The sequence below is a fragment of the Phoca vitulina genome, unplaced genomic scaffold (genome assembly GCF_004348235.1).
Source record: "Phoca vitulina isolate PV1807 unplaced genomic scaffold, GSC_HSeal_1.0 scaffold43, whole genome shotgun sequence".
NCBI classification, from domain to species: domain Eukaryota; kingdom Metazoa; phylum Chordata; class Mammalia; order Carnivora; family Phocidae; genus Phoca; species Phoca vitulina.
The window spans coordinates 1,680,651-1,816,523 of NW_022589746.1; the positions used below are offsets into that span (position 1 = coordinate 1,680,651).

The 135,873-nt window shown below is 46.0% G+C and overlaps 2 protein-coding genes and 1 pseudogene across 3 annotated transcripts; 1 reads left to right on the top strand and 2 right to left on the bottom strand.

The window, feature by feature from the left end:
* Nucleotides 1-33,895: 33,895 nt before the first annotated feature.
* Nucleotides 33,896-83,826, top strand: COG2 (component of oligomeric golgi complex 2). Of its 2 annotated transcripts, none has more exons than XM_032430307.1 (18): nt 33,896-34,087; nt 50,904-51,065; nt 52,201-52,266; nt 54,501-54,581; nt 56,304-56,407; nt 59,076-59,184; nt 59,781-59,960; nt 61,602-61,726; nt 66,226-66,352; nt 68,448-68,587; nt 73,080-73,141; nt 74,821-74,972; nt 76,639-76,836; nt 77,691-77,763; nt 78,048-78,190; nt 79,768-79,907; nt 81,390-81,573; nt 83,117-83,826. In XM_032430307.1, exons 1-18 carry the CDS (start codon nt 34,016-34,018, stop codon nt 83,216-83,218), a joined length of 2,220 nt encoding a protein of 739 aa, XP_032286198.1. In that variant the 5' UTR covers nt 33,896-34,015; the 3' UTR covers nt 83,219-83,826. The 2 variants fall into 2 exon arrangements, with proteins under 2 accessions (XP_032286198.1, XP_032286199.1); XM_032430308.1 differs by having other exon boundaries at nt 78,051-78,190.
* Nucleotides 38,233-39,886, bottom strand: LOC116648363 (annotated as a pseudogene).
* Nucleotides 83,827-92,344: 8,518 nt separating the features above from the next.
* Nucleotides 92,345-104,546, bottom strand: AGT (angiotensinogen). Its single transcript, XM_032430358.1, has 5 exons — nt 104,444-104,546; nt 99,320-100,171; nt 95,672-95,939; nt 93,892-94,036; nt 92,345-93,119 (listed from the first exon to the last, which is right to left on the bottom strand). Exons 2-5 carry the CDS (start codon nt 100,146-100,148, stop codon nt 92,928-92,930), a joined length of 1,434 nt encoding a protein of 477 aa, XP_032286249.1. The 5' UTR covers nt 100,149-100,171; nt 104,444-104,546; the 3' UTR covers nt 92,345-92,927.
* Between the last annotated feature and the right edge of the window lie 31,327 nt (nt 104,547-135,873).

The following is a 135,873-nucleotide window of genomic DNA, read 5'->3' on the forward strand; positions in this document are numbered from 1 at the left end:
ACATAATAACATTCATATCATAGGAGTCCCAGAAGATGAAGAGAGAAATAAAGGGGCAGAAGGCTTATTTGAACCAATTATAGCTGAAAAATCTCCCTAATCTGGAGAAGGACACAGACATCAAAATCCAAGAAACACAGAGACTCTCATTAAATTCAACAAAAGCCAGCCATTGCCAAGGCCTATCAGGGTCACATTCACAAAATACACAGACAAGGAAAGAATCCTGAAAGCAGCAAGGGGAAAAAAAATCCTTAACCTACAAGGGAATACTGATCAAGTTCACAGCAGATCTGTCCACAGAGATCTGGCAGGCCAGAAAACAGTGGCAGGAAGTATTCAGTGTGCTGAATGGGAAAAATCTGCAGCCAATAATACTTTAGGCTGTCATTCAGGATGGAAGGAGAGATAAAGAGTTTCCCAAACAAAAAGGAAGGGAGTTCATGACCACTAAACCAGCCCTGCAAGAAATATTAAGGGGAAATCTTTGAGTGAAGAAAAAAAGAGACTAAAAGCAACAAAGACTAGAAAGGAACCGGGAACATCACCAGAAACACCACCTCTACAGGTAACACAATGGCACTAAATTCATATCTCTCAATAATCACTCTGAATGTAAATGGACTAAATGCTCCAATCAAAAGGCATAGTGTATCAGAATGGATTAAAAAAAAAACAAAAACAAGATCCATCTATATGCTGCCTACAGGAGACTCATTTTACACCTAAAAACCTCTGCAGATTGAAAGTGAGGTGATGGAGAACCATCTGTTGTGCTTAATGAATGTCAAAATAAAACCAGGGTAGCTATACTTATATCAGACAAATTAGATTTCAAACCAGAGACTGTAACAAGAGATGAAGAAGGGCATTGTATCATAATTAAGTAGTCTATCCATCAAGAAGATCTAACAATTAGGGGTGCCTGGGTGGTTCAGGTGCTTAAGTCTCTTCCTTCAGCTCAGGTCATGACCCCAGGACCCTGAGATCAAGCCCTGCTTTGAGCTCTCTGCTCAATGGGGAGTCTGATTCTCTCTCTCCCTCTCCCTCTGTCCCTCCCCCTGCCCCTCTTCCCACGCCTCCCCCTTCTTGTGCTCCTCTCTCTCTCTCAAGTAAATAAATAAAATCTTTAAAAAAAATAAAAGAAAAAAAGAGAAGATCTAACAATTGTAAATATATATGCCCCCAACTTGGAAGGACCCAATAATACAAATCAGTTAATAATAAACAAAGAAACTCACTGATAATAATACAATAATAGTAGGTGACTTTAACACCCCATTTACAGCAATGGACAGATCATCTAAGCAGAAAATCAACAAGGAAACAATGGTTTTGAATGACACACTGGACCAGATGGACTTAACAAATCTATTCAGAACATCATCCTAAAGCAGCAGAATACCCATTCTTCTCGAGTGCATGTGGGATATTCTCCAGAATAGATCACAAATCAGCCCTCAACAAGTACAAAAAGATCGAGATCATAACATGCATATTTTCAGACCACAACACTATGAAACTGGAAGGCAACCACAAGAAAAAATTTGGAAAGACCTCAAATACATAGAGGTTAAAGAACATCCTACTAAAGAATGAATGGGTTAACCAGGAAATTAAAGAAGAATTTTAGTTGAAAATAGAGCTACCCTATGACCCAGCAGTTGCACTACTGGGTATTTACCCCAAAGATACAAATATAGCGATCCAAAGGGGCACGTGCACCCCAATGTTTATAGCAACAATGTCCACAATAGCCAAACTATGGAAAGAGCCAAGATGTCCATCAACAGATGAATGGATAAAGAAGATGTGGTATATATATACAATAGAATATTAAGCAGCCATCAAAAAAATGAAATCTTGCCATTTGTAATGATGTGGATGGAACTAGAGGGTATTATGCTAAGCAAAATAAGTCAATCAGAGAACGGCAATTATCCTATGATCTCAGTGATATGAGGAATTTAAGAAACATGAAGGGGATCATAGGGGAAGGGAGGGAAAAATGAAACAAGACGAAACCAGAGAGGGAGGCAAACCATAAGAGACTCTTAATCTCAGGAAACAAACTGAGGGTTGTTGGAGTGGAGGGGGGTAGGAGGGATGGGGTGGCTGGGTGATGGACACTGGGGAGGGTATGTGCTGTGGTGAGCACTGTGAATTGTGTAAGACTGATGAATCACAGACCTGTACCCCTGAAACAAACAATACATTATATGTTAATAAAAAATAAAAAAATAAAGAAGAATTTAAAAAATACATGGAAGCAAATGAAAATGAAAGCACAACAGCCTAAAACCTTTGGGATGCAGCAAAGGCAGTCCTAAAGGGGAAGTATATTGTAATACTGGCCTACCTCAAGAAGCCAGAAAATTCTCAAATACACAATCTAACCTTACACCTGAAGAAGCTAGAAAAGGAACAGCAAATAAAAAGCCTAAAGCCAGCAGAAGAAGGGAAATAATAAAGATTAGAGCAGAAATAAATTATATAGAGACAAACAACAAGAAAACCAGTAGAACAGATTAACAAAACTAAGAGCTGGTTTTTCAAAAAAATTAATAAAATTGATAAATCTCTAGTCAGACTTATCAAAAAGAAAAGAGAAAGGACCCAAATAGGTAAAATCACACATAATAGAGGAGAGATCACAACAAATACCACAGAAATACAAACAATTATAAGAGAATACTATGAAAAAATATATGCCAACAAATTGGGCAACCTGGAAGAAATGGACAAATTCCTAGAAACTTACAAACTACCAAAACTAAAACAGGAAGAAATAGAAAATTTGAACAGACCCATAACTAGCAAAGAAATTGATTCAGAAATAAAAAATCTCCCAACAAACAAAAGTCCTGGACCAAATGACATCCCAGGGGAATTCTACCAGACGTTTAAAGAAGAGTTAAAACCTATTCTTCTCAAACTGATCCAAAAAATAGAAATGGAAGGAAATCTTCCAAACTCATTCTACAAAACCAGCATTACCTTGATTCCAAAACCAGATAAAGACCCCACTAAAAAGGAGAATTACAGGTCAATATCCCTGATGAACATGGATGCAAAAAAATTCTCAACAAAATACTAGCAAATCGAATTCAATAGTACATTAAAAGAATTATTCACCATGCTCAAGAGGGATTTATTCCTGGGCTGCAGGGGCAGGTCAATATTCACAAATCAATCAACTTGATACACTATATTAATAAAATAAAGGATAAGAACCATATGATCCTGTCAATAGATGCAGAAAAATCATCTGACAAAATACAGCATCCTTTCCTGATAAAAATGCTCAACAACGTAGGGATAGATGGAACATACCTCAACATCATGAAGGCCATATATGAAAGACCCACAGCTAAATCATTCTCAATGGGGAAAAACAGAGCCTTTCCCCTACAATCAGGAACAAGACAAGAATGTCCACTTTTACCATTACTATTTAACATAGTACTGGAAGTCTTAGCCTCAGCAATCAGACAACAAAAAGAAATAAAAAGCATCCAAATTGGCAAGGAAGAAGTCAAACTTACACTATTTGCAGATGACATGATACTCTATATAGAAAACCTGAAAGACTCCACCAAAAAATTCCTAGAACTCATACAAGAATTTAGCAAAGTTGCAGGATATAAAATCAATGTGCAGAAATCTTGCATTTCTATACACCAATAATGAAGCAACAGAAAGAGAAATCAAGGAATGGATCCCATTTCCAATTGCACCAAAAACAATAGGATACCTAATCATAAATCTAACTAAAGAGGTAAAAGATCTATACTCCATTGAACACTTATCAAAGAAATTGAAGAAGGCACAAAGAAGTGGAAAAGCACTCTATGCTTATGGATTGGAAGAACAAACATTGTTAAAATGTCTATAACTACCAAAAGCAATCTACACATTTATTAATGCATCTTAATACCACCAGTATTTTTCACAGAGCTAGAATAAATAATCCTAAAATTTGTATGGAACCACAAAAGACCCTGAATAGCCAAAGCAATTCTGAAAAAGAAAAACAAAATTGGAGGCATCACAATTCTGTATTTCAAACTATATTACAAAGTTGTAGTCATCAAGGCAGTATGGTACTGGGTGCTTGGGTGGCTCAGTAGGTTTAGCGTCTGACTCTTGATTTTGGCTCTGGTCATGATCTCAGGGTCTTGGGATTGAGCCCCATGTCAGGCTATCTGCTCAGTGGGGAGTCTGCTTGGACTCTCTCTCCCTCTGCCCTCTGCCAAATAAAGAAATAAATCTAAGACAGTATGGTACTAGCACAAAAACAGAAACATAGAACAATGGAACAGAATAGAGAACCCAGAAATGGAACCACAACTATATGGTCAACTGATCTTCGACAAAGCAGGAAGAATATCTAACGGAAAAGACAGTCTCTTCAACCAATGGTGTTGGGAAAACTGGACAGCAACATGCAGAAGAATGAAACTGGACCACTTTCTTACCATACACAAAAATAAATTCAAAAAGGATGAAAAAACTTAATGTGAGACAAGAAATCATCAAAATCCTAGAGGAGAACAAAGGCAGAAACCTCTTTGACCTCAGCCATAGCAACTTCTTACTAGACAGGTCACCATAGGCAAGGGAAACAAAAGCAAAACTGAACTATTGGGACTTCATCAAGATAAAAAGCTTCTGAATAGAAAAGAAAACAATCAATAAAACTAAAAGGCAGTCTGTAGAATTGAGAAGACATTGACAAATAACATATCTGATAAAGGGTTAGTACCCCAAGTCTACAAAGAACTTATCAAACTCAACATCCAAAAAACAAATAACCCAGTTAAGAAATGGGCAGAAGACATGAATAGACACTTTTCCAAAAAAGACATCCAGATGGCCAACAGACACATGAAAAGATGCTCAACATCACTTGGCATCAGGGAAATACAAATCAAAACCACAATGAGATACTATCTCACACTTGTCAGAATGACTAAAATCAACAACACAAGAAACAACAGGTATTGGCCAGGATGCGGAGAAAGGGGATCCCTCGTGTACTGTTGGTGGGAATGCAAACTGGAGAAGAGTATGGAGGTTCCTCAAAATGTTAACTGTAGAATCACCCTACTACTCAGCAATTGCACTACTAGGTATTTACACAAAGGATACAAAAATACAGATTTGAAGGGATACACACACCCCAATGTTTATAGCAGCATTATCAACAATAGCTAAACTATGGAGAGAGCCCAAAAGTCCGTTGAATGATGAATGGATAAAGATGTGGCATATATCTACAATGGACTATTACTCAGCCATCAAAAAGAATGAAATCTTGCCATTTGCAATGATGCGGATGGAGCTGGAGTACATTATGCTAAGTGAAATAAGTCAGTCAGAGAAAAACAAATACCATCTGATCTCACTCACAGGTGGAATTTAAGAAAGAAAACAGATGAACAAGTGTGAAGGGGAAAAAGAAGAAGCATAGAGGTACACGAGTCCTAAGAGATTCTTAATGATAAGAACAAACTGAGGCTTGATGGAGGGAAGTGGGTGGGGGATGGGCTAGATAGGGGATGGACATTAAGGAGGGCACTCGTTTTTTTTTTTAAGATTTTATTTATTTATTTGTCAGAGAGAAAGAGCAGGAGAGCACAAGCAGTGGGAACAGCAAGCATAGGGAGAAGCAGGCTCCCCGCTGAGCAGACAGCCCGATGCGGGGCTCAATCCCAGGACCCTGGGATCATGACCTGAGCTGAAGGCAGACGCTTAATTACTGAGCCACCCAGGTGCCCTAAGGAGGGCACTCATTGTGATGAGCACTGGGTGTTGTATGTAAGTGATAAATCACTGAATTCTATTTCAGAAACCAGTATCGCATTGTATGTTAACTACCTAAAATTTAAATTAAAAAAAAAAAATCCTAATTCTTCTGGAATTAAAGCAGAACTCCTTGTAGAGGAGTTGCAGTTATTTTACCAGATGCCCTGGGAGACCATTAGCACAGTGTCCCTCTGAGCTACATTTCACCTTGAGTGTTGTTGTTTTACCCAGGCAGTGTGAGTCTGCGAATGTGCGTACGGCCTAGCTGGTGGCTACAACCTCCCATGGGTGTGGTTTCCCTCTGCTGTACACCAGGGAGCTGGGTGATCTTGCTTGTAGGGCTGTGGTGTGGTGAGGGGAGAGTTGGGTATAATTCCAGATCAAGCTGCCCCTGCAGGTGTGCACACGTTCTGTGGGGTCCCAGATTTGGGGGAAGAGGGTCTTCTAGGATGTGCCACTTTGGCCATCCCCTGCCGTGTCTCTGTCTCCCAGGCTCCACGAAGCAGTGAGAACTGGAGCTCAGGGTCACCGAGGTTGGCAAATGCCCCAGGCTGAGAGCTGACTTTGCTACTTTGCTTTGTTTCCATGTTCCCTTGGATTATGCCCTGTGTTATGTCTTGATTTCTTGCCAGCTCATCAGTGCTTTGAAGAAGGCTTTGATTTTCAACCTTTTTAGTTATTTTCAGCAAGAGGGATGATTTGGGTAATTAGGTTGCCATATTGCTAGAAAGAGAACCCTGCAGGGCTTGTTTGTGTGAAACATAAAGAGAAGAAAATGATGCCTAATAAAATGCACAGGTTGGTAAATAAAACTCTGCTATTAATTTTGTAAACATATTTCAATTCTATTGGGTGACTAACATACATCGTGACTTTTGCTTCTGTCCTGGGTGGTATGAAGTGCTACAAGTCAACTGGGTGACTTTCTTAGGAAAAGAGAAAAGACATGTGAAAAAGGAAGTGGATGACAAAATCGAGTGATCGGTTTAATCTTCCTAAAGACCGTTATTATCACCCAGCTCTCATGCCCCAAATTATTGAAGCTGCCTTTGGCTTGCACAATAAAGTCAAAATACCTTAGCATGGCTGTCAGGGTCCTCTAGGATCTATCACTGGCTTACACTGGCTTACAACATTCTGAAATTCTAAAATTCTAGCGTCCTAGAAATGCCTGGATCCACACCCACCCTTGAGTTTCTTACCGTACACATATGGTATATGGCATTCATTGGTTCTGAGTGTAGAATCACTCCTCTATGGCTGTGTAATAAATTACCCCCAAACTTAGCAGCCCAAAGCAATACATATTCAAGCAGTTATGATCTCACACGGTTTCTGAGGGTCAGGCATCTGGAAGCAGCCTAGCTGGGTGTTTCTGCCTTGAGGTGTCTCACGAGGTTGCCATCAAACTCTCAGCCGGCTGCAGCTGTCTGAAGGACAAGTCCACTCACATGGTGATTGGCAGACCTCAATTCGATGCGGGTGACAGGTGTGGAGGGCTTCATTTCCCTGCCACTTGGGTATCTACAGGGCTGCCTGAGGGTCCGCAAGAGCTAATGGTGAAGCGGGGAGGAGGGAAAGAGAGAGAGAGAGAGAACAAAACAGAAGCCTCAGTGTTTTTTATAACCTAATTCTGGAATTGATTTACCCCCATTTCTGCTATATCCTGTTAGTCACACTGAATGTGGGGGTACAACACAGTGTGCAGATACCAGGATGTGGAAATCTTTGTGGTCCTCCCGGAGGCTGGCTACCACACTGACTTACGCTTTTACCCCCACGCATTCTAACATCTTTGAAATTGGGATACATCTTACCATCAAAGGTGTAGCATGGTTTAAAAGGCAAAATTCCGTTTTAGCAGCATTTAAATCATCATATGCCTTATCACCGTGATTTGAGGATATGCTATCCTGGGAAATATGGTATATGGACATTCAGGCTTTAAGGAGGCTTCCTGGCTCCTGGCTGCTTGCCTTGACCACAGGCTCTCACGGCTCCACCTGACAGTCCAGTTGCCACCAGCCAGATGCGCTCGGCTCCTCTTCCACACCACCCCTTCTGACGTGCCCTCTTCATGACTAAATGATCACATCAGGTACTGAATCCTCCAGAAGCTTTCCCTGACCACCTGAAAGCATCACCGTCTTTTCTCTCCTCAATATTCCTATAGCTACTGTTGCCATCCATTCAACGGCGCTTATGCTTCTGTGCTTTGTAGACTTGCTGAGTTTTCAGGGTAGATATTTCAGTGTGCAATAAATTTTTCTGTGTGCATTTAGAGGCCTGTTTTTTTTGATAGCAGAATTTCTGGGCTCTTCATAACACAACTACAACAAACCTCTGCTCCTCAGGTGAAACCATACAATCTGGTACACATCAATAATGGATAGCTGGGGCGCCTGGGTGGCTCAGTTGGTTAAGCGACTGCCTTCAGCTCAGGTCATGATCCTGGAGTCCCGGGATCAAGTCCCACATCGGGCTCCCTGCTCGGTGGGGAGTCTGCTTCTCCTTCTGATCCTCTTCCCTCTCGTGCTCTCTGTCTCTCATTCTCTCTCTCTCAAATAAATAAATAAAATCTTTAAAAAAAAAATAATGGATAGCTGTCCAAGAATGCACAAGCCCACTGTTATAAACCAAAGCTGGAAAGATCCCCATTTCCAACAGTTCATCAAACTGATGATTGTTCTGTTCCCTACAACATCTAAATTCTAAGATTTGCTTGGACAAGTCTTCGATGCACACCATTGCATAGGAAGGGAAAGGGGTGCCTGCTCTATTTCTACTCACAAAAATAGGGGTTTTGTCCAGCCATGGCATTAAGAATAAAAAATTGGTACTTAATGACACTCTCATAAGTGGTTTAATTTGTTGTCTTGTCATTTATTTTCAGGTTTACAGGTGAATTGATGTGATCTACAGAAAACAGGTTGAAAAGAGGGAGCGGATAAAATGCGTGAACCGCAATTGAAACTGATTAGAAACCCAGTAAAGAAGACTGTTAAATTTGAGGATTTTCTTTCAGTTACTTGCCTGCTCAGAAGGAAAGCTGTGCTGGACCATTGCCAGGAATACACTGGGAAAGACCCAGGCTCGTTCTTCTCAGGGATGGGCTGGAAAGCATTTCTATCATTGCATGTATGTATGGGAAAACAAATCATCACTCTTATTTCACACCATATCAAAAAATTAACTAGAAATAGATCATAGACTTAAACATAAAGGCTAAAACCATAAAACTTCCAAAAGAAAATGTAGGGCAAAATCTTCATATCCTTGGGGTAAGCAAGGGTGGATTGGGCCAGGTAGAATATTCCCTGGGCACTACTTTTCAATTCAGGGTGCAGGAAGTAAGGAGTCCTATTTTGGTCTTGAATCTAAGCCAGGTTGATTCATCTAGCCCTAAATACCTATTGCATTGGATTGAACTCAGTTTGTATCTATTGTCAGTCTAAGTTAGAATCCAGAAGGATGATTCATTGGCACCTTCCCTCATCTCTAAGAGCACATGGGTCTAATGTTCTTCAGTTTTCCCAGATGTGGGAATAGCTGTCTTGTGGAGGCATTGCAAAAAAGTGGATGAGAGGTTGTCTATAAAACACTCAGATCTCTAGAAGAAAGGCACCTAAGATTCACAAGGGACCACTAGCGTAACTATTCTTCCCAAGAATATGTTCTGACTTGTTGCCAAGGACCTGTCTTTGATCGGTCTTGGGATGTCTGTGTTTAAATGCACACAGTTAATGACTGGGTTGGTGGTAGGGGTGAGGGGATGGTCATTGAACACAAGGTACCCCACCTATTCTCTGTCTTCTGTCCTCCCCCCTCTTCTCCAGCTCCCCTATATAGCATGTGACAAGCAGAATTAGCTCACATAAAGCTATCAAAGAAGTCTCTTGTTAACCTAGACCCCAGGTGTCAGAAGAAACAGCCTAAGTCCCTGAAACATGAAATGAAGATGTGTCCCCAGCTTAACGATGTAACTCCCCAGCCCTCACACACTGCACACTGCGGGAAGCTCTAATTACATCCATTAGGGACCCAGTTGCAGAGCACATATCAAAGGAACAGGGCAGGAGGGAGGAAAGACAATTGTGTTTAACAAATGAATTAAAACAATTATACAACCACCCACTGAGTACAGAGCTTTGAGCTCTGCTTCAAATAGGATATGGAAAGAATCAACCGAGAAATTGTATTGCAATCAAAGCTGGCCATCTCTTTCAGAGAACTTTTTCTCAGGATCAGAATGCAGACATTATTGGTTAGAGAAACCTAAAAGGTGCTCTCTTATCAGATATCTTGTCAATCTACAGTAAATGATTCTCTGTAACCATCAAAAACCCAATAATAATGATTTCAAGACATTAAAACACCACTTCTGGTGGTCAGTGATATTTAGTCATGTTTGTCATAATGTGCAATTGCCAGCATCCTTTGGACTCTTTTCCTACCTTTGAGGAATTTCCCCATTTTACTTTTCTACCCGAAAAGAGAAGCCAGAAAAGTACTTCTCATTCTACCTTGCAAATGATATAAGGATGTGACCTAAGGCCTGCTGATCAGACGCACTCACATGAGGCTTTGATGGGTGAAGCAGCAGCAAGCACCAAGTAGGTAGGATCTGTTTCTAAGGACGGAGGCAAAGGACTGGAGTTCTCTGAGCAGCCGTGGCCATGGTTCCATCCAGGGCTCACTGTTGGGGCGTCACTGCAGTATCTCCCCTGGGCAGTCCTGTGGTAGTACAGCCCCTGAACCTGGCATTGGCCCTCCGGGGGTCCTTCAAGGCCTCTGATAATGTTCAATAAAGTCCTTTTCTGCTCAAACTAGTTAGATCATTGACTGATACGCATTGCTTTGCAGAAGCTAAATAATAGGAAGAACTCATAAGTGCTTCAAAAACTGTAAAAGGCTATACCGATCTATGGTAGCAATTATAGTACTTGGCTTTTAAAGGCAAGAAGCATCAACCCAAGTTTGCAAATAAATAGACCACTCACCTGCTTGCTGAATGTTTGGCATTCTACAAAGTAAAACATGGGTCACAGGATGAATGTTCTAGATGTTCCTTTATAGCCACATGGCAGGGAGTCTTACCAGGATGACGAGTTGGGTTTTCAGAAGTTTCCAAAGCTACTCTTAGTGTAGGAACTAACTGAGGCTCTTCCTGCCCCCATGCTCTGACATTGGACACTTGTCCTTTGGGAGGGCAGACAGCAGGAAACCCCAAGCTGCTGGGGCCATGCAAGGTTTCAGTCTAGCCCTGGCTGAGGTCTCAGCATAAACCACCAGGCACGTCACCCCATGCTCCTTTCTTTGTAAGGCTGAATAATCTTCCATTGTATGGATTTACCACATTTTGTGTGTCTGTTCATCTGGTGATGGACACTTGGGCTGCTCTTTCTGACATGTACCTTTCCATTCATTTTGCACAGCCCTTCCCTGTGACACAGCCCGCCTGGATGGCAGAGCTGTTCTGCAACTGCCCCATGATCCAGAACCAAATCTGCTTCCTTATTCCCAAGGCGATTTTTTGCTCACAGCCTCATTGCCCTACTCTGGTTTGGGGACTTGATGATTAGAGTTACTCTGGCACATTTTTGTATTTGCCCCCACTTGGTGGAGGGACAGAGTGCATGCTACCATCAATGGGAAAAAGAAAATATGGCTTCTTTATTGTCTTATCCATTCTTGCTCATGGAGCTCTGCCTTGTAGGAAGAGTGAGTGGGGGAACTTCCAGTATCTCAGCATCTTCTCGGTTAAGTAGAGTACATTTAAAATCCAGCTCCCTGGGGGGAGGGGAAAGATGGCGGAGGAGTAGGGGACCCTATTTCAACTGGTCCCCGGAATTGAGCTGGATATCTACCAGACCACTCTGAGCACCCACGAAACCAGCCTGAGATGTAAGAAGATCTGGATCTCTACAAACAGAATATCGCAGGCGGTTGGTTTTGAGGTACGAGGCGGGGAGCTGTGATCCTGCGGGCAGATATCGGAGGATAAACGGCGGCGGGAGGGTGCCTGGCCGTGGGGATCCTACACCGCCGGTGAGTGACAGCCTTGCGTGCTGCGGACGGGCACAGACTCGCAGACCGGTAGCGTCGGGAAAGGACTTTAGGGCAGCCCCCGGGGTGGAAAACCAGACCGGTGGGGTCGCGCACACGCGAACTGCAGCCCCCAGGTCGGAAACCGGAGCAACGGTCGCGCGCACACGAACTGCAGCGTCCGAGGCGGAAACCCGGTGCTCCGGGGCCGCACTGGCAAACTGCAGCCCCCGGACGGAAACCCGGAGCAACAGGGTTGCACGCGCGTGAACTGGGAGCAGCTGGCGGTTTTAGAAGCACAAAGGGCAGAGACAGGCCCGACCCGGAGGCAGGACTGGGGGCGCTGCGGAGGGGCGCACAACCCAGGACGCTGCAGTTTACAGCAGCACGGACAGAAACGGAGACAGTGTGGCCTGGAGAGCTCACTGAAGAACAGACTGCAGTCTCTCTGCTCTGAGGCAGAGGGTGGGAAACGGTCTCTTCTGCTCTGACTCGTGGGAGAGACGTGGAAAGCCACCAGGGAAAGCCGCCAGAGAACAAAAGCCCCAAAGACTGATTCCCGCTGAGCCCATCCCCCGCCACAGGGGGGCAGGGCAACTCCGCCCAAACAGGGTTGCCTGAGTAACAGCGCGGCAGGCCCCTCCCGCAGAAGACAGGCTGGGAAAACAAGAGGCCAGCAACCCTAAGGTCCCAAGAAAACAGGTGCATCTTGCTTGGGTTCTGGTCAATAATTTCGACTCTATACATTCCCTCAAACACCCATCAACAGAATGACTAGGAGGAGGAGCCCCCAAAACAGAAAAGACTCAGAGATTATGACTTATGCTGCAGATTTACAAATGGATGCAGACATAACCAAGATGTCAGAGATGGAATTCAGGCTAGCAATTGTGAAAACAATGGCTAGAATGGAGAAATCAATTAATGGCAACATAGAGTCTCTAAGGGCAGAAATAAAAGGTGAATTGGCAGAACTTAAAAATGCTATCAATGAGATCCAATCCAATCTAGATAATCTAACAGCTAGGGTAACTGAGACAGAAGAGAGAATAAGCGATCTGGAAGACAGTATAATAGATAAAAAGGGAAAAGAGGAGGCCAGGGAAAAACAACTCAGAATCTATGAAAATAGAATCAGAGGAAGAAGTGACACCATGAGGCGTTCCAATATCAGAATAATTGGAATCCCAGAGGGAGTGGAGAGAGAGAGAGGGCTAGAAGATGTATTTAGAGCAAATCGTAGCTGAGAACTTTCCTAATCTGGGGAATGAAACAAACATTCAAGTCCTAGAGGCAGAGAGGACCCCTCCTAAGATCAAGGAAAACAGGCCAACACCCTGGCATGTAATAGTAAAACTTGCAAATCTTAGAACCAAGGAAACCATCTTAAGGGCAGTTAGGGGGAAGAGATTCCTTACAGACAGAGGGAGGAACATCAGAATAAGGTCAAACCTATCCACAGAGACCTGGCAAGCCAGAAAGGCCTGGCAAGACATATTCAGAGTACTAAATGAGAAGAATGTGCAGCCAAGAATACTTTATCCGGTAAGGCTTTCATTTAGAATGGATGGAGAGATGCAGAGCTTCCACGACCGGCAGAAGTTGAAAGAATATGTGACCACTAAGCCGGCCCTGCAAGAAATATTAAGGGGGGTTCTATAAAAGGAGAAAGACCCCAAGAGTGATATACAACAGAAATTTACAGGGACAATCTATAAAAACAACGTCTTCACAGGCAACATGATGACAATTAATTCATATCTTTCAATAATCACTCTCAACGTCAATGGCCTAAACGCTCCCATAAAACGGCACAGGGTTGCAGATTGGATAAAAAGACAGGACCCATCCATATGCTGTCTACAAGAGACTCATTTTGAACCTAAAGATACATCCAGACTGAAAGTGAAGGGATGGAGATCTATCTTCCATGCCAGCGGACCTCAAAAGAAAGCTGGGGTAGCAATTCTTATATCAGACAAATTAGATTTTAAACTAAAGTCTGTAATAAGAGACACAGAAGGACACTATATCATTCTTAAAGGGTCTATCCAACAAGAAGATCTAACAATTGTAAATATCTATGCTCCCAACATGGGAGCAGCTATATACATAAGCCAACTGTTAACCAAAATAAAGAGTCATATTGATAACAATACGTTAATTGTAGGAGACCTCAATACTCCACTCTCAGCAATGGACAGATCATCTAAGCAGAAAATCAACAAGGAAACAAGAGCTTTGAATGATACATTGGACCAGATGGACCTCATAGATATTTACAGAACATTCCACCCTAAAACAACAGAATACTCATTCTTCTCGAGCGCACATGGAACTTTCTCCAGAATAGACCATATACTGGGTCACAAATCAGGTCTCAACCGATACCAAAAGATTGAGATTATTCCCTGCATATTCTCAGACCACAATGCTCTAAAACTGGAACTCAATCACAAGAAAAAATTTGGCAGAAATTCAAACACTTGGAAGCTAAAGACCACTCTGCTCAAGAATGTTTGGGTCAACCAAGAAATCAAAGAAGGACTTAAACAATTCATGGAAATCAATGAGAACGAAAACACATCGGTCCAAAACCTATGGGATACTGCAAAGGTGGTCCTAAGGGGGAAAGACATAGCCATCCAAGCCTCACTCAAAAAAATAGAAAAATCCCGAATTCACCAACTAACTCTACACCTTAAAGAACTAGAGAAAAAGCAACAAATGATGCCTAAGCCACGCATTAGAAGAGAAATAATTAAAATTAGAGCAGAAATCAATGAATTAGAAACCAGAAACACAGTAGATCAGATCAACGAAACTAGAAGTTGGTTCTTTGAAAGAATTAGTAAGATTGATAAACCACTGGCCAGACTTATCCAAAAGAAGAGAGAAAGGACCCAAATTAATAAAATTATGAATGAAAGGGGAGAGATCACGACTAACACCAAGGAAATAGAAACAATTATTAGAAATTATTATCAACAACTATATGCCAATAAACTGAGCAATCTGGATGAAATGGAGGCCTTCCTGGAAACCTATAAGCTGCCAAGACTGAAACAGGAAGAAATTGACAACCTGAATAGGCCAATAACCAGTAACGAGATTGAAGCAGTGATCAAAAACCTCCCAAAAAACAAGAGTCCAGGACCTGATGGATTCCCTGGGGAATTCTACCAAACATTCAAAGAAGAAATAATACCTATTCTACTGAAGCTGTTTCAAAAAATAGAAACAGAAGGAAAACTTCCAAACTCATTCTATGAGGCCAGCATTACCTTAATCCCCAAACCAGGCAAAGACCCCATCAAAAAGGAGAATTTCAGACCGATATCCCTGATGAATATGGATTCCAAAATCCTCAACAAAATCCTAGCTAATAGGATCCAACAATACATCAAAAGGATCATCCACCACGACCAAATGGGATTTATCCCCGGGATGCAAGGGTGGTTCAACATTCGCAAATCAATCAGTGTGATAGAACACATTAATAAGAGGAGGGAGAAGAACCATATGGTCCTCTCAATTGATGCAGAAAAAGCATTTGACAAAATACAACATCCTTTCCTGATTAAAACTCTCCAGAGTATAGGGATAGAGGGAACATTCCTCAAGCTCATAAAATCCATCTATGAAAAACCCACAGCGAATATCATCCTCAATGGGGAAAAGCTGAGAGTCTTTCCCTTAAGATCAGGAACACATCAAGGGTGCCCACTCTCACCACTGTTGTTCAACATAGTACTAGAAGTCCTAGCAACAGCAATCAGACAACAAAAAGAAATAAAAGGTATTCAAATTGGCAAAGAAGAAGTCAAACTCTCTTTTCGCAGACGACATGATACTTTATGTGGAAAACCCAAAAGACTCCACCCCCAAATTACTAGAACTCATCCAGCAATTCAGTAATGTGGCAGGATACAAAATCAATGCACAGAAATCAGTTGCTTTCTTATACACTAACAACGCAACTGTAGAAAGAGAAATTAAAGAAACGATTCCATTTACAATAGCACCAAAAACCATAAGATACCTCGGAATAAACCTAACCAAAGAGGTAAAAGATCTATACTCTAGGAACTACAAAACACTCATGAAAGAAACTGAAGAAGACACAAAAAGATGGAAAAATATTCCATGCTCATGGATCGGAAGAATAAACATTGTTAAAATGTCTATGCTATCCAGAGCAATCTATACCTTCAATGCCATCCCGATCAAAATTCCAATGACATTTTTCAAAGTGCTGGAACAAACAATCCTAAAATTTGTATGGAATCAGAAAAGACCCCGAATAGCCAAGGAGATGTTGAAAAAGAAAAACAAAGCTGGGGGCATCACGTTGCCCGATTTCAAGCTATATTACAAAGCTGTGATCACCAAGACAGCATGGTACTGGCACAAAAACAGACATATAGACCAATGGAACAGAATAGAGAACCCAGATATGGACCCTCAACTCTATGGTCAAATAATCTTTGACAAAGCAGGAAAAAACATGCAATGGAAAAAAGACAGTCTCTTCAATAAATGGTGCTGGGAAAATTGGACAGCCACATGCAGAAGAATGAAACTCGACCATTCTCTAACACCACTGACAAAGATAAACTCAAAGCGGATGAAAGACCTCAGTGTGAGACAGGAATCCATCAAAATCCTAGAGGAGAACATAGGCAGTAACCTCTTTGACATCGCCCACAGCAACTTCTTTCAAGACACATCTCCAAAAGCTAGTGAAACAAAAGCAAAAATGAACTTTTGGGACTTCATCAAGATAAAAAGTTTCTGCACAGCAAAGGAAACAGTCAACAAAACAAAGAGGCAACCCACAGAATGGGAGAAGATATTTGCAAATGACACTACAGATAAAGGGCTGGTATCCAAAATCTATAAAGAACTTCTCAAACTCAACACCCAAAAAACAAATAATGAAGTCAAAAAGCGGGCAGAAGAGATGAACAGACACTTCTCTGAAGAAGACATACAAATGGCTAACAGACACATGAAAAAATGTTCATCATCATTAGCCATCAGGGAAATCCAAATCAAAACCACACTGAGATACCACCTTACACCAGTTAGAATGGCCAAAATGGACAGGGAAAGAAACAACAAATGTTGGAGAGGTTGTGGAGAAAGGGGAACCCTCTTACACTGTTGGTGGGAATGCAAGTTGGTACAGCCACTTTGGAAAACAGTGTGGAGGTTCCTCAAAAATTTAAAAATAGAGCTACCCTATGACCCAGCAATTGCACTCCTGGGTATTTACCCCAAAGACACAGATGTAGTGAAAAGAAGGGCCATATGCACCCCAATGTTCATAGCAGCAATGTCCGCAATAGCCAAACTGTGGAAAGAGCCGAGATGCCCTTCAACAGATGAATGGATAAAGAAGATGTGGTCCATATATACAATGGAATATTACTCAGCCATCAGAAAAGATGAATACCCAACTTTTACATCAACATGGGTGGGACTGGAGGAGATTATGCTAAGCGAAATAAGTCAAGCAGAGAAAGTCAATTATCATATGGTTTCACTTATTTGTGGAACATAAGGAATAACATGGAGGACATTAGGAGAAGGAAGGGAAAAATGGGGGGGGGGCAATTGGAGGGAGAGATGAACCATGAGAGACTATGGACCTGAGAAACAAACTGGGTTCTAGAGCGGAGGGGGGCAGATTGGTTAGCCCGGTGATGGGTATTAAGGAGGGCACGTACTGCATGGAGCACTGGGTGTTATACGAAAACAATGGATCGTGGATCACTACATCAAAAACTAATGATGTATTGCATGGTGACTAACATAATATAATAAAATTAAAAAAAATAAAATAAAATCCAGCTCCCTCACTAGGTGGGGTTAAACATTGAATTGCACCACGAAGTCTTTTTCAGGCAAAGACGCTCTCTCTCCGTTCACCTTCCTCCCTACCATGGGTCTGGATGTAGGGTGGGTTGGGACTGGAGGCTGTGGGACACAAAGCCCTTGGATTTGTGCTGCATCCTGTGGCACTGGAGGTCTTTGTTGCAGGATGCTGGCTTGTGGATGGCCCTGGGCAGGTCTCATGGGCTCCTACTGCTGGGGGCTAGCTCCTATCATGAAGTCTCTGCATACTGTGGCCCACTCATCCCAGCCCCATTCCTCTTGGTCTTCTCTCTGCTCCCCAGCAGGAGTTGGGTGGGGGGGACTTTGTGTCATCTGCACACCACACAGACTGTGTGGAGCCAGGAGCTCGCCTCAGCCTCTTTTGTCTGCACCCCCATATCTTCCTCCACCCAAACACTAAGCTTCTTGACTCAACTTTAATGATGGGAAGAGTGTTCTTGACACACCAGGAAAGAAGCACTCCCGTGGAGTCCCTCAGGCCTGCCTCCTAGAAGATTGAAAGGAAAAAGCTTTTTCTAGCTGGAGACTCAAAAAAAACTCAACTTTGAGACTCAGATGATGAATGACCTCTTTGATTTCAGTGGTACCTGCAGTCCTTCCTGAGACTTCTGGAAGTCCACATGGGAATGTAATTTTGGACCCAACTGAGATTATACTGACTTCATTTTTGAAGAAGATAATCTTCATTACTTGATTTCAGTCTTAGAACAAGCAGAGTTGTTGTTCTCTTCCCTTTTGGAGACCCTGTTCTGCTTCTGCCAACTTCCCCACACAATCCCAGCAAACCTCGGTGATCACAGGGAAAGGTGGACGTGGGTCCATTTGCCAAAGCAGGTGGGGTGGGGGCTCTACTTAGATGAAAAATCTGGTTATACTCTCACCGTCTAAGGATGGGTGGATATTTGCTTAACTTTTTGGTTCATTTTTAAGGAATTAAAATGGAAATTGATGTTTCCATCTTCAGAAACCAAAACTTGTCAGAATCTCCCAAACGGCTCATCCCAGATACGTACAACCAACTCCCCTCCCCCACCTCTGCCACACCTCTGAGCCTGCACCCTGAATCACAGATGAGTCCGACATCCTCTCACGCATCCCTGTAATTGACCCAGTTCATTCCCAGTCTCAGCTCTTTGAAAGTCCGGGAGGCACAGTAATATGCAGAACCAGAGCCCTTGAATGGACACAGAAATTCCTTCCAAACACCCACAAATATCCTCAGTGTCTCCCCTTTTTACCTGCTTCCTCTCAAGTACCCAATCTCCCCATAAATTTCTGTAAGTACCTGTCGTTCCATTTAATTTTATTTTGTGTATATACTGGTATTAATCTTTATGTTTTTATTATTTTGAGTCAAATGTACAGTGTTTAAAATAAATGACAGATTAGGAACGTTTTTAGGAGGGGCTTACAAGCAAGTCAGTTATTTTAACCTACCAATTCACAAAATAGCTTTCTTTAATATCATAGGAAAAAATATATAATGTCAGAAGGGCAGGGAGAACTTCCTCTTTGTTACTGCTTATCTCTTGTGTCTTGTAGAGTACCTGCCCGTTTATTTATTTATTACATTTATTTATTGATATAATAATATAATATTATGATTATATTTCATATATTATATTTAGTATATCATATTTTAGATTAATATGTATTTTATTAATCCTGCATTATATCATATATTAATACATATATTAATATTTTGTTATATAATAATTGGTATTCATATTGAATATTAAATATTTATTGAAGCAGACTCCAATAACTATTGGTTGAATAAGTAAGGATTCAGAAACAATATCTTTAGACTCACATATAAGTATGCCAATGTCAATTTTAAGTCGAGGAAATACTTTGTAAAAAGTTTTTATTAAAGTAATAGAAGTCCTAAGCCTGCTTGAGTCTCTGTCACCTTGAAATCTATTGAGCAGAATTCTCAATGGCTAAAGGATTGTGCAAAGGGAAAGCCATAGATTAATTTAGGGATGAATCCTGGCATTCATGATTGTGTCTCATCATCTTGTAAGAAAGAAGAGTCAAGAAAATGTTTAATAGAAGAAAATAGAAGAAAGAATCATCACATGGTATTTAGGGACACAAGTCCTAGCCCTGGTTTTACCATATTCTCTGTATGTCTTTTGTGAACACTTAACTTCTAATGAAATTTTATCAGTAAAATAATGAGATTTGCCTATACTTGGGAAAATACCAAAACAGCACTTTTCAACTTTTAAATCAATGGCATCCTTTTTCTTTTCTTTTCTTTTCTTTTTTTTTTTTTTGAGCAAAAATACCAGCTAATCAAGAGAATGGGAAGATAAGTCACAGACTGGGTGAAAGTATTTGCAAAACACATATCTGATAAAGAATTGGTATCTGAAATATACGAAGAACTCTTAAAACTCAACAATAAGAAAGCAAATAACCCGATTAGAAAATGAGCAAAAGATCTGAACAGACAGTTTACTACCTAAGATCTACAGATAGAAAATAGCAAATGAGAAGATGCTCAATATCATTTGTCATTAGGGAAGTGCAAATTAACAACAATGCCACTGCACTCCTATCAGAATGGCAAAACTCCAAAACACTGACAACCCCAAATTCTGGCAAGGATGTGGAGCAACAGGGACCCTCATTCATTGCTGGTGGGAATGCAAAATGGTACAGCCACTTAGCAAGGCGATTTTGCAATTTCTTACAAGACTAAACATTCTTATCATAAGATCCAGCAATCATGCTTCTTAGTATTTGCCCAAATGAGCTGAAAACATGTCCACACAAGAACCTACACAAAAATATTTATTTTTTTAAAAGATTTTATTTATTTATTTGAGAGAGAGAGACACAAGCAGGGACAGCGGGAGAGGGAGAAGCAGGCTCCCCACTGAGCAGGGAGCCCGATGCGGGGCTCGATCCCAGGACCCTGGGATCATGGCCTGAGCCGAAGGCAGACACTTAACCGACTGAGCCACCCAGGCACCCCCACAAAAATATTGATAACAGCTTTATTCATAATTGCTAAAACTTGGAAAATGCAAGATGTCTTTCAGTAGGTAAATGGATAAATGAACTATGGTACAACCATACAATGGAATATAATTCAGCACTAATGTTGGAGATCAGAGAAAGAGGAATTTAGCTCTCTCCTGTCTCTTCCCACAAGGGCACTAATCCCATTATTAGGGCCCCACCCTCATGACCTAATAACCTCCCAAAGGCCTATCTGTAAGTGTCATTACACTGAGGATCAGGGTTCTAACATATGAATTTGAGGGGGGACAAACATTCAGTCTATAGCAGAACCTAAATAAATTCTTTTTTAAAAAATAGGGAAAAATTAACTAAAATCCATTAATGTAAAAAACAATGAAAGTATATTTTATTACTATAGATTTATTTTATAACTGCAAATGTATAGTATTTACTTAATATAGTCAATCACCTGGGGTGATAAAAAAATGTTTAATCAGCAGGTATGGTTGACAATTTGAGTCAGCATCCAAACCATATCTGTGTTTTATTTTGTGTTTACTTATATTTCTTGAGAAAATTTTGATTATAAAGGTAAGCAATTGTAGATAAATGCTGACTCATGACAATTTACCTTAAAATCTCAGGGCACTCCTTAATTTAACCTAAAGGTTTGAAGAAAAGATGATAAAAATCTTTGCTTCAAAGTTGAATCACTAAGAACATCAAATACGTGTTCACGTTCCTAAACAGAAACATGAACATTTTATTAAAGCAGCTGAAATTTACACTGTGATGTGTTAGTCCCTCACTTGCTATTGTATAACGGCTATCATGTCCCGTACGTAGACAGCATGAATATCCCAGGGAAGAATAGGAATCGAAACACACCCATTGGAGCAACATAGTGCACATTTAGCATCTTTGCCTAAGGTTTTAAGGGTTATCAGAAAAAGACACTTTAGGCTAAAAACTAACCTATGCTTTGCTCCCCAAGCAGTCTGCACAGCACAGAGCTGCATCCGCCCAAAGGAAGGAGCTTCTTTTCCTAATCCACACACAGGCATCATATAAAGATAATAAGGCACCATATAGCCAGCAGTGTGAGGGGTAATTAATTATGTATTCACGCATATAGTTTTGATTTTATATGCACGGATATTCACAGGTCTGAATTTTTTAAAAGAGCGGTTCAGAGTTTAAATTTTCCTAATTAATTGTGTATTTGAAAGGTCGAATATAGGCACAATAATGCAGAGGAAAAAATGTATTCAATAGTCTGCATGAGGATAAATGAATAATGGCTGCACAAGTAAATGTGGTGGTGGAAATTCAGAATATAGCACACCTCAAGTGTTGTCATCATTTTAATAAAAAATGTGAATAAAAATATTTTTAAGACACATGAATGAAGACTAAATGTGTGGGCTTACAGACTATCCGCATAAAATGAGATCCCATATCCATTACATCAAAATTAAAATGACTTAAAGTTCTCACCTCCTTCCCTAGAAGGAATTTGAAGGTCAAAGTTTGCTGGAGCTGTTTGGGATACCATTGTTGGTGCTGCCACCTTGCAATGACAGAAATATGCACAAATTATTATGGGATCATAGAGAAGAGACACAGAAACCTGATTTAGGGGAAGAGGGTGAAAAAAATATCAGGGAAGAATAACTGAATTCTGTATTAGAAACTATTAATACGCTATATGTTAACTAATTGAATTTAAATAAAATAAGTTTAAAAAGAAAAAAATATCAGGGAAGACGAGTAACCATGTCTTTTATTTTCTGTATTCGGATGCTTTGACAATCAAGAGTTCTTGCTGATGCTGGAAGGACTGCCCCTCCCAGGGTTGGTCAATTCCTCCAGAGAGTTACCAACTCTCCTGGGAGTGTGCTTTTTAAATGCAAAGCAATGAATCCAGAGTCTGAATCCCTGACCGCCTCCTCTGTGGAGCTCATACTCAGGGTCCTAATCACCCCAAGGCCAGGTATCAGACAACCAGGGACAGCCCCTATACCCCAGCTCCTGCTGAAAGTGTTCAAACCAGCCAGTCCCAACCTGCTCTCCCTGCTTCCCCCATTCCTTGCTACAGAAACCACAATAAAGGCTCTTACCCTCAGTCCCATCCTGACAGACCCTGGTGCTTCCCTGTGTCCTCCCCCACCCCTCCCTGGTGGCTTGGCGTGCCCCCTCCTTCTGGGATCTGTGAGTAACCAACTATCTTTTCAATGGCAATGGTCTCCTGGTCTGTTGGCCTTACTATCCCTAAATAATAATAAAACCCAGAAGTCCAAACAAAGACTTCCCGGAGGAGGTGATGTACGAGGTGTACGATGTGTGAAGAATGTTTGGAAGTATTATCTTTGTATCACAAGCCAGCAAATAGTGTTTTAGGCACAGAGCGCAGTAGGTGTGGTCAGCTGCAGGTAAGAGAAAGCCAAAGCCATCCAAGAATTCACAGTGGGTCACTGCGGCTCAAGCACAGAACAGGAGGAAGGAGCGGATAAAAGTGGAATTGAAGAGATCACGTAAATGGTGGAAACTGTTGGCTATGTGTTGTCCCTGACCGCTGTGCCTTCTCACCTTCCTCTTTCTGGGGACTGAATGCTGTTCCTTCTGGGTAATTTCTCCCATGCTTTATGTAGTCTGGGGGGAGGGGCACACATATAAACACACACAGTGATTGGTCCACCTGACAGCAATAGAACCAATCAGAGTCTCCCTGGGATTGATATGTAAATGATGGGACGGAGAGGTTCTCTTCTTAGCGTCGTTGCGGGCCTTGCTGGATGGGATTCAGGAGCTGACAATGCCATCTTCCCCGGCACTTGAAGAGACTCTGACCAGAGAAGAAAGCAGCCACATGGAGACAAGTAAACATGAGACATGGACAGAGAGAAAAGTGTTTTTGCTGGTTTTCAGTCCCTAGTTCTTGATTCTGAAATTTTAGTTCTGCAGCTCTTCTTTTGATTTTATGAACTACCAGGGTATCCTTCCCTACATGAACCTGAACATTCCTTTGTTTTGTTTTGTTTGTTGGCTTTTCCCCTTTTGTTCAATCCAGTTTTCTTTAGATTGCTGTCACTTGCTACCAAAGGTTCTTGCAAAAACCCCACACCAAGGAAATTTGCACATCCTTAGGAGATACTAATTTTCAGTAGGAGAAGGACATAATGAGATGTGCATTTTATAGTGAACATCTTGGAATAAGTTTAGAGGATGACTTGGTGTGGGGAGGGGAGGTAGAGAGGCATATGGCTGGAGATGAGACAACAAATTGGAAGGCTATTATAGTAATTCTGGCAGAGTATGGTGAGTGCCTGAAACAGAAGAGAAAAAGGGGCAGTGGAAAGATTAAACATACACAAGGTGAGAAGATTATGAGATTTTGTGAAATCTGAATTTGTGAAATCCAAAATTATTAGGCTTTTAATACACTTACTTTGGGATCTAATATTTAAAAATTTTTAAATGGTCCCTGGTGGTGACGACACCATAATCTTTTTGGTGATTGAGAACTCTGAAATCTTAATCTGGCCTGGTCTGTAGATTGTCAACTGGGGCTTGAGCGCAATGAAAAGCCATTGAAGGGTTTTACACTGGTAGGTGGAGGGTGGTCATGGGATTCCTTTTGCATTTTTAGAAGGTCACTTTGGCTGCTGTGTAGAGAATGGATAGAATGAAGGCAAAAATAGAAACAAATCATTCTTCAATATTTATGGAACACCTACTATGTATCAGGTACTGTTCTAGACCCTAAAGATAAAATAGTTAACAAGAGACTAAATAAATTTGCTGCCCTCATGGAGCTTCCATTTTAGTTGTTGAGTGAGAAAATAAGCAAATAAATATACATATATATCAGGTGTTGACTCAGTAAAGCTGAGTAAGGGGACATAGAGGGTGGAGGTACAAGGGAGCAGGTTGGTATTTTCTATAGGATTGTGTCAGGGAAGTCCCCCTCATTTGAGCAAAGACCTGGGGGAAATTAAAGAATGAACAGTTGTGCTATTTGGAGAAGAGCATTCCAAACAAAGCCAACAGCAAGCTCAAGGTGGGAGCACATCTGGTGTGTTTAAGGAATGACATGGTGACCAATAATGCTGGACAAAAAATGAGCAAGAGGGCAAGTGGTAAGAGATAGGTAAGGAAGGTAGTGGGGTCAGATCACATAAGGCCTTGAAGGCCATTTTAAGCTTTGCCTTTAACTTAGTGCCAGACGAGAAGCCCTTGGATGGTTTTGAAGAGGCTTGACTTGACTCAGATTAGAAAAGAATCACTCAGGCTACTGTGTGCAGAACAGACTTGTAGGATGGGGAGCAAGGGTGGAGGCAGGAGACCAGTTAGGAGGCTATTTGCATTAACGTAGATTGAGATTTCATGACTTCTGTACCGTTGACATTTTGGGCCACATAAATTTTTGCTGTGGGGGGCTGTCCTGTGCACTGCATGGTGTTTAGCAGGGCTCCTGGCCTCTGACCACTAGATAGCACCCTTTCCACCAGTTGTGACAACCAAAAGCGTCTCCAGACCCTGTCAAAGTCCCCTGGGGGGGCAAGTGCACAAAACTCTCCCGGTTGAGGACCACCAATCTGGGTGAGAGGCGGTATTGGCCCAGACCAGAGTGGTAGATGCAGGTGTGGGGAGAAGTGGTGAGATTCTGGGTGTATTGTGAAGGCAAAACACACAGGACTTGTAGATATATTAAGTGCAGAGCATGTGGAAAAGATGAGTTGGGATGGTTTTATGATTTTTGGGGCCTGAGGCACTGGAACAATGAAGTTGCCATTCGCTAAGATGGGAAAGACTGCAGGAGAAGCCCGTTGGATGGGAAACAGGTGTTTGGTTTGGGAGACGTTACGTTGGAGAGGGCGGTTGAATCCACATGGGGAGGCCAAGCAGGCAGTTGAATACATGAGTTCGTAGTGCAGGGATGAGGTCCAGGCTGGAGACATAAATATGAGCATCATTAGGATATAGGTGATATTTCCAGCCCTGAGAAGGGATGGACTGACCTATGCAGTGAGTATGGACAGAGGTGTGCTCGGCAGCATGCTAAGGCAGCTTCATGATATCTGTCCCCTGGTGTTTGTCCTGTGAGTGTGGACGGGAGTGTGGACAGGACCTAGGCTTTGCTTTTAACCAGTAGAATTTGGCAAGGTAAGGGGATGTCACTATTATGATCACATTATATTAAATCAGACTGTTTTTACTGACTGGAGTGAGAGGCTATCCTGCTGGCCTTTGAGAAGCAAAGAGCCATATTTTGAGCCACGTGTGGAGAGAGTCATATGGCAGGAAACAGCAGGTGGCCTCTGGGAGCTGAGGACAGTCTCTAGTTAACAGCCAGGAGAATCTCCCCCTGACCGCCCACTAAACCATGCAGGTGCAGGGAAATGAGTTCTGCCAACAACCTGAGTGAGTTTGGAAGCACAGTCTTTCCCAGTGGAGCCTGCAGGTGAAAACACGGCCTGGTTGACACCTTCTCTTCGCCTTTGAGTGAGACCCCGAGCAGAGGACCCCAATTAAGCTGTGCCTGGCCTCCTGACAGACAGAAATGGTAAGATAATAAACTGAGTTGTTTAAAGCTACTAAACTTGCTATTATTTGTTATGAAGTAACTATTACAAACAAGACAACGGGCCCAAAATGGAGTTGTTTATGCTAAGGCCCACGTCACTCAACTGAGACTTAATTATGATTTCAGCTCTCCCAGAAATGGAATCTGAAACCAATCAGGCCCCACCTGATCCTCACTTGTTATGTCATCTGCCTGACAGACCCCTGCCATCCCCTGAAGCAAAGTCACCTTGCCATTACCAACCTGCTTTTTTGCCTAATGTGACTTCCTTGCTCCTCCTCCCTTCTGCCTATAAAAGTCTTTCATTTTGTACAGCTCCTCGGAGGTCCTTTCAATCTGCTAGATCAGATACTCCCCATTTCATGAATCATTGAATAAAGCCAATAGGTTCTTTAAAATTTACTCAGTTGAATTTTGTTTTTTAACACAACAGAAAATTCAGACTGAAGGTCTGAGTCCCAGAGCACAGGACTGATGTTTAAAGGTCAGGAAGCTTAAGAGAACCCAGCAAAGAAAGGAGCCATCACTGACAATTGTGGAAGAAGGGAGAGCCAAAATCTCGATGAATGAAATAGAATATTTCGAGAGAAGTGAAGGGACTTCTGTGTCATTTAGGACTGATGGGTTGAATCATTTGAGATCTGAGAATTAATCATTGGATTGGGCAATGTGGTGGTGATTAGCGATCTTGTAAAATGTCTGTGTAGGTGTAGTTGTGGGACCAAAGCCTGTTAGCAGTATTTGAAGTGCAAAAAAATTTCAGGGTTTGGATTCAAATGGGAGCGGTGGATATGAAGAGCAGTAATCAAGTCTGACTTCTGTTTTGGAGGTAAAATCAATTGGCTTTGCTGATGGATTAGATAGGAGATAAGGGAAAGAGGGAACTCTCCCCAGGGGCTGAGGCTTTAGCCAGTAGGTAAGTGGGGATGCCATTTACTAAGTTGGGGAGGCTGGGAAAGGAGCAGGTTAGAAATCATGGTGAAAATAAGACTCCTGTTACATATTCATGGAGAAATGCTGCAGGCAGCTGGACACTGGGACCGGGAGGCAGGGGGTTTTGCTCCCAGGGTAGATTGAACAATATCCAGAGACATTTTTGGTGGTCACAACTGGGTTGGTGCTACCGGCATTTAGTGGCTAGAGACCAGAGATGCTGCTAACCATCAAGCAGTGCACAGGACAGCCCCACAGCAGAGAATAATCCACCAAAGTGTCAAGAGTGCCAGGTTGTGAAACCCTGATCGAGCATGGCTACAGAAGACCCAGAATCAAGCTCTTCAAAGGTGCAGAGATGAGTTAGAGAAGCAGTTTGAGAATATAGGTCCAGGATGGTAGGAAGAGAAACCACATGACTAAGAGGGCACTAAGGAAGCTGGAACCTAGAGACGCAGAGTGTATGTCCATGTTTGCTAGAAGTAGGCACGTATGGTGCACAGACCCCCTATGAGAATTCATACACCTTGCACATTTTTAAGTGGACATCTGAAATTTTTAATCATAAACTTTTCATTGCGGTTTATGTATATTTTATTAACTAGACATTGAAAATGTTAAGCATTTAAAAAAAATGAAGTAGGAAAGGATTGACTTCATTGGAATAACATTTTCCTGCTACAATTTGATATTTTTAAAAGCAGGACAACCTAGTTTTCTGTTATTTTATTTACCAAACTACACTGGAATGGAAAGAAACCATTAAAATGCTTACTTGTGTTTTTTCCTATTATGTCCCTAAAAATATATAGTTTAATGTAAATATAAAGGAATCAGTGTCACTAACCCAAGCTGATTGTTTTTCTGATTTCAGAGCACTTAAACATCTGCCCAAATACCCTCTTTCCAATGCTAACCTTCACCCTTATTAAGGAAAGGAAGCCCCGAAGGTGGAGCCCCAAGATTACCCACAGAAGGACGTTATTTGAAACAAAACTGGTATTTCAACTTTGGTATATCAGCCCATGATACCTATGCTGTAATAAGATTTGGGAGGATTGTGCTGTTCTTCCAGGAAGCGAGAGGAGTATCGTGATATCAGACCCATCCTTGGGCATATCACCTATACTACAGAGCATACATGGAGTTTGGATTTGGAAATAGACTCCCTTAAAATGATCTTCACACAAGGATTCTTTAGAGATTTTTCAAGTATCCTTGCGGACATGGTATGCTAATAGGGTACCCACAGCTGTAGACAAATATTTTACAAGTTATGCTGGGAATGAGGTGGGGAAAGAAATACAGAGGTTGTTGTAGGAAGATATAAGGTCAAAGGAAGTCTTTGTTTTTTTTTCTTTTTCTTTTATTTTTAAGACAAAGGTCATTTGTATGCTGACTGGAAGGATCCATTAGAAAAGACCTTGATGTTAACCCTGGGAGTGGAGTCCTGGTGAGGGCTGGAGGGAGTGAATCCTAAGCACAAGGAAGGGGACCCAGGTGGGTGGGTTAGAGCAGGGGCCCATATTCCCCTAGGATATTCTCTCCCTGCTCTTCTCAATAACCCTGCTCTATCTTCAGCTCTTTCTGTGTTTCTTGTACATTTCTCCAATTACCATGTAAATTCCATGACGCCAGGGACTTTTCTATGTTGTTCACCACAGATTTACAAACACTCAGGGCAGTATGTAGTACATAGTAGGTACTTACTAAATATTTTTTGAGTAAATGTTTAAAAACAAGTAAAAATGGATACAAATGCAGGTATAGATTTGATTTGATGGCGGTAAGATAAGGGAATTCCTGCACAAGTGGCTTTTATTTTCTTGAAGTGTGACCGTAGGACAGGAACTGAGAGTGAAGGGGCATTGTTCAGAGGAGGTGGGGGTGGAGGGTGTTGAGGCAAGTCTTGAAGGTGTGAAATGGTCATCCATTAGAGGGAAAGCAAACCCACTGGAGAGACAAGGGAGTTTGAAGTCAGTGTTGAGTACCCACTGGAGGTTTGTGGTCAAGTGTTTTAAAGTACAGCAGGTTGGCTCAGTTGTATGATTGATTCCTGGGTTTCTAGTCCATGCCTCTGGCATTGGTGGAGCCATTTCCAAAGAAACAAAATGAAGGAGGTTAAGCCAGTCTTTCAGAAAAGATGGTGAATCAAGTTTAGAACATGCTGAGTTTTGAGGCACGGGTGGAACATCACAGTGAAATAGCACAAGTAGGTGGTCGGTTACACGGGTCTGGTGGGGAGGAAAGAAACAGATGGTGGTGAATCGATGGGAGAAGTGTTGGCTAGGGAATGGGAGCTGAAACCAAGGGCCCAGTTGATATCACTGCAGGGGAGAGTAGCATGGAAGAGAAAGGTTAACTGAACCCCGAGAAACACCGATGGGAAAGTCATATACATTTGTCAGGCATGCCAATGTCAACACAGATGGTTGTAACTGCTCAGGAGCAGATGCCAGGTCTTTGAGCTTCATGCATTCTCCCCCTCTGGCATAGCCTGGCCACACAGAAGGTAATTCTAAAATCCGCTCTGATTTGATTTCTCTGCACTTTGCATTTACCAGAATCCTATCACAATTTATTATTTGACATGCTGCTAATGTATCATTGTCTTGAAAAGATTAAATAATGACCTTTTTACAAATATAAGATGAACACTTGTAGAGATTTTATTTAATTCATTCATTAACAAGGGAACCACTAAGATGTTACCACCACTTCAAGAGAGAATCTCAAGAGCAGACACATATACACTCAGTAATACTTAAATGAATTTGCTTTGATAGATGCAAATAGGTATGCAAATAGAATGCAAATGGATGCAAAATTGACTTCTACCAAAGGAAAGGGGGTCAACTGGACTTCCAGTGGACAAAATTCATTTGCATATTTCTAGACAAGATCATCTGCATCCATATCAATTATGTATGATCTATGGAGTTGCAAAATAGCTCAAAGACAAGAAAGGCACAGAATATCCCACAGAATCAGTTAGCCCAGAAGGGTACATGAGACAACACCTGTTTTCCCTTGGAAGACACTATAATCTTTTAGGTTCATTTCAAAGTCTTTCATGATTTTTCCCTATAATGCTTAAAAAAAAAGTTATCCCTATCATTCTTATTAGTTTGAAAAAAAAACTAATAAAATGTTAGTCTGTTATAAAACAGACATGGAAGGATGTTCCAGCACTATCATACCCGATTTAGTGTACTAATTGATTAGGGAGATGAGGCAGGATTTGGGAGCCCCTAGGATGACTCTGTTTTCTAGTTGGAATGGGAAATATTTAAGAATCAAACCAAATGACCTCAAATCCACTCTGGAATGAAACAGGGTATAACGAAAATACAGAAGATGTTGAAATGGTCCTGTTGGCTCATTGTGAGCTTTCCTGGTCGAATGGAGGCCTCTACCATGATGCTTATCCTCCGTGTCTCTCCCGCCCCACACCTGCTATCCTGGCACCCAAGGACCACCAGACTATAGTATAGGCTCAGCCTGCAGGTCAAAATGGAAACCCTCTGTTCCCACAGTAGCAAACAAGGATGACTCTGGTTGCTGGTAGAAGAGTTGGCTGTCCAACAGTTCAAGAGAGGATCAGAAGAACATAAGGATGATATTGGAGAAAATGCTCGTGTGAATTTCCGGAGCACAATATTTCTCTTTGCAATTTTTGAGTGTTCTGTAGCAAACCTGGCAAAAATGTGAAAACTATAAATAGAGAAGAGTGGGAAGGAGAAATGAGGACCTGTCATGATGCCAGTGAAAATAGGGAACTGAGAATTTTCCAGAGAGTCAAAGTCAAAGGGGGTTAATATTTACTTAGAAATGAAGTCGTGGGCACAAGCTTTAGGATGAAATGAAGGCAAGAGAGACAAGTTAGGGAATAGAGAGAGAGCCTTGAAGATAAAAAATGTCAACTTAAAGTGTCATTCCTCATTAAGGAAAGTACAGGTCAGAGAAGAGGGGAGAGATTAGGATATACTGACTGCTGATTATGTCTGGCACTGATGAAGAGCTTTTTATCTACTTTTTAATTTAATCTTCCAGCTCCTGTTTCCTATGAAACAGGTGTCATCACCAAAGATGAGAGTCAGACATTTAACAGTAGACAAATCTTTAACAGCACAGACAACTAACCAACCGAAAGCTGGCCAGAGGACCCCTGCTGAGCCACGTGTTAGCCTTCCAATGGCTGGATCCCACGGCCATGGTAGGGATCTTGGGAAGGGCTCAGGGCAGGGGACACACAGCAGGCTCTGGCCAGAGGCTAGTCACCAAACTTTGCGTGGCTGAAATGGTGTGTACCAACTGAATGTCAGCTCCGAGTGGAAGCTGAGGGCAAAGTCCTTCGGGCAGGTTTCAGCTTACTCTCCACCTTTCCTTTGTCCTCCCCAGAGTGTTCCATTAGCAACTGGGGTCTTTCCTGTTGCTCCTGGCTTTGGTGGGCCGCACCACTGCCACAGTCTGTGGCTCCAAGTGGCAGCCCACTGTTTGGGGTCTTGGCTGTTCCCTACTGACCCTTGGCTGTTCCCTACTGACTTCTGGGAGGAGAGCAGGCAGCAGAGATTTTCATTCTTTGTTAGTGCCTATTCCCTTCAGCATCCCCAGGATTAGCACTCCAGGCTGCACAAGTTCAGGCTCATGTCTTTACCAAAGGCCCGGCAATAATTTCAGAAGGGAATTACAATTAAGGTAAGAAACAGTTCAACTACTAGCTCAGCTAGACTTTAGGGCAGGCAGGGGGTCCCAGACATCTTTGTTTGGTCTGCCCCACATCCTCGCCCCCTCTCTTGGTGCCTTGGTGAGGAGTGTGGGCGTTGCAGTTTGCGCTGCCTGAGTTTGCACTTGTCACTTAATAACAGTGTGGCCCTGGGCTAAAAGTCATGCCTCTCAGAGCCAATCGGAATAGCTTATTAGACCTGTTGATTTTGGCATTGTGGGCCTGTACAGAAATCTTTTCTTCTTCATCCCTCCTCCTTCTCCTTCTTCCCCTCCTCCTCTTCCTCCTTCTTCTTCTTTGATGCGTAAACCAAGGTATTTGGGGAGCAGGGAATGATGTGATGTTTGGGATTTACTTTAAAATATATTCCAGACCTCCTCCCTCCAAAAAAAAAAAAAAAAAAACAGGGTGGCCCTGCAGGGGCAGTGGTAGGAGGAGGGCATATGAAACAGAGGATTGGGGAAGCGGAGTGATGAGTACATGGAAGGGCCGGGATCCTTGTGCTCTCCACACTTTTGTGTATGTTTGAAAATTTTCATAATAAGTGTAAACAAAGACCAAATAATGAGGCTTTCATTCCCTATATCCAAACGAACATAACAGGGCATAGAGTGTACTTTTCATAATTGTTCCTCTGGCAATTTATTCTGCTTCTCCAGATAAGATTCCAGCTCTCATCCTGTCTTTCATATTCTCTGGGTATTGGCTGGGAGTATTTTCTTCAACAAGGCTTGCCAGGCCCACTGCTAAGGAATATATTGTTTCAGATTCTATACCTACGTTTTTAAAAAGTGACCAGTTTCCGGTTTGGAGTGACTTGAATACAAGACTCTCATTATAAGATATTGTCTCCCACTGTTCCATCTCTTTATAAGGACGATTAGGGTAATGTTATCTCTAGGAGAACACAGCATTGGGAGGAGCAGCCTAGGCCTGGTTTATTACAGCAAGGCTGCGGGTGAAGAGTGAGAAGTGAGATTTGTGGTTTGAGTTGTCAGATTCTCAAGGAGAAAAAAAAAAAAGAGAAATGAATCATCATCATTTGACCATGGCATTCACACTAAAGGGGAGGACAATGGGAGAGCAAGGGAAGAAGAAAGAAAACTTCAAAATAAATGTGGGATGGATGGGGGGAGGAGGAGGGAGTCTCAGAAATTGGGGGGAGATGTGGCGAATGCACCAACGCTGGCCACAAACACAATTTCGCCTATTCCCGGCTTAGATTAGAAATTAACATGCACGCACATCTATTTGTCGGCTGTGTTTTGTCAGCCGGTAGCGAGGCGATCCTTTAAGAGCCTTGAGGACCCAAACTTGTGCTCAGAGGCTGGCCACCCTGGAGCTGAGCCCGAAGTGGAGCAGGGAGCTGCCCAGCTGCCCACCGTCCTCCCTACAGATCGCTGGGACCGAGCCCAGGGGAGGAGAAGCTACGGTCGCCCGTGGGGGCCGGGGCTAAGGGCGGAGGCCAGGCTCCCACGGAGGCCTCAGCGCCCGGGCGGCAGCGGCGGGCACACGGGGACCGGAGGACTGACACGGTGATGTGCCCAACTCTGGAAGACCGGCATCAGAACCAAAGGGCCAGCATCCCGCCACGGCTATGCTTCCCACGGAACAATCTCGGGGAGGAGACACTGGCAGAGCCTCGCAGGCCGATTTTCCGATGGAAATGGTGGGGTTGGGAGGCAGCGCCCCTGACCCTCCCCGCCCGTCCCCTCCCGGGCTCACCCGGCCTCGCCAGCATCTGGGCGGCCCGGCAGCAACGTGCGCGAGGCCGTAGTGCCGCCCTCCGCCGCACGGGGGCAGCACCACCTGCTGGCTCAGCGGCGGCGGTCCGCGCGCCTCTCTTGGCGACGGCAGGCGGAGGCGGGCCCGCGGCGTCCTCGCTCATTGGCCGCGGCGCGGGCGCTGCCATGTTGGCGGAAGCGGTGCCTTCTGTGCCGTGGAAACTGGCAGTGGCTGCGGCAGCAGCGTCGGGGAGCGCCGCCTCCTGCTTTTCCTCCTTGCTCGAGTCTCGGCGCTGAGAGGCGGCGGCCAGCGGGATGGAGAAAAGTAGGATGAACCTGCCCAAGGGGCCGGACACGCTCTGCTTCGACAAGGACGAGTTCATGAAGGTGCGCGCCAGGGCTCCTCTCCCCGGAGGCGGGCCGTGGGTGGCCTGCCCTCCTTTGCCCTCCGGGGTCTCTCCTCCGGCTTCTCCTGCGGGCTTCCTGGGCCGTGCCCGCCCGGGACGGGCCCTCGGCGGGGACCTCGCTGCACTTCGCAGTGAGTCTCTTGACCTCAGGTTTGGTAGGTGCAGCCTGGAGAAAGCACTTCGGTGAAATCGTGCACATTGAGTGAAAAGGCCTGAAAGTTCAGGGCAAGTGGTTTTGAGCTAAACGTGAAAGCCCCTGTTAGGACCCGATTCTGTTACCGTGCGGAACAGTCAGACCGCCGGTCCCCTGGCCTGACAAGAAGCCTCCCAGTGCCTTGCACCTCAAAGCTCAGCGAGTGTGTGTTGAGCACATTTCTGAACGCATGTACTTACCCAGGAATCGGGTCGGGTGAAAAAGGCACTTAACCTAAAGTTTTTGCCTAACTTTCGTCTAAAGCTCCTGGAATGACAAATTTGAAAGACTGTACTATCCTTACTGATTCTGTTGCGGTACTACAAAGCAAACCAAGCTCCTTTTCTAAAGTTGCCCTACTTCTCTTCATAAGGTCAACTCGAAGTTGGTCTGCAGATAACTGTAGCACATAAACTTACAGAATAGGAATTTAAACTGAAAACATTTTGACAATAAAGGTTCATCAGGCATAGCCTTGAAAATGTCCAAGATTTGAATCAGAGCTCGGAGGAACTTTATCTATTTTGTGTATCCCTCTGGGTCTGTACTTAAACTATCAAAAAATATATGTTTAATTTCTAAGGATTGGGATTTAGGAGCTGGTTTCAGTGTTAAAAAGTGAATACGTTTTGGCTCTGTAGGCACCTAAAATTTTGAAAGAGGGAGTTTAAATTTCTTATTTTTTGATGACTTCAAGTCATACTGTGTTTCTTTCTTTTTTGGGTTAACCAGCTAGTCCCTTTTTGATATTTGCATTCAGGTCACATCTCCCAAACTCTGGCTTTAAAAAAGTGTTTATACCTGGATCCTCCGCAGTGCGGCCATATCATTTCTAATGTGTAGGACTGTCTAGACAGAGGAATATTATACTCTTGTTCTTGTGCAGAGATGTTTCTACTAAACCACTGTAATAAAAGGTGTAACTTGAATGGAATGTCTGAAAGAGTACAGAGTGAATTCACTGATCCAGAAACCTTTTGTTAACTAAGGATACATGGTGAGGAGAGGTCATAGGAAGAAGAAAAGGCACACACAGAGACTTAATCTCAAAGCACAGAAATCTCTGTAGCTTGTCCATCTTTGGACTTCTTCAGGCTTCCTTTGGGCCTAACACCAGCATTTTCTCAGACTTACTAGCCCCATTTTCTCACTGTGAGCTGACGGAATGCCTTTGGTCAAAGCAGCTTCAGAAAATAGAAATCTCAAAATAGAAGTTGTAAAGTAGGACTTAGAGGTAGGGAGAGAGCAAACTGGGAAAGTGGCTAGAATGCTAGCAACTCCATGTTCTTTCATGGCTCTTAAACTTCTGAATGTAGCAGACAATTTGTAGTGCTCCTGAACCTGACCACTTCATACAGAGAAGAAATATACATAGAACGGCTGTTCTGTGTAAAATGTTATTGATTTTCTGGGTGGGACCTGGAGATAAAGGTTATTTGCACTTTGTGTTTCCTTCAGAGAGATATTTTATAAGTTACAGTTTCATGGCAGCAATGATGAGTGGAGAGCTTGCTGTCAGGGTTATAGTTCTACCTATATGTCTCATTCAGCACGTTTTGGAATGAGACTGGGAAGGTAGAAAGGTAGGTGGGGTGGGGCTTCCAGTTGTACCCTGGACGCTCCCGTGAGGGGGTCTACGCTGATGCAGTCAGTATTCATTGTGGAGTTACAGTCAGGTTGAAAGGAAGTTTCATGGTCATATCTGTTGCATTGGAGCTGACTGGTGGCAGGAGACTACTTAAAAAGTCATGTTAATGGTTTTTATGAGATCTAATGAGATATACAGAGGAGGGGAAAGGTATGTGAAAGATGGAGGTGATCAAGATGCAGGAGTGGCAGATGGGGAAGAGTCACCTGGGGCAGAGGCGGTGGCAACATCAGACTTTGTCAGCTTAGAAATACAGAAATCCTTAGGGTTGACAGCCATCTAAGATGAATAGGACATAAGGTATTGGTAGTAGGGGAGAGAAAGTGGCATAACAGAGATAAAGTAGACCCATTTACATGGGTGTGCTGTTGACATCCTACATAGCCTTCCCCTTCCATCTCAACATACGACTTCATCTCCAGTTGTACGGAAAAAATAGCAACCGTCATACAGGAGCTCCTTCATTCTGCCGATCACAGTCCCATTCTTGTATTTGTACCCTTCTCCTCCTCGCCTGGTACGTGGAGGGGCTCTCCTTCCTCCTCAGGTTAAGTCTCCACCCTCGCTCGGGAGTCCATGCCCTCCTGCCTTTCCAGGACCCTGTGAGGATCCTCTCACCTGCACTCCTTCCCATCGGCTTGCACACACGCTCCTATTTTAGCCTCTTCCACTTGACCCTCCTGCCTCTAGATATTGCCCTGTCATTCTTGCACATTGTAGCCAGTGCTCAAGGGTTGACTTTACTTTCTCACCTTCCACTTTTAAGCCCCCACCGTTCCACTAAAAAGTTCTTACCAAAGTTAACTAGGTGTAAGTCAGTCCAGCAGACCTTTTTCTGTCTCCTTACTTGACCTCTCAGTAGACCAAATGCTCTGCATTGCTTTCTGATTTTCTTCATACCTCTCTGGTGTGTCTTCTATGCATAATCATGCTCCTCCTGGTAGCCATTTAATGGCTGGGTATGGGCTCAGCCATGTGCTCTCTCCTTTCCCTAGATGACCCTTCATGCAGCTTCATGACCACCTATAGGCAGGTGAGGCAGATTCCTATCTCTGGCCCAAATGCCTCCTGAGCACCAATCCTATATATTGAACTTGCTGACATTTCTTCTTGGATATGTCTGTGGCCTCTCAAACTCATCATGTTCAAGACTGAATTCATGAGCACCTCCTCCCCTGAAAACCAGCTTTCTTGTTCTATTGCCTATCTCAGTAAACACTTTCACCATCCATCTAGTTGGGAGTTGGGAAACTGGAAGTCAACTCCTCTGTCACATTTCCAAAATCTAGTCTGTTACCAAGTCCTGTAGATTTCGCTTCCTAAATACCTCTTGAATCCATCTACTTCTCTCCATCTGTTCTCCTACCTTCACAGTGCTCTCTCACCATCCTGCCATAGAGGCTTCTTACCCAGTCTCCTTGCACCTTCCTTGTCTTTTTCTGGCTCGTGGTCTACACTGCAGGCAGGGCACTCTTGTAGGTAACAGGTGACTAGTCAGTCCACTGGCTCTTGAAAAAATATTTTCCAACACATTTGAACATATTTCAAAGAGACTCAGTCCCCTGTGGGGTCGTTTTATTAGTAGACAGTTTGTTTCTGTGCTGAGCCAGAGTCTGCCTCCTTTGAACGTCTCTGCATCAGCTCCTGTCCTGAACCCCCAGCTTCATTGGCACCCTGGGTAGGCACACAATACCTTTTTCATGAGAAGTGAAATCGGGAGCCCTCCTTATGGTGACTGTAAGCATGTACCATAGGTTAAAGAACCGGTGGGGAGTAAGTCATCGAGGCTCCTCCCTTTTCTAATTGGGTGAATTGGGAATTTTGAAACAGGAAGTGTGTCCGGCATGTCCTTGTTCTCAAGGAGCATGCATTCTAATAACGGACAAAATGGAAAAGGGGAAAAAATGACTAGCTGCTCAGATATTTTTGTATTGTGCGGGTGATTAGCTGTGACCTGTGGCTGTGGGTCCCGCCTTCAGCTCTGCGTCCGCCTGTGTGTGACTTAGGGCAAGTCACTCGCCTCCGGGCTTCTATTTGCTTGTTAGTGTAATGAGGTGGTGCTTATCTACATGATCTTTGCGGGCTCTTCTGTGAAAAAAAGACGGTAGTCCATTTTTCTGGTTTATAGATAAGGAAACTGAGGTCTGAGGTGTCATGACTTCCTCTAAAGTCGCACAGCTAGTTGGCGCGAATCACAGGCCTGATCTCCTGACCCCTGTGCATCAGTCCTTGGGAATCATACTGTAACATGTTCCTTTCCAGAGGCCGCAGGTGGGAACTTGGGGAAGCGGGATAATCAGAATATTAAGAACAGCCCACAAGATGGCACAATGTCCGTATGCCTTCGTGCCTGCATTTCACCAACAGGGTGCCTCCTACCGTAGAAGAAATTTCGACAGAGCTGGTGATCTGGACTCTCGGCCTGTGGCTTAGCTACAGTAAACGGGAAAGGTGGCTGTTTGAGGTGGCTGTTTGAGGTGGACCTTGTTGATGGCAGCCAGAGACGGTGGCTGACAGGAGGAAGAGGGAAGAGTGACGGTGGCAGATGGCAGCGGGCAGGCAGGTCAGCCGCTGTTGCCCAGGGTCCCCCACCCCCGGGAGCCCCCTTTGTGTCACAGGAGCTGAGTGCTTACCCTGTAGGTGCTTAGTTTGATGTCACGTCTTGATGACAAGATCCCATTCTCTTCCGCGTCGGTTTGAGACAGACATCATAATAAAATTCGAATTAGCCAAACGTGGAATGTAAGGCTACATCTCATTTTATAGAGAAATTTTCTTATGTGAAATACTTTCCTTGTTGATAGAGGAAATGTAACACCAGACAAAGGTTATCTGATTGGCACTTGGTAAGAAGAGGTTCCGGCAAAAAGAAGTGTTTTTTTGTTGTCCACACTTTTGATTTTCCTTTCTTTTTTTTTTTTATGTGAGCGATCATCTGATTTATAAAAAGATGCAACAAAATTTAAAGTGATACAAAATATCAGTTTCAAAACATCAAAAAGTGAGTGTATTTAACCATAGCTCCTAACAGGAGATGGTTAAGTATAATAATTCATGCGATAGCATATTGCTTGTATGAACTGGCAACAGAAAAAGTCGGTAAAGGAAGGCTGAGGAACTCTATTAAGAATTAGAACCGAGGGGCTCCATCATCATCAGGCATTCACTCAGTGTTGTACCTATAGTTAGAAATGTCCATGATGGGAACTCCAGGGATCTTCTGGATCTGGGTCAACTGATGCCACAATGTAACTGAATTACTCTGAATTACTTCTGTACTAAGCAGTCATCTGTGTAGGTTCCCTTGTGTGTATGTGGTAATTGAATCTTGGATCCTTGGCAATCCTTAGAGCCAGTGGATACTTTTACCCAGTTTCTCAGTTTCAACCATTACACAGGCAGTTATACAACAGATACACTTGGCATACAGACCGTCCATCATTGACTGTACCAGGTCAAGTTTGGCTTTAATGGAAAAGTTGATAAAGTCGGTATTAACCAGGATGTGGTAAGGTGGCCCAGCTGTGTGTTTATATTGGAGGAAGAAACAGGAAGGGTGTTGGGGGACTTCTCTCTCCTTGAGTGAGCTGGGATCTTTTCTTTCTTTTTAGGTTTTAATCTGTCCTTCTCTTTAAGCCTCTGATCTCGGAGCTAAGCATTTGCTTCATGGTCACATACTTTCTTGTTTTCTTTTGCTTCCCCATGTTCATGCCACACTTGTTTCTCCTTGCTTTTGATTTCCTAATTCACTCTTCGTAATATTATAAAACTTACCATCTGAATAAAATGTTGGCTTACTGAGTTACTGATTATTAGTAATTTCTTTGTTCAAAATTTGAGAGCAAGAAGCATTATGTAAATATATCTTTTTGTTATTTAACTAGTCTTATAGCATTTAGCATCAAATTTCTTGAAACATTTAAACAAATTAATCACAAACTAGGGCTTGGGCTTTTTCTTTTTTTTTTTTAAGATTTTATTTTTAAGTAATCTCTACACACAACGTGGGACTTGAACTCACAACCTCGAGATCAAGAGCTGCACACTCCACTGACTGAACCAGCCAAGTGCCCCTTGGGCTTTTTGTTTTAAAGTTCCTCAGGTGATTCTAATGTGCAACCAGTGTTGAGAACTCTGGAAGTGGATAATTCCACTTAATAGCTCAAGAAATTAAATTGGGAAAGCAAACTAAAAGCCTGTGTAGATTATGATTGGTGTTAAATTGAGGGGAAAAGGAGAGATAAAGAGAAGAAATCAGCTGGAACAGAGTGTAATTAGGTGCTCAAATATTTGTTAGATGGATGAATAAATTTACAGAATATAGGTTTTCTTTGTCTCTTCATAAGTATGTCAAAAGGTATATAAATTCAGCAAAGGAGTTAGATACAAAATTGATTAAAATGTTAGAAGTACCTTAGAATTTCAGTGTTACTATTTCATGATACTTTTAAGATGATCTCTCTGTAGATGGTGGGAAGAACTCATTAGCATATGTTTTTTAATTTGTCAAGCTTGAATAATTTAGTCGCCAAATAAAGATTTAGAATGAGTTTTGGGAGACACAAGTCCTAGATTATGTCACCACCTACCTGGGTGAGAGATTTGAGGGCAGGGGCGGGAGGGAAGAGCTCCAGGGACATTTTTGCACACATGCTGATCCCTCAGGCAGGGGCATTCTTCCCCACACTTCCCACGGCTAGCTCCTTTGTGTCATTTGAATCTCAACTCAGATATCATTGTTCTATAAGTGTCTTTCCTGGTCATCCAAGTTAAAGTACATCCCCTTTGTCACTCACCTTTATGGTGTCCTGTTTTCTTTTTAGCTTTGATCACTATTCATTAATATCATGTTTATTTGCTTACATGTTTATTTTCTCATTTCTGCATTAGAATATATGCTCCTTAAGAGCAGAGACCTTGTCTTTCCTTTTCATGACTGTGTCCCCAGGTCTTAAAGCAGAGCTGGAGTTGCATGATAAATACTTACGTAATATTTAAGGGATATACAGGGACATTTACTCATCTCTTTTGTCCGTTGGTCTTCAAGAATGGTTGGAAACACACACACACACGAGCTCACACTAACTTTTTATGTCTTTCAACCCCTATGTAGTGTGCAGGTTAATGCTTGACTATTTTGTTTTTTTGTCTCAATGAAATGGGACATGTTTTAGGGCAGAGATCATAAATTTCATGTGCCCTCTTAGTACTTCGCATAATTACAGATACAGCGTGATGGTGCCAGGGGGATTCTGGTTCTGTTGTGGAGATAGTATGCAGTGATTTTATAAGTCCATGTATTTGGCGGGGAGTGTTTTACTTCTTGGCGGCTTAGAGAACTTTGATCTTTCCAAAATTCTATGTAGTTTTCGTAGTGTTAAAAATACTAATATTTGGATTTTTGTTAAGTTTTAAATGATTAATTCCCAAATTATTTTGAATTCGTCTTTGTTTGCCATCCCTGAATGCAACTAGTTAGTAAAGTAGCTAAACTTTTAAACTCTATTTGGTTTTAATTTTGAGTGATGTCACTGCTTCTCTGATAGTTATGGTACTTAAATTGCCTGCAACTTGTCTGGTTTGCTGATTTCTTTTCCTGTATTCCAACACCTCTTGTGATCTCACAACTTCTGGCCTTTTGGGGGATTTGTACTTTACCTGGGTTCAAATAGGAAATAACCCTGAGTACAAAGAGAAGCTATTTTTCTTCTAATTTCAGTATCTCCTATTAATGTCTTACATTGTTGTGGTACATTTGTTACAACTGATGAACCAGTATTGATACAATATTAACTAAAGTCCATGGTTTACTCTTCTGTCTATAGTTCTGTGGGTTTTGACAAATGTGTAGTGTTACTTACCTACTTTCAGTATCTTACAACCTAGTTTCACTGCCTTGAAAACCCCTGTACCTCACCTATTCATTTCTTCTCCTCTGTTTGCACCCTCCTCCCTCACCCCTGTAACCCCGGATCTTTTTACTGTCTAATTTTTCCCTTTCAGGGGTACCTGGCTGGCTCAGTCACTAGGGCATCTGACTCTTGATCTCGGGGTTGTGAGTTCCAGCCCCCCCCATTGGGTGTAGAGGTGACTTAAAAATATAAATAAAAAATAAAAATGCTGGTTAATTTTTACCTTTTCCAGAATGCCATATAGTTGGAATCAGACTGGTTTTTCACTTAGCAATATGCATTTAAGGTTCTTCCAGGTCTTGTGGCTTAATAATTCAATCTTTTTTAATTGCTGAATAATCCATTTTGTGGATGTGGCACAGAGTATCTATTCACCTACTGAAGGAAATTTGGATTGCTTCCAAGTTTTGGCACTTAGAGAATAAAGCTGCTGTAAACATCTGTGTGCAGGTTTTTATGTGGACATAAGTTTTAAGCTCTTTTGGGTAAATACCAAGGAGCACAATTATTGGATCTTATGGTGAGAGTGTGTTCAGTTATGTGAGAAACTGCCAAACTGTCTTACAAAATGTCTACCATTTTGCCTTCTGACCAACAGTGAATGAGAGTTCCTGTTGCCCCACATCCTTGCTAGCATTTGGTACTGTTACTGTTTTGGATTTTTGACATTCTAACTGATATGTAATAGTATCTCGTTTAAATTTGCATTTCCCTAATGACATACAATGTTGAGCATCTTTTCAGACCTTTTTCTTTAAAAAAAAAAAAAAGTATTTAGTTATTTGACAGAGAGCGCGAGCACAAGCAGGGGTAGTGGCAGGCAGAGGGGGAGAGGAAGAAACAGGCTCCCCGCTGAGCAGGGAGCCCGATGCGGGGCTCGATCCCAGGACCCTGGGATCATGACCTGAGCCGAAGGCAGACGCGTGACTGAGCCACCCAGGCGTCCCCCCATTCAAACTGTAGAATCAACTTGTTGATATCCACAGAAGAACTTCCTGGCGTTTTGATTGGGATTGTACTGCACTGTAGAGCAATTTGGGAAGAACCGACCTCTTAACAGTATTGAGTGTTCTTATCCAAGATTATGGACTGTCTTTCCATTTTAGATCTTACTTTCCTTGCTATCTTTCATCAGAATTTTGTACTTTTTCTCATATAGGTCTTTTGCATGTTTTGTTAGATTTGTACCTAAGTATTTAAATTTTTTTTGTCTGCTAATGTAAATGGTCTTGTGTTTTTAATTTCAAGTTCCACTTGTACATTGCTGGTATATACGAAAGCATTTGACTTTTTAAAAATTTTTTATTTAAATTCAATTTAGTTAACATATAGTGTAGTATTAGTTTCAGGGGTAGAATTTAGTGATTCATCGGTTGCATACAACACCCAGTGCTCATCCCAACAAGTGCCCTTCTTAATACCCATCACCCAGTTACTCCCTCCTTCCCCTCTCCTCCAGCAACCTTCAGTTTGTTTCCTGTAGTTAAGGGTCTCTTGTGATTTGCCTCCCCATGTGTTTTTGTTTTTCCTTCCCTTCCCTTATATTCCTCTGTTGTTTCTTAAATTCCACATGTGACTGAAATCATATGGTATTTGTCTTTCTCCCTCTAGTTTCCATTTTGTTACAAATGGCAAGATTTCATTCTTTTTGATGGCTGAGTAGTATTCGTGTGTGTGTGTGTGTGTGTGTGTGTGTGTGTGTGTGTGTGTGTCTTTTTTATCCATTCATCTGTTGATGGACATCTGGACTCTTTCCAAAGTTTGACTATTGCGGACATTGCTGCTATAAACATTGGGGTGCATGTGCCCCTTCAAATCACTGTGTTTGTATCCTTTGGGTAAACACCTAGTAGTGCAATTGCTGGGTCGTAGGGTCGTTCTATTTTTAACTTTTTGAGGAACATCCATACTGTTTTCCAGAGTGGCTACACCACCTTGCATTCCCACCAACAGTGTAAGAGGGTTCCCCTTTCTCTGTGTACTCGCCAACATCTGTTATTACCGAGTTGTTAATTTTAGCCATTCTGACTAACGTGAGGTGGTATTTCATTGTGGTTTTGATTTGTATTTCCCTGATGCCGAGTGATGTTGAGCATTTTTTCATGTGTCTGTTGGCCATTTGGATGTCTTCTTTGGTCTGTTCATGTCTTCTGCCCATTTCTTGATTGGATTTTTTGTTTTTTTGGACATTGAGTTTGGTAAGTTCTTTATAAATTTTGGATACTAGCCCTTTATCTGATATGTCATTGGAAAGCAGTTGACTTTTACATATTAACTGTGTATCCTGCAACTTGCTATAATCACTTGACTAGTTTCAGGAGGGTATGTGTGTGAAGTCTTTGTATTTTCTGTAGACAGTCATGTCATCTGTGAACAGTTTTATTCTTTCCCAAGTTGTGCGCCTTTTATTTCCTTTTCTTACCTTATTTCATGAGTTTGGATTTCCAGTACAGTGTTGAATAGTAGTAGTAGTAAGAGGGACATCCTTGCCTTGTTCCCCATCTTCTATTTTCTCAGTATTAATATGATGTTAGCTGTGGGTTTTTTGTAGAAGTTGTTTATCAAGTTGAGGAAGTCCTCTTTCTTTTCCTAGTTTCCTGAGGGTTTATAATGAAGGGGTGTGATTTTTGTTAAATGTTTTTTTCTCCCTCCATTGATATGATCATGTGATTTTTCTGTTGATGGGATGGATCACATTGATTTTCTAATGTTGACCCACACTTGCATATCTGGAATAAATCCTACATGATCTTGGTGTATAATTTTTTAGTATACTGTTTTTATTTGCTAATTTTTGTTGAAGATTTTTGTATCTGTGTTCATGAGAGATACTAGTTTGTAGTTTCTTTTCGTACAGTATTGGTTTTGGTATTAGGGTAATGGTGGTTTCCTAGAATGAGGTAGGAAGTATTCCTTCTAGTTTTACTTTCTGGAAGAAATTGTAGAGAGTTGTATAGTATTTCTTCCATAAATGTTTGGTTGAATTTACCAGTGATTGGTATTGGTAGTGGTAGCCCTTCTTTCATCTGATATTAGTAACTTATGTCTTCTACTTTTTTTTCTTTGTTCACCTGGCTAAGGGTTTGTTTATTTTATTGATATTTTCAAAGAACCAGACTTTGGGTTTATTGATTTTTAAAAAATTTCCTGGTTTTATTTACATTGATTTCTGCTCTAATTTTTTTTTCTACTTACTTTAGATTTAATTTGGTTTTTTTTGTTGCCTAAAATGGAAGCTTAGATTATTGACTTTCAGTCTTTTTTCTTTTCTAATATTTGCATTCAAAACTGTATTTTCCCTTTAAGCAGCATCCCACACATTTTGCTATGTTGTATTTTTTCACTTAGTTCAAAATACCTTCTTATTGTGCTTGAGACTTGTCTCATGTGTTATTTAGAAGTATGTCATTTAATCTCCATGTATTTTGGACTTTTTCAGCTATCTTTCTGTTACTGATTTTTAATTTCATTGTAGTCTGAGAACATACTTTGTATAATTTTTATTTTTAAAAATTTGTTGTGTTTTGTGGCCCAGAATTATTCTGTCTTGATGAATGTTCCATATGAGCTTGAGAAGAATGTGTATTCCACTGTTACTGGATTAAGTTGTCTGTGGATGTCCGTTGTATGTTGTGTTGAGTGAGCTATGTCTTGATAACTGATGGTAGTGTTGAGTGAGCTATGTCTTGACTGAATATCTGGATCTGTCAGATCCTTATTGCCCTACTGCTAGATCTGCCCATTACTGATGGAGAAGTGTTGAAGTCACCAGCCATGATGATGGATTTGTTTATTTCTCCCTGCAATTCTGTTTGGTTTTGTCTAACCTTCGTTGATTAGGCATATATGCATTAAGGATTATTGTGTCTTCTTGGTCAGTTGATATCTTTATCATTATGTAATGCTCCTTTTTATGCCTGATAATTTTCCTTGCTCTGAAATCTGCTTTGTCTGAAATTCATATAGCTCCTCCAGTGTTCTTGTGATTAGTGTTACTTTAGATTTTTTAATGTATCTGACCATTTAACTTGTTGATATTTAAGTTGTTTCATTTTTCATTGAGATAAAATTCAAAAGCATAACATTTACCATTTTAAAGTGTATTCTTCACTGGTTTTTAGTATATTTACTATGTATGTGGTGCATATGTCACCACTGTCTAATTCCAGAACACTTCCATCACAACCTATTAGTTCCAGTTCTCCCCTCCCCTTATTCCCTGGCAGTCATGAATCTACTTTCTGTTTTTATGGATTTGCCTATTCTGGAACATACCGTATAAATGGAATCATATAATACATGACCTTTTGCTTCTGGCTTCCTTTAATCTTAGAGTAGAATGTTTTCAGCGTTCACTCATGTTGTAGCATGTAACAGTACTTTATTCCTTTTTATGGCTGTGTAAGAGGCTCTTCCACATTTTAAGTATCCGTTCATCAATTGATGGACGTTGGGTTTATCCTCTTTGGCTGTTATGAACAATGCTGCTGTGAATATTCATGTACAGGTCGTGGTGTGAACATCTGTTGTTAGTTCTATCGGGTATACCGCTAGATGTAGGATTGCTGGGTAATTGTATGTGGAACTGTTTGAGGAACTGCCGAACTGTGTTCTGCATTAGCTGGACCATTTTACATTCTCACCGGCAGTATAGGAGGGTTCCAGCTTCTCTGCCTTCTTGCCAGCACTTATCATCTTTTTTTTTTCTTTTTCTTATTTTACTGTAGCCATCCTAGTGGGTGTGAAGTGGTATCTCAGTGTGGTTTTGATTTCGCATTTCGCCAGTGACTAATGATGTTGAACATCTTTACATGTGCTGTTGACCATCTGTGTATCTTCTTTGGAGAAATGTCTCTTCAAAAGTCTTTTGCTTGTTTTTGAATTAGGTTATTTGTCTTTTTATTGTTGAGTTGTAAGAATTCTTTGCATTTTCTGGTTATTTGATTCTTGTCAGATAAACGATCTGCAGACACTTTCTCCCATTCTGTGAGTTGTCTTTTCATTTTCTCAGTACTGACCTTTGACACACACAAGTTTTTATTTTGATCAAGTTCAGTTTATCTATTATTTCTTAATGCTTTTTGTATCATATTTAAGAAAGCTTTGCTGAACCCAAAGTCACACAGACTTTCACCCGTTTTCTCTAAGAGTGTTACAGCTTTTACTCTCATATTTAAATCTTTGATCCATTTTGAGTTACATTTTTGTGTGTGTGTGTGTGTGAAGTTGGTGTTCCAAATTCATTCTTTTGCATATAGATATTCACTTGTCCCAGTAGGAGGCACTTGAAAAGACTGTTTTTTTGCCCCCATTAAATGGTCTTGGCATCCTTGTGAAAAATCAATTGACCATAAACGTATGGGTTGTAAATACTTTCTTTTTAAATACTTGGTAAATCTACACTATGGTAAAACCATTCCTGGTAAGTGAGATGTGTCTGTATTATGGCACTGTGAGTTTGGGCTTGCTTGTTGTCATAGCAAAAGCTGCCTTAACCCAGTATTCACAGATGTTCCGAGTTATTTAGTCTTGTGTTATGCAGCATTTGTTTATCTGAGAACAAATACATAAATGGTAAGTTGAATACTAATATTAACTAATAGCATTTGTTCAGTAGGGCTGAGTTACACAATTTAGAATGCCATCATGAAGTTCAGAACTTCAAGGAATATATAACTGAGGCTGGCAGAGTGATCAACCTAAAGGCATACAGCTGGTGAGTAGCATGGCCAGGATTATGAGCTGAGTCCTGCTCCCATGTTCTTTCTCTAATGTGCTACATAACTATGATGTAAGGTGTTGTCTGAGATGGTCTCAGGAGACAAAAGTCCAGGCTAATTCTGGCCCCAGTTTAAGAGCAGGTGGTTTTCAGTAGATGACTGTGAAATTATGGTTTAGTATGAAGTCCTCTTCTCTGACACTATCAGGATTGGCGTTTGGTTGATTAACTAAGAAAGTCAGTTTAAACAAGTATTCTTTAAGGAATGGTGCATATAGTTCTTAGCATTTTATTTGAAAAAAAAGTATATATATATATATATATATATATATATATACACACGTACATTTATTTTCCGTTGAAGTAGTGCCAGGCTCTATTCTCTGACAGCTGGTCTGCTGATTAGATTTCTAAGTTGTTGGGGCGCCTGGATGGCTCAGTCGGTTAAGCATCTGCATTCAGCTCAGGTCATGATCTCAGGGTTCAGGGATCGAGTCCCACATCAGGCTCCCTGCTCAGCAGGGTCTGCTTCTCCCTCTCCCTCTGCCCCTGCTCATGCTCTCTCTCTCTGTCTCAAATAAATAAATACAATCTTTAAGAAAAAGATTTCTATGTTGTCTTTTTTGCATTCAGTTTCAGTTTCTTTAACTGAATTGAATGAGAATCCTGTGATCACCCCCTCCTTACCTGGTACATGGTCATCTCACCCATACCTAATTTAGCACAAATTTTCTTATTGATTTCTTTGTATCAGGTCTTTCCAAAGTACCTGCCTTAGTTTTCATAAGAACAGTGATCTTTTTGCACTCATATTTTGTTGGTTTACATAGTGTTTAATAAAATTATATAATTATGAAGTAAGTGTAAGTGGCCTTAACTAGTTTGGGAATCATCACGTCTGATTCTTGTCGACTAAACAGCTCAATGAGTAGCAAAGTCATGGGTGAAGTAGATAGTAATTTGCTGCCTCTAAGTATATTAGCCTACCAGGGGCATCACAGTGTTACAGAGGGGAAACAGAGCATAGCTAATCCTGTGAGACCAATACTTGGAAATTGATTATGCAAGATTTGGAACATCTGCTCAATGGAACACTCAACATCCACATAAAATATTAATAGAAATGTGTTTTATGAAAAGACATTGAAGTTGTATTTTTAGATGGAAAATAGCAGTTTAGAAGAGCATGAGTATTAAGCTTCTGTGTGTGTGTGTGTGTGTGTGTGTGTGTGTGTGTGTACATACGTGTGTGTACACACATAGAGAAGGTCTGGGGTTTCCGTTCAAGATGGTGGCATAGGAGGATCTTGAACTCATCTCTTCCGATGGATACACTGAATCTATAGCTCCATATGGAAAAATTTCCTCTGGAAAAAAACCCTCAAACTAGCTGAGTGAGTCCTACACATTAGGTGAATAAGAAAAAAACCTACATTGAAGTGAGATTCAATCCTGCCATAAACCCCACCCCTGGCACAGCGACCCACGATTGGGAGGGTACTCACAACCCCAGGCTTCTCCCTGAGGAGCAAAGGGTTTGAACCCCACATCTGATGCCCCAACTTTTAAGACGTGCATCTGAGAGACAAGACCCCACAACATCTAGCTTTGACAGCCATCAGGGCTTGCATGCATGAGACCCACAAGGCTATAGCAAACCGAGAAACAGTTCTTAAAGCAGTTGCGTGAGTGGACTCAACCACCTCAGAACTCAGCACAGAAGCAGTGTTCAGCCTTTCTGTAAAAGAGGCTCATTTGCTTATCTCAAAGCCCTGAGGGACAGGCATCTAATTTAACATGCATCTGGGGACCTAGTAAGGTATTCTCCAAAGATGGAGCCGGCAGGTGCCGTCTTTGCACTCTCCCTCTCCCTCGCTCCTGCTCGCTGGTATCTCCTGGAAAGGAGCTTGTATGCTCATATGATGCCCCAAGTTTTGCATTTGCTACCTAGGGAGTACTTCTAGATCACTTGGCTCCAGTGGCCAGCAAGAGTTATATTCAGGGGAGTGAGTATTGCAGTATTTACAACAGCCAAGACTTGGAAATAACTTAAGTGTCCACCGATGGGTCGATGGATAAAGAAAATGTCATGTGTGTATACAATGGAGTATTATTCAACCATAAAAAGGAAGTCTTGCCATTTATAACAACATGGATGGACCTTGAGGATATTATATAGCTAAGTGAAATAAATCAGACAGAGAAAGACAAATACTGTATGATCTCCCTTCTATGTGGAATCTATAAAACAAAACGAAGTCATGGAGAACAGATTGGTGGTTGCTAGAGGCGGTGGGGGTGTGGAGGGAATGGATGAAGGGGTGAAATGGTATAAACTTCCAGTTAATAAGATGAGTTCTGGGGATGTAATGTACATCATGTGACTGTAGCAAATAACACTGTATATTATTGTATATTTGAAAGTTGCTAAAACTTATAAAGAGTTCTTAGCACAAAAACAAAAATGTGTGGTGATGGATGTTAACTAGTCTTATGGTGATGATTTCACAATAGATAAAAATATGGAATTGTTATGTTGTACACCTGAAACTAACATGTGTCCATTGTATCTCAATTTTTTAAAAAGTAATTTATATTTTAAAGAGAAAGACCAGGGAACCTGGGTGGCTCAGTCGGTTAAGTGTCTGTCTTCGGTTAAGGTCATGATTTCAGGGTCCTGGGATCAAGCCCTGTATTGGGCTCTGGACTCAGCGGGGAATCTGCTTCTCCCTCTGCCCCTTCTCCCACTTGTTCTTTCAATCTCTTGTCTCTCTCCCCCCACCCTCCCTCTCAAACAAATAAAATCTTTAAAAAATAAAAATAAAAAATAAAGAGAAAAACCAAAACAAAGTCTGGAAGGATGTGAATCACAATGTTAAATAGTGGGAAAAAAACATTAATAGTGCTTAACTGTAGAGCATCAGAGAGTGGGTGATTTTTTTTTTACTCTCTTTTATATAATTAATTCTTTGTTGGTTGAAAGTTTGACACTGAACATTTGTTACTTTTAAAATTAAGAAAAAGCTGTTTCTGTTTTGAGAAGAGCCTGTTTGAAATGTATAATTAAGAAAAAATAAAATGCCTTGTAGAATTTAGGCAACAGGAGAGAAGGCTTTTGGTTAGGGGTCCCATTTCCTGAACCCTTATGAAGTGAGCAGACCCCCTGATGTCCCTGTGTGTACTCAGAGGTACTTTTCCCCTGCAGTAATATAGCTTCTTAAATGAATAGAATGGCGTTTCTCTCTTATTCTTTCTCTGATTTTATTTTTATATGGGAAATGTGATATCAGTGCAATCATTTTTTTTTTCTGGTTTGATTTTCAGGAAGATTTCGATGTCGATCATTTTGTGTCTGACTGTAGGAAGCGTGTCCAGCTGGAGGAACTGAGAGGAGATCTGGAACTCTACTATAAACTTCTTAAAACAGCCATGGTCGAGCTCATCAACAAGGATTATGCAGATTTTGTCAACCTTTCCACAAACTTGGTAAACTGAAATTCACAAGTCCTACACACACACAGACACACTTTCTCATTCATACTTATTTAAAGTGCAGAGTGTTTTTAGAAACCTTTCAGTTGATGCCCGCCCCCCCCCGCCAGAAACTTGAAGACATTGCCAATCTCATTAATAAAATAACTAAACTTTTTAGAATACATTTTTTTGGTTTTAGTTTTTATTCATTTAAGGCTGCTTTAGCTTAATTATGTTTTGAATTCTTAAGTCAATAGTGAGAAGTAAAGGATAATAATAACTGAGTGGTTGTTTTGTTAGTTGCTAAGTGATTACCCTGAAATCTTCCTTGGTTTAGACTAATTTGCAGGAGCAAATATCAACTACTCTTAAAGAAATGTTTAATTTACTCCCAGGTATATGTATTAGCCAGAGCTAGGTTGAGGGAACATTGGCCAATATTGATATTTAGAAGGTTTGGTTTTATAAAAACGTAAGAATGATTTGTAATGAGCATATCAGTTGTTTATAAAAACCGTTTAGAAATGTTGAGTTTTACTACCTGGCAGAAAAGTCTCCTTGTTGATGTTTCATTTTGTTTTAAATCTGTCCAGAGAAGCACAGAAAGTAGCAGCTCCATGGGAATTTCAAGAAGCATTAAAATTAATGAGGTATAGTTGCTTTGGGGAAATATACCACTAAGATAAAAGTTCCAGTAGGATTAGAAACCTAGAAAATTTTATTTCTGTTCTATTTAATTTGAATTTTTCTCAAGGGTTATAATAATGTTTAGGAGAGACATAGCCCATCAGACTTTCACATCAGCTGCCTGAGTATCATAAATTACAGACAGACAGCTGTTCACCTTCCGTGAAAATTTTTCACATTCATTTAAAATGTTATCTAAAGGCAAATTGTTCCTAAGGAGGCTTTCATTTATCATGACTTCCCTTATTTTTATAGTTTCATGTGTATCAACCGATTTTTTTCATATTCTGTGAGCAACGTTAATGGCAAAATAACATTTCTGTTGTTTAGCTAGTTACTTAGCAAAATATGGTTGTACCAAAAAAATAACTTAAGCCTGGTACTGCTTTGATCATTAAACAGATACGTCACTATTACTCCTGATTGTGATGTGTTTGTGCCAACCTGATTTTGCCTTTAGGTCGGCATGGACAAAGCCCTCAATCAGCTTTCTGTGCCTTTGGGACAGTTACGGGAAGAAGTTCTGGTAAGTCCCCAAATGATATAAAACAATCTACTGTGAAACATGTTGGCCTTGTTGGCTTTTCTCCAAGAATTCCTTTCATCTGTTAGGTTGGTGGTGGTGGTGGTTGTTTTTTAATGGTTCATGATTATAGTATTCACCTTCAGAAAAGTTGTAAATGATTTTCTATTTTTGCATATGCTATTACAACCTGAAAAATATGTTCGATTTGAAGAAGACAGATTCTCAGAGTAGACAGCCTTAAAATGTCAGGGGAGAGGAAGCGTATTTCCAAATTCAGCTTATTATGCCACTTTGCTCATATGTAAGTGGTTTCCAATTTATGAATGACTTGTATTTTAACAATTTTTAATCTTGTAAGTATTCCCCTCCCACTCCCTCCCCCTCCCCGCCCCTCCCCCCGGGTAATTTACATGCGGTTAGGTTCCTAGACTGGTATACGAAAGCTATGTAATCCCTAATGTAGCTGAAGGATAATATAAATATAATGTAATACCTAATAAATATTACATTTTAATGTTTTGCTCAGAAAATCTCTGCTGTGGGAATGAGACTCCCCACCTCTAAGCCATTGGGAATAGGAACTCCGCCTGGCTGAACAGTGGAGGGGGAGTTTTGGCATCACTTCCAACGGAAAACTGTGCTGCCCTGTCCTCCCCACCTCCCCCCATCCGTGTCTGGTGCCCTGACTTTCAGCCGCCGTCCGTTCTGATGCACTGTCGTAAACTTGGTGCATGACACCATCCTTCCTTGTGTGTCTCCTCTAGCTTGAGTGGCCTTGTGCATCTAGCCCCTAAGACAGTGCCTGCAACCTAAGGAGAGAATATAAGTAGAAGATAATTTAAGGGAAGACACCGTGCATGGTTAGAGCCGAGAAAATGCAGAGTAACAGAAATGTCGGTGCTGAGAAGCCCCATGGGAGGGGTGGGCAGGAAAGAATTTGTGAAAGAGGTAAATCTTGAGCTGTGCCTTGAGCCAGCCAATACTTGCCATTGTTTATGTCTTGTTTGAATTTTACAAAATCTTATTAAGGTACTTGTCCTTGGGACAGAAGAGTGATTTTTGTGGTCCGCTGTTGGATTCCACACCAGCTGCTGTGTGGCTCTCCCGCCTCCTTCTTGGTGTGCCTCTTCCTCCCGCAGCCTTGTAGCGGTGCTGTTTCCTGAGCCCAGCCTTCCTTTGGCCTCTCGAAACCCCCTCCCTAGAGGCAGATTTGCTCTGCTGACTGCTGCGCGGCTCGCACAGGCTCCCCTCCAGCCTCGCCCCCTGCCAGCACCATATCCCATCCCTTTTCCACGGCCTGTCTTTATAGCCACAGGCCTGACCTGCCTTTCTGGTCCCAACTCATGAAGCTACTTTGTGAGATTCTAAGACCACTGAGGGATACGACTGTTTCTCTCTTCTTCACTGTATCCCCATGGGCTACCACAATACTGACGTCCAGGAGGTATTTCCTAATGTTGATGGAATGAATTAATTCACCTTCCTGTAGAATTTTTGTGATATGTCCACTTTATTCTAGTTGTTTCCATTAACCTTTGTTTTGGCCCTAATTCCTAATTATTTATACTTGCCTTCATTCATTAGCTTCTGGACATGTTTCTCCACCTATGCGCTTTCTCCCTTTTTCTGGCCTTCTGTTCTTATTTTTTGATTCCTAATATTTCCAAAACAACATTTCGTCATGATGCATCAGTGCTTCAACATTCTTTAGTTCTCCAAAATGTGCAGAATCTAAAGACCTCATCTGAGTGAAGTCCTCCTCTAAGTTGATCCTCCCTTCCTATTTGTACTTCTCTCCAGAAGGAAGCCTGCAGTGCACATGGCTGTGTGCCCGTCCGACCCTGACCCTGAATTGCGTATGCACTTACATCTTCTCAACTTCCCTTCCTGACCTCGGCAGCAAACAGGCTTTCAGAGTCCGCTTTGAGCCCCATCCCATTTCGAGACTCTCCTGTACCTTGCTTCAGATTATCCATTCTCCACCCTGACCCCTCCATGACTTTCACTCTATATGTATTATTGTTTTTCTGCCCGTGCGACCCTGACTTTGTGTCATTTTGCCCCCAAATCATGAGTACCCTCAATAGCGATTGTCTGGTATTTCGTATTTTTGTCAATATCTGCATAGTACTGGTGTGCAGGTATTAAGTTCTGTGGAATTGAATGAGATTTATAAACTTGATAATGTGACAAAACAATTTCTACAATTCATTTGCTTTATTGTTCTTTTAAAGAGTCTCAGGTCATCTGTCAGTGAAGGAATTCGGGCAGTAGATGAACGAATGTGTAAACAAGAGGACATAAGGAAGAAAAAGGTATCCTCCATTAGATTTCTTACGCTGCATGCCTCTCGTCTCCTCATACTTGTCAACACTATTCAACTTTTTTTCAAAGCTCTTGTGCATGTGCGTTGTACGCGTTATAATGTCACATTATCTACTTGAAATAATAAGAATTTTAGAGTTACCCACGTGGTCTCAAGATCACTCACTTTTTCCAGAACAAGAAACAGTAATAACTGTTGTCGGTGAAGCATTTGACAATTTAACCACCATATAAATTTTCAGCGCCCCTGTAAAGAAAATATGCCTGTTTTAGAGAGTAGGATAGAAGTGGGCTTTCTAAAGTAAACTCAGTATTCTGCAGGTTTGTTGTTTTAGAAAAAGCAGTATGTTGCTCTCTCATTCTGCCATGTTTGTTTCTTTTTTTGTTTCCCTCCTTTACATATACCTCTGCATGCATTGCCTTTATTGTTCAGTGGTCCTGGGTTTTCATTTTATTTTCTGATTTTGTTTTCTTTATGTTCGGGTGTTAACTTTTCTTTTATTTTTTCTAATTCCTTAGTTGTGTTAGTTTCAGGTGTGTTAGTTTGTGCTGTGTTAGTTTCAGGTGTGCAAGACAGGCACAGCTCCGTACATCCATGGTGCTCACCCCCAGGAGCGTGCTCCTTAGTGACCATCGCCTATTTAACGTGTCCCCGATTTTATTCATGATCATAATGATGTAAGGGCACAGTGGGCATTGGGATCCCAGACTTCTAACTCTAGACTGCTGCTCTATACAGTGTTTTCTATGTGTATTTATTAGCATATTTGTTAAAATCTCAAGGGGGAGAAGCCTATTTGAGAGACCTTCTGTTTAATTCTCCTTTAGACTCCTCTCAGCTTTTGTCCAAAGAACTCATGTAGTGCTTTTCCAGACAAAATGATAAGCTTCATGAGAGCAGGGCATTTTTCTTGTTTTATTCACTTAATGTCCCCACTGTCAGGAAGAATGTCCAGCTCCCAGGGGGTGTTCAGTACCTATTTGTTGAATGGATGACTTCGTATTTTTTTGTTCTTTTAAGGATGAGAGTTTTCATAATGTCCCTCAACCTCTTTGGTAATATTTGTAGTGTAAAAGGTCTTTAATGAATTGACACTTGCATATAGGTATATGCACATGTAAACTGAGAGGGTAAATATGATCAGAAGCTAAAATTAAAACATGAATAAAGGGCTATATGAAAATAAATGGAGGGGTGCCTGGGTGGCTCAGTTGGTTAAATGTCCAACTCTTGATTTCGGCTCAGGTCGTGATCTCAGGGTCGTGAGATCGAGCCCCACACTGGGCTCTGTGCCCAGCAGGATGTCTGCTTGAGATTCTCTCTCTCCGTCTGCCCCTCGCCCCGCACGTGCACACACACTCTGTCTCTCAAATAAAAAAAAATAGAAAAGAAATGGAGTGCTCATAGAGAGATTCAGGATGGGAAAAAGAAGAAATAAGAGTACAGAATATGAGAAAGCAAAAGTCTAGGGTTTTTTTTTTTTTCTATAAACTTGCAATAGAATATTGAAATAGGCTGTTCTAGAAAGCCAGAATTAAGATTTGCATTCTTGAGAATTCCGTGTTTTGTAGAAATATCCAAAATGTAGGATGCTCTATATATTCAGAGTTGACTTTTAGTTTTATATTTTCCTGCATTTAGCATGGGAAATAAAGATGATTAAGGTTAAAGATGGTAACTTTTTTTGTTTGCTTAATTTTTATTTTTATAGATGTGTGTGTTGAGGCTTATACAAGTTATTCGATCAGTTGAAAAAATTGAAAAAATCTTAAATTCTCAAAGTTCTAAAGAAACCTCTGCACTAGAAGCAAGCAGGTAAGCATTTTTTTTACTAAGTAGCACAAAAATTAATACTTGACATCCAGTCTAATTTGGGGTTTTTTTTTAGTTAGAATTCATTTCTGAACAAGAAGAAAATCCAGGTCTGTGCCTTAGTGTTTTTGAATGTAGCTCCAGGAGAGTGGAGTGCATAAAATGGTAAAGTTTATAATATGTCCCTATAAACCCTTTGGTTATAGGCCACAGTTCCCAACACGTCACCTTTCAGGGGGTCAGAGGCAGTGTGCTTCCAGTGGAAAATTTTTATATTTGGAATCACCTTCCCTGAGGACTAGCAAAATCCTGTTGATCTTCAAGGTGTCCCATTCATCTTTCTTAGATTTTTTTTTGTAGACATGCCCAGAGTATTACAACATTATCAACATTATATCATTATGAAACAGTATACGACACGTTTAGTTGAAATTTATAAACAGGAAAGAAAAAGCGTATGAAATGAGACAAAGATGATGGCTCTCTTTGTTATACTGTGACTGTCTTATTCCCTTCCTGGTGTGAATTTCCGATCAGCCAGGTAGATGAGTGACTCAGAAAATGAGTTATTAGATCGTGTTAAGGCCAGTGGGATGCAGTATGGTGCAGTGGGGAGAACACAGGCTTGTCCTGCATGTAGCAGCTGGGCCACGTGAGTCAAGGTCGCCTGGTGCCCTGTGTCCTCTATAATGTAAAGCTAACAGTCACTCCACCTGCAGGCTTGTCTCGACCACTGAGATACACTCAGCCGTACCTGGCATACACAGGCCCTCATGCGGGTCAAATTTCGGTCTAACGGGCTTTTCTTAAAATCACATTGATAGCTGTAATATTTTTCCATGAGTAATATTGGATAAACTGCTGCAAAACCAACCAACCAAATCCAAATTGAATGGGCCCATAGTTCAAAGGCTTGGTCATCCTTTAAAGGCATGTTGCATTTCTTAATTTTAGGAATTAAGGTTTTTGATTTGGAAGGGACTTTAGAGACCATAGGCTCCACACCTCTGATGATGTAGATTAAGAACGGAGACATCCCAAAGGAAGCGATTCTCGGGTCCGAGGTCTCTGCCTCCTTTCATATCAAGGCGTGTAACTAAGTGGTCAGTCCCTGCCGTGTTTGTGTCTTCAGCCCGTTGCACTCGTGCTTCTGCCCCTGGCCCCGCACACTTGGCAGAGACTCGGTGAGCGTCTGTTCTGAGCAGTCCGGGGGGCCCTGTGTGTCTCCAGCTGCCCCGCTTTGCTACGGCCCTCGGCAGTGCTCACGACCCCTCCAGCCATGTCCTCGTTCGGCCCCTGGGAAGCCTGCCTTCCAGTGTTGTTCCCATGTTTGCCATTCCTGCTGGGCTCCTCTGGTAGAAACACCTCAGTGATCTCTGTTCCCATAACCGTGTCCCCTTGCAGTGCTGTCTTTGATAGACGTTCTGCTGGCTCTTGCTCAGAATTACCTTTGAGGATTTTTTTTCTTGAGAAGAGCAGCTCTGAGCCCTAGAGTAAGGAAAAGCCGGAGTGGCCTCGGTGCGTAGTAAATACATCATGCTTGCCAGGCCAAGAAACATTGAGATAAGGATCAATATGAAATGCACACGAGGTTAGTCAGTAGAGTTAGGGATTAGGCTTCGGGCTCAGTTGTGCCAGGCGCTTGCTTTCCCTACACACTAGTTCGGATGCTTCAGGACTGGGTGCACCGCCGCTGGGCTCCATACATTCTGTGTTTCCTTATGATGCAGGTCTTCCCCTTACTACCTCACTGCTCATCATCAGATGTAGGGTGCCTCAGAAAAGCCCAGAGGTGCTTTGGAGGCTTTATAGTTTTTTTTTTTCTTTCACTATTCAGCTTCCTTTTTTTTTAATTTTATTATGTTATGTTAATCACCATACATTACATCATTAGTTTTTGATGTAGTGTTCCATGATTCATTGTTTGCATATAACACCCAGTGCTCCATGCAGTATGTGCCCTCTTTAGCTTCCTTTTGAGCAGTGTTGACACTTTATAATAATGTGTTTGTGGGGCGGGAGGGAAGTGCATTCATTACACTTGGTGGCAGATTCACAATGAGTGTTTTCTCACTAGCACCCAGAGCATAGAGCTTGCTCTTTCCACTGTTCGGTAAATGTAAAATTAAAGTCAGCTATTCTGAGGTATTTCATTTATTGCTGCTAGAGGGCCAGTTTTATTTGATTGAGGAGAAAACAGTGGTTGGTACTTCAGAAGAATTAGAGGTGTTTTAGAGGGAGGGAGAATGAGGCAGGCGGAGAAGAAGAGGATTCATGTATGAATGATAGGATAGGGCCAGAGAGAGAGAGAAGGGGGCTAGAGATGAAGAAGGTCACGAATTGGAGAGCCTGAGGAACGTGGTGGAAACACACAGTTGGACCCACACTGACCTAGAACAGCTCCTGTGGCCGGGGTCGGGCAGCGTCCATGCTTCTACGGAACGACCCCTCCCCCCCCGCACCTGGAACCTGCTGCACATATAGCTTGTCCTGAAAATTGATGGCACGCGGGTGCAGGTGCGTTAGCTCCGTAAGGGGGGCCCTGGAAAAACACTGTGAAGAAAGTTACAGCACAGGGGGCGCTAAAGTCTCACCGTTGCTAACCGGGTGATGTGGTCTCTCAGAAATTAAACAACTTCGGGAACTACATTTCTACAATTGTCTCTACTAGCCCACTTTGGACTGGACAGATTTTGGAGAGAATTGCCACAGAATTTAACCAGCTACAGTTTCATGCTGTTCAGAGCAAAGGCATGCCTCTTCTGGACAAAGTAAGACCGGTAAGTGTTGATTTAGATTTTCAGTTTGCTGTTTGCGAATTTCCTGGATGATTTTGGTTTAACCCAGCATCGCCCCTGATAATTGCTGCTCTACAGGATTTTGAAGCTAGCTTTGAATTTTTTCTTTCAGTTTCTGTTGCTTGGGACCCTGCTTCCAACGTGTCACGCTATGTAGATTTTGTGTAAAGACACAAGCTTATTCTCCAAACTATACGAGTAAAATTAATTGTGAATTCCATGGAATTTGACACATTATATGATGTAGTCAGAGTTCATTTATCCAAAGCCCTTGACTGGGTTTAAATGCACCCTTGTCCGAATTACTCTGTGGCTTAAGAGGAAAATAACTTTTTGTCCTTCGGTAATTCTGTCTAAACGTTCCTTTGATGAAGCAAAGATTTACTTACAAAGAAATCGTGGGGAGAAGAGATTCGTTGCTACTCTCCAGGAAATGTTACTATTTTAATCTTACATATATTCTGGTAGAATAAGAGGTTCGCTTTATATATATATATATATATCATATATATATATATTTGAATTTTTAGAAACTGTTCTCCCTGGAGCTTTCTTGACTTGTCTCTTTGTTCTTGCAGCGTATAGCTGGCATTACGGCCATGTTACAGCAGAGCCTGGAAGGCCTGCTGTTAGAAGGTCTTCAGACTTCCAATGTTGATATAATACGGCACTGCTTACGGACCTACGCCACGATTGACAAGACGCGGGACGCAGAGGCATTAGTTGGTCAAGTACTGGTGAAACCATACATGGATGAGGTGTGTGCACCTCATGTTCTTCATGCAGCAGACACTCACAGATCGTCTGTTCTGACTTCCATTCTTCCCTGGGTGTGAGAGAGATAGATCAGGGATCTGTCTGTGAAGATTCTCCTGGGTACTGCACTTCCGGTTGGAAGAAAGGGTTGGTCCCTGTTGGTTATCGTCAGCATGGCAGGAATCAGGCATGCGCTCTGGTATCTTCTAGTGATGCCAGAGCTCGGGGATCGTCTTAATTTCTTAGGGATGGGGGTCTTGCCTAGGAAGAAGGTATGGATCAGAACATTTTCAGGTCAGTTTTAAGTTCTGTAAATTATATGTCAATGAAATTGCTGAAAAGCATGTTTGCACTGCTGGGGTCGAATAGAACAGTTAGGCAGATGACCCCACTGCGGCACACGTGCCTGCTGGAAGACCTGGAAGACATCCCTGTGAGCATGGAAAGTCTGTGAGGGGAGATGTCTTCACAGAATAGATTTGGCCTAAGTCTTGAAAACTGTGGAGGAGTTTGCCAGGCCAGGAGGGTGGGAGGGAGGGAATATTCAAAGATGAAGGGCTTTTATGGGCAAGTTAGCAGGGTAGTACCTTAAACACGGAACTTGGTTACCCATTGTCCTTGACCTACGAGGATATAGGTAAATACAGGGAGTAAGGATATCCTGCCCCTGAGCAGCCAGAGTATAGGTTGCTCCGTATGGAGTTGCCAGCACTCCACAATTTCCGACTTAGAGAGTGTCAGTTTCATCTGGTTCAAGCTGATAGAAGTCATGAAGCCAGTCCTCAGTGTTTGAGGACTTTCTTCCAGTCACCTGCCAGTGGGAGTGTTCTTTCTGTCCAGTGAGTACAAAGCTACCCACCATGACTTCAGGATGAAAGGCTTCCAGTTTTAAAACGGGACAGTGAATCCCATTGATGAAAGTGAAATTGAAGGATTAATTTCAGTAATCCTCTCAGCTTCATTAGGATTACTAAAAATAAATGATCTGTCAATTCTTTGTGTGTATCCTATTATATTTCATAGCCATCTCTAGGGGGTGAAAAAGATTATGTTATTCTTTATCACTAAGTGAAAATATTTTAGTTACTAACTTACGCCTTTTTCATTGAACTCAATCGAATGTGCTAAATTAGGGAAGTACTTTAAGTTTCAGTGGCATGTTAAATGAACCATGGCCACGTTTGTATTTTAAGTTTGTATGCTTGTCATTCACCTCCTGGAACTCAACCTTACCACAAAAAATAAAACACTAAAGCAAAATAAAATGTGTTTTCTTCCATCACTCTCTGTCTCAACCCTTTCCCTAATCTGGAGATGGTCAAGGTGAAGACGATACAGAGCTGTTGTCTGGGGACACAGTGTTTTGCTTTCAAGCTCAGAAGGGAAGCAGATTGTGTGTGGTATTTCAGCTTCAGGCCAGTCTCTGTCACCCAGCCTTTGTGTCCCCCAGGGTCAGAACTGTGTCCCCTGCTCCCAGGACCTAGATTTTAGTGCAGCTGTTACCCCCTGTATAGAAAGCGTGTCAGGTGGGGAGGAGGAATGAGGACGCGTATTTGTAAGGTTTTCTTTATTCTTTTCTCTGTAGTGTGCAGTTCATACTTCTCTTTTAGGTGCTTTAAAAAAAATGCTCTTCCTTCCAATAGGTGATCGTAGAGCAGATTGTCGAGTCTCATCCGAACGGCCTTCAGATCATGTATGATAAGCTCCTGGAGTTTGTTCCTCACCACTGCCGCCTTCTTCGAGAAGTCACAGGAGGAACCATCTCAAGGTGATGGAAACTGCTGTGCTTGCACCTCAGCTCCATTTAGTAACCGCCCGTTAGCTCCTAGTGGGCTGCTGATCATTGGCTGTCTTGTCTGAACTGGGAACGTGGGCACTTTCCTGTTTGTTACCAGTGCCGTGAGGCGGGTATCGCTAGCCTGGGTTTACAGGGAAGGAAACTAACAGTGGGATGAATCTTGAAGGTTACATTTCTCGGACTCCAGAGCCTCTACTTTTCCCTTCTCTACACTTTCTCCTTCATCAGGTTCGAAATCAAGATTCGTTTCCTTCCATTATTCTGATGTCATCATCTGTCTAGAAATACCAATTCAGTTTAATTCAACAAGTTTTATACTGATTGTGATTAAAGTCATGTTCGGTTTTCCCTCCCTCTCTTACTTCATTTCCATGGCTTTCCAGTTCTGTTTCCTGAATACCCCATTACCTTCAACCATCACCAGTCCAGACCTTTGTCGTCGTCTTTTGTCCAGGATAGCAGGCTCTCCCCACCTGGTCTCCCCGGCTCCACCTGTCCTTCTTCATTGCAACCCTTGGCTATCCCATCTGCCCAGAACTCAGCTGGCTTCCTAAGTCTTTCGTGGCTTCTCATCGCTCATAGAGGAACATCCAGTCTTCCTTGCGCAGCCTGTGAGGCCCTTGATGCTCTGGTCCTTGGTGGTTCTCCACTGTAAAACTTTCTACTGTGAAACTTTCCCCCACACCACTATGGTTCCCGGCCAGACAGTAGCACTTGATCTTCCCTAACACACCTTGTACAGAAGATCCCTGCCTTCACATTGGTTCCACTTAGGTTTTTTGACATTTTACAATGGTGTAAAAGTGATATGCATTCAGTAAAAACTGTACTTCAAATTTTGACTGTGGATCTTTTCCCGGGCTAGTGATCTGCAGTAGGATCCTCTCTCATGATGCTGGGCAGGGGCGGCGAGCGCAGCTCCCAGGCAGCCACGCAGTCACGAGGATCAGCAACCAACACACTTAAACCATCCTGTTTCTTGCTTTCAGTGCAGTGTTCAGTAAATTACATGAGATATCAGATACTTTATTGTGAAATAGGTTTTGTGTTAGATGATTTTGCCCAACTGTACAATACTGTAAGTGTTCTGAGCACATTTAAGGTAGGCTGGGCTGAGCGCTGATGTTCGGTAGGTTCGGTGTATTAAATGCATTTTCAGCTTATGAGATTTCCAACTTAACAGTGGGTTTATTGGGTGCGCCTGGGTGGCTCAGTTGGTTAGGCGACTGTGTTCGGCTTGGGTCATGGTCCCGGAGTCCCGGGATCGAGTCCCGCATTGGGCTCCCTGCTCGGTGTGGAGTCTGCTTCTCCCTCTGACCCTACCCCCTCTTGTGCTCTCTCTCTCTCAAATAAATAAATAAAATAAAATCTTTAAAAAAAAAAACCAAAAAACAATGGATTTATTGGGAGCTAACTGTCGTAAGTCGAGGAACATCTGTATTGTGTGCTTCTGTGTTTTCCCTCATTGTCTCCTGCCCTTCCCATTCCCTTTGTCTTTCTGTTGACCTGTCACTCCACATGAAGCTCCAGCTCAGATACCACTCCTTTTTTTCTTTTTTAGATTATTTATTTATTTATTAGAGCGAAAACATAGGCAGAGGGAGGGGCAGAGGGAAAAGCAGGGTCCTCACTGAGCAGGGAGCCCAATATGGGGCTCAATCCCAGGACCCCGGGATCACGACCTGAGCCGAAGGCAGAAGCTTAACCTACTGAGCCACCCAGGCGTGCCTGAGATACCACTTCTTTCAAGACACCATCCTTTTATCCTGGTGTGCAGCATTAAGCACATCCTCTGGATTCTAGGGCACATTGGCTTTTACCTCTGTTGAGGACTGATGTCCATAGGCTTAGCTTGTGCTCCCCTCCTGCACTGCCCACACCTGGCGCAGCATCTTCAAGAGAGCAACTACCCAGTGTCTGCAAAGTGGAAGAACTAATCTGTTTTCAGCATTAGAAAGGCTCATGAGGTCCCTAATCTTTATGAAGTAAGCAAGCAATATATTTGGTCTTGAATTTTTGTTCTTTGAAAAGAAAAATCTGAGGTAATAAATATGCCACCTGACCATTGAAGTACCCTATTTCTACTACATGATTTTAGAGAAAGCCTGGTTTTGCCACTTGCATTTAGTAATCATGAAGATTTTGTGGATTTGGATTTCACATAAGAATTTAGAAGTCATGATGTAGGGACACCTGGGTGGTTGTTGGTGGAGCATCGGCCTTCTGCTCAGGTCGGGATCTCAGGGTCCTGGGATCAAGCCCTGTGTCGGGCTCCATGCTCAGCGGGGAGTCTGCTGCTCCCTCTGCCCTCTGCCCCAACCCCTGGCTTGTGCTCTCTTGCTCTCAAATAAAATCTTAAAAAAAAAAGTCATGATATAAAATTAAAGAAGCCACAGTTAGGAAACAACCAGTCATTAGATTTGACAGGGCTAGTCTTGGTCCTGAAATGTCAAGTTTCAAAGCTTTGCAAGTTCTTCCACAGTTTTCAGTGTGGCAGAATTCACGTAGAAGCCTCAGAAATTTGGGGAATCTATTTTTTTTTTATTTAAAGATTTTATTTATTTATGTGAGAGGGAGGGGAGAGAGAGAGAGAGAACGAGAACATGAGCGGAGGGAGAGGGAGAGAGAGAAGCAGACTCCCCGCTGAGCAGGGAACCCAATGCAGGGCTTGATCCCAGGACCCCGATATCATGACTTGAGCCAAAGTCAGATGCTTAATTGACGGAGCCACCCAGGCGCCCCATTGAGAAATCTAAATTGTGCCTTGGTAGGTCGTCATTTGCCTTAAGCACCCTGATTATGCCTCCCCCGATCACCCCTTGCTTTAGCTCCTGCCTTCAGGTTTCCACACGCTCGGCTCGGTGCTTCCCTTGTCCATTCTTTTCTTTTTCCCCGTGTCGCATCTGTATGTGCCCTTTATAATCTGGCACCAGCAGCATGCAGAATTTATCTTCCGAAGAATAAGGATTCACTTTTCATATTTGCCATCTGTTTCAGCTGTTAATCTTGAGGATGTAAATTTTCTCTTTGGGGCTTTAAGTGATATTTAACTTGGGGGATGAGGAGATCTTGTCATTTAATATTGCTTATACTGTGTGCATCTGTAGTTTTAAAATCCTTAATGTTATTCTTTCCTTCTCTAGATACCTTAATAGAGCTAGTTCTTAGTATGAGGGAAAGTATATATACTACCGTGAAGTGTGGCATTGGGTATGTGGGAAGTAGGCATCTTCTTTGCCCTCCCCAGCCGTCCTCCAACCCACCGGTGATTTCTTATCAATACTGAACTATAGTAAGATTATTTGATATCCCTTTCTGGAAGTGAAGTATAGCTTCCTTGATAACTTATCTTTCCTGATAATTTTTGCTAAGCAGGAAAATTATGAAAGCATTTTTCTGTTTATTTTTAATACCAGCATAGTAAATCCCAACTTGCTATCACAACTTAGCCACAGAACTCCCAGTTTTTCTAAAATAAGAACATACACTGAATTGCTGACCATTGTTAAAGAAAATTGTCTTAAAATAGAGCATATTAAGCAATATACAACAATCAGTGTGGGTAGTCATCGAGGTGGTATTTGCTTCGAAGATATTTATGTGTCTTTAAGTTCAGTAGAAACTTAAGGAATCTGCCTTATTTACTTATGTATGCAAGCATTACTAACATAGCACTTACTGTATGCTAGGCCCCAGCCTAAATGCTTTATAGATACTAACCCATATGATGATCCTATGATCCGTATCCTATCATGTCCATCTAAAGACGAAGACAACAAAACATAGAGGTCAAAGGGCCCACGATTTGAACCCAGGCACTCTGGCTCCCAAGTGGATGCTTTATCTCAGCATTGCTTCTCATCGAAGCCTGTGACTGAAATCCAGAGTCCAGCCTTTTGCTAAAAAATGCAAAATAAAGCATGGACACACAAAAAAACATTAATGTGACAAGTTTTTTGTATCAGGATTTGTGATCAAGATTTTACGTGGAACAGTCCTAGAATTTTAGAACTGAAGGTGATCTTGGAGATAGCTTCATCTTCACAAAGCTGTTAGTGATTGGTAAATTGCATAATTTACAACACTTTAGGGCTTAGCAGTATTAAGATTGAACACAAAGATTGCTTTTCTTGTGTTATTAGACTACTTCTTTTCCAAGATAGAGTGTAAATATGGTGGCCTAATTAGGGGAGGAATCGTGCCAAAGCAATTTGACACCAGCTTGTTCTCCTGGATGATAAATAGAAGAGTTAGGATACAGAGGACATACTGGCGTCAAGGTGAGACTGGGATCAAGGAGTAAAATAGAAGTGTGGGGCTATAAACCAGCTAATTGACAGAGTTTTTTGTAAAGGTCGAAATAAGTTTTAGGCTGAGGAACTTTTAGTAAAAACACCACAATAGAATTTCGCCCTTTGTAAATCGAAGAGCATAGTGTATCTGACTGAGATTTTGCTCTTGTCCTACAGTGAAAAAGGCAATACCGTTCCTGGATATGATTTTTTGGTGAACTCTGTCTGGCCAGAGATAGTACGAGGATTAGAAGAAAAATTGCCTTCTCTTTTTAATCCTGGGAATCCTGATGCATTTCACGAGGTACCTTTTCCTCCATCATCTTGATTCTTGAAGATATTAACCAGAGGCTTGAGACTAATCATGTTTTCTGCAGTCTTGGTTCTGTGGTTTTTTAAAAAATAAAAATTTGAGTTCGTGAGTGAGCATTTACTTAAAAATTACTTCCTCCAAGTAATAGTCTCTGATACTTTTGGGAATAAATATTTTAATTTGAGAATGTGTAGTAAAATCCAGTCTAAACACCGTTGTGACTAGATACATGTTATTTTCTCACTTTAAAAAAAAGATCCTAAAGACCATTAAAAACCAGTCTCCTTGCAGTTGTTTTCCATGAAAAGTTAGGTTTGCAGATCTGTACTATATAATTTTTAAGGAAAACAAAAGGTATTGATTGGATTGCAAAATCCTTATTAATTTTTAAAGTGTAGAGAGGCAGACAGTAAGTGTGGTGAACCTGGGGCCTGGTGGACTTCAAAAACAGGTAAGACAACAAATTTGGAGCTTTATTATTCCAGAAATACCACTTACCTCTTCTCTTGACTCATTGTATGATGTTAACAGTATGCTGAACAATGTGATCACTTGGTGTTACTTTCAGTAAATTGTGCGACAGTGATTTTTATGATTTTAAAAAATAGGGCTTTTAAAAATAGGTACTGTAAGCAGACTGAAATAGCGGTCTTAGGCATGAACCATTTAAGACCCTTTACGTTTTGCTGTACTCGAGAGAATTGTACTGATCACATTAGGCTCAGGAGATGTTTCAGCTCAGAAATGACATTTTCTCATAGCACTTTGATTTTAGAATTCTAAACCAGTACTTAATGTTGGTGGGTTTATTTCGAGCAAGCATAGCATCTGTCAGTTTCTTTCAAAAAATGCTTTCAGCTTTCAACATTGCTGTGACATGCTTCTTGTGAAGAGAGAAACATTTTTGTATTTGATTCTTTAAGTCTGTGACTAGAGATCCAGAGTCCAGCCTTTTGCTAAAAAATGCAAAATAAAGCATGGACACACAAAAAACCATTAATGTGACAAGTTTTTTGTGTCAGGATTTGTGATCAAGATTTTACATGGAACAGTCCTAGAATTTTAGAACTGAAGGTGATCAGTGTATGCTAAAGGATTTAGCATCCCATCATGTGCAGAGGTAGAATACGTTTTATCCCAAAAGGATGAATAATACTTTTGTCTCAACTCCACACGCCTAGACCACACTCAGGGGATTCCGTAAGTGTTGCTCAGACCAATTGAAAGAAATTAAAAACGTGTAGTATTGAGTGCACTACAATTCTGGCCTAAGCACAGACTTCAGCATATTTAGGTGAATGGTTTGGTGAGCCAGAATTGAGCCTCTCTTAATTAAGAAGTATATGGAAGGTCCACACAGGTTCTCCTTAGAGCCTGGGCCCTCAGGGCCTAGAGTTACCCACAAGGGAATGCGCATTTCACAGTATCTGCGGTTTTGCTCTACTCACTGACCACAGTTCTGTGTCCTCTATTAGCTTTGTCTTTGGGTAAGTTCTCTCTGAGCCTAAGCAGAAGAGGAAACGTCATCCTTAAAATACTAGCAGTAGTTACCTGGTAGGGTAGTTTTGTGGGTGAAATTAAATAGTACAGTTTTAAGCACAGCACACAGGTGAGGAATGCTGAGTAAGTTTCAGACGCTGCTCTTCATGGTGGTGTGAGCCCCCCCGTCAGCTTTCGTGCAGTTCCGTCTGCTCACCTGGTTTGATTCTTTCCTTTTAAAAATGTTCTACTTCTCCTTCTTCTGGAGCAGCAGTGAAAATGATAGCACTTTAATCTACAGTCTCTCCCAGTTCCAAGGGACTAGGTTAGGGATTCCCTAGACTATGAGAGAGCTGTCGTTTACAGAGCACGGGGTTTCCAGGTGGGCTTGTCACGTAAGACCTTGAGCAGGTCACTGAACCACTTTGGGCATGACCTGATCTTCAAGTCAGGACCTGGGAAGGACGATCTCTTCAGGTCCCTATCAGCTCTGGAAATGGAGTCAAAGTGTTCACCTTCTTTATCTTGATTACAGCTTTCCCTGTATGTTCCCTTCCCTGGTTAGTTTGCTTACAGTGAAAATTCCACCTGTTTGTTCTTACTTTAGAAATACACCATAAGTATGGATTTTGTGAGAGCATTTGAACGGCAATGTGGATCACAGGCCAGTGTGAGAAGATTAAGAGCACATCCTGCCTATCACAGCTTCAATAATAAGTGGAATTTACCTGTTTATTTTCAAATAAGGTCAGTGATTTATTTCCTCCACCCACCTCCAGTCTTCTGAAGTGGAATTTGAATACCAATTCAGGGTGTTGCTCCACTTAACAGCCCTTTCTTTGAGATCATTGTACCACTCCTTGGGAAGCAGAATCTAAAATGGAAACATGCAAGAAGTGTCTTGATTGCCAAAGTTCTGGCTTGCACGACAGAAAAATAATTTCGTAATTAGAGGGCTGAGAACACCAGCCTCGGACTGAGGTGGACATCAGGCCCAACTCCATCCCCCCCAGCTCCACGCACACGACTAGTATGTCCTCATCCATCACACAGAGGCAGACAGGAGGGTTTCTGGAGCAGCACACTCCTTACCTTTTCCCGTTCTCACCACCTGCCTCTGTCAAACAGCGGACCGGCCCACATCTGTTGTTGGCTTCTCTGGACAGTTCCTTCCCCCAGAGAGAGTAGGGAGAAGCGCAGCTTTAAGTATGCTTTATATCTGGTTCCATCTATCAGTTTATGAGAATCCTAGTTATTATTTTGGCTTTTCTTTATAATCTTTGATATTTGTTCTCTCTGTTCTGGAAAATGGTGACGCTTCTAACAGATGTCATGATGATAGCACTTACGTAAATAAGGCCTCTATAAACTATTTGGGGAAATTTGGGATAAACTCTTAGCAACGTATGTTCTGCTAGAAAAATAGATGAGATCAGGCATTTTAGCAGAGTTTCTTGAATGAGGTCATGGTAAGTTCCTTCACAGAATGACATTAACTAGAGTGTTTTAGATAGAATGGTCTGTAAAGAGTCGTAGGCTTTTTGTTTAAATCGCTGAGTGCTTTCATTATGATGCAGTCCTTTTCCCTAGAGTTCTGAGGGAAAATCACAGGGAAATATATTAAGGATTCGGTACCTTGATTATAATCGCTTGCCGTGATTGAGAATGTATATAATCATCTTCTGATAATGAAATCACAGTTATCAGAACGTTAGGGAGATGTCCTTTCTCATCTACACTGTGTTTTATGCTTAATTTGCCAAGGTCACATCACTGCGTAGCTTGTCTCTGAGTAGGAAATAAAGGATTTGTTCATCTAAGGTATTCATGGACCACACTGGAAGTAGTTACAGGATAATCAAGATCAAGCCAGGGCAAGAAGCCCTTTTGATTCAGGGGCAGAATTTAAAATAGTGAAGCATTATGTCACAGTATAAGACTGCAGTAGGGAAGAGATGTCTGCGTTTTACCATTTCTTCTGTAGTCCGTGTTTTAAGTTAGATTGCTTTAGACGCCCAGTACATCACATCACATCGTCCTGGCTACTGCCTCCAAACTCTCTTTCTAGTCGTTCCCCCAGATCCCGTGACCCCACACGTGTCGATCTGGCACTGTCACCCCACCTCCTGGACCCGCCCTCCTGGAGATCCGGGGGCTGTTTCAGCCAAGCTCGGGGCCGAGCCAGGCTGGGCCCCACAGCAACAGCACAGCCTGCCTTCAGTTGCTTCTCACGGGGCTGGCAACTGAGCTGAAACTATGTTGAAAGTCAGCCAGTCCCTGAAAGATTTTGTACCTTCACCAGATTTTAACATTAAGCATTCAAAGGGATTGGTTAACTTTTCTTTGTAAACTGTCTTACTTAAAATTTGTGAAATTTTTAAAAATGACGTTTGAGTTACAAAGTGTGGAGCTTGTATTCGGTATGTTTGTTTTTCCATTTTAAAAATAAATTCAAGTAATACTTTGTAGGACTGTTCTGTTGATTTTTACCAGGTATCGAATTGTTTACTCTGAGGGATGACAGAAAGTTCCACAAACATGACTAGGGTCAGAGTTGTATTGTTATCTGATTCCCTTCAGGGTCACTTAAAGGAAGCTAAAAGCCAGTGTGGTGGTATGCTTTGACATGTTTATAGGGAGAAATATTCATATTGCACCACTCTTGGGAACAGGTTTATGCTCCTGGTCTGACCATAGGCCTGCATCCCCATCATCTTAGGAAAAAAGGTAGCACTCCCAGCCAGCACCTTCTGGGAGCACACTTGTACCCCCATACTGTTCCTTATACCCTGCTGGGGCTGCCTTTCACTCGTTCTTAAAGGTGTATTGCAAAGTAGCTTTAGGACTTAGTTTCTCATAGGAAGAAAATAAATGAAAATATGACCCAAATCGTGTCAAATTGTCATGAGCCAGTGGCTACCTAGAAACTGGTGTTAGCCCCTTAAATGCCAGAGGCGAAGTTGTAGATCCTTTTTAATTGAAATCTTTCTAGAACATTACATACTCCCAGAACGTTCACGGTATATACTGTATTTGGTACAGGCTGAACATAGTATATCTCCTCCTTAATGATGTGGAGTCTCTACAGCATTGACACACTTTCCCTTTACCCTCAAGTGTGCGTGTACACAAAGTAGAGATGTGTAGAGATGCGGCCTGCGACGTTTCTGATCCTGCTGAGCAGAGGGGGTGTCTCATTGCCGCATCGATTTTATATAAGAGCTTTTTGGATGCTTGCAGACCTGTAGCATGCATGGAGGAATATGTCCAGAGACCCTCCCCAAACCCAAATTTAAGAATTTAGAAACGTTTTATTTGGGGTTTGCCCTTGTTACAAATATTCTGGTAAGAGCAGAATGGCATCACATGTCCACGTGCAAACTACAGCACGGCTTCTCAAGTTTCACCAAAGTGACCTCTCACTTTTTGCTGTTTTGCAAAAAGAACTGTAACCTGTCCCTTCAATCCTGGAAGTTAGCTGCCCAGCAAAGCTGCACGAGGGGCTGGTGCTGGGCTCCTGGCTGGGGAGGCACAGCTCTGTCAAGTGGCCTGGGCAGTTGTACTTTCACGGGTCTTCCCACTTGGTCGCACAGGCAAAGGGCTGTGTGAAGGCAGCGAGATGCCAGGGGTCCTGCTGTGTTTGGTTCTGGTACCTTCTCACACCTTCTCTGGTGCGTTCTCGTTGTTAGCATAAATGTACACATCATTTTGTGTCCTCTGTCTTTCCTTACTACTAAATTATATTTGCTCTTATTGCTGTGTAGCTTCAAGCCGACCTCTTTCCATACCACGTTCTAGAATGAATGTGCCACACATTATGTAACCATTTCCTTACTCGGGACTGTGGAGCTGGCTTCTGGGTTTTCCTAGCTGTACACAGTGCCGGGTTAGCTCTCAGGCCTTTTCCCCGTCAGAGCTTACTCTGTATTTTGTATAGATTTTGGAAAAAGTGATTTGAGGGGCCTGAGGCTGAGACCTGGGGCCGGTGTGCTCTCCCCACTGCAGAGCACCTCTTCCCCCTTCACTGGACGCAGGGTCACACCGCACCCTTTAGCTGCCATTCTCGGGCTCGCCTCCTGGGCTCCCTTCTCTTGCCCCACCTTTCTGCCTGTCACACGTTTCCCCCTCCGTGCCCCTCATCGGCAGCTCGGGGAGATGAGCCTTCTGCAGGCTTCCCTGGGCAGTGGGAGGGAGGGTTCCTTCCGCTAGCCTCCAGGAAGCTGCAGGGACCGGCCAGCTCCAGTGGTGCAGGGCGGCCTCGGGGTCTTTGGCCCTGGGCCATGTCGCACGTTCGTGGAGGGCACAGCTGCTGGCTCTCCGTCTGACGTGCTGTTCTTTTCACCCTTCAGACAGTTTCCTTCAGCTCCGTCTCTGAACTGCTTTTAAAAAGCACACACGTACTGTAAACAAACCAAACTGCTCAATTAGGTGAATTAATCCTGAGCGTGTGTCAGAGTCGATTGCCGTAGGGAACTGGCAGGTGACAGGAGCATACTGGGAAAGGTACGACGGGGGGAGTTACACTGCCAGGAACCAGAATGCTCCCTGAGCAGCTAGTTTAAAAAATACACACTTTCCTGTCACAAAGTCCTAAACATGTGCCCGCATCAGTTATTAAAACAGGAGTCGGGGACAGGAGGTCGCGATGGCTGGCGGGCCAGCTGAGACACAGGAGAACTGACCGGAAGCAGGGCGGGCGCCGCAGAGCGCGAGCGGCCAGCCGTTGTCGTGCTAACTGGCTACCCGCAGTGGCTTTTCTCAAGCTTGCAAACAAAGATACAGAATACAGCCTCCCTGTTCCTTAGTTTGGGGACATTTATTCTGCTGTGATAGCGCGAATGGAGACGGAGTGGAGATACCCACAGTCTCGTGGCCACAAGGGGACGGCACGAGGCCAGGCAGGTGGGACTTGCCGGGCGTGGCTTCTTGATGGCGGCTTAATGGGCAGTTTGTTTAGTTTGAAAAACACGGGGTTAGTCGTGATTCCAGTCAGCTGCAAATAACAGAGAAACCCTCCATAATAGCGCCTGAATCAAGAGAAATGTATTCCTTGTTCAGTTAAAAAAAAAACGTTTGGGAGAATAGGCATTCCAGGGCTGGTTGGGCATCACTAAGAGCGTCAGACTAAGGGACAAGCCGGTGGAGGAAGTCCCTGGTCCTCGGGAAGGAGGGAGAACAGGTAGGGAAGGGCATCTAGCAGCTGCATAAACCCTAACCTGTGCTCTTGTTTTTGTCTCAGATTCAGAGAAATCGCAGGATCCTTAGAAGCAGCACTTACAGATGTACTGGAGGACGCTCCAGGTAACTTCCTGAAAGTGATCAATGGCAGGATGTCACTCAGTGACTGAAGCTCAGCCAGTCACCTAGACCGTCCCATTCTGAGGGTACTTGCACCTTGTCCTGTCATATAGTAGGTTAGACCTTAAAGACCTAACTCAACCTCTTTTTTTTTTAAAGAGGCTAAAAGAAATCAGATTTTTATAGAGCTTCATTCTTTGTAGACGTGGTAGAAATAATGGGATGTTGTTGCAGCAGTAAAAAAGAAGGAAATCTTGCCATTTGCAAGGACCTGGATGGACCTAGAGAGTATTATGCTAAGTGAATTAAGTCAGTCAGAGAAAGACAGACACCATATGATTTCATTCATGTGGAATTTAAGAAACAAAACAAGCGAGCAAAGGGAACAAAAGAGACAAACCAAGAAACAGACTCTTAACCATAGACAACAAACTGATGGTCACAGAGGGGAGGGGGGAAGAGGGAAATAGGTGATGAGGATTAAGAGGACACTTACATGATGAGCACTGAGTAATGTACAGAGTTGTTGAATCACTATTGTACGCCTGAAACCAATACAACACTGTATGTTAACTACACTGGAATTAAAATTAAAAAAAATTTTTTTTAAATATTTTATTTATTTATTTGTCAGAGAGAGGGACAGAGTGAGCACAAGCAGGGGGAGAGGCAGAGGGAGAGGGAGAAGAAGGCTCCCTGCTGAGCAAGGAGCCCAATTTAGGACTCAGTCCCAGGACCCCAGGATCATGACCTGAGCTGAAGGCAGATTCTTAACCGACTGAGCCACCCAGCCGTCCCTAAAATAAAATTTAAAAAAAAAAACAAAAAACAAAACAACAACAACAACAAAATGCTTTAAGAATATAGGAAACAGACCTTATTTTTGTTTCTGAATAGAACATGGCAGGGGGATTAGCCCCTGGTGATCAGCTCTTTGTATAGCAAACTGGCTTCCATCTGCTTTCATCCCAGGCAGGGGTAAAACATCAGGATGGCCCTTCCCTCCTGGGGGATGATTCACAGCTGGGCTTCCTGCCCCAGGCCTCCAGAGCCCTTGGCCTCCATCCTGGGATAGTGAGCAGGTGACAGTGGTTGGTGGGTTCCAGACATGCTAGCTTTCCTCAACAGCCTCATTAATCTCATGTCATGTAGTCATTCCCGGTGGCCACTCACATACTGTACGGCTGTTCTGTAGCCACACAGATCTCTAGGCTGCCCGGGAGACTTCTGCTCGTTTCTGGGTGGCTAAGTCAGCGTGGACTGTGCGGTTTTAGCCTCAGAGTTGGTCTTCACCTGTCTTTGCCAAACATGGTCATATGTAATTGACTTCCTGTATATGAGTAGTGTGTTCAGGTAGTGGAACAGAAGAGCAGACAAATGAAACAGGACAAATTCAAAACCAAAGTCGAAACCCTCGCAAGTGACCGCCACTCCCTGCTTACGTTTATTGATGTGGTATAAAATACCTATTAACTGATGATTTCTGAATGCTGTCTGTGTTTAATAATTATCAAACACCTGGGAGGGGGAATTGTGTAAAATTAGAAAACGCGTTGCCACGGAAGCTGTGGTAGTGTGGCTGGATTATGGCCACTTTCTTCACTCCTGAATTACACGTTGAAAATACTCGAATTGAGCCCTGAGTTGCCTGCGATTCTTTCCGTGTCTGTGTCCTCTTGCAGCCGGCAGTTCGTTTTGCCTCTTGGCTTCGCACAGGACGTGGGGCAGCCTGCAGAGGTGCTGGTCAGACGAGATGTTCTTGCCGGTGCTGGTGCCTCGTCTGTGGAGGCTCACGCTGCAGGTCCTGGCTCGGTACTCCGTGTTCGTCAGTGAGGTGAGGGCTGGCCGCGCCGTTCCTCCCGACCCGAGCTGTCAGGAGTGCCCGACACCCGGCGCTGAACGTGCTCACATTTTACAAGGCCCTGTTGTCATGAGAGGTTAACCTGGAGGACGACAGTAGGCACATTTCTCCAGTTCGTAGCCAGTGGTGGTTTCCTTTTCCCTTTGCCTTTACGGCTGTTCACGATCCCATACTCAGCGCTTCGTCTTGTGGGAAAGCGAGCTCGTTTTCCCTCCTCAAAGCCAGAATCTTTGAGGTGCCTCCAAATTAAAACAAAGATGCTCATTTTAATGAAAAGGCGTAGAAATAAAAATACACGCATTTTAATCGTATTTGGAAGTTTAAAAAAATCATACGATTGTCGAGATTAAAAGGTAGGAAAATTAATGAACCTTTCTTTCATTTCAAAATATCCTACTTTCTTCCTTGTCAGGTAGTTGAATATATTGACTATCTACATGCCTATGAAGATTTATTAGGTATTGTGCATAAAGCGTTCGTACAGCTCAGTGCTGAGCACGCAGGCAGGCCCCACACCAGCATCTCGGTCTCAGAGAGGCCCTGCCTCCTGGACAGTCTCAGGTGACAGACAGACATGCAGCTGGTTCATTGTGTGTGATGAGTATGAAAAGAGGTGTAGGCATGTGTTGGCTCTCAGAAGGACAGCACGAAGAAGCCTCATGTATGGGAAGGAATACAGTCCTAGCTGGAGTAGAAGATGAGCATGTCGTCGTGTTGCTGAGTGTTCTAATGGAAGGAGCACAGGCTTTAGTCAGAATCAAACTGAGGTTCTGCCACTTTTATATTTTGTGACCTTGGGAAAATTAGCCCTAGGAGTCCCAAATTCTTCATCTGTAAAATGGGAAAACAGCTTCTATATGTGGTTGTGAGGAATAAAGAGATATTTGTTGACCAACCAATTGTTGACAAAAATGTCTGGCAGATCCTGGGAGTTCAGTGGAAGCTAGTTTCCTTTTTCCCTTTTGCCTTCCTCTGCTCAGAAGGGTCTTAGCAGACCACCCTGCCCATCAGGCTGTTTCTGAAGACCACTGTGCAGTCGGTTCTGGCAGCACAGAGGGGTTGGTGAGATTCTTCAGTTAGGTCTGAGTCGGCTGCCTGATGCATTCTTACCAGCCAGTAATTCTTATGTCTCTAATAAATTATTTTGCCTTGAACATTCATTATTCCATTTTTTTCTTGATGCCAGGGTACTTCTCTCTGGTTTTTCCCTTGTAACAATACATGATACAAGTAACACTTTTCATTTGTATTATTTGAAGCATAATGAGGCTTAGATTTTGGTTTTTTTATCCTTACTAATTATAATGATAAAGTTCCCAAGCACACTTGGTAAATGATTTACCTAATAGAGTTAATGAATTTTTTTTTAATTGTGATGTTCCAGAAATTAATTTTCGTTCAGTTTAGGGACCTATTTTATTTTTGCCAGTTACTTTTTATCACCAGAAGTTAGACACAGGTTTAAGGAGGATAAATACATGCGGGTTTGTAGCTTGACCTCGTTTCTCCTTGTTGTGCTTCCATTGGTAGTAGTGAATACTTTGTAGATAGCTATCACTTTAGGTGAGTTGTTGACCCACAAAAACAAAAGCTCAGAGAGATTGCTAGTGGAAAAATAATCATTGAAATGGTTTTTCAGCTTTTACTCAGGCCCATCTCTAATGAAAGTGCCAAGGATATTAAAAAGCCTTTGGTAACTGGTAGCAAAGACCCTTCAGTTACCCAAGGAAATGGTGAAGACCAAGGAAGTGCCCCTTCGGAAACAAAGCCTGTGGTCTCCATTTCCAGTACGCAACTTGTATATGTGGTCGCAGACCTGGACAAGCTTCAGGAGCAGGTAGGCCTGTGTCCCGGAAGAATCCCAGGTGCTCGCTTCAGTGTTGCCACAGAAAGCAGTGCGTGCAAAGATCTGGTGCCATTTGGCCTCGTGGGGCTTAGAATCGTGGGGCCCGAGGGTGCCTCGAGAGAACGTGTTCGTCTGCCCTCCGAGGTGTCTCTCTAGTGTCCCCCCCCCCCACAGGTGGGCTCTCTTCCTCCTTGCTTACCAGTCGTGTCGTGAACTGTGTGAACCTGGGGCCTCTGCCTCCTTTCCGGTGGCGCTGTCACGAGCCCCGAGCGAGCCACGCTCCACAGTTCGATAGCTCTGTGTACTCCGTGCGCCATGATCGCTAACGGGTTGGAGCTTAATTGTCTCCACCCCACTTGACCACATACTTTGTCAGCTGTACTTTGAAAGTGCTCAACTGTTAAAACTTCTCCCTCTGTTTTCCCTGGATAGGGGTCCATGTTTGGGGCCTTTATCATTAATTAAGAGGGCTTTGTGGGCCGAATTTGTGTTTGAATGCTCTGGTACATAATTCTGCTTTCCTCCCGTTTAAATATTTTGTGGTGCTTGAACAAATATGTGTTTTGAGCAAAAACATGGTCTTCATTGTAAGCTTGTTTTGGTAATGGTTTTCATATTCCCTGGGCCTGTTAATAGCTGTGCCCTGGCTGTTTGCCATGTTGTTGGCTTATGTTACTGTGAAAGCGTTAGGAGTTTTACTTTCTTCTGATGAAAATGACAGAAAGTTCTGAGTTTAGTTTCATCATTTATTAACAATATTTTAGAGTTTATAGATGCAAATAGAATTGCCTCTTCCTTTGATTTATAAAAAGTAACTGAATATATAAAGTGCATATTTATTTCAGCTTCCAGAACTCTTGGAAACAATCAAGCCAAAACTTGAAATGATTGGCTTTAAGAATTTTTCTTCTATCTCAGGTAAAAATCAATCTTTAGACTCAGCAAATCTTTGGGTAAGAAATAATTTAAAATAAAACTTTAGAGACTGTAGGATATATTTAGCCTTTTCTTCTTAGTTGTAAATCCTTGGTTGTTTCTATATTCTGTTCTGAGATCTTAACTTCTCTGAGATATTTTGTTTAATTCTAATGATTTGATTTGATTTATTGTCATACACTCTCTAAATACTATGACACTGTCTAAATTAAGATTCACATTTGGGCCTGAGTAAGTGGTTACATTCAATCTTTATGTCTCAACAGCAGCCCTGGAGGACTCCCAGACGTCTCTGGCAGCCTGTGTTCCTGCTTTGAGTAACAGGATCATCCAAGACTTAAGTGAGTCTTGCTTCAGTTACCTGAAAAGTGCCCTGGAGGTCCCTAGGCTTTACCGAAGAACCAATAAGGTCAGCAACCACTCACTGAAAAGAATTTTGAGGTGGGGAAATATATAGTAGGAAAGCCACTGAGGGAGGGAGTGGTTGAGCAAGACCCAGAGAGAGGTTCCCAGGGATAGCCTGAGGCCGACCTAATTGGCCTCATCCAAAGAATCTCTGTTTGTGAGAAGGGGATCCCACGGGTGGATGGTTATGGTCAGCTGCTTTGGGAATTGGACTCAGACGGTACAGACTTGTCTGGATTCCTTTGGCCTTAAGGAAAGATAGTTGTTTCAAAAGAAAGCATTTTCATAAAATATCTTTAACTCCTATACTCTTTTGGTCTTTGTATCTTATATTTGAAAAAAATTGAATTTACCTTTGTTCCCTTCATATTGTCCTAGCAAGTACCTGCTTTCTCCTGTTCTTTAACTTGATAAAAAGCTGCATTAAGAATATGGAAGGCATTTATGAGATGGAAAAGCATGCACGCACACTGGTGTTCAAAGTGGAATTCTCCTGTTGTCACACTTTAGAGAATGGCAATTTGGGGACTTCGTTTTGACCAGTGGTTTAGTTTCCCCTCCTGAACTCTTATTTTCAGGCATTTATATGCTCGTTTCCTTCTTGCTACATGTCACTTAATTTTCCATCGAATTTTCTTTTTTCACAATTGTAGAGTTGGATGTTAGGCAGTTTACTACTAAAATTATTTTCAAGAACTATGAAAATTTCGTAAGACGTTGTGCTGTTTTGGAATGTCCCTGGAGCTTCTGCCACACGTCCCTGGTTTAGGGCAGCCTCTGTGTGTGCGAAGCGTGGGCGTCTTGTGTTGCCCTTCCCATCCGACTCGGCGTTCTGGAGGCAGTGAGGGCTGAACTGAGCTGGAGCAAATCTCCTTTGTGGTTATTCTTCACCTTTTAAAATCTGGGGTGTGCGATAGGATTGCTGCTTCCAGCAAGAGTACTTTGTCTCCTGATTTTCTCTTTCTGGTCTGACTTGAAACTCCCACTTCAAAGTGGGAGAGAGAGACCTATTTTATATTCCCAAATACATTAATTTTCTTTTAGTAACCTACCAACTTTCCCTGTCTGTTCAATACGATGTTAATATATTTACCAGGTGCTTGTCGGTCAGATACTCTCATTTGTTCTTCTATAAAGTGAATGCCAGTGTCCTTGTTTGCAGATGAAGAAACTAAAACTAAGGAAAGCCAAATTACTCACCCTAAATCCTTGCTTCTCGGTCTTTCGACCTGCAGCATTAGCATCACCTGGTGGGAGCTCGTTAGAAATGCACAGTCTAGAACACAGCTCTAGAAATGCATCTAGAAATGCACAGTCTAGAACACACCCCGTCCGCCCCGGTGCATACTTCAGTGCTTGTTCTCTTTCTCTCTCCGTCTCTGGCTCTAAACATGATTTTCCCTTGCTTTACTCCATTTGACCCCCTCCTGTTCTCCAGGTATCTTTCTGTAGACAACATTAGTGCTTTTGGGGAGGGAGGGAGTTTGTACGTGTCTCAAAACCAGTACATCAGTAGCATCTCTTTGAAGTTTGAGTAACTTACTCTGTTTATTTTTTTAACCCCTACCGTCATTATTCCAGGAGGTGCCAACAACAGCCTCCTCTTATGTGGACAGTGCTCTGAAGCCATTTTACCAGCTTCAGAGTGGGCACAAGGATAAGCTCAAACGGGCAATAATTCAGCAGTGGCTAGAAGGCGCACTTTCTGAGAGCACTCATAAGTAAGTACCTGAGAAGTAGGTTATTCCAGGCGTTCTTAGACAAGCCCTGAGTCAGAGACCACTGAGGCCACCGGAGGGTTGCATGTGGACAAGGTGGTGAGCCCATCAAATAAGTGTGTCGCTGGACGAGTCGGGCGTAGGCACTCAGTCCTTCCGTCTGCGTTGATGGTGGAGCTGTGCTCGCTCCACTCGCCCTGCACCCAGAGCACGTCGGGCCGCCTGCCTCCACCTAGACCGCCTCCCGGCTTCCCCGGGGCTCACACTGGTCCTGTACCTCTCTGGGCACGGCCGGGCTTTGCTGTCCGTGATGCGCCTCCTGCAGGCCTCTTTCTGCAAGTCCAGGCTTACTTTTTCTTTGAAGATCCTTTCTCTCCTCAGCTGTGACCGAAATGGCTCTGATCACACCACGTAATCAAAGGCTCGTACCGGTGAGACCACCGCGGTCTAGAAGAGAAAGCATACATTCTGAAGTAGCATTACAGTGGATAAGTGTTCCATGTCTAAAACCCTGCAGCCCTTGAAAGTATAAGGAGGTCTTCAACATCCCTGTGGTTCAGTGTCTCCTCGTTTGTCATTTAATCAACTCTTCCCCAAATGCCAGCATTGAGTTATGTCAAAAGTATATTATTCAATTTTATTATTGAATTTTGTTTATTTTGCAATAGTATTTGATTTATTTCAGTTGTTTCTGAATTAAGTGACATTTGTGGGTTAATTTAGAACATAACAATGAGTTACAGTATTGCTTTTGTGGGCAAATACATTCCAAGTGCCAAGTAACCAGCTTGTAAACAAAGTTTTGAAATGCAACTCATTTATAATTTGCAAATTTTATTGAGAATATTGTGAAGGTAATTAGTTTTATTTAAAAATTTAAATGCTTCCATTCTTTAAAAGATGAACTATTTCTAGAACTGACTATAAATGAATCTGTTACTTGCACTTGGGGAAATGAGCTCCAGATGCTCATCCTTCAAGTAAGAAAGACCATTTGGCTCACAATTTCCTCTTAGTGTTTGGGAGTAAAATTGTACACAAAGTCCATGTACATATTTCTTCAGTTCTGAGGGAATGCAGTGCTAGAGAGTCAAGACCTGCCCTTTGGGGGCTCCTGGGTGGCTCAGTCAGTTAAGTACCTGCCTTCGTCTCAGGTCGTGATCCCGAGGTCCTGGATCGAGTCCCCACATCAGGCTCCCTGTTCAGCGGGGAAGCCTGCTTCTCCCTCTCCCTTTGCCCCTCCCCCTGCTTGTGCGCGCTCGCTCTCTGTGTCAAAAATAAATAAATCTTAAGAAAAAAAAAAAAAAACCTATTTCTTTTCAGTCTTAAAAAACATTGATAAAATTAACCATGGCTGTTTTTTTTTTAATTGGGAATGAATTTTTGTCTTAAAAGTCTCTTGTTTTGGTCCACAAAGCCAGTTCACCTGTTTGGGGATACACACAAACACCTCGGTCTCACCAGTGAGTGTGTCTCATGCCCCAGGTATTACGAAACCGTGTCAGACGTTCTGAGCTCGGTGAGGAAAATGGAGGAGAGCCTGAAAAGGCTGAAGCAAGCCAGGAAAAGCAGTCCCGCCAACCCCGTCGGTCCCAGTGGCGGCGGCATGAGCGATGATGACAAAATCAGGCTGCAGTTGGCCTTGGATGTGGAGTACTTGGGAGAGCAGGTAAGCCCCAAGCCATGATCAGCCTGGTGCATCTGACGAGAGTTCTGCGGGCCCAGCGGTCTCTTGGCGGCTCACCTGAGCCCACACGTGTTGCCGAGGGGGTGGGGGGTATCCACTCCTGGGGCTGGAAGAGTGGGTCAGGGCCCCAGAATACCCGAAGGAAAAGGATGTGCATAACCAAGTACTAAAAATTGACAGTTGAGGTCTGACAACCTCTGCTTGGCTCAGGGGCGCTTGTGTTCATGAGGCCCACTCGAGTGTGAGCTCACAGACGGAGATGGTGTCCTATTTGTCCACCTCCTGGAAAGTGCCCAAGACGTAATCGGGTGGTTAGAATAACTAGAAAAGCATTAGCCCATGGATTTCTCATTGTGGCCCTCGAGAAATCGTCTGAGCCTAACTTCTTGGCTTCCCTGGCTGAGTTTTCTGTTTTCCATCAAACACAGGTTTTAGAGTCAGAGCAGATGGATGAGTATTACTGTACATAATGTCACTTAGGAGGCAGATACGGGTTCTGTGCCAGGCCTCTGTTCATACTGAGGTGACTTGCTCAAGGATCTTGAAACTCCTCGCCCTTGAGAAGCTGGCTTTCTAAACTGTTTAGGTTCGCTGTATGGCGCAGGTCCTCCAGGAAGGTCTTTTGCTAGAGGAAAAGAAGTGAGATCCTGAAATCTCCATCAGGAGATGCTTGGCTTTCTAGCTCACTGAGGACTCTTGCACATCAGGGTCATCACTGGAGATCCACATTTTGCTGCTTTGAGGCGAATTTAGAGATACATTCTGGCAGAAGTCCATTGCCCTATTTCTTTATTTCACAAGAGAAACTTAGAGTCTTTTTATAAGCAAGACAATTTGTTATAGCAAAATGAAGAACAAAGAAGCCAAAGAAAGGAGGGGACGGGTGGGGGGAGTAGCAGCAGGGGGACGAACAGAAATGGCACTGTCCCCAGAATGAGTGGCAGCGTGCCAACAGATGCTATATACTTGGTGTAGATCTGTCCAGATTTTCCTGTGCGTGTGTGTGTGGTGTTTGTTGCTGCTGTTAACAAAAGCGGGGACACGGTATGCCACGACTCGGTTACCACAGTAATCCACGGTGCTCGCTCTGCCACGGCATCTGCAGTTCATCAGATTCTGAGAAAAGGTTGTTGGTGGCGTGTGAAGAAATGAAGAGCTCAGGCCAATGCTTTTTTGAAAACTCTCCACTTAAAAAATAGTCCACTTTATTCTTCTTTTTGTGTGAATTTTCTTTTGCAGTGCACAAAAGAGGCTCTTATGCTGGTAAGAGCCTGGTGTGACGGACTGAGATAAATGAACATTCTGGCTCCTTAGAATGCTAAGTGTTTAATCCCAAAAAGTGAATCTTGACCATGAGTCAGTCCTTTGCTGTGAAGGGAAAAATTGTCCGCCAGTCTTTGGGGAGCGCCCTTTTTCTGGGCTCGTAGAGGCTGGGGGTGGATATTCTGAGTGTCCTGTATAAGGGTCTTTTGTTTGCATTCAGCTGAAACCGAGGGGCCTTTATTCGCTCTCGTGGCCTTTGCAGATACAAAAGATGGGCCTGGCAACAAAGGACATAAAGAGCTTCCCCGCCCTCGCAGAGCTGGTCGCCGCCGCCAAGGACCAGGCAACGGCAGAACAGCCCTGAGCATCTTGGAAGAGCCCGCGGGGAGAGGAGAGTTGGACGTCAAGCCCGAGGGGAAGAAAGTGGCTCTGTCCTCTTTCCAAGTCTCCGTGTTCCAGAAGTGCTTCCGCCGTGTCTCCAGCAACACGCCAATGCAGCTTCTCTCCGCCCACTTGGGTCCCCTGTCACCCAGAACAGAACACAGAAGCCTTTTTCCGTTGTACGGAAGATTGTTTTTAAGACACTTCAAACTTTCTACTATAGTTTACAGAGCAAATTATTTTATTTTTATTGTAAATCTTAGCGTGGAAGAGCCGATTTCTACAATATGATTAGAGTAAATAGAGATGTGTGGCTACGGAAAGTAGGCCCCCTGGCCCCTCAGTGGGAAGCGCGCACCTGCAGGGGTGATCACGCCGGAGGGCTCGCCCTCTCCTACCGGGGCCGTGACCGTGCACAGGGGACGCTCTGAGAGAGGCGGGGCGGGGGGGTGCTCCTCCGTTCTCCCACTGGGTGTTCAGCAAGAGTGCTTCCGGTCACGGCATCGCTCCCGGCGGAGCTGGAACCAGGAGGCAAGACGTATTCCTGAATAAAAGACGTGTCTGCCAAAAGTGCATGTGGTTTTTATTTGTGGATCGAGTGCAGGTTAAGTGGTGCTCCTCCCCGGTGCCCTGTGGGGCGTGTGTCCTCGAGGGCACCTGCCTCCCCAGCGCTCAGCGGTGGGGCCTGCCTGTGGAGACCTCCTGCAGGGGTGGGAGGTGACAAGGCCACGGGGCCCCATGTGTCGGGAGGGAGAGGCTGCAGGGGTGTCCGGAAGCAGGACCACCCCGCGAAGGCGGGCACATTTCTCCCTCTAGCTCGAGATTCGTTGCATCTCAGCATCTCCTTTGTTCAAAGGTCGGCCCCGGGGAGAGAAAGGAAGAGGGTAAGAGGTAATTAATTAAGAAAGCAGGTCTGCGAGCTAGCAGGAACTTTTTTGTCTTTAGTGCAGTGATGAGGCAGAGCTCGAGAAGTAGGGGGCATGAGAGGAACCCCAGTAAAAGCGGCAAGACCAGCAACGAGGGCAGCCGGAGCTCTGGGCCGCACGTCCCCCAGCCCTTGCAGCCGTGTGGCTCCCCCTGTGTGCAGGGCCTGCGTCTGCGCGTGCTGGCCTTAGCCGCGAGCGCCCACCCTGCCCTGGCTGGAGCGGGCTCCGAGCAGACGGGATAGGGAGTGCGGTCGGACACAGCCCGGTGGGTGAGAGAGTAGAGGGGACTCAGCATCATGGTGGGACCTCGCACGGCCGCGGGAGCTGGCTCAGCCGTCTACACGGGCCGTTGCCTCTCTGCGCCGTGCTGGGCCCGCAGGCCACAGGGGGCGGTCGGGAAGGCAAGCTGGACGGGAAGTGAGAGAGAGCAAGGCTGACCAGTGGAGATAAACCGGCACCCACGTTTGTCTCTTGCTGCCTCCAGACCCCAAGTTCCGTGAGGGGGGCCTGCGGAAGTTGTGCTTTCTCGAAGCTGCACACGCCACCGGGAGCCGAAGGAATCCAGCGGGGGGCCTGCCACCCCTATGCCTGCAGCGAGCGTGCAGCCCCACGGGACCTGTGTGAGCCGCCACGGTGGCCGGCCCTGCACTCGCCTCTGCGTGTGAACTTACGCCCTTGTGGGTAATGCCAACCTCCCACCACGGCCAGCCTCCCATCCCTGCCGGGCTGCCGAGATCTGCCTGCCTGCCGACGATCTGCTCAGTGGCCCAGCGCTAGTCAACACCAGCCTCTGTGTGTCCCCTCTGCCTGGCTGCTTTGCCTTTCTCATCTGTTTCAAAACGTGGTTGACAGGGATACAACGTATTTAGCCCTTCCAACTCCACATTATCCCCATAATGCAGACAAGGAAACAGAAATTAAGGAGTTAAGATAACTAACAAGCAGAATTTATTTTATTTATTTATTTTTTTTAAAGATTTTATTTATTTATTTGAGAGAGAGAGAATGAGAGACAGAGAGCATGAGAGGGAGGAGGGTCAGAGGGAGAAGCAGGCTCCCTGCCGAGCAGGGAGCCCGATGCGGGACTCGATCCCGGGACTCCAGGATCATGACCTGAGCCGAAGGCAGTCGCTTAACCAACTGAGCCACCCAGGCGCCCACAAGCAGAATTTAAACCCAGGCAAGATAGTTCCAGAGTCCAGTTTGTTCACCGCTGGGGTAATTCTCCCTCCCTAATATGAGCATCGGAACAGAGAAGCTGATACTCCAGGATTGGGGCCCCAGGCTCGGCCTGGGTTCAGTAACCCCACGTTCTGGGCTCACAGCTACACGCTTGGGGTCCTGATACCGATTTCTAGGCTGAGGAAACAATCTGTAGTAAAAAGCAGAAAGTTCCAGAACGCTTATCCCTGGCTTCCCCAGAATGTCTCCGTCATTTACTGTGTGTTAGTTAGCTTTGCCTTGAAGAATCATAACTGAACAAAGTTTAAGGACGAAGCAATACCTTTTTACACTAAAACTAGAATTATTTTTTACTTTAGACCGTTAAGAGTCAAAAAGCCATCTCAGCACAAGATGTCTCTTTGGCCAATGGGACGTATGCCAGGGAGGCCTTGCATGAGTTGGGGGGGCTCCCTGTCATTCGGGGACCCCGGCTGCCTGCCAGTTGCCACCTCCATCCTGTGGCTTCCACATTCCCCGAGGGTGACTTCCTGTGTTGGTTCCCTGTGCCAATTATCTCAAATGTGGTGGCTTAAAACGACAGAATTCTGTTATAGTTCTGAAGGCAGAAGTCCAAACGCAGGTGTCGGCGGGGTCCCACCTCTGAGGGCTCTACGGACACAGTCCTCCTTACCTTTCCCACCTCGGCTCACGTTAGCACAACTCAGTCTCTGCCTCCCTCTTCCCATGGCCTTCTGCTCTTCCCTTTCAAGAACCCTGTCCTTGGATTTAGGATCCACCTGCTTAATCCGGGAAGATCTCATCATGAGATCCCAAACTTCATTGTGTTCGCGAAGGTCCCTTTGCCACGTAAGGTCACTGGGCACCAGGCACAGATTCTGGGGCTTCGGATGTGGGCAGACCTTCTGGGGGCCACCATTCAGTCTCCCCCTCTGCTGCAGCCAACTGGGAAAGGAAAAGCACATGAAGGGCCACGCCAGGGGGTGGTGGCCCCGCGTGGGAGAGCACACCACACTTCCACACACTCCCGTGTCCGGAACTCAGCCCCAGAGGGGCTGGGAATTGGTCTGGCTGTGTGTCCAGGAGGAAGAGAAGGACGTAGATCTTGGAGCTGCTTTAGATGTGCACCTCGATCTCCTGCTGGGAGTCTTGACCAGGAATTCTTTTTTTTTTTTTTTTTAAGATTTTATTTATTTGACAGAGAGATAGCGAGAGCAGGAACACAAGCAGGGGGAGTGGGAGAGGGAGAAGCAGGCTTCCCGCCGAGCACGGAGCCCAATGCAGGGCTCGATCCCAGGACCCTGGGATCATGACCTGAGCCGAAGGCAGACGCCCAACGACTGAGCCACCCAGGCGCCCCCTTGACCAGGAATTCTTTGCAGCTCCCTGGAACTACTACATGGAGTTGCCCTCTGAGAGCCGCTCAGCCACCTAAGTGCGTGTGGAAAGGGCAGCCCCCGGGTCCTCAGGCCTCTCCTGGTGGGCAGCTCGGGGCCGCAGGACGTCGGGTGCTCGGCCTTGCCCTACCTTAAGGCCAGCAGCAGCCCTGGCGGCGCAGTAACGGACAGACGTGACCCTGCCACGGGTTTGCGGAGACCTTCCCGCTCAAGTTCATGTTCCAGGGCTCAAGACGGTGACGGACTGCAGATGTTGAGTGAGTGGTAGATTCTTAAGCCAGGTTTTCGGGGGGGTTCTTCTCTGAAGGCACTGTTGATTTTCTCAGTGCCTGGCATCCTTATACGCGAGAGACCCCCTCCTCCTCAGCCGCCAGACAGCCCAGACAGAAGCTCCCCACTGTGGGAGAAAGCCGGCCTTTCCCTGCCCGTGTCCTCCTCCTGCCACAGGGTCAGCAGCTCCGAAGGAGACACACTGTCCCTGCCCTGTGCGGACGTCCCGGCCCCGCCCGCCTCCCTTGACTGGCCGCTGGGCGCCGCGCTGGATGCCCGCAGAGACTGGTCCGGTGCTCCCCGCCTGCGGCTTCCGGAGGGCCTCCGCGCTCCGCTCAGCCTCGTTCTCACTTTCACACGGAGTCTCAGATCATCCGCGATTCCCACCTTGTCTCAGCTCTCACTGATGTGGAACTGAAATGTATTCTTAATCTTTGAGGTGGGTTTTGATTGTTAAGGAACCCAGCTTGGTGCAGTAACCACCACCTGAATTACTCTCCCACCTTGAACAACTGAACCAGGCCGGGGTCGGAAACGGCGCACGTGGACCCTGGACAACAGCAGTGTTGGATCCCAGAGAGAGGGGAGACTGAGCCCTGTGTGGACAGTGGCCAGGCCCCAGCATAGGAGGACCCAGAGCCTGGCGACTCAGGTTTGAGAGAGTTTGGAGTTGGGGGTGCCAGGGAGGCCAGAACTCGGGGGGCAGAGTGTGTAGAGGAGGGCGGCTCTCGTTGTGTAGCTGGGTGCTGATTAGCCACTGGTGTGGGCAGGAGGCCACGAAAGTGAGGAAAGGTCCCCAGAAAGGAGCGGGTAGAACAATCCTCCGACCTCAAGGGGCCCAGGAATAGTGTGTGTTCCCGCCAGCCAGAATGGAAGGGCGCTGACGGGCCACCAGTAGGGTCCTCGGAAGGGTGTGGCCTCAGGCGTGGCACCAAATTAGCCTAAACCAAAGGCTGGTCTCAACCCACTTAACAAAGCTTAAAAGCAAGCCTCAGAGGATAACTTTTCGGTAGACTCAACAGAAGTGCGGAGTAACTTGCATGCAGGGAGGTGGGCTACGGGACCCCCGCTCCCTTGAAGTGATGGAGTCACTGACATTCAAAACACATGGTGTTTTAGAGTCTCTCAGACGCACCCTGAACATCTGCTCATTCTGCAGCTTTAAAAATCACATGGTGGGGGCGCCTGGTGGCTCAGTTGTTAAATGTCTGCCTTCGGCTCAGGTCATGATATCAGGGTCCTGGGATTGAGCCCCGCCTCGGACTCCCTGCTCAGCGCAGGGTCTGTTTGTCCCTCTCCCTCCACCCCTACCCCTACTGGTGCTCTCTCTGTGTCTCTCTCAAATAAATAAAGAAAGAAAATCTTAAAATCACACGGCGAACCTGTGTCCACACAAAAACCTGCACACGGATGTTTATAGCAGCTTTTATTCGTAATTGCCAAAAAACGTTGGAAGCAACCAAGTTGTCCTTCGGTATGGGGATGGATAAATCAAATGTTGGCCCAACCAGACAATGGAATATCGTTGGGTGCTAAAAAGAAATGAGCTGTCAAGCCATGAAAAGATACAGAGCAATCTTAAATGCATATTGCTAAGAGAAAGAAGCTGATCTGAAAAGACTGCATACTGTAGGATTCTAGCTATACGAACTTCTGGAAAAGAATGTCTCTCTATGGAGACAGTAAAAGGATCAGTGGTGTCAGGAGTTGTGGGAGATGAATAGGTAGAGCACAGAGGATTTTTAGGACATCAAAAATCTCACCTACTAGCATATGAGAACTCTGTACTTTCTGTTCAATTTTGCTATGAGCCCAAAACGGCTCTAAAAAAATAAATCCTATTAGAAAAAAAAATCACATGGGATGATATTCAAATCCAAAATCTGTCCAAAGCCTAAAGCCTTCAGTACATGTTTCAGCGATCCGAACTTTTCAGATGTTAGAAAGGTAATGTGGTTTCCATCCTGGGTACCATGGGGCCACATGGAACAGCGCCTGCTAATCAAACACGGGTATCTTTCTGCGGCAAACTGAGGACTCTTCACACTTCCATAAACTGCCATAACGTAAGGATCTTAAGCAGCCTCATGTCTGTTCAGGTTGGGGTTTGCTGCCAAATGAATAACAAACAAATATTGTTTAGTTTCCTAAACTCAGTAAAGATTTGGGCTCTGATGAGCTTCCTGGGTGGGCGGGGAACCACCCCAGGCCACCGTCCCTGCAGGCCCCACAAGTGCCCAGGCTGGAGGGGGTCAGAGCTGCTGAATCATTCCCTTGTCTACGGGAGGAGCACTTTGCAACCGCAGGAAGACTTAGAATTTAGTGAAGAATGGTTGATGAGAAACAGACCCCCGGAATTGACATATTTGTGTTAAGCAATCTGGGAAATGTTGGTATTTTGTATCCTGGTAACATCCCGACCCACTTCCCATTTATAAAGGAGCTGAGGACAAAGAACAGCAGTGGGTCAGTTGGCAACATGGTGCTCCTAACAACCGCCCAAGCCCCAGCAGCCCCCAGCAGCCCCCCACAGCCTCCCAGCAGCCCCCCACAGCTCCCCACAGCCCCCCAGCAGCCTGCTCAGTGGGAGGCATGCTGCTAGCTGCTTTTTTAAAATAAGGCAAAGAACACCAATTTTGTCTTCCTCTCGTTGCGGCGTGACCGTGCTGTCCCGTGTCGCCGTGAGCAACTTCAAGAGCACGGTTCACGAGTCAGGATGACGGCAGCGGTGGGGCCTCAGGCTCCCTGCCGCCCCCATGCGGGGAGGGACGTGCTGGGGGTCAGGGGGACGGCCCTGAACCCTTAGCGTGCACACATACATAGACCGCTTCTCGTGTGCGGTTGTTTTAGGGACCACAGGAGAAGTTGTCACGGTTGGAGTTCTGGTTGAAGATGCATCATCCGCCCGAGAGCAGGAATCCAAGAGCTGGTGCTGCTGGCCCTTCTAAAGCCTATGCTGGGCGGGGGATTCGGGGCTGGCCCTAACCCCAGCCCTAAAGCCCAGTGTGCAGCCTTGGGCCCCCTGGGCAGATGCGGACGCTGACTCCGGGGCCCTAGCTCGGCCTGAGGCTCTGCGTCTCTGACTTGCTCCTTGGGCCACGCTCAGCCATGAGACTCCCAAGCGCGCCTGCTTCTGGAATGTCCAGTTCTCCCCAGAGCCCTGGCATCTAGTAGCCATTCCAGAAAGGCCAAACCAGAGAGGAGTTGGGCGGCAGCTTCTGCTCCACACTGGGCCTCGGAGGGAAGAGGGGAAGAGGGGACGAGGGATCCAGGGAGCGCAGAGTGTGGTGGAAGATAGACCCAAACGAAGCCGGGGCCGGGCCAGCGGGGCCGGGGCTGCTGGGGGAACAGAGTCTCTAACAGATGCGGCAAGGGGGGCCCTGATCAGCACCCACAGTTCATTAACACGCGGCGGGCTCGGGACTCAGGACGTCTGGATTGCTGCCTCTTCAAAGTGACCATGCAAAGCACAGGTGCTGTGTCGTATTTATCCCCTCGGGTCCACATCGCTCAGGCTGATGTTGTGGGAGGTCTGGGGGCCTGGGGGTTTGTGGGGAATGTGCACCCCTTGCCCAGGCTCCTTCACGTTCTGGAAGGAGGCAGCCGGCCACAGGCATTGGAACTTCCAAGCATCCATCCGTATCTGTGTGACGTGTCCAGAGCCTCCCTGTGCGGCCAGAAAGCAGAGGCCGATTTGAGGAAAGGGGAGTGGGGGGAGGTGGCCAGGAACTGAAACGATCCCCAGCAGAAAGCTTCACCTGCAGCTTTAAAGACAGGGATGGGTGCTGCTTGCGCCCCGAAACGCTTACAAACTTGAAGCCCTTCCCAGAAGCTTCCCCTGGGACATTTCACCTTCTCCGCTCCCAGGTGCCAGCCCTGTCCCTGTATGGTTGGTGGTCCTCTGTAATGGATGGGGGGAGCACTAGCCCTGGAAGACGATCCCAAAGGGGAGGCTCTTGAAGGGCCTGGAACGTGGGCCTTGAGGGTCCCCCCACAGTGCCGTTAGGAGACAGGCTTGAGTGTGTGCGCCAGGCTGTTGCATGTTTCCTTTGCTGCTGTAACATTTCCGCAAACGCAGTGGCTTACAACAGCCCAAACTGATTCTCTCACAGTTCCGAGGCCAGAAGGCAAAGACGGATCTCACTGACCCAAATCAAGGCGCTGGCCAGGCAGTGCTCCCTCTGGAGGCCCCAGGGCAGGATCCTTGTCCTGCTGCAGGTTTATGGAATGGGACTTCCAGACGGGAGAGGTCATAACGTTTTTATGGACTGACGGCCCCTGACATGTTGGTGGTTATTTCTCATTTATCCGTTCAAGGATTTCCCACAGTGGCACAGAAGGGCAGGGAGGCCCAGAGAGGGGAAGTCACCCACTCTGGGTCACAGTAAGTGTTGGACGTGGGCTTCCGGCTCAGCCGGTCCATCTCTGGAACGCATGCTCCTAGGCACCCACCATGCCCCCTCTCACGTGTGGCCCAGCTGTCCCCTGGACCTCGGAACAGGGAGGTGTATGCCGGACCAGCCGGGTGCTTGGGGACATGAGGGGGACACTGAGGTTCGGAGGGCATCGCGGGCCTGCCTCTCGTCCGCACAGCACGCTCGGTCCCCTCTGGACTGTGGGCAGCACAGTCGTCATTAAGCGGAACACGGACGCTTCTGCTCACACCACTGACACCGCACACGGGAAGGACCTAGCTCAACCTGGAAACCGTCATCCCCACCCCCACCCCCGGATGCTTGCCCGGCTGCCGCGCGCCCCTGGGCCCTCGTCGGTGGGCACCGTAGTCCGTAACCTGCCTAGTAATTTCAGCGTCTGTGGAGGGAGCCAGAGAAGGTGCTTTCTGTACGTCAGGGAACATCTTCACTGTCATCAGCAACAGCGATCTGACCCTGTGTCCCCGGAAAGGAAGAAGTGACCGTCGGCCCCGTTCCTTCCCGGCTGCATGTAGGAGCATGGGGCCTCCCCCACGCACCCACCTGCCGCTTAGGGATGGAAGCGTCGAGAAGCAAACTTCTCCAAATGATGGCTAAGTACCAGCCCACACCTTCCCTGGAAATTCCACCCAAAATACAGCTCAAAGCCCTAGAAAGGACTTGGTGTGTATGGTCTGTCAGCTAAATGGCAGGTTTTTGTTTTGCTACTAAGTGAAAGAATTTTTCTTTCTAAGATTTTATTTATTTATTTGATTTATTTGTTTGTTTTATTTATTTATTGACAGAGTACACACAAGAGAGAACTGGAGTGGGGGGAGGGGCTGAGCAGGGAACCTGACTCGGGGCTCGATCCCAGGACCCTGGGATCATGACCTGAGCCAAAGGCAGATGCTCAACCAACTGAGCCACCCAGGCACCCCAAGAATTTTTCTTTTTTGTTTATTGTTGCAAGACATTTATTAATAACACAAGGGATAATCAGCCATAGTATTACATTCTAACATAAATTCAGATGCTTGTGTTTTTCAAAGATCACAGTATCCTGGGAAAGAAGACCGGGAAACCAACAAAGGCTAAGGCATCGTGGGGACGGCAGCTCGTCCGCTCACATTCCCTAGCCAAACGTGCACCCAGGGCAGTGAAAACTGTGTAATTGTAAAACCCAATTTCTGTTCTCTGATAAAAAGGAAACACTTTTTGGTTTCACGGACCAGTTGGTCTGTTCAGACTTTTTCCTGAACAGTTGTCCTGTGCTAAACTCCGGTTTTTGGCGCCCCCCCCCCCCATGGCCCAAGATAAACCTAAGAACCCGGGAGGCCTTCTGCCCGCAGGTTCTGCTGCTCGTTAGATGGGAGGACAACGGCTTCTTTCCAGCTCCAAGCTGACTCACTGGAAGGCAGAGTGGAAGATGGGTGACAAATCGGCACTGCTGTGGGCTCCTGCCTGCTCACGGTGACAAGTGCGTCTCGGTGGCGGGCCAGGCCTCACACCGCGCTCAGTGGGTTGGCCACACGGCCCAGGAAGTGGAGGGCCGTGGAGTCTTGCTCGTAAATGGCAAACAGGAACGGGTGGTTCAGGGTCACCTCCAAGGCCTCGGGCCCATCCGGCTGCGGGGCAGACTCTGTGGGTTGCTCTCCCTCATCTGCTTTTAGTTCCAAAAGGATGCTATTTAGCACCTGCAAAGCAGCAAGCATTGGGGCGGCTCCCGAAGGCCCTCGGGGCCCAGGGAGACGGTGCAGGACAGCGGTTTCTCCAGCCTGCCCGCACCATGCATGCCCCTCAGTGTAGACGACTCCCACTTGGCCCAACTCACATGATAGCTCCTTCCAAAGAGTCCCTCCAACCCACCGGTCTCCACTTCCCACCTTGCCGTCCAGGGAAGCACCCTGGGCCCCTCGGCTGTGCTCCACCAGTGCTTGGTTCATCCCACTAATTTAACAAGAGGGCTCATGCCCCCCAGCAGTGATCTCCGAGGTCAGAACTGTGAAGGGCCCCCCTCTGCCCAGTACCCAGCACAGTGCCCAGTGCATCCAGGCCCCCCGGCTGCAGGGATGCCTCATTCCACGTGGCAGAGGGACCATCTGCCTACTGCTGGGTGTTCCCTGAAGCAGGCAGCTCTCTGGCACCGGGCACTTGCTCTGCTCTCACGGCCTGAGTCCTGACCCTGCTGTGGGATCTGGGAAGGACCCCGAGGCTAGGCCAGGCTGGGCAGAGCTAAGAACACATGATGAGGAAGGGTTTGCAGCTCTCCACCTGTCCCCGGAAAGCTCCAGAAAGTTCTGGTCACTTCTTTCCCACCCCGGGTGCACACTCATCTAGCCATGCTCTCCTCCCCTCCTCCCCTGCCTGCCTCCCAGAAGCTCCCTCCGTGTCCCTCTGGTCTACACCTCCCACCCTGTGAACACACGGGATCTACTCGGGCCCAGACAGACACCGCCAGCACGGTACCTTTCCGAGTCTGAGACTGTCATCACTGATTTTGCCCAGGTTCGCCTCGGCACCCAGCAGGGTGGGCAGCTTGGCCTGAGCAAGCAGGTCCTGCAGGTCATAGGAGGCTCGCAGTGTCAGCTGGGGCATGGTCAGGCGGATGGCTCTGCGGGGATGATGCACACTTAGGGAGGGCCCGGGTGGCTCCCCCTCTGAGGCCCTGGGGCCCCCTCACCCAGCTAGGCTGTCTCGGGAAAAGTTCGTCAGCAACGAAATACAACAAAAAACTTTCATGTCCTTGGAAGTACTGTGAGAAGGATGTACATTTAAAAACTTTCATGTCCTTGGAAGTACTGTGAGAAGGATGTACATTTAAAGCAGCGCTTTCTGGGGGTTTGACAATGAATTGTTGCCTGTTCTTCATTCTACTCTGGTTTTCGGTTGGCTGCATTGAAGCTGTATTACCTGGATAATTGTAAACTACTCTTCTCTGAAATAATGTATCGTGTCTTACTAGCCACCTTTCAATGGTGTTCTTGACATAGAAACCCCGTGGAGGGGAGAGCGATGGGAGGAATGTCCTGTTGCTCTCCGTGCCGGCCATGTTGCTTACACCAACTCAGTTGACCTTCCTGTAGGACCTCTGCCTTCCTTTGGCTTCCTGAGAGCCCATGGATGTTTCCAGTGACATGCCAAACCTTCACGAGAGTTACAGTACACCCACGTCCATAGCAGCATTATTCACAATAGCCAAAAGGTGGAAGTGACCCAAGTGTCCATTGATGGATGACTGGATAAACAGAACATGTCTGTCCACACAATGGAATATTAACCTTAAGAGGAAGGAAATCCCGACCCATGCTGCTGCATGGATGAACCCTGAGGACGTCACGCTAAGCGAAGTAAGCCCATCACAGTTCAGTCATCTGAGGTCCTAGAGCAGAGGGGTTCACTCTAGAGCCCGGAGGTGGAATGGCTGCGGCCAGGGGCTGGGGGAGGGGGAACGAGGAGTTCGTGTTTCCATTTGGGAAGATGAAAACGATCTGGAGACGGATGGTGGCGAGGGACGCACACAGCGTGGGTATGCTCCATGCCACTGAACTGTGCGCTTACAGATGGTTCGCGTGGTAAACTTGATGTTAGGTGTTTACCATCAGCGCAACAAAAACCGATTTAAAAAGGAGCGTTGCCCTCAGGAGGCCAGTGGGCCCCTGAGTGCCGGTCTCGGAGCAGGTTTCCGGACTCCACTGCTCTGGGCCGCGGATGCGGGTCAGGTGTAGCGCCCCAGTGGAGCGGAACGGCTTTCTTCCCGCCAGAGTTGGAAAGCCCCCCCCCAGGCGTCTCAAGGGGGTCCAAACCCTTCCGGAAAGCCAGTCCCCAACAAGCTCTTGGAATGCAGCTGATTGTGGGGGGGGGAGGACGGGGGTGGGGGGGGTGGCATCAAAAAGTCCCCCACCCCCACGGCAGATTGAAATGCAGTCCTCCAAAACCAGTGGGTAAGCCCAAGCCCAAGGAAAGCACGCTCCCCACTCCTTTGCTTCTCTTGGGCCCAGAAAGAGACGATACCTGCAGAGCTAGGTCAGCGGATGGTTGGAGGGCTGATGCATGAACTCACCGGCCTTCTGCTCAGGAACAGCAGGGCCACCCGGCCCCTCCCCGTCTTGTGCCCAGGGCTCAGCCAACACCGGCCCATCTGCCCACCCCACGCCCCCTCCCGCCCTGGGCAGAAGGATGGGCCCAGCCCCCCCACATCCCAGGGGGAGCAGCCCCAGAGGTGCCAGGTGGTGCCCGGGAGCCGTACCGGGGAGACAGGTTCTTCACCCACGTTGGGAAGTTGTGCTGGAAGGTGAGGGCCTCCACCTTCTGCAGGCCCGAGGCGTCGTGGGGCTGGACCAGCAGCAGGCAGGCGTTCTTGCTGAGGGCCACACGGGTCATGGAGAGGTTGTTCTGGGCGTCGCTCCAGTGCTGGAAGGTGCCCGTGCCCGAGAGCATGGGGACCGACACCGAGGTGGCGTTGTCCACCCAGAAGTCCTGCAGCCCCGCCAGCAGGGAGAATCCCTTCAACTTTCCTGGAGACCCAGAGAGGAGAGCAGGAGGGACGGGTCAGCTGAGGCAGGGGCAGGCGGGTGGGCTGTGGGCTGGGGACACCACGGACAGAGCCGAAGCCCAGCCTGTGCCCCGGCCTCCTCTCGGCACACCCCAGGCCGCTGGGCCAGCGCTCTGCCAGCCCGAGCCACGACCCCCAGGGCCGGCCAAGTCTTCCTCCTGCAGAATCCAACCGTTTGAGTTCACGACGGCGACACCAGCTATTGAAGACATTTTCCACACCACCTGTCACTGTAAGGCCCACAGAGGAAACCAGGGCCTTAGGGAACTTAGGCCACTACGAACTGACCGGGTAAACTCACCCCAGATCTGTCCTGGCCCAAAGCCTGCAGTCCGCCACTCTCACTGGCTTCTTTTTAAATAACTTAATTTTTTTTTTTTTTAGAGAAGTCAGGCTCACAGTGAACTTTAGAGGAAGGCATAGGGTTTTCCTGTTTACCCACCGCCCCCCACACACACAGCCCCCCGCACTGTTGACACCCCCACCGGAGTGGGACACCTGTTAACACTGATGACCCTATGCGGACACATCATTGTCCCCCAGAGTCCAGGGTTGACATTAGGGCCCACTCTCGGGGCCGTACGATCCATGGGGCTGGACAGATGTGCGGTGACGTGTGTCCACCATCACAGTGTCACCCAGAGCAGCCTCATGGCCCTACGCAGCCTCGGGGCGTGCCCACTTCTCAATCTGTGAGCAGGGCCAGCTGCAAGGGCAGTCTCCCCTTCTCGTGTCGGGACGCAGGGCTGAGCACGCATGTCCTGCAATGCAGCCTCCATGTCTCAGGCCTCCGTGCTGCCCGGGACAGACATACGACCTGGTGTGCCCGGCGGCTCCGTGCAAGCTTGCCCTGGGCCCTGCGGGGAGGGGGAGCCCTGTCTGGTGCCCTCCCTCCTGGGGCTGCGCAGGGGCTGGCTGTGGGAGGAGGGGCGGACGCCTGCTCGAGGCCCTGTCCCTGGGGGTCTCTCCCTGACTGTAGCCCCTGGCACAGCCCCCACCCCACCCCGCACTGTGCTCTTCTCAGTCACCTTGAGAGCTCAGTCACCCATGTTGGGGCTATTTCTGGGAGGATGAGGTGAAGGGGAGTCTGTCACAGAGCAGCCCCCAGGTGCCGGCTGGCTGGGGGTCTGAGTAGAGGCCCGTTAAAGAGCCGGGGCTCCCTTTTCCTGGAGCAGAAGTCTCCAAGGTGGCGGGGTGGGGGCTGGAAGGACAGGTGCCGGGGAGGGGGCTGGACAGGCTGCCTTCCCCGGGTCTGGGTCTGAGGAGAAGGGACTGGTGGACCCAGCGTCCTCTTGCTCTTTGACACTCAGAGACCGTGGGGAGACAGGAGTAAGAAGCTTCAGGGTCCTTCCTGCCCGGCTCCCCGGGGGGCCCTCAGTGCTGGCCCACCAGGCCTGGCCGGGGACTTGTTCATTTAGGGGAAGAAAGGTCTGCATCTCTTCCCACCAGAACAGAAAGACATGAGAATCTGAAAGAGGTGTCTGTCCTGTCCTATCTGCTCAGCTGAAAAGCACAGCACACCATTCTCACCCGGAGGTTAAGTAAATCTCTCAAGGTTAAGTCAACTGGTGTTGTGGAATCTGCCAGAGCCAGCGCCAGCTCGGGGTGACTGCACGGCCTGGGCAAAGGGCGCCCTGCTGCTCAGGGGCTCCCAATGCCCGAGTCTCTGCCAGCCAGGAACATCCAGCTGTGCACTGAGGTCGTGGTAATAGAACATCACTACCAAAGGGAAACTTAGAGCTCCCCAGACAGCCTGCGGCTTCATAAGTGGGCACGCGGTGGTGGGCAGGGAGGGGCGGTGCATCTCTGTTTGATGGAAACTGAGGCACAGAAAGGTCAGGGAGCAAGATCAGAGGGTGAGGCATGGTGGGGCTGGCCGAGCGTCCAGGCCCCTGTGACTCTCTAGCTTTCCTTTTTGGGGGGCAGGACTTTCTCAGTGAGCTCTCCTCCTGGGGCTCTTCTTAGGAACGGCGGGCTGAGCCCACGAGTCCCCTCTGTCCTCCACAGGGGGCGGCCACCCTCAGCTGGAGGGCGCCTGTGCTGGACTCTGTTCTTGGGTCTCGCATCTTCCTCCTGCACCCAAAACAGGCAGGAGGTCCTCCACCGTGACAGTTCACAGACTTCCAGGATATTTTCAGAGTAAGAAAGTAGTCATTGTTTAAACCTCCCTGTCTCTGGTTTCATCTCTGGGCTGCGGGCTCACTTGGTTCGCAAACGCACCCTCCCCAGCCCACCCATCGGTTTGCAGAGCCTCTACCTTAGCACGTGTTCCCAGGACAGTGTGCCTGTTGCGTCACCTTCCGGGGACCCTCCCTGCCTCCAAGGCACACAGCCCCGGCCGCCTGGATGCCCTCTGACCAGAACACTTTGCCTGCTCCGGCTCCCACCGCCCTTCCAAAATCTGGCCCGACCCATCTTTTGGGCTCTGCCTTCCACGGGTCACATCCACTCCGAGCTCTGGCCAGACAGAGCCGCCCTTGCTCTGGTTTCTGGCCCTCAACTCACCAGGCTTTGCTCACACGTTTGTTCTTCCGCAGCCCCGCTCCCCTCGCCTGTCCCCAGGCCTCTGTCCTCTCCCCAGTGACCCTCTCTCCTCCCAGTGCTTGGCACCACCAGAGTGCCTTCCCAGGGCGATTTTACCTAGAGCTCTGTAGCTGGGGGCATTTGCCTGTGGGATCTATCTCCCCTCTTGAACTTGAATAGGCAACCTGGGGTCAGGACCTGTGCATCCCTCCTCCCCGGCCCCTCTGGGACGACCAGCTCAGGGTCATGCACGTAATAAATCGTCAGTGATTAGTTGTTGAATGAGCGAACTATCTTTGCAGGGATTTGGGGGTGGGTAGGGGTAATGACCCTCCCAACATGAAAGTGGTGTAAGCAAACAAACTGGTTATTTCTGCTGGGACATTGAGCTTCTCCAGAGAAAAGAACCCTCCCTCCTGAGCGTGGAGCTGGGCCACAGGGCCGGGAGGTGTGGCTTTGGATCCCAAGACCCCGACTTGTGGCTGTGCCATCGTGAAGAAGTCACTGTGTTTTTTTCTAGAGGCAGGAGCACCAATTTACCACATCACAAGGGCATCAATGATCAGAGTACAAGGATGTCCTGTAGGAGCTGCACATACTAGAGCAGGAGGGGGGTGGGCAGATACTCATCCAAGGAGCCCATTGGGCAGCTACTTCCGGCTCCTTGAGAGCGGCTCCCAGGTACTTCCTCATGTTTGCCACCCTGCGCGTGTCCAAGGCCCGGCCCTGCTGAGCTGAGTGCTGGACATTAAGTCCACAGACACAGAGAACTGTCACCCTCTGGCGCCAGCCCAGCGGCACCCCCGGAGCTTGCCTTACCTTGGAAGTGGACGTAGGTGTTGAAAAGTAGGGTGCTGTCTGGGCTGACTCCTGACAGGGGTCTGTCCATTTTCCACCCTGTCACTGCCTGCGTGAACCTGTTGATCTTCTCTGCAGCGAGATCCGGGTCCGTGGACAAGTCCAGAGAGCGCGGGAGGGTGACCGGGGCAAAGAGAGCCAGGTCCTGCACAAAGGGCTGCTTCAGGCGCAGGCCAGGGGCTGTGAACAGGCCCAGCACCGTGGAGAGGAGCAGTGTGGACTGGCCGTCAGCGCCCCCCTGGGCGACCAGAAGGCCCTGGATGGTCTGCAGGGCGGAGAGGACCTTGTGGCCATCGAGCCGGGAGGTGCAGCCCTGGTCCTCCCCGGGGACGCCCAGGAACACCTGCAGTCTGCTGGCCGTGGGGTCCAGCGCGCCCAAGTAGAGAGAGGCCAGCGTGCCAAAGAGAGTCGTTGGGGACAGGACGGTCCCGCCGGCCGTGCTCCAGGACTCGCTCAGCACCCTGTACATGTGGAAGCCCAAGAAGTTGAGCATCATCCCCACTTTCGCTGCCCGCATCCTGTCTTCCTCCTCCTGCTTCTCAGTGGCCAGCACCAGATGCTCTCGAAGGGCCTGCTCGTCCACAGGGGACGTCTTGGCCTGAATCGGGACCGGCGTGAAGGTCGGGTCTTTGGGCATCTCCGTGTTGGATTTCTCCAGGTGCTCACAGCTGCTCTTGCTGTAGACGAGGAGGTGGAAGGGGTGTATGTACACCCGGTCCCCGGCGGCCAGGCCGGCCCAGGCCAGGACACAGAGGACGGTGGCCCCCAGGCTCACCCCGGCAGGAGCCATCTCTGACAGGGGCGCTCACTTCCCTGAAACATCAGGTCACGAAGGGTGACAGATTACCAAGTGAGTAAGTGCCCTCCAGCCAGACTTTCGGCTGTCCCAATATTCCCCGCGGTCATTTAATCCAGGAGAAATCTATCCGAGTCTACACATTTCGAAGAGAAGCAATAGAGTCAAAGCTCTGAGGAAAATATCTCTGTGATCCACACACAGCACACTGTTGCGGGCTGAGCTGGGCCTTTTGGGGGCTTATTTTGGGGTTGGTTTTGTTTTGTCTGATTTTTATAATCGGGGGAATGTCTTGATATGAAGACATTGGTAGATTTTAAACAGAAATACGAAATTGTCCATTACGTCAGGTAAAAATGTACACAAACGTTTTCACAAAATATTGTAAGCGCTTCTCTTCAAGAATATGTGAATGGCTGATATTATTTTTTACCTTGTGCTAATCAGTGATATATGCTTTAGTCAATAATTATGCTCAAGTCATGATCTCAGGGTCCTGGGATCGAGCCTTGGGTCTGGCTCCCTGCTCGGCGGGGAGCCTGTTTCTCCCTCTCCACACACCTCTCACCCTGCTCGTGCTTGCTCTCTCTCTCTCAAATAAATAAATAAAACCTTTTTTTTTTTTAAAGAGTAATATGGAAACATTTAATCTTATTTTAAAGGAAGTTTAATTTTAAAATTTAAAAAAAAATTTCCCTTGTTGCCTTAAAGTTTTTAACTTCATATGTCCTAAATCCCACTACTTCAAAATGTACTATATGGGGAGACAGAGTCTTTAAAGAGGTAATTTAGGTTAAACGAGGTCATTGGGATGGGCTCTCGTCCAGTCTGACTGGTGTCCCTTTTAAAAGAGGAGATTAGGACACAGACACACACAGACGGAAGACCCTGGGAAGACAGAAGATGGCCATCTACAAGCCAAGGAGAGAGACCTCAGAAGAAGTCAAACCTGCTAACACCTTGACCTCGGACTTGCAGCCTATGTGTGACATGCAGGTTATCCCAGTACTTGTCGCCTCCCGAATCATGAGAGGACAGATTTCTGTCGTTGGAGTGACCCAGTCTGTGGGACTTTGATAAGGCAGCCTGAGCAAACTCATGCAACCACATGCCCTTGGCTGTGAGTCTTCCCCTAGAAAACCAGCCGTGGACCAGACCGCCAGTCTCCAGGAGGCCTCCTGGTCCCAGGGTAGGTGGGAAACCAGTTTGGAATACAAGACTTACACACACAGAGGTTTTTCCTATGTTATAAACTGGCCTGGCAAGAAAGATGGAACGTGTAGTATCAACCAGGAAATGTACGTCTCATTTCCCAGACAAGGTGCCTAATTTAAAAATAGAGATATTATAACTGGGTAGTATGTGAGAGTTCCCAGAAGCCCCTGCCCATAGATTACCCAATCTAGTCCTTGTGCTGTTCAGGCAAGGAAGGAAGTGTTTCACCTCTTTGCAGACACAGGAGGGGGGGGTTCTGAGGCCTGAAGAAAAGTTCCCGAGCTCACACAGTAAGCATGTAACAGATGCAATTCAGACCTGCGTTTTCTCTCACCGGTCAGTCCCAGCCCCGGTTCCCATTGGTCTCACCTGGGAAGCCCTAGAGACTGTGGAAGTCTGTCTCACCCCCAGAGATGTCAGTTAAAATGGCCCTGGGGTGTGGCCTGGGAACGGATTTTTCAGCCTCCCCATGGCCTTACCAGACAGCTAACTTGGAGCACCAGAGGCTCAGCCTAAAGCCCTGGTGTTTCCACCTGTCCCAATGCCCCAAACCAGCCAGCAACTATGTCTTACATGGTGGAGCCCCCATGGAGCTCAACACCAGCCCCACCAACGCCGCTCACCAATAGCCGATGGCGTTGGTCTGTGCTGGGGCTGGGTATCGATTTTTTTTGAAAGCTTCCCAGGTGAGTCTGATGCGCAGCCATGGAGTAGAACAATCCTCTGCCCTTGACGTGGGTCTCTAGGGTTGGCAGGAGGATCTCCAGCACCCTTCTCTAGAGCCCTGTGATTCTGCTCCAGACATGAGGCACACGGAGTAGCCTGTGGTCCTGGAAGACAAGGTTCTTGGGCTGGCTCTGCTAACTTATTCCACTGTCCAACTCTTTGCAATTGAGGGGGATCCATGTTCATTGTATGGGTTCATTTGGTTCCAATCATCTCCATGATATCTCCCTCATTTCTGGTGAAGACGTGGACCAACTTAGTTCTTCGTGCTCCCATCCTAATCCTCAGGCATCCCTGGAACTGAGGTATGTCTCCACTAACTCAAGGTCACCTTGACACCACTGTCTTTCCAGCACACGTACGCATACCCAGTTATCCCCTTCTGTTGACACCTTGCACTCCTGTCCCGGGTCTGGTAACCTGCACCTGCTTTCACCTTAAAAGCGTTGTGTGTTTAGTTCTGCTCTGGTCATCAAATACCAAAGGAACTTTGACTTCCGACCTCGGCCACCGCTTCGCCCTCCTCCCCGTGCATTTGAATCAAGCACTGTTCTCATGAGAAGCCACACGACATACAAAAATGGAACAGAAAGTTCTCCTTCCTGTCCAGACAGGCCTCTGTTGCCTGCTCATGCCAAAGCACACTGAGTTATCAGGGGAAACTTGCAGAAGCCGAGGGCTGGAGAAATCTTACAGTAACGGCACCCAGGCCCGGGCTGGGGCCATGCAGGTGAGGACAGCCCCCTCCCTGTTTTGCCAGTCCCGCGTGGCGCAGGCACCATCTGGGGTGAAGCAATTCCACGGTCACTGTCAGGGCAGAGACTGCTGTTGTTCTCAGCTGGGATCAGTGGCCGCTGGGCTGGCTGGTCCTAAGTCAGCACACAGCCAGGGCCCGAGAATAAATGGGGGCTCCAGGCACCTGTGGATCTGCCCTCCTCCACCAGCCCTGCTCAGTCTCTCTCCACCTCCCTGCTTCTCGGTGTCCCTACTCCTTGTGGTTCCATAGCTTCCCGAAATGGTAGACCGGCAGCCAACACTGTTCTAATGTCCGTATGGCCAGGCAGTGTTCCCGTGCTTTCCATGGACCGACTCGTCTCATCCTGCTAAGGCTTCCATGACACCCTATTTCACACTGCAACTGTCCCCACCACGCCTGCCACCCTGAACTCACTCACCTCACTTTACTTCCTTTCACCACGGCACTGACCACCTTATGACCTTATAAATAATTAATTCTAACGTATTTATTTACGTTTAGTGTTCATTGCCAGTCTCTTCCCCCGTGAAGGCAAATCTTGCGAGAGTGGGGTCCTTGCTCTGTTTTGTTCGCTGATATATATATATATCACATATATATATATACATATATATATATATATCACATTTATATATATACATATATATATATATATATATATATCACATTTCCAGAAATGTTCCTGGGACATGGTAGGTATTTGATAAATAATTGTTAAGTGGATTAATTAATGCTGTTTTGCAGAGGAACAGAGGGGTTCCGTGACTTGCTCAAGGTCACGCAGCTAAGTGAGAGGCAGGACTAGGATTCAAACCCAGACCCCCTGATGCCATAGTCCACACGCTTCAGCACCCATCTGTAGTGCCTCTTGAACAAATTAATAAGAATCTGTCTTTTTAGTTTCTCCTAAAGTTTAGAAAGCACTTTCACATTCTATTAGCTCTCTTAATTTACACCATTATTGAGGAGCAAGGGAGGCCAGGCATTGCTATTTGTCCCATTTTATAGATGAGCAAACCAAGGCTCAGGGATAGAAAGTGATGAGTTGAGGGCACCCAAACCTTGAACCGAGGACCGGAGGCAGCACTGCCTCAGGAGAGGTGCAGGAGACAGATGCAGGCCACCCTCACTTGAGCCTCTGCGGATGCAGCCCCGGGCTAACTGAGTCTGCTCCCCCACCCCCCTCCCAGCTCCGGCACCTGCACAACAAGCCTGGCACTTCCTTCTGACTGGAAGAGACCCGTGGACTCTAGGCCACTGTGGCTCTGCTCCCGTACCGGCCCCTGAGGACCCAGCCCTGCTCAGAGGCAGCGGGAGGAGCGGGCCACCCTGCCCTACTGCTGGGGAGGGGCAGTTCCTCCGCTAAGACCTGGGGTGGGCTGAGGGGGAGGACAGCCCATGAGAGGACATCCAGTGTGACAGGAGGGGAGAGACGTCTTCTGCGTCATCTTCAGTACTGATTCCCCTGCAGTGCATGTCACCACTGACCCCTGGCTTCTGGCTCCCAGCAGATAACTCAGCTGCCCCGAGAGAGATGGGGAGGGGGCAGCGGCGGGGGAGGGGTGTGGATGGAGAGGGGCTCCCCACTTACCCTCTGTTCGAGTCCCCAAAACCAGAGCAGCCTCTTCCCCTGGCTGGGCCACCGAGGCCCTATTTATATCAGAGGGGTGGGGATGGAGCTGTTCCCAGACCGCTCTGTGCCCAAGCTGGGGAGGAGGGAGGTGACATCACTTGGCCCCGCCAGGGGGGTGGGGGCCTCAGGCAGCCAGGCCTGACCGAGGGACAGGCGCCAGAGCAACTCTCAGGCTGGGACTCCTTCCAGGAAGTCAGGGTGATCGATACACACTTTCAGTGCCGAACAGAATGAGCCAGTACGCTGTCGAGTTACACATTTACCCGAGCTCACCTCACTGGGGCCACGGTGACGGACACGGGGGCATCCCACGTAGATGTGTGTAGGTGTGTGATGGGTCTCTGCCCTGAGGTGTGACAGCCACCCAGACCTTCTGACAGAGCCCTCTTGAGGTGTGCTTCTGAGAGTCCCCAAGAACATGCTTGAGTCCCCAGTGGGCAGGGGAAGGAGCAGTGGAGGGTGGCCCGGGGGGCGACTTCTGACCCCGCAGCCTTGACCGGCTCAATGGTTGTCCAAACAACCTTTAGGCATCTGCTCCATGAGAGGCCCTCTGACGGGCATGGGGAGAGACACACAACCAAGCAGAAGCACCTTCTAGAGATTTGTGATTTAGCTGGGGAGACTGCTAGACGCCAACAATGATACAGACAGACGGAAGGGCACCGACAAGATGCTTTCAGATCCTGGGAAGGAACAATTGTTAAAACTGGGGAAGGTCTCAGGAAGAAATGTCATTTCAGTCAAAGCTGGAAGGATAAATAAGTTGGGCTTGGATGCTGAAGAAGGGATCTTTACAGGCTTATAGGATAGTAACAGAGGGGTGGGAAAGCGTGGAGCTTGTTTAGGGGACACCAGCACTCTTAAAGATGCTATGAGGGAGAGCAGGGATCACAGCAAATGGCCACTGCTCCCTGTGCCTGCCCCCATGGCCGAGGAGGGCACCCCGTCTTCCCTGAGTGTCCCCTGGACACAGGGCTTCAGGCCAAACTCTCCAGGATCCAAGCTGACGCATGAGATGAAACCCACTTGCCACCGCAGATCTGGGGCATGGGACCGAGTGACGTGGAAAGAAAGGATGCTGGTTAGAGTCTGAACACCAGCTCAGAGGTCAAAGTCGATGCCACGGGAGGGAGGGATGGAAGATGTCTGGGTGGGGGAATGCCATGAAGCCTGATTGCTGCTTTTACAAATGTCCTCTAATTGTGATGGGCATCAGACATCCAGGCTCCAGCCCGGATGTGATGTTGAAACCAATAACCAAGAGTGGGACCATGGAAGCACAAGAACTCTGGGGAAGCAATGGGAAGAGTTTGATCTTGGATGGGTTTCTTTCGAGCATCTATTGGACCCCAGTGGGGAATACTCGGGTAGACAATCCCCGCCCTCAGGACAGAGATCTGGGCTGGAGACACAGACATGGGGCGCTAATGCATCACGGGGGAATTCAAGCCTGTGGGTGGAGATGTCCCCCAGCCCACCCTGAGAAGAGTTAGAAATGAGGAGAGGGGAGAAGAGGACAACCTAGGGAGCTGGGAGATGGGAAGGGAGTCAGCACAGGAAGGAGGTGGGGGGATGGGTGGGTTGCAAGACACAGGGGGTGGTGTTCCAGAAGCCAAGAGGAGAGTTCTAAGAGGTGAGGAGTTAGGGCCCAAAGGAGGCCCTTTGGGCAGCATGTCGGAATGGCTTCAAGTCATTGGTGTGGAGCTGTCTCCACCCAGAGCATTCTTGATGGATCATTTACCAACTCTTTATTGCTCATCAAAGACCGTGAAGAGGAGGGTAAGAGTCCCGAGGGAGCTGGAGAGCGGCCTCGGGCAAGGACGAGGGAGGGGCCTGGCTGAGATGGTTTGCGAAGCCAATGGAAGATTGAATTGTGAACTCCTCTTTAAAGATTGTGATAATGAAGGGGTGCAGGGACTGGAAAACTCTGTATTCTCAACTCCCAGGTAGAAGGAAGAAAGAATTCATATTTATTGAGCAGCTTGTTTAAAAATCAAAATTCTACCAAGCAAATGTGAAGATGTGATGGGCTTTATTAAATGATTCATGAATCGGGCAACATCCCATCTAGCAAGTAGAGGGGAGCTCCACTGAGCAAAACAAAAGACAGGTTTTTAAAGGCAGAGAGAGGGCATGCAAACAACAAATAGAGGAATTTATTAGCAAGAGCAAAGAGTGCATTGTTTAGGCAATATTGGCCTCCTAAAGGGAGTGGAAGGGGTCTCTCAGTAAATTTCCTGGTATCGCCCAGAAAATTCCATGTTGTCTAGTGAAAGGTCATGTTCCTGGGGGGGATCGAAACTGCAGTTCGGTTGGGTGTTAAGTCTTGGTTTGCTGAGGTAGCCTAAGCGACACCATTTTGGGCCTGTGGTTTTCTTTCTAACATGCGGCTCCATGCCCAGTGCGTAAATCTTAGATGTCTGCAGTGCACGTTTTAGTGCGTACCCGCTGTCATCCAGGGAGAGAAAACTGAGGCCCCAAGATGTTCAGCGATTTGCTAAACGTCACCCAGAAAGAACGTGGTGAATCCAGGTCTGTCTGACACCCACACCTGTTCTTTTCCTAGCACATTTAGGCATTTGTCTGACAACTATTTATCGAAAGCCTACTATGGGCCAAGAATTGAAGTTCAATGTCTGATCATGAGTCTTAGCCCAGCTGTCCAAAGAATAGCAAATATTTCACAGAAATGACAGTATTAAGGGGCAGGAGGACATCTGCTGTCTAGACAAACCATACCGCACACATATTTCTTAAACTAGTGAAGTTTGGGGGAGGGGTCCTGAACCCCAATAATGTACAAAACTAGATTTTACCGTATTATCTCAAAATAGCCCAACACAATGGGTAAACAAACCAAGGCATGAAGAGTTGAATCATAGGACCATAGAACTGGAAGGAGCCTCCCAATGGTACCACACTTAGATCCTGCAAACTATGCGCTAGAGCACCTTCTTTTCAATGTTTTAAGTTCCCTGGTGTCTGGGACTGGTAGGGTGACAGGATCATGACCTGTGTGGTCCCCGGTTCCTGTGTCTCCCCATTAAGACACTCCCTCACCTTCTACACATTCCCCGTGTTGCATCGGGGGGTGACCAGATGTCTGAGTAGCTCTAGGACTCTTGCCTGTGGAGCATCCTAGTTTTGGGAGGGCAGTCTGCTCACCAGATCACTCTTTCTGGCTGGCACAATGTTTCACTGATAATAAAGAGCAGGGTCACGTAAGATTGGGCTGTCAGGATGGTACTGATGTGCTCCTTTTGAGACTTCAGAGCTCTGAGCTACCATGAGCCTTGGGCTTGGGCCATCTGTGGGCCTATGCATCTGTCTCATCTACCTGTGTGCCATGTATCTTTTCTGCTCTATAGTGCCTCAGGGTGTGGATGGCAGTAGGCATCCTTCTTCCTGTGGACCCCCTGCCTCTGGCCCTCAGAATGCTCACCCCACACCTTCCACAGGCTCTGTGTCAGCTAGTCCTCCAAGGGTGGTTGTCCTCTCCCTTCCAAGGCCTTTCAAAATCAATGCCCATTCACTAACTGGTCCCTCTGATAGATGCCCTCTCTTGTCTCAAATCAATGCAGTGATGTCGTGCTCTCTGGTGTGGGCTCCTGCCGTGGCAGACGAGAGACGGACACCCCTTAGGACAATAAGACACCCCCCCCCTTTTCCCTCACTGCCCTATAGGTAAGCCTTGCATGTGTGGTCATCATCAACAAAGGACAGGGCAACCTTGCTGAGTCATCGGAAGCCAGTATTCCCAGAGGAAACGACAGAGGACACAGCTTCGGGAGTGTCAGGAAAGGGAGGGCTGGACTGTCTCGACACTAACAGGCTAGAGGAGCCACAGTGCATACACTGTGGCAGATAGGAAATTATCCAGGAATGGCACATTTGACAATAAAGAACAGAAAGAATCTTGACATTCACTGATTAGACAGTAGGGACTTAAGTACCTCTTCTCTAACCACTATTCTAAATCTTCATTTAAAAAAATCACTGTATCTCACATGGGCCCATGACTTCTGTCACATAATTTTACAATTATTTTGCTCATATAGACAAGTTCCCCTCAAAGGTTACTTGTCTGTGGCCCCACACAGCTTAGTGGTGGCCTGGCCTCAAGGAAACATCTGATGTGTCCCTCCTCTGAGTGCCCCCCCGCCAACTCCCTAGACCCAGGCCACCTCTGCCCAGTCCGTGAGCTTCTGCAAACCATGCTCGTGAATGCCCTTGAGTGATTTCCTCCCCCTTCTTTCAAGTTTTTCAGCCCGAAGAGTCCCTGTCACACAATTACAGCTTTTAGTATATTTGAAAGCAGCTTCTCAGGGATTACAACACATGTCAAAGTTCATTTCAAACTCATTACAAGTAGAGAGAGGCCTCTAAGCACACATTTCTCTCTTGGTAATGACATGTTATTGGGGAAAAAATAAGGAAGCAATCATCATTAAGTGAGACACAGTAAAGGATGTCGGCTTCGACTTCTTGCAAGATTGGTTCAAGGCCATTAATCAGTTCCCAAGACTGACTATGAGCTGGATGGATTTTCGATGCCGGGGTTTTAAGCTCATTAAAATAAATCAGAAAATTGCTAGAGCATTTGATCAAGACTGTAAATTATTCCCAGAAGCAACAGCCACTCAAACAGGCCACCGACATTTGACCTGGTACAGATTTAGGACAATTTTCTTTCTAATAGATACCATTTCTTGTGTCCACTCCGTAAATGGAAGTTAGGGACAGTCTATCTGCGGCTAAATGAAGACTGTGGAATGAACGGCACATACTGGCTGTGGAAACTGAGTAAGCCATCCTGCAAAATGGGGTCCATGAACCCAGTCATGGCTAGGCCACAGTGATGCATTGGCGAGGGGGTGCTCCTCAGGCTGACGCTACTGGAGGTCAAGTCCACCCTGTGGTTACGGAGATGAGGCTCCCGCTTTCCCATCTCTTGACCAATCAGCCAGTCACGGGACAAACACACGCAAACTCATACTCTAAAGCAAAACAAAGCCAAACTGGGGAACTAGGCGATGCTTTATTGATGTACGTGATGCAATCGGACTTTGAGGCTGGTAGAATGAAGTAAGGAAAGAACGAGGCATAAACACAGGAACTGGGTCTCTATTTTTGCTTCTAGGACGAAACACATTATTTCACGGGGGACTTGCTTCTGCCTGGATCAGAGCTGTTGTCCCCCGAACATGTGTAGTCCGGGACACATGAGTACAGAACACATCATTTTCTGGAACTGGGCAGCAGGGAGGAGCTCCCTGTCCTGCAGCCAAGCTTTTCTTTTTATGACAAGGACACGTTCCCCCACTTGTGAGTCCTCATCCCTGCTCATCTGGGCCAAAGGAACTGGAACAGCTCTGGGGGCTCTCTCAGTTGGTAAAATGGACTCATTAGGGAGAAGTCCATCTCCTTCCAATAAAGAGTACTCAAATACAAAGACAGTATTCTCAGCTCTCAAGGGCTTTAGACTCCTGGTAAATAAAACAAAGCAGTGTCAGCACCCCCATCTCAGCAGGAGGCATCTGCTCCCCCGGGAGCCCTGTGGGACATCACACGTTGCCCTGGGCCGTGCCCTGCAGACCTCTGCAAGCAGCCTTTGCCTGGTGGGGGTGTGGCTGCCAATCTAGATGCAGCAGACCGTGGGCTGGAGGGAATGGGGATTCGAGATAACACAGTTGTGGGAAATTCTGTGATTGGAGCCTATTTCAGAAGTTAGAGCCAAACAGATGGCTTTTCTTGGTCACCATTTACAGTAGCATAAAGAAGAAGTGGATGATTTGTTTCTAACAATTTTGATATTAGGGGATACAATTAGTGAATCCAGTTCCAGGTGATTGGAAAAAGTAGTAATAAACTTTATGCCAAAATGCTATTGGATGCTGACCTCTCCTCTCCCCCTGCACCTTTCTCCTTTGTTCACATCCACGTAGAAATTGAGAAGAGCATTCACATTCCTAGCCTCCCCTGTAACCATTAATGGTCAAGTAAGATGGTTCTGGCCAGTGAGATATAAGCAGAAATTTGAGAGCCTCTGGGAGTCTTTTTGCTTCCCTCGTAGTGCTCAGACTCTGCTACCCCTTCTTCCTCCCTCAGACGTTACGTGATGCCTGGAGACAGATCAGCCATCTTGCAACCATGAGACAACAAACAGAAGGACCAAAGCCTAACACAGTAGGAAGACAGAGAAAACCTGCGCTTTGACTGGCACATGGAGCTGCCCGGCCAGGATCGACAGCTGCCTGTCTCTGGGCCTCTGCTTGTTTGAGCACAATTAGTAGCCTTTGTGGACAGTTATGCGCAGCGGAGAACATCCCCAATAACATAACCTTTATTCCCACTGAGAGACCAAAAGCGCGTTCTTCGAAAATTCAATTCCGAGGCGCCTGGGTGGTGCAGTCAGTTAAGCATCCGACTCTTGGTTTCGGCTCAGGGTCGTGTCAGGCTCTGCACTCAGTGAGGACTCAGCTTAGGACTCTCTCTCCCTCTGCAACCCCCCCCCAAAAATAAATAAATAAAATCTTTAAATAAATTCAAATCCTTTGGGTACACTAAATTTCCTGTCAAATTTTAGCCTCTTTGTAATGAGGTTCCCTTTTACATTTGTTTTAGTTGGATTTTTGGTTTTCCCTTTTTTTTTTTAATTTAAGTACAGTTGACACACAGTGTTACATTCCTTTCAGGTACACAACACAGTGATTAGACAATCCTGTATCTAACGCTATACTCAGAAGTGTCATTGTTTTTGTATTTAAGCGAGTAATCTAAGTATAAAGTGTAATAATTTCCCAGTTAAATTCAGAACTTAATCTGCTATGCCCAGAGAGGTTCATATAAACTCTAAACCTTGAATGAATAACAACGTTAGTGTCATGCCTTGCTTTGCAGTTAGGTTTTATTTTATCACATAATATGCTCCATCCATAATTAACCCTGTGAGGAAGGTCGGGAGGATCTTTCTGCCTCCGTTTTCAATAAGATGGGAATAGGCTTACCTTCCCTTTATCCCTCCCCAGGACGTTTATGGTTCTTGATTTAAGTCTGCAGGGTGATAAGCTTCTCTAAGAAATCTGGGTACGACCTTGCTGACAGATGCTTGGCTGGTGTACAGGATCTTTAATAACAGCTGTGATCCTGAGTATTTTCGCTGGGCGAAGAGAAATCCTTTCTAATATGCGTTCCAGGAGCTCTCTACCCAAAGGCGTCTATGGTCAACCCTGGCAAGTAAACAAATACTAGAATAACATTCCTCTATTCCAGGGATTGGTGAGCTATGGCACACAGGTCAAGTCTGGACCACAACTCTATAAATAAACTTTTTTTTTTTAAAGATTTTATTTATTTGACAGAGAGAGACACAGTGAGAGAAGGAACACAAGCAGGGGGAGTGGGAGAGGGAGAAGCAGGCTTCCCGTGGAGCAGGGAGACCGATGCGGGGCTCGATCCCAGGACCCCGGGATCATGACCTGAGCCAAAGGCAGATGCTTAACGACTGAGCCACCCAGGAGCCCTATAAATAAAGTTTTATTGGAGAGCAATGAGGTATCACCTCATGCCAGTTGGAATGGTTAGAACCAAAAAGACAATAACACGTGTTGGCCAGGATGTGAAGAAAAGAGAAGCCTCATGCACTGTTGGTGGGAATGTCAATTCATGCAGCCACTGTGGAAAATAGTATGGACGTTCCTCAAAAAATTAAAAATAGAGCTACCATATGACGCAGTGAGTCCATTAGTGTGTATTTACCCAAAGAGAAGGAAAACACTCCTTCGGAAAGATATATACACCCCTATATTACTGCAACATTATTTCCAATAGCCAAGATATGGAAGCAATGCAAGGGTTCACTGAAAGATGAATGGATATAGCAGATGTGGTATACATACACATGGTGGAATATTACTCAGCCCTAAACAAGAAGGAGATCGTGCCTCTTGAGCCAACATGGATGGACCTAGAGGGTATTATGCTAAGTGAAATAAGTCAGTCAGAGAAAGACAAATACCATATGATTTCACTCATATGTGGGATGTAAAAAACAAAACAAACAAAAAGCAGGCTCTCAAATACAGAGAACAAACTGGTGGTTGCCAGAGGGGAAGGAGTGGGGAAATGGGAGAATTAGATAAAGGAGACTAAAAGGTACAATCTTCCAGTTATAAATTAAATAAATCATGGAGATGAAAAGTACAGCATAGGGAATACCATCAATAATATCATGATAACATTGTATGGTGACAGATGGTGGCTGCACTTATATGGGGAGCACTGAGTAGTGTTCAGAATTGTTAAATCAATATGTTGCATGCCCGAAATGAACATAACATTGTATCTTAATTATACTTCAATAAAATCTATATATATTTATCTATATATAGTATATACATACATATATTTATCTATATACAATACAGTTTTTTGGTTTTTTTTTTTTAAAGATTTTATTTATTTACTTGACAGAGAGAGACACAGCAAGAGAGGGAACACAAGCAGGGGAAGTGGGAGAGGGAGAAGCAGGCTTCCCACGGAGCAGGAAGCCCGATGCGGGGCTCCATCCCAGGACCGTGGGATCGTGACCTGAGCCAAAGGCAGACGCTTAATGACTGAGCCACCCAGGCACCCTATACAATACAGTTTTAATTGAACACAATCATGCTCATTAGCTTCCATACTGTCTATGGCTGCTTTCAGGCTCCAACAGCAGAGTTGAGTGGTTGCAACAGAGAAGACATGATCCTAAAATATTTATTACCTGGCCCTTTGCACAAAAGCCTTGCTGAACCCTAATCTATTAATTCAGATTGCCAGTGACAAAAGTAACAGATCTATACTTGTATAACATCCTTCTATCTAAAATTTAGCTTTGGAGGGCGCCTGGGTGGCTCAGTCAGTTAATTGGCTAACTTTTGATTTTTGGCTCAAGTCTTGATCTCAGGAGATCGAGCCCTGCATTGGGGTCCACGCTCAGCGGGGAATCTGCTTGAGATTCTCTCTCTCTCCCCCCGCTCCTCCCTCCTATGCACATGTGTGCATGCTCTCTCTCTCACACTCTCTCAAATAAATAAATAAATCCTCTCAATAGATGCAGAAAAAGCATTTGACAAAGTACAGCATCCTTTCTTGATCAAAACTCTTCAGAGTATAGGGATAGAGGGCACATACCTCAATATCATAAAAGCCATCTATGAAAAACCTACAGCAAATATCATTCTCAATGGGGAAAAACTGAGAGCTTTCCCGCTAAGGTCAGGAATGCGGCAGGGATGTCCACTACCACCACTGCTATTCAACATAGTATTAGAAGTCCTAGCCACAGCAATCAGACAACAAAAAGAAATCAAAGGCATCCAAATCGGCAAAGAAGTCAAACTCTCACTCTTTGCAGATGATATGATACTTTATGTGGAAAGCCCAAAAGACTCCACCCCAAAACTGCTAGAACTCATACAGGAATTCAGTCAAGTGGCAGGATATAAAATCAATGCACAGAAATCAGTGGCATTCCTATACACCAAAAACAAGACAGAAGAAAGAGAAATTAAGGAGTCGATCCCATTTACAATTGCACCCAAAACCATAAGATACCTAGGAATAAATCTAACCAAAGAGGCAAAGGATCTGTACTCAGAAAACTATAAAATACTCATGAAAGAAATTGAGGAAGACACAAAGAAATGGAAAAACGTTCCATGCTCATGGATTGGAAGAACAAATATTGTGAAGATGTCTAATGCTACCTAGAGCAATCTACACATTCAATGCAATCCCCATCAAAATACCATCCACTTTTTTCAAAGAAATGGAACAAATAATCCTAAAATTTGTATGGAACCAGAAAAGACCCCGAATAGCCAGAGGAATGTTGAAAAAGAAAAGCAAAGCTGGCAGCATCACAATTTTGGACTTCCGGCTCTATTACAAAGCTGTCATCATCAAGACAGTATGGTACTGGCACAAAGACAGACACATAGATCAATGGAACAGAATAGAGAGCCCAGAAATGGACCCTCAACTCTATGGTCAACTAATCTTCGACAAAGCAGGAAAGAATGTCCAATGGAAAAAAGACAGTCTCTTCAACAAATGGTGTTGGGAAAATTGGACAGCCACATGCAGAAGCATGAAACTGGACCATTTCCTTACACCACACACAAAAATAGACTCCAAATGGTTGAAAGACCTAAATGTGAGACAAGAGTCTATCAAAATCCTAAAGGAGAACACAGGCAGCAACCTCTTTGACCTCAGCCGCAGCAACTTCTTCCTAGAAACATCGCCAAAGGCAAGGGAAGCAAGGGCAAAAATGAACTATTGGGACTTCATCAAGATAAAAAGCTTTTGCACAGTAAAGGAAACAGTCAACAAAACCAAAAGACAACCGACAGAATGGGAGAAGATATTTGCAAATGATGTATCAGATAAAGGGCTAGTATCCAAAATCTATAAAGAACTTACCAAACTCAACACCCAAAGAACAAATAATCCAATCAAGAAATGGGCAGAAGACATGAACAGACATTTTTCCAAAGAAGACATCCAAATGGCCAACAGACACATGAAAAAGTGCTCAACATCGCTTGGCATCAGGGAAATCTAAATCAAAACCTCAATGAGATACCACCTCACACCAGTCAGAATGGCTAAAACTAACAAGTCAGGAAACGACAGATGTTGGCAGGGATGTGGAGAAAGGGGAACCCTCCTACACTGTTGGTGGGAATGCAAGCTGGTGCAACCACTCTGGAAAACAGTATGGAGGTTCCTCAAAAAGTTGAAAATAGAGCTGCCATACGATCCAGCAAATGCACTACTGGGTATTTACCCCAAAGATACAAATGTAGGGATCCAAAGGGGTACGTGCAGCCCGATGTTTATAGCAGCAATGTCCACAATAGCCAAACTGTGGAAAGAGCCAAGATGTCCATCGACAGATGAATGGATAAAGAAGAAGTGGTATATATATACAATGGAATATTATGCAGCCATCAAAAGGAATGAAATCTTGCCATTTGCAACGACATGGATGGAACTGGAGGGTGTTATGCTGAGCGAAATAAGTCAATCAGAGAAAGACATGTATCATATGACCTCACTGATATGAGGAATTCTTAATCTCAGGAAACAAACTGAGGGTTGCTGGAGTGGGGGTGGGGTGGGAGGGATGGGGTGGATGGGTGATGGACATTGAGGAGGGTATGTGCTATGGTGAGTGCTGTGAATGGTGCAAGACTGTTGAATCACAGATCTGTACCTCTGAAACAAATAATGCAATATATGTTAAGAAAAAAAAAAGAAGAAGAAGATATCAGGAGGGGAAGAATGAAGGGGGGGAATCAGAAGGGGAGACGAACCATGAGAGACTATGGACTCTGAGAAACAAACTGAGGGTTCTAGAGGGGAGGGGGGCGGGAGGATGGATTAGCCTGGTGATGGGTATTAAAGAGGGTACGTTCTGCATGGAGCACTGGGTGTTATGCACAAACAATGAATCATGGAACACTACATCAAAAACTAATGATGTAATGTATGGTGATTAACATAATATAATAAAATAAAATTAAAAAAAATAAATCTTTAAAACATAAAACATAAATAAAACTTTAAAACATATTTATTTAAATATTAGCTTTGGAAACATCTACTGTATTTACAGCACCTATTTCATGTATAATTTTACTATTTTATTGCTGCATGAAGAGATGACTATCCGGAAAATTCTGAACAAAGTGACTCAAAAAAAAGCTAGAGAACTTATTCTATCCCCTTCATAATGAAAAGGACAGGTAGAAATAACTTACAAATGACGGCTAGAATTGCACATTACAAACTTTATCACTAACAGAAACTTGATTTAAAAAACTCTACTGTTGGCAAAATTCAGATCTGCAAACCTTAAGCCTGAGACATTGGACTTGACCAAAGGGGCCGGGGGAGAAAAACAAAAGGAAACTTTGGGTCTGGCCGTAAAAGAAAACTCTGAGCGGCAGATGCTACAATCAAGAAAATTTGATGAAGACAAAAGCTAATTGATTCATTAGCTCTTCACGATAAATTTTAAATGGAAAAGAATTTATCCCGATGAAAATCACTTTTGAGAAATAAGAATGGAAAATGTTTCATTAATTTTAGAAAAATAAAAATGATTTAACTACTCTATATAATAGAAATTGATTAGTGAATTAAATTGACTGAATGGGTTTTATCCCAGAAAATACATTTTCAATGAGAATTCATCAGGAGTCACACAAATTTGAATTCAGCATTCTTGTTTAAGATGGCACATTCTTGGGGGCTCTCAATTTGTTTTGTGGGTGCCTCCCTGGTTGGGGGATGGCCCTGGATAGGCCTGAGGTTCCATTTCTGTTTCAGTAGAGGGAGGCAGATGCAGATACAGAAAGTACTGTTTTCCAGAACTATTTTTTCTACTCAAACCGTCTTACACGTATATTATTACTACAGCAAGGTGGCTGGACTCCACGTGTTTGCTTTGGCACCCGTGTGGTTGGGAAAAGTCTACAGGAGACAGCACTGCTCACCATTTAATAAGTTTAGATAAGGAATGGCTGTCCAATGGGAAAATGTTGTCACCCTTTTCCCACCGAAGCTCCATACGGGTGATGATAGATATGCTGTTCTTCTGGGCCCGAGTTGTATCTCTTGCGAAAACCGAGTTCCAGAAATAGTGTTTATGCAACAATTGGTTCTTCTTCCATGGAAAACATTGCAAAGAAATTTGGGAAGAGAAATCTGAAGAAGTGCCTTCCTGCTGCAAACGGGAGGGAGTGGAGAAGTCAGGGTGCAGTGGGGAGGCCAGCCACGGTAGGAGAGCCAGCAAAAGCTGCCAGCCAGAACCAGCCCTACAGCGGAGGCCAGGATTCCTGGGTCACCACTGGGGCCTCCCCCTGGCCGTTGTGGAGAGAGCTGGGTGACATGTCCCATCTGAACCTCGGTATGAAGAGAAGCGCCCACGACAGTTGCTTTGCCCATCTTACCAACAGAGGGACCGGCTGCCTTATAGATGGTTCCATGGCAAGTGGTCAAGCTGTCTGGACATTGGGGCTTGGCCTGAGATGTCATGCGATGAGCCAAGGTGGCGGAGGGCTCTATGTGGTTTGCACTTACGATATTTAAAAACAAACACAAAAACACTGAGCTGGGTCGACCACTTATATTACTTTATCAACAGTAGGGATTCTGATGGGTGCATGAATCTCTTCTAACATCCTGTCCAAACATCCCTGCTCCATATTTTGGTGAAGAATTCAATCTGTATATGTTCTTCAACAGAGCTTTACTGGGAGAACCCAGCCACCGTGTCTCCCCAGTTCTTTTTTCTCCACCTCATGCCATTCCCTTTAATCTCAAAATGTTTCCATGAAGACACCTTGGCGATCTTAGTAAGGAGTAAAGAATTTGGGTAAGGGATCTCGAAGTCCTCCCTTCTCCCTCTCCCCTGGATGGTCATGTCAATGGTGACTTTCTGGAGTCAAGGTTGCACTGTGGATGATGAAGGGTGGGACTTTCTGGCAAGGTCCCATGAAAATGGCACCCCAGTTGGAGAGCCCTAAAATCATACCAGTGGTGCTCAGGTATGACCCTGATGCCCCAAAAGGATGATCTCTCTTCCTAAAGATTCTAAGCAAAGGAAAAATACAATTCTCTTCAGCTACCTGCTCCAGACATTAGTGACCCCCTGTGCCTGGAACTGCTTCTCCTACCTAAACCCCTTAGGGTGATTTCCCAAGCCAGAGCAGAGAGACAATCACATAACACCATGCACTAAAATTATGAATCACAGGGGTCTTCCCTTGGGGAAGAAATACCCAACCGCACTTGCTGGGTTATTCCACGATCATAAATTAAAACTATCAATCAGACTGTCAATAAATATTTACCAAGCACATATAAACAGATTACAGTTACAAAGGAGATTAGGAAATTGAGAGAGAATACTATATACAGTTTTATGCCAGGAAGTATGAAAGCCTACGTGACAGTGACAATTCTCTAGCAAAATTCAAATCATCAATAGAGGCTCAGGAAGCACTAGAAACCTTAAGTAAATAATTGAGGAGCACACAACAAAGTTCTGCTGAGGTTCTATCCTCCAGAAAGACACCATGCCCAAGGGGGAAAATGGCCAGTTCTATCCACTTCTGAGGGACCAATAATCCTCATCTTTTGTGAATAATTACTGAACATGTCTTCTGTATCAGGTCCTGACCCAGCCCTGGGAGGCACAGCACAGGAAGTTCTCCAGCCTTCCACGGTCTTATGTCCATCTGGAGAGGTACTATGTCTGCACATGTAGACGTCACCTATGAGATCATAGGAACAATTATAAGACGCTGCCCCTTCCTAAGCACTTTTGATGTGCAGGGCACCCTTCTAAGACCTCACACCTGCTACCTCACTTCCCTTCTCCATCACGGGGCATGTGGTAAAAGGGTAGAACGTACTAAATGCACCATAGCTCTTTGAGCGCAGGTGTTATTCTTGCTCTTGTATCATATACTCTTGAATTAAGGTCAGGGAACAAATCGGGCCCATGGTTATATTCTCTGCAAGCCCCAGGAGAAAAATTTCTATGTCGAGGGTTGTGATGAGTACTTGGCACGCAGTGTGCTGTCACTCATGAAAGGTCTGCTAGGGATGTGGTTTTCAGCCAGGTGGTTGGAGAGAGAGCTAACTCAGCTCGGCTGACAGCAAGCAGAAATGCAACAGTAACCTGACCCTCCACCCGACCCAGAGCCGAAGGTCTCTATCCTATGCACTTTGTCCACCCTCTCCTTCTCTGGGTTCCCACACTGCCCTTTGGCCTCCACTGGTCATCTCTCCCCGGACTTTCATCCACGGCCAGCAAGAGCCTGATGGCGCCCAACTAGTCTTCGGCACAGCTCCCCTGTGCTTCTGGGCAGTGTTTCCGACACCCAGAGGGCCCTGTAAGGACAAATTCAAATGAAATAATAAGAGACCCCATTCTCCCTGTTGAGAGTGGGGAAAGGGATCTCCCCTCCCCCGTCCGTTTTCTCAGAGCACTTACCTTAGAAAACTTGGTGTCGTCAATACAGTTCTCTTCTTTTTAAAATACAAACAGCGAGGACCAGAGCCCCCTACCTCCCAGTCCCTGAGAGCCGTACGTAGGAGCCTAAGCTGAGGGGGTGTCCGGCTCCATGCTGCCAAACTACCTCCTGCCCTAAAGGGGTGAGAAGTGTGTTTTTCCTTCAGTTAGCAGATGGTCACTCCAATTACCAGGTAAAGTCAGATGACCTCTGCGTGACCAGGAGTGCCATCGCGTCCTCTTGTTTGAGGACTAGTTGTCGTCTGTCTTGAGAACACGTGTGTAATGGTGGTATCTGCTGGCCATCTTTTCGTAGATTCCCTGTGATGCCCATCACATGCACTTTAATGCTTATTCACTCAAAGAAGTGTTTTCTTTCTCTACTGTTCTGTGGAGAGAATTGCCAGGTTGGGAGAAGACTCTGTTTTTTAATTAAATGTCCCCAACAGTGCCCCATAACCACTTGTCTGATGCATGCATGGCTCCCCCACATGTCCCACAGGCCACCTTACTAGACTTCCTGCTTCCTGCCTCCGAGGCTCCCTCCCATCTGTTGTTCACATGGCATGCGGTGAGGTCTTGCTTCGGTGTAAATCACATCCCATTCCGTCCAGGAGCAAGACTCTCCAAAGGCGGCCCATTGTAGTTGGTGACAAATCAGAACCCTCGCCACGTGGAGCCATTTACACAACCTGACTGCTGCCTTCCTCTGTAAGCCCTAGTACATGCCCCCCTTGTCCTCTGGGCTCCGGCCACTCTGACCTCATTCCTGTCCCATGAGCACAGAAACCACCACCCAGCACGGTTTCTTCCCCCATCTGTGAGCCATGGCTCATTCGATTAGTTCTAATCTCACCTTCGGAGGCCTTTGTGAGCACCCCAGAGGAGCACCCTGCCCCACACCTTTTCCCCTGACTCCTCCTTACCTTCCTTATACCAGGGATCATTGCATGAAATTATATGGTTTATGTATTAAATTATGGACGATGAGCTTGCTGAGGGCTGATTTTGTTTGTGGCAATACTTCTACATCCAGAACAGTGTCTGGCCACAGGTAGGTCTCAAAAATCCGTGTGCCCCCCAAGGTGGAGTGGCCCTGGCTTTCTTGGTGAACTGGTCCATGAGTGCAGCAAATGAGCGCAAGAAATTTGGAGAGGTACCGAAAACTATCCCAGGCATGAGCGGGCTCAACCAAGTAGCGGGTCTATTGAAATTCAGCCCCTTTTTGTGAAAATTCCTACTGATTGAAATGATAGAACATTTCTATCGACTCCTAAACTCAGCTCTTCACTAGATGTTTCCAAGCACACTTTTACATGTTCACCAGGTTTCAAACAAACAAACAAATAAAAAAATCTACTATTTTTTTTTTTTTTTTGAGTAGGCTCCACGCCCAGCACAGAGCCCAACACAGGGCTTGAACTCACGACCCTGAGTTCAAGCCCTCAGCTGAGATCAAAAGTTGGACACTTAACCGACTGAGCCACCAGGTACCCCAACAAACAAAACAATCCAAAGGCTAAAGCTTGTGAAAGCAAGTACTTGATGGTATTTTTCAGCCAGCACCTTTGGTCCTAAAGCTGCTTTTCTTACTAGATTTGTTTGCACTTACCTACCCCGGAAAAGCTGTCTCATCTGCTACAATGTAATAAACCCACGCAGGCCAAAATGGCATCTTTGCTATGCTGTGAAAATAGGAAGCATTTGAAGGGTTGACTTTTCCTCTGAAAAACTTGCCAATGCGGTTGAGATGGGATGAACTCATCTGATCATGTGGATTTCCACAACAGCTCCACCCCAAGCTCTGCCTACTGGTGACATCTGGTTTGATGGGACCACTTGAGAGCAACTGTGATGGGGACTGGAGTCTTCATCTTGGCTGGCCTATCACTGAGCCATCCCCATGCCTTCTCTTCTATCTCTTCTACCAGGAGACCATGTTCTGGAGACTTGTTCTGCCAATCATTCAGGGACCACCACCCCCATATGCAAGGTGAGGGTTAGGGTTCAGGCAGCAACTTGGGTTTCGCTTTTATGGTACCATAAGGAGCGGAGCTCAGGCCTGGTTGAAGCTTCTCATGCACTCTCTTGCGGGTGACCACACGTCCATTGTGTGGACGATCTTCTAACCAGTGGGGTCAGAAGCACACGCTGGAGTTTGCCTGAGTGTGTTTGCATTTTGTTTGTTTCACTTAAATCCGCTATGCTTTGTTCACAGTAGCCAGAAGGTGGAAGCAACCCAGGTATCCACTGATGGATGAAAGGATCAGCAGACGGGTCTGTACATACAATGGAATATTACTCAGTTTTTAAAAAGGAAGGGAATCCTGACCCAGTCTACAACACGGGTGGACCTTGAAGACATGATGCTGAGTGAAATAAGTCATCCGCAAACGGACAAATACCATATGATTCCACTTTAGGAGGTCAAATTCATAGTAACAGAAAGTGGATTGGTGGTGGCCAGGGCCTGGGGGAGGGGGATAGGGGAAGCTGTTGTTTAATGGGGGCAGAGTTTCAGTTTGGGAAGATGAAAAGGTTCTGGAGCTGGATGGGAGTGATGGTCACACAGCATTGTGAACGTACTTAAAGCCACTGAACCATACACTTACTTGCAATGGTCACTTTTATGTTACACACGTATTTTACCACAAAAAGACTCCGGGAAAGAATTTAACTCATAAATTCTATAAATAATTGGCTATGTTTATTGTCTTAACAAAAGACCTGAGCCAGAGGCACACTGGAGGAAAAGGTGGATAATAATCAGATCACTCATTGGCTCAGGGAACCAAGCTCAGGGCTGTGCTTGCTATTTGGGGTCTTCCCGCCCTCCTGTGGGAGAGCAGAGCCAACACCACTGCTGGGCCCCAGTACCACGCACCCCCTGCAAAGACCTTGCTCAAGACTTCCTCCCGCCCTCACCTCCCTGCCTTGTCCCCTGGGAGGCTGATTGACATGAATGGTGCTCCCTTGGCAGGGCTTTCTGTTGATCCCTGCCAGTGGGGGGGATCATCCTTATGGATCCTGCCCACCACTCCTGCAGCCCCTGCTTCCTATAGGAGTCTCTCTGGGGACCACATCCTCTTCTATCAGCTCCTGCCCGGCCCCCCATCCTGGAACTGCCCCCTACATGCCCCCTCCCAGATGTGGACGTTCTAAATGTGCCCAGCTGCCCCAAGCCCCAGGGAGCTGCTCAAGTTACTGTGAGTTTTCCTGCCTATATCCTGTCAACAGTTCATTGATGAAAGTCTTCTTGGATGTCCCAGTGGGTGTACCTCCTATTTCTTCCCAGGACCCTGACTTTACTATTTTTTTTTTTTTAGATTTATTTATTTATTTATTTATTTGACAGAGAGAGAGATAGCAAGAGCAGGAACACGAGCAGGGGGAGTGGGAGAGGGAGAAGGCTTCCCACTGAGCAGGGAGCCCGATGTGGGGCTCGATCCCAGGACCCTGGGACCATGACCTGAGCCGAAGGCAGACGCTTAACGACTGAACCACCTAGGCGCCCCCTGACTTCACTATTTAAAAGAAAAATGTCTCACAGACATTTAAGGGAGCTTGGAAAAGGGTATCAAAACTCAAAGAAGGAGGATACCTTAAATCCAAAGGGTTTGCTTTGGTGCGGCTGAGAAAACACATGTTGTTCAGTAATAGTAATACTCAGCTCTGCTCCCAAGCCCCTGAAACAAAGTCATTCTTTACATATAAAAGTTTAACACAAAGTTGTTGTTAACTTGATTATTTTCTTCTCATTTTGGTCTTGATCAGAAAAATTATTTCAAACGTCCTCGTTTCCCCAGGATTTTCACAACATCTGGAGCATGAACTACAAATGGGGGTTGAGCAAGGAAGAAATCTGTTACTCGGGGTGTTCAGGGTTTAATTAAATGTTTTCTTCACTCCAGATTTACTTTTCCTGAGTCAGCCACATGCTGCTATACTGTCTAATATAATTCTTTGAGCAGCACTTTGAGGCCAAATTGCAAAATCCAGAAGCTCCATTTCCTGATGGGGCCACAAGTTTCGCCCTGGACAAAACCGGAAGTGTCCCTGGATACTGCAGTGGGCATTGGTCACTTTTCGGCACCTGGACCCCTGTGGGTCTCAGGTAGAATCTGGAAGGGCTGTTAGTTGGAAGCTCTGCTCTGCTTGGGCTCAGGGGCAGCTGTCTGGCATCAGACTCCAGAGCACAGAGGTGTAAACGGTGGAGACAACTGGCTTCCAGTCACCCAGCTTCCGACCCTGCTTTGAGAATGTTCCTATTCACAGATCTTTTTTTTTTAAGATTTTATTTATTTATTTGAGAGAGATAGCAAGAGAGAGCAGGGCGGGGGGAGGGGCAGATGGAGAGGGAGAAGCAAGACACCCAGCTGAGCAGGGAGCCTGATGCAGGGCTGGATCCAAGGACCCTCCTGGCATCACGACCTGAGCTAAAGGCAGATGCTCAACCGACTGAGCCATCCAGGTGCCCCCCTGTTCGCATCTCTTGGATCTCCCCCAGTTCCTGCTCATCTCCATGCCTAGTTCTTAGTTTTCCTGTCCATTACCCATTTTCTGGGTTTCCCGAGCTCTTTTGATAAATGCCTTTTTGCCTAATTTATGCAGATTGATCTGCACAACTTGCAGGAGAACCTTGACATGTAAGGGGCCATCTGCACAGAACACTGTGCAGGGGATGGCCAAGAATCATACCTGGGGATTATTGCTCGTACTACTATTACTAAAACCTAAGTCACATTTGCAGCACATAACTTTATGAAACCTTGCCAGGGGCAAAATCAAGTGCAGAACTCATACACATCTTTTATAAGCAGCTTTATTGAGATATAATTCACATATTATACAATTCACCTATTTTAAGTATACGATTCAACAATACTTAGTATCTTCACAGGTATGTGCAACCATCACCACCATCAATTTCAGCACATTTTAATCACATTAGAGAAACCCCGGATCCTATAGCTATCACCCCACTTCTACCCCACTCTCCCCCGGCCCCTGGCAACAACTAATCTATTTGCTGTCTCTGCAGATTTTCCTGTTCTGGACTTTCATATGAATGGAATCATAGAACATCTTAGTCCGTTTGGATTGCTGTAACAAAAATACCACAGACTGAAGGGCTTAAACAACAAGCATTTATTTCTCACAGTTCTGGAAGCTAGGAAGTCCCAAGATCAAAGCACCACCAGGTCTGGTGTCTGGTGAGAACCCATTTCTTGGTTCAAAGATGGCGGTCTTTTCCCTGGGTCCCCAGTGGTGAAGGGGACAAGGGAGCTTTCTTGAACCTCTTTTCTAGGGCAGTAATCCCATTCATGAGGGCCCCACCTCCCAAGGCTCCACCACCAAATACCATCACACTGGGGGTTTGGTTTCTATCTACGAATTGGGGCAATGGGGAGGGGACACAGACCTTCAGTCTATAGCATGTAATCCGTGGATTTTTGTGACTGGTTCGTTCACTTGGCATAATGTCCTCATGGTGCCTCTATGTTGTAGCTACATGTAGTCGGTGTTTGATTCCTTGTTATGACTTGCCCATATTCTACTGCATGGACATACCACATTTTGGTTATCCATTCTTCAGTTGATATGCATTGTTTCTACCTTTCGGCTATTATAAATAATGTTGCTATACACACCCAATGAACAAGGTTTTGTGTGGACATATATTTTCATTTTGGGGGGGAATATGCCTAGGAGTGGGATTTCTGGGTCCCATGGTAACTCGGTGTAGTCTTTTGAGGAACTACTAGACTATGTACCAAAATAGTTACATGGTGTTACATCCCCACCAGTTCACACAGTTTTTAATTACCTAAATTAAGCAGGAAAGTATATTTATACATCAGTCATAGTAATCGAACCTGTGACTGTAGTACTTCATATCATAGTACTCGGATGAGAAAAAGTCCTATCCAAAATAAGCGATTCTTATGTGCCTTTACGTCCTCACAGCTAGGACTGACAGTCAGTGACTTTATAAATTACCTTTTCATGGGAGCCTGAGCTAATAAATCCCTTTGAAAGCTGGAGCATAAGGATTGCTATGAGATTTTATGAAAGGCATTAGCTCGAAGGAGACAAATAGCTCTTTTCCTGAGCCATTCATCCACACAAACATAGCATGTGTTTGCTGCCTAATGGCGCCTTCCCAACATGGGAGAATACAATTTATGAGAGTCTGAAAATGATGTGTCAAAAAGATGAAATGAGCGGTGACAAAAGATGAGACAGATGAAGAGTTGCTGAAGATAAACCTTTACCACAAAAAAAGATGGGAATTAAATAAAAATCTATGCCAATTCTAAATATGCACCTGGACCATATCATGTAAGAGAGAGCTCAAATGAGATATTTGTAATTATATTAATTATTTTAATAAACCCAGCAACATTGTGGAGAATATAAAAATCTCTACAATGAAAGGATTTTTTTTTTTTTTTATTCCATCTCTTTTTGCTATAGAAAAATTTCACAAACTACCGGGGACTGTCCTTCCTCCTATATGATGGAAGCTGCCTCAGGACATTACTCCGCATTATTCACGCCCAGAGGTACGTGTCCCATTAATTCCACGATAGTTATTGTCTCCTGGGAGGCGTATCAATGAGTTTCTGCTACATAACAAACCACTTCCAACTTAAGGGCTTTAAAGAACGCATGCTTTCCAGGAGTCTGTGGATGGCGTTTTACGTCAGGCTCAGCTGGGCTGTCCTGTTCTGGGTGGGCTTTGTTGTTTGCCCCTGAGCCGGCTCGGAAGGAGAAAACGGAGCTGGGATGGCTCTGGACGGCTGAGATGGCTGGACCCTCTCTCCCTGCGGCCCCTCACCCGCCCAGCAGAACACTAGCCAGGCTCGTGGATGCAGTGCCAGAGGGGTTCTCAGGACCAGAGCAGAAGTCCCAAAGCGTCCAGAGCCCAGGCTGGGCTGGTGGGGGTGGGGAGAAGCTGAAGGTAAGAATGGAGCTCCCATGTCTGAAGTCATTGCCTCCACCCGCCCCAACACTCCTCTTGTTGACCCTGTAGAGGGAGAGTGATGGAAAACTTCCAGATGTTTGCAGGAGACTCTGAAACCAGTGCACTGAGCACCAGGTTCTGTGTGCATCCGTGGGAGCAGACAGATTCCCAGAGGGCTCGTGGGGGTACCAGACAAGAAGGGCCACCAAGGCTGTTCAGGTAGAGGGAGGCCTGCGAGCCCGCTCAGGTCCCAGGACCTGAAGATCACATGGAAATAAGCCAAGGGTGCCCACAGGCCCCAGGATTCCTAGCCACAAGCAACAGTTGCTACTTAAAGCAGAACATTTATTAAAAGGTAGAGGGAGACAACCATTTCTAGGGAAGCCAGAGACTCAGGCTCGGAAAGAACCAACGAGCGGTGCTGTTCAAGGCCATCCTGAGGCTGCTTTGGAGAGAGGCCGTCTTCACCGTCGCTCGCTGGCACAGATCTTGTTCCTCAGGCCAACACGCTGGAGTCTCACACAGGGTGCGGACACCGAAAGCTTGCCACGCAGGCCGTAAAGACGGAATGCTTCCACCACCACCTTGCACCCACAACACACAAAACAAGTTCTTTCTCTCCTGCTTCTCCACCTCACGCTCTGAATCAGTCTTGCACGGGGGCATCTGAGGAGCCGAGCCTGAGTCGTGTAGCTCCAGGCAGCCAGGAAGACCTGGGAATAAGGTCTGCTCGCATCCCCGGGAAATGGGATTTATGAAATGGGAAACTTTCTAGTTGGAAGAAGGGTGTTCAAATAATGCTGCGCAGCCCAAGCATGACAATTTCCACTGTCGGGGAGCGGGGGTGGGGGGGTGGGGGGTGGGTTGTGTGTGGCTGAGAATCAAGAGTCACTTTTCCCAGGCATTGCCCTGAGCAGGCAAGAGATGTGCTGGGAAAGCTGCAGAGCCGAGACCCCAACCAGGGAAGGAACCGAGGGCCAGAGATTGAGGAGACTCAGAGAGACCCCGGCGGAGGGGCTCCCATCAGGGGAAGATGTTGGAGCCGTGCCGCACCCCCAGGGAATTACAAAGCATTGTCCGTGATGAGAAATTGAAACACAGGTTACACTGGTTGTGGGCCTCCGGCAGCAGACACAGTGAGAAAAGAGGTGAACTCCCAGAGCCCCAGAGGCCCTGCCCCACGCCCTGGATAAGTCAGACCCCCCCGTTCCGGGTGCCACTGTTGGAAAGAAGAAGGGAGAGGAAGACTGTCGAGTGGGGAGAGACAGACTCAGAGGGTGTTTGAACTCTGAAGTGACTGCTAGTTGACAGAGTGAGAGACTATTTTAAAATGAAACAGGGTATCATACAGCAAAATTTAAATTCCATTTTTATTACTGTATGAGAATGTGGGCTCCAGAACAAGAGGCGACAAGATGTACAGTTTTTAAAAAGTCAAGTTAGAACGTTTGCACGCTAAACCACGGAGCGCACATTGCCATTCTGCTGTGCCTGGGGTTCAAGGCATCCGAGGGTCTGTGCGCAGCATCAGCCTGCAGCCCCTGAGGGAGGCCCGGGAAGCTGTCCTCTTGGAATCAGACCAGACTGCAGGGACAGAGGCACCAGAGGGTCAGCAGAAGGAAGCCAGGGATATTGGTCTTTCTTCCACACTGAAATTGTATTTTATTTTATTTTTCTAAAGATTTATTTATTTATTCGAGAGAGAGAGAAGAGAAAGGGCAGAGGGAGAAAGAGTCCTAAGCAGACTCCACGCTGAGCATGGAGCCCCATGTGGGGCTCGATGTCATGACCCTGAGGTCACAACCTGAGCCAAAACCAAGAGCTGGACGCTTAACCGACTGCACCACCCAGGTGCCCCCATGCTGAAATTTTACAGAGTGAAACCCCTCAGGAATGCAAAGGCAATTTCAATAGTGTCACCTTGGGCCGTAGGGCAGGAGCCTAGTGCTTATCTGGGGCGACAAGGCCTTGGAGGAAACTGTATCCCACAGTCGAGCCAGAAAGCAAGCCCGCAGCCGAGGAGCTCTGGGAAACCGAGGGGAACCATCAGCAGCTGATGAGTGTGCGTCTCCGAGTAGGAAGCTCTCTGCAGTCAGACAACTGAGGCCAAAGACCGGGCAGAGCACCTGGGGAAGATCTGGGCCCAGTGCCCGAAGGTGACCTCCTGCAACGTGATGCGATGCTGCTGTGGGTGGCCCACTGGGGAGGAGCGGTGGGTAGCCAGATGCTGGAATGGGGCTGTCCCGGGGAGGACACATCCTGGGGAAGGAAGTGAGAGTCTCACCTGGGACCCAGGCTTCCCAGGGAGGTGATAGAGGGAGCACCAGCTCCCACCTTCTAGGAAATGGGGGTGGCGCTCATGACCACCACTCCTGAGCCCCCTTTGCAAACACATAGACTTCTTGGAAGGGGAGATGAAGGGAGGGAACAAAGACATCACTTCTCGGCTTTGAGCTTCAAGCTAGACTTTGTAAACTCTATGGTGACAGGAGGGTCAGTCCCACCTTAGAAAGAAAGCCCCCTGGGGCTGGGGGAGGAGGACAGATCTGCCGCAGACCAGGAGACTTGGGGACCCCTGGTCTGCTTCTGGCACCACGGAGGCCCATCTCCCTGTGCCCAAATGCCCCCCGGGGAGACTGGAGACTGGGCTTACCTCAAGAGGACTCAGTTTTGGCCCAAAGAGTAACTAAGCCAATAATACTTAAGACTGGCCTCGAACTCCGTGTGTTAGACGGAACGCCCCGCAAAGGGGCAGGACCACCGTGTGCTCTGGGCAGTTTGCGGGCCCAAGGGCCACGGGGGCGTAGGCCCCAGAAGAGAGGGAATTCCATTTCTGCACACGTGGGACGCGGTGCATGAATTCCGAGACCCCCGTCCCAGCCCCAGCACTTACTGCAGAAGCCTCTTCGCACACCCTGTGGGTGTCACATGCTGGGGCACAGGGATCAAGTATGAGGGGGCGTCGCTAGGAGAGCAGGGAGGATGGAGAGTGGAGAGCATCCCATGCTGAGGGGAGGCACCACACCAGGTTCCTGCGGCCAGAGGGACTCGGTAGCTCTGAGAGGGGCATGGGGCATTCTCCACGTCTCCACTCCTGCTCGCTGTCTAACCGCCCACTGGACCTCGACCTTGGCTGTCTCCTGGGCATCTCAAACTTGAAAGAAATTCAACTGAGTATGTCTATAAGGTTACAAGGATAAAATAGTATAAAGAGGCATATAGGGACGTCTCCCGGACACCCTAGCCCCTGCCTACTTAGTCTATCCCCAGAAGAGGGGATCCTCTTGCTAATGCCTTGTGTATTTTCCAAGAGCTTCTTCTGCAACTAGAAATGCATATTCTCTTCCCCCTTTCTCCACAAACGGTGGCCGACTCTGCATGGCACGCTGCATGGGGAACTTTCCGTCAAACATCCGCGGCAGCGTGGAGTCTCCTCGTTCCCGTCTGTGGCCGCAAGGTGTTCCATTTCATGGTAGTGGGCCGTAATTTTTGATCGTGGCCCCTAAGAGTGGGCCCTGCATGCTTCTCAACTTTTTTCTAAACTAAATAATGTTGCAGTGAAGTGAACAAACTTGCACACCTTTCACTTTTCAAGGGTGCAGGAGAAGCTGCAAGGAAGAAACAGCTGGTTCTGGGGTGGGGGGTTCCGGGCATTTGTAAATTTGATAGATTTTAATCACGAGCAGTGAGGAGGGCGTCTTCATCGCAACATATCGAAAGTTTTGAACTTGCTGGTCTGTCCCTCCTCCATCCTTGGACTCATGTCTGGGAGCAGAAAGCCCATCCCAGCACCCCACAAAGAAGCCCTGACAGTCATCTTGCCAAGAGAATCTGCCCGTTCTCGCCCGCTCTCCTACCACACCTGCCGTAAGCCGTGGCCCCTCTCGCCCGGACACCTGGGCGCGCACCCTGGCTCCCCTCCCCTCCGGGCTCCTGCTCCAGCCGCCCCAGCCGTTTTGCACACAGCACCAAGCGCCGCTGAGCCAGGCACGGAACACAGAACAATCCCCGTCGCAGGATCGGGTCTGGTTTGCACGCTTGGCAAGTCCTGGTGAGGGAGAGTCCGTCTGCCCTGCTATGAAGTCCAAGGCCACTGGACTCCTCGGGCAAAGTGGCTGCACCTGGGTAAGGGCTCAGACCGTTGGTTCTTGAGTTTCGCCCCCAGATGTCACACACCCAGCCGGGCATGATGCTCGCATCCCTCTGCCCCACGCACAAACCCACCTGGGCTTGGAAAGAAAAACAAAACATATTCAGTGCAGACCAGCAGTGTGGAGGGGAAGGACTAGTAGGCCCCCCAAGGCCCTGGTAGGGATCAATTAATTTAGAATTCACTTCAGCACATTGTTCTGTCAAGGGGAAGGAGATACAGCTCAAATGATGAATGGTCCCCATGAGGCTCACTGGGCTCGAAGCCACCCATGTCTCTGTCTAGGCTGGTGACAAGCAGACACCTCATTACAAGAAATGCACCTCATTCCCATGGGCAGACCCATGGACCTTCCCCTCCGAGGCGTTCAGAGCGTTCCCTCGGGTGTGTGAGGGGGTGTGTGTGAGGGGCCTGCCGGTCATCCAGACGGTGTGGCTGAAGTTCCTCTAACCATTTCCCAACCTGAGATGGAACCAATAGTCTGAGCCCTTACCCAGGTGCAGCTACTTTGTCCGAGGAGTCCAGTGGCCTTGGACTTCATAGCAGGGCAGACGGACTCTCCCTCACCAGGACTTCCAAGTGCGCAAACCAGACCCGATCCTGCGATGGGGATTGTTCTGTGTTCCGTGCCTGGCTCAGCGGCGCTGGGCACTGTGTGCAGAGCGGCTGGGGCGGCTGGAGGAAGAGTCCAGAGGGGAGGGGAGCCAGGGTGCGTGCCCAGGTGTCCGGGGGAGAGGGGCCATGGCTTTCCAAGGTTTGGAAAATTAACCCGAGAGGCTCAGAAATGGTATCTGCTTTCCTGAGGCACTGGTTCGATGTTTACCCAGCCAGCGTGGCAGGCTGAGCTGGGCGCGGGCTCAGAGGCGCTCCGATGTAGCCCTGAGCCCGGGGCAATGAGGTTCACAAGAACGTCAGCACAGGGGAATCCACCGGCCTGCACCCGGGTCATGGCTCGTCCCAAGGGACAGGGCTGGGAGGGGTCGTGAAGGCTGACTCACCTGAGGACCAGGAGGCAGGCAGGAGCACTTGGGCAGGGTCCTAGTTGCAGTCCTGTCTCCCGTGCTGGGACATGGTCCTGGGGAGCAGGGTGCAAGGTGAACCCCAATAGGCTGCGGGTTGCTAAATGCTTTCAGTGTGTTTCCCACTCAGGCATTTCCGCAGTAGTCACAAATGGCAATGCAGTTTCTGATTTCCTAGTAACTAAAATAGGCTTTCAGGAAAAAGGCTGGTTCTTCCAGTCTGCAAGAGAGACCAAGGGGAAAGACACCTGCCCAGAGAGGGGTTTGTAATGGGAAAGGAATAAGGATACACAGTCCTGGAACTTGGGGAAGGTCCGGCATGAAGCGGACCCTTCATGACTCTCCACGGTGTTGAATTTCACTGCAAGTTCCCTTTACCCCTCGATGGGGCATTTGAGGGGGAAATTCTCAGGAACCTGGGCTGCTGCTAATTTCCTTGAAATGATCCAGAAATGGATGACCCTCCTGCTGTCACACCTGTCTCCCTGGCTCTTGTCCTTAATCACTTCTAAATAGAGCTGTCTGTCGGGCAGCGGGATGCAGGACTCCCGGCAACTCCACTGTTTCTACCACAGAATCATTCCAGAATCCTTTATTGTGCAAAGAGACATAACAAAAGGGGCTCAGAAGTAGGGTCATGAGAGCCTGTGTCTGTGGGATGAGGCAGGGGACAGAGAGGACAGGGATGGGAGGAATCCACAGCTCCTGACCCTGCATATGCCAGACTCCACAAGCTGCTTTGATCCCATAATCCCTGCAGCTCTAAGAGACCCCGTTGTCCTGACTCATGCCGAGAAAACAGGCACAGAGTGTTTGCCCAAGGTGACCCCAGGCAAAACTGGGAGTTCAACCCTGATGTCACCAACTTCGATGCCTACACATTCTCTATAAAACAATGCGCAGGGTCCACTCGACAGGAAGGGTGTGGAACTAAATGAACATGCCTGGAAACTGGGAGGTCCTATAAAAACTCATGTCATAGGCTTTTAACTACACCCACTAACTCAAGACCCTGTGCCTCCAACACCCACTGTGACTAGTTCGGGAATCACAGAGACATCGTTAAGTGCCTAGAAGACCAGGGGCTTCACACGGCGGTTAATACTTTTATTAAATTGCCTCCAACCTCTGAACCTCATTTCTTCTCAAATGTGAAATCGTGTTTGTAGAGTTTTACAGGACACAGAATTTTACTAATACGATACCTGCTTTTGCAAGTATTTCCCAACACCTCCTGCCAGGAATGTTGGAGAACAGAGGCGCCTGTACCCTGGAGGAGGGGCTGATGTCCTCTGTGTGTACACCCGTATCAGGGGTCAGTCACCAAATTCCGGCTGGATGACATCCGGCCCCCCCGCTGCTTTTGTAAATAAAGTTTTATTGGCACATAGCCATGCTGATTCATCACATAGCATCCATGGCTGCTTTTGTGCTACAACCCAAAAAGTTGAGTACTTGCAACACAGACCACATGGTCCACAAAGCCGAAAAATTAACTAACTGGCTCTTTACAGTAAAAGTTTGCAGACCCCTGCTCTAAATCAAAATGAGGTGGTCTGAGAAAGAGCTGGGTAAGCTCGGTTCATGTAATGGGTGTCATGACGGTTCACTAAGCTCCCTTCCGACTACAAAACCCTGCAGCTCTCTGACTTCAGATGTGATTCAAGACCACACAGTACACTCTCCTCCCGCAAAGCAAACACTGCCTGCCACCTCCCAGACCGATTTGGTTTCTTGCTCTTTTTTCCCATAAAGCAATCCTCTCTCTCCCACGGAGTCTCCCCAGAGCATTAAGCAGAGTTTGCTGCCTCTGCCTGGAATTGGGCCAGGCTCACTGCTCCCTCTGGGTCTGCAGGAGCCCCTGGGAGGGCAGAGAGCTCTCTCTACAGTTTGCCATCAGGGCGTGCCTCATTTCAGTCTTCACAGGGAGGTTCCCAGGCAAACAGGAAGAGGCCAAGGGCCACTGAGCCCTGGTTTCCCTGAGCTGGCTCCTTCTTGACTAGTACAGTCATCTTGTCGACCTGAGCCCCCCAGCAGGGGAGCAGCCATGCCTTACCTCTATCGGGCCCCAGGGCCCCAGAAGCACCTGGTTCCCAAGGATGCCCGCATCACCCACTCTTCAGGCCAGAGCTTCGAGCAACTGAGGCAGGAGTGCGTGCAGAAGGGAGTCCTGTTTGAGGATGCAGACTTCCCAGCCAACAGCTCCTCTCTCTTCTATAGAGAGAGGCCCCAGATCCCCTTCGTGTGGAAACGGCCAGGGGTGAGTGTAAGAGGAAGTGGTGGGGGTGGCAGGCAGGGGTGTGGGCTCAGCAGCCTGGCAGAAGGGAGCAAGGAGAGGAGGGGCTCGGTGGGTGGGCTACGCACAGACACATCTGCCAAGCACATCTGCCAAGTCCACTGTTGAGATGCTATGCAGTTTGCAGAGGGAATGACATGCAGGGGGCATGCACAGCAAGCCAGGGATGGCCCCGGGGCCGTGCCCAGGGTGTCTGGCTACACCCCATCCCCAGCTCTCTGACTCCCACCGAGGTGAGCCCGGGATGAGAACCCAGAGCCAGAGAGGGGCTTGTCATTAAGTGGTGAATGGGAGACAAGTCTCAGATGACACGTTCTATGGGAACCCAAAGGCAAACATGCAGAGCTGGGTGGGAGGCAGTCTTGCCCCATGCGCTGAGGCTGCTGGGATGCATGTGGGGTGCCCGTAGCTTCTGGCTGCAGCCCAGGATGTTCAGTGTGGATGGACACTCACGCAGCGAGTGCTCAGTACATATGTGATGGATGGAACACTCGGGAAGCAGGGCCTCTCTCCCCAAACCACGCATCTCCCTTCCCAGAGGGGAGCCAGCGTCCGAGCTGCCCCACCCCCAACAGTCTGGAGGTGATGGTCCCCAGGGGCACCAGCTGGTGCCTCCCACAAGGAGTCAATATTTGCTGTGCTGGATTAGTCAGGCCTTGACCTCTGCCCGGGCGCCGCTGGCTATCATTCCTTCCAGGTGGGGCCCCTATGGGGACAGGTTGCTATGGACAAGGAGAGCACAAAGAGGACTGAACAAAAGGTTAGACCCTGAGTGCTGGTCCCACCCTGCCACTGATTTGTCCCGCGACTGTGGTCCTGGTACTTAACTCCCTGGAGCCTCAGTCCCTGTGAAAAGTTCCCTGTGAAACGGGAACAGAAACGACCAATGTAGATCCAATGTCCAGCAACAGTCCACAGTAAGTGGCAGCTGATGTCATGATTGCTATTACGGGTGCCACCCCAGAGCAATGTCACCGACGGCTACATGACCTCCTCTCTGGACCCCACACAAACAGCACCTGCAGGACGTTTATCACAGGCGCTCTCAGGATCAACACCTGCGGCTGGACGGGGAGCAGGAATGGGCAGATGGAGCCTCTGGGCTGTCATGTGGCCCCATAAATGGCCCCACAAAGCCCTCAGCCAGTTGCATGGGGTGCCCTGGGCTAGGATGGACCGTCAGAGTCGCCTTGTGTCAGGGTGACAGCGTCACCTGTGTCTGTGCCCCTCACCGATGAGTCACTGGATGCAGTACCCCCGAGAGCCATGACCTTGGAAAAGGTAGCTTTTTCAGCAGCCCCAACAGAGGGAACGAGCCGAGCCCCTCCCCGCTGCGGGGGATCCAGGCCATGTACCACACAGAGCCTCACTTTCCTCTTCCACAAAAGGGGGGTTATAATGCTGCTTCCCTTGCGGGGCTGTTGCAGGGATTCCCGTGTTAGCGTGTAGAGCGGGCAGAAAGGAGCCTGTAGATGGGTGTCCCTGACTGTGTTTGCTAGGCAGCACATACACGACCGTGCTTGTAACCCGACTGTCCCCTCCCCGCTGGAGGAGGGCGCCCTGCCTTGCGGTCTGCACCGCCACCCACTGGCTTAACGTGTGATTCCGCCGCCGCGTTCAACTCACCTCCTCTTTGCCGAAGTTGGAGTTTCTCCAACAGAAAAGCTGTCTGCACACAGGCCAGCATGGAGAACGCCTTTGTTCCCGCACGTGGAGTGGAGCAAGGACCACCCGGACCCCCAAGGGAGTCCAGAGTCCCAGACCCCAGCTCTAGGAGGTGGTCATCCTCACTACTGATCTCTCTCGGGGTTGCCCCAAAGGATGGGTGAGGCCGCCATCCACCCGCGACCAAGGGCAGAACGATTTCTTTATTTACCTCAGCT

Coding starts and splice junctions, on each gene's coding strand:
- COG2 (XM_032430307.1), top strand. CDS start 34,016: ATGGAGAAAAGTAGGATGAACCTGCCCAAGGGGCCGGACACGCTCTGC. Junction 51,066..52,200: donor TCAACCTTTCCACAAACTTG/GTAAACTGAAAT, acceptor TTTTGCCTTTAG/GTCGGCATGGACAAAGCCCT. Junction 54,582..56,303: donor AGGACATAAGGAAGAAAAAG/GTATCCTCCATT, acceptor TTATTTTTATAG/ATGTGTGTGTTGAGGCTTAT.
- AGT (XM_032430358.1), bottom strand. CDS start 100,148: ATGGCTCCTGCCGGGGTGAGCCTGGGGGCCACCGTCCTCTGTGTCCTG. Junction 94,037..95,671: donor GTGAAGAACCTGTCTCCCCG/GTACGGCTCCCG, acceptor TCATCCCCGCAG/AGCCATCCGCCTGACCATGC. Junction 93,120..93,891: donor ACAGTCTCAGACTCGGAAAG/GTACCGTGCTGG, acceptor GCTGCTTTGCAG/GTGCTAAATAGCATCCTTTT.